At 36.7% G+C, this 118,028-nt stretch overlaps 2 protein-coding genes, 1 long non-coding RNA gene and 1 other non-coding gene across 4 annotated transcripts in view; 3 read left to right on the forward strand and 1 right to left on the reverse strand.

The window, feature by feature from the left end:
• The first annotated feature begins 17,219 nt into the window (after positions 1–17,219).
• Positions 17,220–103,771, forward strand: PDE3B (phosphodiesterase 3B). The gene is made up of 16 exons (XM_032690154.1): positions 17,220–18,209; positions 81,993–82,043; positions 82,202–82,447; positions 86,002–86,144; positions 89,009–89,115; positions 89,315–89,525; positions 90,067–90,140; positions 90,646–90,749; positions 91,515–91,649; positions 93,776–93,887; positions 94,649–94,762; positions 96,827–97,026; positions 98,888–99,091; positions 99,509–99,670; positions 101,193–101,442; positions 101,782–103,771. The coding sequence occupies exons 1-16, from the start codon at positions 17,235–17,237 to the stop codon at positions 102,006–102,008; spliced, it is 3,315 nt and encodes a 1,104-aa protein (XP_032546045.1). The 5' UTR covers positions 17,220–17,234; the 3' UTR covers positions 102,009–103,771.
• Positions 34,829–55,155, forward strand: LOC116787967. Its single transcript, XR_004357501.1, has 3 exons — positions 34,829–34,840; positions 52,084–52,089; positions 54,780–55,155. It is a non-coding gene; the product is annotated as an uncharacterized LOC116787967 (long non-coding RNA).
• On the forward strand, positions 46,886–47,075 carry LOC116789111. Its single transcript, XR_004357894.1, has one exon. It is a non-coding gene; the product is annotated as a U2 spliceosomal RNA (small nuclear RNA).
• A 9,951-nt stretch (positions 103,772–113,722) lies between the features above and the next one.
• Positions 113,723–118,028, reverse strand: part of LOC116788047 (vitamin D 25-hydroxylase) — an 8,879-nt gene continuing 4,573 nt past the window's right edge. Inside the window, exons 4-5 of the mRNA XM_032690356.1 lie at positions 115,615–115,944; positions 113,723–115,012 (exon numbers count right to left, since the gene is read on the reverse strand). Of these exons, the coding sequence (XP_032546247.1) occupies positions 114,837–115,012; positions 115,615–115,944 (506 nt within the window). The 3' untranslated portion in view covers positions 113,723–114,836. The remainder of the gene's footprint in view (positions 115,013–115,614; positions 115,945–118,028) is intronic.

Below are 118,028 nucleotides of genomic sequence, written 5' to 3' on the forward strand. Positions count from 1 at the left end.
GGAGAAAACTATTTTCTCACTTTTAGTTTCACAGTTGGCAACCTGATAATCAGGATCACTTCAGAGCAATGAATACACAATTGACAGGTGTAGGAAAACATCTTCAGTGTTCAGTAATGGCCAGTTTAAATGTTAGGAATGATTAGGAAGGAGAAAAAAAGTGCTATAAATCCATCCTATATCTGACACCCTTCAGACTTGAACACCGGCCATGACTCATTTCCCACCTTGAAACAATGTGGCAGCACTGAAGGCACTGGGAAGAGTAGAAAGAAGGATTCAAATTATGGAATAGCTTCATATTAAGAATGACAGTAAAGAGTAGAAGTCTTAAGTCTAAACGACAGATAAACAAGGAAAGGTGATGAACACTAGTGAAATCAGGGGTGCTGAATAGATGTGATGCTTCTCTGTCCTGCAGCACTGGTGTCATTAAAAACGGTAGGTTCAAGCAAAGACAAGGGGGTACTTCTGAGACATATCATACCTGTGCTGTGGAAACCTTTGCACCTGAACACATCATGGTCTTTTGTTCACGTACTAAGAGAGCAACTGGCCAAATTCACTGATAAAACAACTTTCCAAGGCACTGATACTGCTAAAACAATGTTTGAAGAGCATGCAGCAGTGAAAGCAGTTAACCTAAAACATGCATATACAATCTCAAGAGAAACTAATGATACCATTTTTTTCCATGTTATGTTTCCAGCAAAGTTATAAACAGCATCTGACATCTGAGTGATGACAGGCATTGCTCTGCAGAGATTGATGTACAGCAACTGAAAGGCAAGGCCATTATGTCTCCTCTCCTGCTGATTCACTAGAGGAAACAACATTCCACCAAGTCCCCTTTTGGGATGCCACTCACCGTCAGCCTGCATTAGCTGCTGCGTGCTACACTCCTGCAGTTATGTGGAGTTTTTGGTAGAAGATTGGCCACACTGAGGTCATTGGTAGCACTCCCAGGGGCTGCATGTTGTGCTACTTGGGCACAGCAGACTGCAAAAGACGAAGGAAGAAACCTTTTGTGCTAGAGTAAGAGACAGACTAAATGAAGGCAGTGTCTGCATCCCCTTGGAGAAGGGAAAGGACAGATCCCAGAGAGATCAGGGAGCCACTCCTGTCAGATGGACAAGTGGTTACCCACAAATAGCACTGCTGTCATAATACATTCAGGACTGAACATTTTGACTAAGTTATTCTGAGAATTGTCTTCCTCCCTCGTCAATGTGAACCGTCCCTATTTGGATTTAATACAGGTAATAAGTTTACTTCATTAATAAAAGACTACTTAATTGTAAGCCTTTGTGTGTGACACTGGTCGTATTTGATGACATTCTCATCGACTACATTAAGGCTAAGAATAAAAATTTGACAGCTGCTATAAATGTACGTACTTGTCTTTAGAATCACTTAAAGATGATCTCAGAAGTTCTCACAAAGTAAAAAAATCTATTATTTTGTATTTAGTACTGTAAATAGGAAAAAATAACCTCTCTCTATAAATTATGCCAGATTTCTTTCCTGTTCTTTTGCTGGTACTTCAGTGGAGGTGCAGACATTTTTTCTCCATGACAGCCTCATATTCAGGTTGTCAAAGGCATTTTTTACCATTTTTAATCTACTGACCAATTAAAACCACTGGAATATTTTGTCCGGAAAAATGTTAACTAAGTACATTTTAAAGTCTGTTCCTAATTTTTTTTAATCCATAGCTTTTGTGAACTGACATCATTTGACCTTTTCAGGACAGGCCTATAGGGCAACTAACCTTGCTTGATCATCAGAGCTGGCTGGCAACGCTGAAAGCAGGCTAAAATAATCCCTGTGGAAAGAGAACTGCGGAAAAGGGTCTAGCTCTTTCTGTCCAGCCCTGGAACAAACAAGGGGCACAAAGTTCAACACAGTAGAGCAGCTGTAGCACATCCTGGTCATGGAAATAGTTTTTAAGTTCTTGTCTGAATAAAACAAAAATATATTTATAGATAAATTTACATGGATATTATTGCTAGTTATTTCTTGGACCTGAAATTTATTTCTTCACTCCGAGGAAGGGTTTCTGTAAAAAATAATCTTACTGTACAAGCAAAATATATTTTGAGCTGTAAACTGCTTGCTAGCCTGGAAGTTATGGTTTAAACAGTCTACATAGTATTGTCTGAGTTGTCAAAATATAACTGAAGAACTATTATCATAAATTTTTATTTCAATGAAAAAGGATGGCAGTTATTAAGTTTCTGAGGAAAAAAGATCCATTTTAGTGTACATATAGCTGCATAACCTCTTTCAAATACATTAATTGCTCTGTTGGTTCATATTGTTGTAATTATTTTTGACTGAGTATAACTGAATTAAAACCAAAGTGTCATCAAACCTTCAGCAGTGGATATGTAACATTTTGAGACAGACAACCATGCATGATGCACAGATTAATGAATAAATACTATATCAGCTATATTAGTAATGAAATTTTTCAAAATTTCTGCCTATGAAGCAATTAAGTGTAGTTGTCAGCACAGATAGAAAATAACAGAGTGGCACAGAAATAAAGCCTTTCTAAGCCATGAGACCACTAATGGATCCCATTTCCTTATGACAGATATTATTGTCATATTAAATTAATGGCTAGACAAAGTATTACCTTCTTAGTAATGTATTTATGTTCCATAAATATTTTACAATGACTACTTATATGTAGATTACACAGTAAAATGTTCTCAATGTTTTTGCCAAAAGTTTCTGCTTGAAAAATGGAAATACGTTCATATACAGAAACAGATTTGCCAGAGGATATTAAACTAAAAGGAAAAAAAAAAAGGAGAGAAAAGGCCCTGGAAATGACTTACTATTCATGGCAAAACATTAAGGATTTACGTGACACTTCTCTTTACAGGCATTTTCAAGTTCTATGGGAGAGTTAAACTTATTGTAATAGTCAATTACTGTTTAGGCAACAGTTCTGGTATTTGTAGACCACACTTTTCAAAAAGTGCCTCAGCCTATTCTTAACATGGATTCAGTTTTTGATTTGGAAAGACTACAACACAGAATTAATAAGCAGGAAAAATAGATGTTTGAGTAGGCTTTAGTCTTAAAAAGTCTTGCTGTCATCAGCCAGTTTTTTTTTTTTTCCTGTTTGCCAAGCTTCTGATTTTGCTACATGGATTTTAACAGCTTTGCTGTCATGCACATCCTTGTTTTCACAGCACAAATTTTATTTGGCACCGCCATATTTATTGCGTGTATTCCTAAACTAACAACAATGCAAGCAGAAATCTGAGCCTGTCCCAACAAATGTGAGAGAGCTCCTGGCACTGCAGCCTCCATTGTCTGCGATCGTTCTGACGGATCACGGAGCTCAGACACTGCATCATACGTGCTTAAATTATGAACAAATTCCATTGATCTAAGGATAATTCTAAATCCAGAGTATTTGGCGCAACCCTTGGCTCCTACGCCTGGTCTAGGAAAAGACGGGCCTGAAGGGCTCTAAATTAATTCCAGACCACCTCGATATAACCCTGCCTTGAATCCGGCTAGTGAGTATCTAAAAACCTCTGCCTTAGTAATTAGCATATCAATATATGGTCACACATCTGCACATCTGGTTTTGATTTTAAGAAGTACGTATCAAATGGATTTGTGACTACAGATGTCTCGTTCGCAAGAGATTCTGTGGTACCAAAATATTTTAAAGATGTGTTTATCACATCGTTAAATGAATGGGAATAATAATTCTTCAGACAAAAGTTATTACCAAATGGAAGATTTCATACTTGGAATAGGGAAATTTAAAAGGAAAAAAAAAAGAACAGACTGTGAAATCGGAAGGTTATTTCTGCATTTGTATAGATCCTTTCAACTGTGTTCTAATACTTAATAAACACAGGACGACATTTTCCAGGTTGGAAACTGAATATGTACCTTGGGATTTTGAAGTGATCAGTGGCAGAGACTGTCCATTTTTGTTGGGCAATTTGAAATGCATTAAGGCAATACAATTACCAGAAAGCCCTGGGTACCTTCTTGTCTCCCAGTGAGCAGCGAATATGGATGGATTTGTATTTCTTTTAATATTGTGTAAAATCACATGGCTGAAAGTTACAAAATAAGTTACTCTCAAACAGAATGTTCCTTTTACCAAATTCTGTATTCTCACTATTAACTTTACACAACACTTAGCAAATGTTATTTAGATTATCTTCAGACAAAAATACTCTTCTTACCACTAAAGCAAAACATTAAGTTAATTTGTTTAGGATCTTATCCAAAAAATCACTTATACAGTATAATCTGAAGTATTCCCTGATGCTGCTTCCCTATCAATAATAACCAAGCCTCACCTGAGTATATGGCTTTCCCTTTCATAGTATAGCTTTTACTAAAGTGGCATCAGTATATATTTCTAATGCAAATTAGATACATTAAACATTCCTTCAGAATGTATTCGACCTGAGTTTTAAAATCCAGTTTCTGAGTAATAATCTTTACAACATTTTCAATGATTTTTTTTTTTAACTGACTTCAGTATAGCCTCAGTTTTACTTAGATCTTGAACATGTAGTGGGTATTGTCAAATTTAAATCAAATTAAGAAGGATAAATTGTATTTGATTTCTGCTTTTATTGAAAGCTGTTGGTTATGTGATTATATCTTCAAATTTCATACCATAGCATTTGCTTTGTGAATGCCTTAAGGATTACTATACATACTGAGTACCCCCCTCCAGCAACGTATTTGTGAATGGTCTTCTGGGTTTTGGCCCAAATTTGGTTAGCCACAAAGAAGAAAAGATATTTAAAACTGTAACAGGAATTGGCAGTGTAACAACGTCATTATGCACTTTTGTATTTTTACAAAGATTTTTAATAATACAACATTTTGCAACAGTAGTTTACAAGTAAAATGACAGCAGTACGTCATGGCAGAGGAGGGATTTACCTCTCCTTTCAGACACTTTTGAGCACTGGTATCAAATTGCCCAGCTTTCTCTGGTTTCTAGCCATGGATGAACTCATTATACAACCACTTCTGCAAAGTGAAGTGAATTTCATAAAATGTATCTCAGTTTTAATGTATATCTAGCTTTGCATGTGTTCTTCCATACTTTTTCTGTCTTAATGTATACTCTTTCCAAGATTAGCCCAAGTTATGAAGGACCTGTGATGGACATTCACAAGCACTTCAAAGCTCAATTACCATTTCTGACCACTCAAAAGTGTTCAGAAACAGAGAAAACAACTATAATATTCAAAACCTACTTGAAAACTGGTAGATAAAGGTGAAAAAAATATTATCAAACCCTTCAAGATGCAATTACTGTAGTATCAAAAAAATCCAAAGAAGGTACTAACCTGGAAGTGCAGTGCTGAAAAAGCAGTCAAATAGGTTGAGCTGTGAGAGGAACTCAGTGCCATCCAGGAAACAGAGCAGAAGTCCAGACAATGAGGACAAGGAAAAGAAAATAGGCTTTACCATGTGTCACACGGAAAATTAAGTCTACTATTCGTTCTTCTATTAATTAGGGTATTTCTCTGAAGGGGGAAAAAAACTCTCTGGGCAGTAAAAAAAAAAAAAAAAAGGGACATGAATGCATTTGTCTCCTTTAATGATGATTACAAAAGAGTTTGGAATCCATTCAGTAGTAAAAAGACTGGCATTTCCTATTCACATCCATGGGAAGAATGAGACTGGGTTAACCACATTCCTGTAGAAAAGTCTCAAGTACATTGACATGGGCTCCCTGCATGTGATATGGGTGCTTGAATGACCTAACCTGTTTTCCAGCTCATTCAAGAACCAGGCAGATTTCAGAAGTGTCTGATACCTGATATATTTACTTCTGGAGTGGACAGCATACCTCCTTCCGATCTCGAGTCACCCAGACACAACTTCTAGCCAAGAAAGCAAATGTCTGTTACAAAGACCTGGGAGAATGGGTAGTTAGAAGAACATTTTAATAACAATGTTGCTCAGGCTCATCCATAAAAAAGTCCATACTTTAAAAGAAGGGAAAAACTTCACTAAACAACTAGCAGAAGTGTAAGTTATTTCCTACCACTTCTGCTTACTTCTGGTATGATGTCCCAAGTCACACTCCTTTGTGGGCCATAAAGCTTCTTTGGAAAGGATGCTAAGGAATCTCTTTCTTTATAATTGCTTTATTCTCCCTGGAAACACAAAAGCCAAGAAAATTGCCTAAGAAATAAGAAGGAGTTGAAACCACAGACTGCTGTCCCTGCTGTGTCAAGTGAGGCTTGCAAGATTGTTCTAGATGATATATGACCCTCAATAATTGGAGTGTCAAACTTCTGGCAAAAATCTTTAGACAGTAATCTGATAAAGGTCACCAGATGGTCAAAGACCTTCTGGATACAGTTTGAGAAGCACACAAGGTAGTTCCTAATGTGGAACTGAAATGGGGCTGAAAAGTCTGGTCTTTTATGGAGCACAAGTAAGTCATGAGTTCTCAGAAAAGGAGCCTTGGAAAGTACTTATGATGCAGTGAGCGGAGGTGAATGTGTTGACCGCAGGGACATCTTTTCCTAAAGTACGTGGTAATATGGCAATAGTTTGTGTCATGGCTCTGGAAAACAGGTAACATGATGCTGCAGGTCTGACAAGCTTCTCCAGTTGCCACAATGTTCATGGAGCTCGCCCACTACTAAGGTCTTATTCAGGAATCAGAGGGTCCCAGGTACGGGGTTTTGTCTTTGTCTGCAGTACTGCTCTTTCCCATTCTGACTGAAACAGAATGCTCAAAAGCAATTCTTTAGTTTGTTGGTGGGATAGTAAGCTATTTTGATGATACTTCATCCTTAAGAACCCAAAAGCATACTTAACAAATGCTCCTGAAGCTGGTGCTAATGATCTCAGTGGGTATAAAGAGAAAGTTGCTCAGGAATACTGGCTATCAATGCAATGGGAATGATTGTCTGAGATGATGAAACACTTGCCAAGATCAATACACCTCTCAAAACCCCAAAGAAGAACCTAAACAAAGTAGACTAAAAATGCCAGCAGTAGCTAAACCCCTCTTAGCTGTAAAAAAAATGAAGTTTCAACGTCGGGAGTCAAAATTCCACAACCCACAGGTGCTGTATGAAACAAGGAATCATTTTCAGTCAATATTTAAGAAGAGTTGAGCAGAAAGAGGTCTGTGCTTATTGACCCATTGTCATTATGCAGGGGGCTGATACTTGTGCACACTCTGCTGCCATCAATGAGATTATCTGGCTTATAGCACTAGGTACAGATAATGCTCTAAGGGAGAAAGGAAGTATAGATCAACTGAAAAGAGAATACATAATCCTTACCTAATTCAAACAAAGCGTGCTTGGCTTACTATTAATCATCAAGGAAGCTTTCTAAGAAGTGAGTTCTTAGAGTTCCCATAGTCTGTCTCTATGGAAAAACAAGGTGAAAAAGGGAAAAATGTAGAGAAGGAAGAAAAACAGATGATAGATTTCTTATCAGAAGAAACAATTTTTGATTCTTGGAACATACTGCTTACATTCCATATCCAAAAATTTTACACTTTCATTTGTGAACTATGTTAGGTCATTAAGCAATTAACAACACATGGAAAGTACCCCGTTCTACTGGTTGTGGTTCACGTAAGTTAAACTTCTGAAGGTCATTTTGTCACTTAATACAAGCTTTTCAAGTAACTTGAAAATCTTGGACTGACTTCACAAATGTCTTCTAAAACATCATGTCCATTTATAAAAATAATTTATCTGTGTTTCAGGTTAACACAAACAGAAAAAAAATGTACATGTACATACTGCCCTGGCAATCTTGTTACCTTACATATGTAAAATAATCTATTATATACTCATTTCACTTATGTCCCAATTCAATATCTACTATAAAACTAAAGGGCTTTAGCTAGACGTCTCAGAAGCATGTTTATAGAGCATTATTGTCTAAAGCCTTGGTATTAAAAAATATATGTACTAAAGCAGCACTCCTGCCTATCCTCTCTAAGGCCTTTTTACTTTGCCAGGCAATGTACAGAACCAGGCCTCTCAACTCAAAACCTGAAAATTACTTAGTTATTTTAATTTACGTGCCAGATTAATATATTTTACAGCAATTCAATGTTTTTCTGTTCAGAAATATGTTAATTCCATCATTATATTTGGTACAAACCTATCTGTGTAGGAGAATGGCTGGGCAGGTAACTAGATAGGATACATTCCAGGATTTCAATTAATACTACAACTGCCCCATGTACCTTTTAACAATTCCTAAAGTACGATGTATATAAATTGAGCCTAGAAAATTGTGATCTTTTTCACCCTAATATATCAGAAGGCACTGATAATTTAAGTAAACTTTTCCTTAAAACTGGAATGCTGTTTTCCTTCTTCCCTCCAGTCCTTTCAGAACTTGCATGAAAAACTCATCACTCATGAGAAGGGGAGACAACAATAAATAAAAGCAAAACTAAATTTATATGTAACAGATATATTCTTCACTTTCAACATTAATGGAAGCAAACATGCCAAGTTCGTAATATTTTAATGATCTGAGCTATTTAAGTAACTTCACAGTAAGAAATCAAGGCCAAAACTGAAGGTCATAAAATCTTGTATAAATCCAACTTCAACAATACCAACTGACACCTGATGTTAGCTCTTTCATACAGAAGTGCCTCAGAATTAACAGTTTGAGTACATGATGTGAGTAACTTCAGCTGAAGTGTGTCACTCAGTGTCTTTGGTATCTGGATAACCTCCGGGTACGTAGCTTTTTTGTAATTTTAATACATCAGTTAATGAAAACTGTGCAGTGTTTTAAATCCCAAAGGTTGCATGCATCTAGGAGACCAGCATTTAGGAAACTACTACATTACAATAAGCCTTACAATAATTAAGTACTAAAAACTAAAGTGGCCAGGAACCACAAACTTTCAAACCATTACCAAGCACATGTTGGTACTAAACAGTAATTATTATGAATTTTAGAGTCCTTGTAACTAACAGCAGTCACAGAGAAATGGATTACAAACCAGCAGCTTTTACAAATCAGTAAGTAAGTAAACAATAATGAAGGGTAATACAGGTACATGTTCACTTCATTTGCTAATTGTACTGTTTGTTCACTCTGCTTTTTCTCTAGCAACATATTGGCATAATATAATATTCATATTTAATAAACATGCCAATTCTAGTAAAGATGACATTCTTAATATAGTAATAAAAAATAACCAAGTAAACGTAGCACTGCAGTTTGTTGCAGGTCAGTGCTGGTGAATACCATATCAGTGAAATTTATTATGCAATGTCTATTGCTGTGGAAAAAATATTTGAATGTAAACTAAATAAAAACCTCTGTAAGTCAGTTCGTAGTCCATGTTATGCTAATAGTTATAAGAAAATAAGATACATGTGTTTCGTATAACTTGCAATTGATATAAATTTTTTTCCAAATGTAATCAAAATTCCATCAAGGTTGAACTAGATAGATTTCAGGTCACAAAAAAACCTTGAGATTTTTCCCATGCTTTCATAAATTCTTACATAAGCACAGAATCATTTAGGTTGGTAAAGACCTCTGAGACCACCAAGTCTAACCTTTGACCGATCACCACCTTGTCAACTAGACCATGGCACTAAGTGCCACATCCAGTCATTTCTTGAACACCTCTGGGGATGGTGACTCCACCACCTCCCTGGGCAGTCCCTTCCAATGTATAATCACCTTTTCTGTGAAGAAATTCTGCCTGATGTCCCATCTAAACCTCCCCTGGCACAGCTTGAGGCTACGTCCTCCCATCCCGTCACTAGTTGCCTGGGAGAATAGGCCAACCCAAACCTAGTACAACCTCCTTTCAAGTAGTTGTAGCGGGCAATTAGGTCACCCATAGTTTAAACAATCACAACAGGAAACATTACAGACATCGCAAATACATGATAAATAATAACTCAGTTAATGACTGAAACACAGTTCTCTGCTGATACAGTGTTTGAGTTTGTTATATTAGGTATTAGTCATTGCCAGCTAGTTATTACTAATTGAGCATAAATGCAAAGATATCATAATGTCAGCTTCTGGGTTTCCCTAATCAGCTTTGTTAAAACCTGTTGCTGTGTCCAGTTTGCTCCCTTTCAAGGTCCTTTCCTCTAAGGCTTTTGTTGATTCAAACACAAAAACTCCAAAGCAAAAGAAGAACCCTTCTAATTGTGTTTCTTTTGCTATTGTGGGTCAATTATTATTCTTTCATTGCAAGAAAGATCCAACAGGTGCGCATGGCTGATTGTTTCTACATCATTACTTTGCACACCTCTGTGCTGGGTGCATTTTAGCTATAAATAAGCACATAAAATCTAATCAACTGAAATTAAATACACTTGAACTATCTAGATTCGGAATTTGTAAAATTTCCATAGCGTACCCTCATTTTGGCTTAGGTAGCCAATTCAGACATGTTGTTAACAATAGGGGGACAGAGTTTTTTTATGATGGACTAGTGTCTGCTACTTGGGCAACACCAAAGAGGTTAGCAATATTTTCTAAAATACTCTATTTATTCTTACTTGTAAAGAATATCACCTGACAAAAATACATATCTTGGAAATATTTAAACACACTTTCACATCCAACTGTTCCCTCTCTTACTGCAACATCATGCCTCAGGGTAACAAGTGCTGGTTTTGAGCACAAAAATAGCTGAGGTAAATGATCAAGTCACTTACCCGTTACTTGATCTTGTGACTGCTGTTTGTTTGCCTTTGACAACTAAATACTATCCCTCAATGTTTGTAAATAATCCTGATGTGTCATTGTACCATACAGAGGAGACAAAAGCAGCAAACCTATCAGAATTACAAGCACATTTCACTTCAGTTGGTGTGCAGTTTCTCACCTGGTAAATTCAGGCTCTGGTTTGTCTTAATGGGTACTGCTTTCAATAAACTGTGATTCACAGAATCACAGAATACCTTGATTTGGAAGAGACACACAAGGATCATCAAAGTCCAGCTCCTGGCCCTGCACAGGACAGCCCCAAGAATCCCACCATGTGCCTGGGAACATTGTCCAAATGCTTCTTGAATTCTGTCAGGCTTGGTGCTGTGACCACTTCCCTGGGGAGCCTGTTCCAGTGCCCAACCACCCTCTGGGTGGAGGACTTTTTTCTAATATCCAACCTAATCCTTGCCCAACACAACTTTGTGAATGAATGGCAAACAGGATCTTCAGCTAACATGCTAAAGACAGGCTGATAAATTACTGCAATTGTACACAGTATTGATTACAAATGCTAAACAGTTCCATTGCACTATGCGAGGAACAAAAGTAATTTTTAGCCACAAAAGTAGACTTAAAAAGGAAAGATTATTGAGGTAAGTTGTTTGAAACTGGAACACTTTCACTGCATATCATGTCTTCCTGAAAAACATAAAGAGCTCAGGTAATGCATGATGAACTTGGTCTTAACAAGCAATAAACATAAAATTAACCTGAGAAATGCTGGTGCTGTGCTTAGGTTTTAGAGGACAGACATAAACCACATAAATTTATCATATAAAACCCAGATAATTTCTGGCTCCCATCAAAATTTTTTCCTGTCTACTTTTCCACTCGGGTGAATTCCTTCTGTGGTTAGAATGACAAAACACTTCCACATTAATGAGCTAATCAGCTTAATTGCATAATTTTGCTGTTTTTTTAATCTCATGTTGAATTTCCAGCAGAAATAGTTACTAAGTCACCAATTACAAGATTATGTTACATTTCTCCTTCTTTGTAGGGAGGGACTTAAATGTTTTGGTCTGAAGATTTGCTTACACAGACTGTCTTATTAGACCATCATTACTTTGAATGATAAAACAAAATTCATATCCAAACATCACAGAAGACAAGAAGGCTTAAGAATCCAGATTTCTTTTTTTATTTAGAAGGTAAGATATTTTATGTATTTCCACTATTATTCAGACATCTGCAGCCTGATACTTCAAGTCAAAGTTTTCATTTTTATTTAACTATGAACAGAACAATTAGTGACTATGTTTGTACTATTTTCTTCAAGGTCCAAGTTTTTCCAACACTTAACATAAGAAAGAATTAAGTATGATGAATTTCTGAATGCATTAAGGCCTATAAGAGCTTCATACACAAAACTGAATGGAATAATACAGCCAAACACAGCTGTTGAGATTATACTCAAGCATGTGCTGAAACAGGCCAGACACTGAAGAGGTATAACTCAGCACAATTTCTTTACTGGGTTATTTTATGCCTGCTGACAATATAATGTAATTTTAGCAATTTAACAGAATTTAAATGAATGTTTATTAACAAGGACCTGTCTTAATGATTTAGGGTCAATAAAATGGGTATCTGAAAGATCTGGAAACGAGAGAAGCTGACTAAATGATTCAGCTCATTTTTCTCTCCCCTCTCCTTCCCAATAAATGACTTGACTTGGACTAATCTTGGTCTTTTTTTTTCAGAATACATTTAAGCATCTAACGCTCATGCATTAAGTCAGACTTCCCTGAAAAACCAAACCATGGTTAGATTTAACCTAGTTAGATTTTAATCTTTAGCTCTATTAATAAGCAGAGTCCATAAAATGCCTCTATTTCAATTCAAGACAGAAATTTCAATTAGCAAGTTAAGGACTGAATTGCCATTGAAATATTAGTATGTATTCTGAAGTTTAATGCTATTTCACTGAAGGTGTAGCTTTTATGATAAAACATGATTCAGTATAAAATAAACTTTTTATAGAGATGCTACATGTGAAGAAGAAAGTCTCTTGTCTTCTGCTTTATTATTAACCATCAGTTTTGCTTATAATATAGGATGACAAATTGTACTTGAATAACTAGCTGTGAAAAAACCAAAATATGACATTTGATGAATTACTGCATTTTTATTTTCACCCCCTCCCCCAAACTATACCACTATTCTCCAAATAAGCTCATGTAAAAAAATAAGTATCATATATAATTACACAGTCTTCAAATATCTTAAAGCCAAAACTTTGACACTTATTTGTTGAACTTGATAGCCCATCATCTTTATTTTTATTAGGAAATAAACATCCAAACTCGGGGAAAAAATAGCCAAAGACATCCTAATTTATTTAAATGTGTAATTTCTGAACAACTTCTCAAACATTTTTAAAATTTACACATCATATATTACATAAAAATGTGTTTTAAAAAGTTATGCAAGTCCATTAAAATTTTCCATAAAGCCAATATGAAGCATTAGACCACTAATTTTACATGAAGGAATATGCGGATTATACGTGGCCTGACTACTGAAATCACATCCACATCATTAAATTCTGTTTATAAATCATTAAAAATCATTGACAATTTCACCTCTAAAGTAAGCCTGTGTATCATCAAAACACTTTTCAGCTGTCGAGGTCCACATCATTCATTATGTGCTTATCTGGAGATGTAGGTGTTAGTCCATTGCTGAAGAGTCCAATCTTGTTCAGACAAGGAGGCTGATCTCCTAGATTTAAAAAATACAATAGTAGAAGCACCTAGGTACAATACCAGAAGCCAGCAAGCTGCTGCTTCTCTCCATAAAAATAAAATTATGGGCAGCGGAAAACCTTTGTGTCTTTGTCGTTTCTAAATGGAATTAGTGTTTCATTAGCTTGATATGATATTTCTGCTACTCACTGATAGTTTGTCAAAGATCACTGCAGTGGTATCTTTCTGCACCAGAAATGGGAAATCTCATCTAACTGTGGCCTACCACAGCAGCTCCATCTTTCTAGTGCCATCACCCATGCTTTTTAAACTGACAAGCACTGCATCCGCTAGAAACACCTTATTATACAAGAAACAAGTTACTTTTCCTTACTCCTTTCCAGTTTTCTTTGCCACAGGCTGGCCTGTTTTTGATAAATTAAAGTAAAAGATGTAATTTGTAGCAACTTGGTCTTCACTGCCAAACAATGATCAAACTGTTGTGACTTAACATCGCTTTACGTGGAAGGCAACTGGATCTCTCTTTCCCAGCCTTAGACACGACAAATGGATTAACAACACCTCATTGCAAGTATACTGACATCGTGCATTGTGAATACACTGGCACAAGAAGCCACTTTCACCTGAGCATTTGTAATTCCCTTAGTAACTGCACCTTGGTATATCCTCCAGTCACTTGTTCCCGTTATGTCTGGTTGGCTACAAACCAACAGAGGTTTCTCTAGGCCTTCAGCCCTGCAGACATAAAACACCTCAGCAGTTGGTATCATAGCCTGCATTTAAAGGAGAGCACATTGCACACAGATAAGCACAGGATGATCCAAGTAGCTCCAGCTGCTGGCTGCAGCACGTGTTTCTACAGAGCAGCCACGGTGTTTGCCACAATACAAGCTTAGAAAGAGAAGGCCCAGCGCTGGTGTTTCTCCAAACATTCACTCAAGTTTGGTTAAGACCTTTGATTTCCCTAAGTGGACCACACTTGTATGGGTTTTCTGCAGGCATAATATTTCTCTTGTTTGTTGTTTGGTGTATACGTTTCTTCAGGGTGTTTTTGCACACACATACCACTGAAAAAAAGCAAATTAATTCATGATGCATGATCTGAAAACAAATAGTAAGTGGTGAAGTATGCTGTTTATACAAAGTTACTGAGGGTAGTAAAGCTAGAGCTGGCTAAAGGAATCTGCTTAAAGCCTCACAATCCTGAGTTCAAAGGCAGGTGAAATTTACTGCAGATAACTGTAATGTAAACACAGAAAAAATCCTGATCTTACCTATAAAATTATCTAGTGGATGTATATATTAACAATTAGAAAATAGAGCCTGGGATATACAGAGTTAATGTTGTGAAAACAGTGTTCAATGTTCAACAGAACAACTTCCAACCATGCTTAGTTTATCTGCTTTCTCACTTTCCTAGCAAAGCAAAACAAATGAGTGACAGGAATTACAAGCGAAGAACTGAATAATGACATGAAAATCATTATTTCGACTGTGCTTGTGTCTTGAATACTGGGTGTAACTCGTGATCTCCTCTTCTCCAAAAGCATATAGCAGTGCTCAAAAAAAAAAATAGTACTGACATGAAAAAAATCAAGTATATCAAAACTCTTCATCTTAGGAAATAAATATAAGACTGAGGAAAGATATAAAATAATGAATTTAAGAGAGAAAGTGACTAAAAAGGTACTGTTCATTGTTTCTATCAAAATGAGAAGAATATAAATTAAGATAGATAGGAATTGAGCAAGGATTTTTTTCTTGCACTGCTCTGCAGATGTTAAAAACCTATGTGGATTCAAAAGAAAAAACAGCAGGGAAATTTGTGGCATAAAAACCTACTGAGAACTGTTAAGAATAAGACACCACTTCTGATTCAGAAAGTGCTAAAGCCACAGATGGTTGCATTTGTGCTATAAGAGATCATATGACATCCTATCTCTGTAGTCTTCCTTAGGCACTTTCTAGTGCCCACTGCCACAGACAGATATCCCCGAATATATTTCAATGAAGACTACACCAGCTTATTATTTCTGGAATGTATTTATTTATAGCTAAATTCAAAGGAATTGAAAAATAAAGGATATGCATAATAGAAGATACATCTCAACCATGAAAGCATTTACATAAACACTTGATTGTGGTCCAGTCGAGATCATTAATACACGAATACAAGCAAATGTATGGATATAATCCCCAAAGGAACTTCACATTTTCCCCTTTTCAAAAACTTCTTAGTACCAGTAGAACGGTACAGAATCTGTGTTAATTGTACCAAGTCGGGACAAAACTGTATTCTTTTTTGGGAGTCTAGGAGTATTTCCAACAGAAGAAGGTGCACTGCAGTACTCGAATTCCATCAGTTTGATTTGCCTTTTGAAAAATAAATCATTACTTATTTCCATCTTATGTACACAAATTACTTCGTTTGCCACTGCATATTGCATTTTCCACCAGCAATCACACTCGACTTTCAGGCCCGTGTCCTGCAGCAGCACTTCCTGCCGCCCCACAGCTTCCCCACACCAGCTGCTACTCGGAGGCTGTCCAAAAGAAGCGAATCACAAGCATGACACCAAATCATTTCAAGAGTTCCTTGTTTCAATAAACAAGCAAAAACTGCAGTCACTGATCTACCTGAACTGATTTCTGAACCAATTTCAGTAAATCAGCACAATATTATGCGGAAACATGGCTCAAAAGACGTTTGTTTCAAGTAACAAGGTAAAGATGAACAGTTATAATAAATTTCCAAAGTGCTACATAGTTTTTCAGAAACAAACAGCATGAATGAGCAAAGGCGTTACTCAAAAATGCCATTAGTATTTGCCCTTACAGCAGTCTAAACACTTCCAAACAGTCTGTTCCAAAATGATTATTTTGATCCATTCCAAAGGGATTAGCTGTGCAAATAAACCTGGTCGCGCAACGCGGTCTAATCTGCAACATAACTAACAAAGACTGAAAAAAAAAAAAAAGAGTGCAGACAATTACTCTAATCCATACTTACTTCTCGGGTGCTTAAAAAAAAAAAAAAGGGGAAAAAGGGATTGTCCTCAGAGGGGAAACACTTCGATACTCTGCGTGTGCTTTACAGTCCGTACGAGCAACTTTTCCTCGGCATCTCAAAGCAAAAGGACAAGATAAAACACAAAGTCGCGCCAGCTCAGCGTTCCTGCCCCTTCATCGCTTCCCCAGCCGTCCCTTCCCGCTTCCAGGCGGGAGCGCCTGGCGAGGGCGATGCGCGGTGGCCGGGGCTGCTGGGGGCCGGCGGGATAGAGATCGATATATGTATATATATGTGTATATTTATATTTTAAAAAAGATCGCGGGAAGCGCGGTTCGCAGGGCCCCGGGAAGGGAGGGAAGGAAGGCGGGAGACAGAGAGGGAGGGAAGAAAGGGGGGCGGGCGGCGGGGGCTGTTCCCGCCCCACTCCCACCCCCGCGGGGGCTGCGCCGGCGGCCGCTGCCGCTGCTGAGCGCTGGGAGGCGGCAGCGAGTCCCCGCCGCCGGATCCGCTGGGGGAACGCGGACGGGCGAGCGAGACTTTTACCTTTTCTCTCTATTTTTTTTTTGTTTGTTTTTTTTCTCCCCCCCCGCCCCCCGTCCTCACCCACCATGCTGCGGACGCCGCTGCCCGCGGGGGACGAGCGGCGGCTCAGCCCGGCGCCCTCCTCCTGAGAAGGGATGCGGGAGGCGCGGCCGGGACACAGCTAGCGCGACCCGCGCCTCTCCCCCGACCTCCCCCCTCCCGCGTCCCCGACCACCATGAGGGAAGAGAGAGAAACTGCCGCGGCGGCCGCCTCCCCCCACGGCCCCGGCAGAGCCCCGCAGCCCTGCCCGCAGCCGGACGGCGGCGGGGCGGCCACCGCGGAGAGCCTGCGGAACGGATACGTGAAGAGCTGCGCGACCCCCCTGCGCCAGGACCCCCCGAAGAGCCTCCTCTCCCTGCTGCTCTTCCCCACCGCCTCCTCCTCCCGGGCTCGGCTCGCCCTGGGCGTCCTGGCCGCCGCTGTCCTCTCGCTCCTGGCCTTTCCCGGCCAGGGCAGCGTCCGGGAGCGGCAGGACGGGAGCGGCTGGCAGAGCCCGCGGCCGCTGCACGCCTTGCTGTGCCTGTCCCGCTGCCTCAGCCCCCTCTTCAGCATCGCCTGTGCCTTCTTCTTCCTCACCTGCTACCTGGCCGGCGGCCGGCGCGGGGAGCTCGGCGGCGGCACTCCCCGCTGGTGGCTGCTGGCGCTGCCCGTGTGCTGCTACTCGGGGGACTTCGTGGCGCTGCAGTGGCTGCTGCCCGAGGAGGGGCACGAAGAGGAGCCGCAGATGTTCCTAGGAAGGCTCCTGACAGTGCTGGGCTCGGTGACAGCGCTGACCCTGCTGCAGAGCTCTCTGAGGTTGCGCTGGAGCCTCCTCGTCTTGGTCTTCTCCAGCCTGGTGTGGCTGGTGCCGCTCTCCAGCTTCCCCTCGCTCCCCCCAGCCCTCAGACCGCTGCTGGCCGGCACGGCCGGGGTGGCAGGCTGCCTCCTGGCACTCTGTGGCGGGGAGCACGGCATCTTCTCGGCTCACGGCCGAGGAGCGCACCACCAGCATCATCGCCACCCACGGCTCCCCAGCGTGGAGGAAAAAGTGCCTGTGATCAGACCAAGGAGGAGATCTAGCTGCGTGTCCTTAGGGGAAACTTCGGCCAGCTACTACGGCAGCTGCAAAATGTTTAGGAGACCCTCGTTGCCTTGCATTTCCAGAGAGCAGGTAGGTTTTTCCGAAACTTGAGAGAGAAACTTTCCGAGGAATGAGCGCCACTCGCTTTTCCTAACCGCTGTGTACGTCTGTGCTGGATGTCTGCTTCCTGGCAAACTCCTGCTAGAGGAATGGAGGGAAACGTTAGTCCCTTAGCGGGTTTCTCCGCTCGGTTCTGTACAATCGATATACTCCTTTATTTCTGAGTGGGAGCTAAATCATAATAATGTATTTGCTATAGGACAGAAGGCTCGCTCGCTTTTTATGTGATCTTAAATATTAAACAGTAGTTCTTATTGATTAGAACAAAACCTCAAACCAAACATCTTCAGCTATCAGTTACCTTGTTATTGTGATTATTTCTTTTCCAAAGCCCCCCACCTCCTCCGCTTCTGGCAGATTTTACGAGAGAAAGAAACCACAGCTTTCTAGCTGCTTGGCACTTCTGGTCCTTCCCGCTTTCTACCGACAAAATGATTGCCAAGTGCTAAAGAAAGACCAGGTTTTGAGGGATATTATTTATCAAATGTTGGCGTTGTTTGAGCGACAGCTGTCCTTCTGCTTCTCGCTTGTTCCTCTGTCTCCCTCTCACCCTCTCTTCCTCGCTCCACCTAAGTTAACGTTAGTTTTGCGTTGAAGGGTTTTAAGAAACCTCTTTTTACAGAAGAGAGAGCTGTTCAGTAGGGTCTGGAGGGATGCCCGAAACGCTCAGTTTTCTTGAATGGAACTCTGTTGGTTTCTACCTCCCGGAAAACTTTTCAATGAGTCTTGTTTTTTGTAGCGTAAACCCCCGTGCGTGTGGGGGAGTTTGTTTTTATTTGGGCACTTGCACGTCAACTGCAGGAACATCGAGTTGTGTTGGAACTGGCCCGAGGCTGCTGAAAGTGGATTATCAGCCCGTTGTAGGAGGCAGAATAAGGGGAGTGTATTCAATAAACGTGCAGGCGAGCAGTTTCTGGGAAGTGACTGTTGCTGCAGAATCCCCTGTCTATTACTGCCGTGGCTGAAATTCATGGGTGCTAAATGAAATTTTCTAACTTTGCTTCGACATGTGTTCTGTAATGCACTTCTTACGATTGATTGTGAAGGAAATACGAGGTGAATCTGAAACGGTGGAGTAGTTTTCGACCATTTTTTCCCCCTGTGTTTGCACAGTAGAATTAATACAGCAGTATTAAAAGGTCAAAATGCAAGTATGCTATAAAAGGCTTCAGAAATAACTCATTCAGTAAGTTGTAGACTATCTAACGCATACAATGAAAGATACATTAAAATATTGTACTAGCAGTTAAGATATGTAGGGAATATTGTATAACAATTTACTTCTTCTGTTCCCTTCGAGACAGTAAATGCGCCCTTTTTCTGTTATGTTAGTCTGCAGTACAGAAATCTCAGAAAATGTGATTTCATTAACCTTTCCAGATGATAGAAGATATTTGTTCATATGCATGTTACTAAAAGCTTCCTTTGACGCTCAACTCCCTTCTTAAAGGCATGCGCATATTTCAAGTTAGGGCATTCATTATTCTTTAAGTAACATCATAAATGTCAACTGTAACTAAATACGTAGAATTTATTGGCGGTACTTAAATCATACATGTTCATAATAAAGTGTAACTGTTTGGTAGACTTCCAGAATTGGATATCTTTGTTATCACTAGATGTGAACAACAAAGAGATATGGAGGTCTTCATTTTCCTAATAGTCTATTATGCTTTACAGTAAATATTTGTACTTTGTTAAGAGCAGCTTAAATGGGATTCACAGATACTTGTTCTGTACTGTATTTTATATGCAATTTTACAGGGATAACACAGGTTAAATCTTCTGTTCTCCTATCTGACTTGGAGAGAGATCAGACATTGCAGAGATGATATAACATCAATTGTTTGAGCAGGAGGAGGGAGAATTAAGCCCATAATGTGTGACTTTATTTGAATAAACAGCACAAGGTTTTTATATTGCTTCCTTGAAACAGAAGGAATGTATGCACTCAGTGCTTTTCAGAGAGAATATATTGTGTGAGTTTTCTTTAAGGGCTGATTTCATGTTTTGCAAATCTTTATAAAATATTACAATGGTTCTTTGACAGTATTAATATTTTAAGAGGGAGTTTAACAAGCATTGTTAGGAAGATCAGTACAAGGAAAGCGCTGCAAGTCCATCATGACAGGAATACTTTGATGAATGAGTTGTTACTGTGATTCTATTAGATGTATTTTGTGTGATTGTGACAAAGCTCTTGTATGTAGAGGTTTATGTCAAATATAAATAGCAGGTCAGAAGGTGACCCCAAGGATCATCTGGTTCAACCTTTCTTGGCAAAAGCACTGTCTAGACAAGATGGCCCAGCACCCTGTCCAGCTAAATCTTAAAACTGGAGAATCCACCACTTCCCTGGGGAGATTAATCCAATGGCTGATTGTTCTTATTGTGAACAAATTTTCTCTTGTGTAGATTTTAATTATTCTTTGAGGAAAATAGGGAATATTAGTATTGACCTTAAATTTTCAGTTATGCGTTGATTTGAAATTATGTGGGCTCTCTGTCTAGTTAAATGCACCAGAAAATAATTATATTTAGTTGATTGGGGTTTTTCTCTTTAATAAATTATTTTCTAAGAGGTTTGTGTGCATTGAATGGGAGGCAGGATGGAATATGAACACGCAGGTATGTGGAACCAGTCCTGTGTGCACACAGAAATTGGGTATAGCTTTTGCTCTTTTCTGGGGCAGAAGTGGAAAGAGGCCCTGTAAGCATGATCCTGTAAAAGTTTGCTAATTTGAGCAGTCCTCATGACAAATATTTAGATTTAGTTGCTGCACTTCAACAGGTGCAGCAACTATAACACTGGAGGGTTGATAAAATTAATTTACCTTTATTCTTACCTTTTATATGAACATCCATATTAACTTTAGCCATCAAAGTCTGCAAATTCCTGCTGTGTGTAACTTCTCTGCAGTACATATGTCTGGCAGTGTAGTTTGAGGTGGGAGAAAAGAAACTTGAATAATTATATCTTTAAATTTTTGTGTACATATACTTAAATGCTATTATCAAATATATAAATACACATAGAAGGAAACAATATGAATCAAATTAAGTCTAAAAGTCAGGCAATTGAAATGTCTTTTCTGAACTCTGCTGCTTTAACACTTCTGCTCACAGAAATTCATGTGATTTTAGGAGTAAACAGGCTTTTATATTCTTACTTCAGTGTTCATCTTGGACCCAGGGAGGAATTGCAGTAAGACTGCAGGACTGATTGGTATTTCAAATTTTGTGTAGGTCATATTTTGATTGCATGTGTTAATGGGATGCTAATCTGTTAGCTGTACCTATTGCTACTGATATCAAAGGGTTTATCTTCATTGGCTGTTGCATATTTAGCACTTAATTTCATCATTTCTTTTTTGCCTAAAAGCCAAATTAGAACTGGGAATCTAAAAGGTACTTGTCAGTGTTGCAGATCTTGTAAATACTGTTCTGAAAAATATGGTAGTAAAACTTTTTTCCTGTAAATTGATGGTGAACTTGCACGAGAGAGCAAACAACTATGTGTAGGAAATCAAACACAGGAGCTTCTAAAATTCATGTTTTTCCTTCAGTAAAGAATAGGCCTTCCTAATTAAGTGCACATAAGTGTCCAAAACAGTCTGCAAACAGAGCTAATACATTTTCTGGTTACCTGATCAGGTTAAAACTCATAGGAAAGCTGTGATATTTCATGGACAAGGACTGCCTTCATGTTGGACTCTGATAACTGCAGGAAGAATTGTCTTGTGTTTAGGTTGTTGGATTGGCTGCTACTTCTCCCCAGTTTCTGTTCCAAGCTATCTCACACCTTTGATGTGTTACCTTAGGAAGATAAGGGTTTGATTTCAAGAGTCTAAAATATTTGTGTAACTTGAAATTAATGCAGTTCCTTATTTGCTTAGGAAATTTACATCTGCATCTCTTTCCTATTTTTGAAACAAATTATATTTTGTCCTTAAGTAGTCAGGGTATAAACTTCCTAGTGCAGAAGCTGTCAGTTAATGTGTATTTTAGAGTGTCTTCTAATTGTTAAATTCAGATCCTGTTTGCAGCCTTAAAACATGTCACCCTTTAGCTGTTAATTGCAGCCAATAACAAAAAATGTCATTCTTTTTGCTATGTATTTGACAAACTAGCTCTTTGATATTTCAAGTTTCCCCCCCAGATTACAATGGCTGTTATCACAGTTGTACCTGCATGTCAAGATGTGTTTCTGTTGTTAACAGAATCTTCATGTCTCTCAGGTTTGTCTTATGGGGAAAAATCAAGGTGGCAATGTGTGTTGAGCTGTGAATGTAATTAGTTTCAATGGGATGCAGCTGAGTGTGAGGAATGTGCAAAGGGAAGGATTACGTGGTGAAAGCAACAGACTTGGAAAACTTTCTGCAACTGTATTTTGGATGAGTAGGATTCTATTGTTTCTCTCTGACCTTGACTACATATTTTGTGCTGGATGAAATGTGAAATGAGAAGACTCTTGGTAAGAGTTGCATCCTTTTTTCTTTTTTTTTTTTTCCTTTTTTTTTTTTATATTGGTTATATAGTTTTATCCTTAAAGTATTATGCCACAAAGAAAGGATGATTTGATTATGGTTTGCCCATAGAGAGGTCAGAGTTTAAGATGGTATCCTGTGGTCAAGTGACCCCAAGGATTGTGCAGTGGCTCACAGAGAATGACAAAAAAAAAAGTATATTAGGGAAACTGAGTGCAGTTAAGAACTCTGTTAGCCAAGTTTACCTTGAGCTGGCTTTCAGATATCCAAGACTTGGTGGCAGTTCATATTCTGCACAACTAAAAGCAGGGAAGCATGCCTGTAAGTTGTCAGTATAGCAAAGGAGGTTGGCTGTTTCTTCAGGTGTGTTTTCCTGGAAAGAAAATGTAAATGGAGAAGGGAAGGAGATCGAAGACAACTGCTGTGCAAATGCTGGAGAAATTTGGTGGAGGAAAGAAACGGAAGAAACTTTGAGAGGTGGTTTTAAGAACTGCATGATTGACTGTGTTGAAGAAAACCAGCAGAATAATATTCAACTTGGACCAGGATGTTTTACATTTATGAAAGAAACTTGTATAGATGAGGAACAAAAGGTTCCCAGAAGAATCTAGAATGACAAAGCGAACAGGCTCCATGCTGAGGTTTGTAAACAGTATATTCTGTGAGGTTAAATGTGAAAGGGAAGAGAATTGCAAGGAGTTGGGTGTATCTTCCTGAGAAAAAGACTCATTTTCTGACACAATGTAAGTCTGAGCATGTATATGCCCGACAGTACTATCCTAATAGTTGAACTTGATCAACAGAACTGATTGAATTCTGAGGCCTTAGAAGTTCCAAATTGCAGCAAGTTTTATGAAAAAGGGGTGAGTGGGAAGTGAAGGGATCCTATGGAAAATGCCCCAACACAGAGCAAGTCTTCGATGTGAGCTGGACTCTAAGAATCCCCATGGTAGTCTCATGTCATGAGTGAATACCAGAATGGAGGTGGGGTGGGGATTCTGGTAAAGCCTGGGCCTTAGGTGACATTTGATAGGAAAGTTATACTTTTTAAAAAAGCCTTTTTCCTCCTGTTTTTCTTTTCCAATACGTAAAAATGAAAACTTCATGTAACTTTACCACCCTTCGAACAAATCACTGAACAAAGCCAGCTGCAACTGTCAGATGATACTGGTTGCTGAAGATGGGAAGGAGTAAATCTTTTACTTTTGTGCAAAGATAAGGATTACAGGTAGGGAAATTGGGAGATGGAGTCTGTTCTATTGTTGATGCAAAAACTTCTTGAGGAAAACAGTTGAGAAACTTCTGCCTGCCAATGAGGAGGGAGGGAAGACCACAGGAGGCTGCAGACAGAGAATATTTTGCTGGAATCTTACTGATTTTTCCAGGCTAAAACTATGTGGAGAGCAAACTGAAAGAATAGTTGAGGATGAGAATAAAGGGGAACGAAAGGAAATGTTGAATTTCAACATGTCCTTTATAATGGGTGAAAACAATGCTTAGAAAATGGAATGACCCAACAGATTAAATTTAAGTGGTGAAAAAAAAAAAGGGACTTTCCTGCAACTCAATAGCAGAAATGAAAATTTCAGGTTAAAGCTAGAGCTTGGGTTGGTCAGGGCAGACTGTGTAATGTATGACTGACTGTTAGTGAAGCATAAAAAGGCCCAATAACTTTAAGGATCCAGTGGCAGTAAAAGTGTACTAGAGCCTTCAAAACAGACAGGAGCCATGGATGTTAGTAAATTAGAGTTCATAGGGTTAGGAATAAACTGACAGGTGATGGCATTTGGGGAAGGGAAGTGTGAAAGAAATAGGTCAGAGAGATCTGTGCTTAAGGAAGGCCAGTTAAGTGAATGGCCTTGCTGGTGAGTGTGACAAACCAAACTGTTCTAAGAACTAGAGATACCACAACAACACGTGACTGCTGAAACAAAGTGACAGTTTCTGGAGCAGTTTTGTATTTGAAAATGGATCATACAGCTTTAGGAAAGGACATAATTCATATAAATACAGGCAGCTGGTGACCAGGATTAAGTTTTGATGTGTTGGGCCATCCTTAGTTCTTCATACATAGCTTTTATACGTAGTTCCTTTGAAACAAAGTGCAAATTTACTGGGAGAGAGACAGACTAGGGCACAGATACGCAAGTATATTTTTTGTTATCTGTTTGTTTGTTTGTTCAATATTTATGAAAAACAGTGCTGTTATACAGAACATTCATGACCAGCAGTGCTAACCTCACTCTGTCTGTACCTCTGATGGGTGGTGATACAGCAAGACTGTGTCACATCTGCCTGTTTATATTTGTTGTCAGTATGGTTTTATCAGCAAAGTTCATAATACAGAATAAATCTTTCTGAAAGTGTGTGGAAGTTACAGTTAGCAGAGGGAAGTTTCATCAGTTTTATTGGAATAATGGCTTAACTGTGTCTCCCTGCCTAGGCACTATGGGTTACGGTGTCTCTTTAACCTTCATTATTGGTCATGTTACATTTAACTTGTGTTTAATTAACCCCCTTTAAAGGATTGGAGCTAAACTAAAGGCTAAAAGGGACATTCTTACACTAGGCTAAATATCTGCATCTTTGGCTTGACTTTTTTTTCAATGTGACCTAAAATTAAAGGCCTGTATTTACATTTAGGGACTTTTTAATTTCCTTAGATTCAGTTGATATTACAGGTTAAATCATAATATATTTTCAGGGGTTTTAAATTTATTGCTTTTCCTTCTTAAATGTTGTTGCGTGACACCTGTTTGCCACTTCAGGAATATAATTTTATTCCTTCTGTCTGGTAGATTCTTTTAGAAAAATTCTAAATTTCTGGATACTCTAAGTTACTAATACAGGATAAGAAGTAGATGGTTTTTAAAGAACAAGTATCCGTGGGTTTTTCTAATACTTTCTGGCTCTCCAGAACAGTTTCTGTCCTTTCACAGAAATTACTGATACACCTACTGGTTTTCAGCATTTGATGACTGCTAAACAGTAATCCTCAGATACCTCCTTATCTTCTGTGTGAGGGCTGTGTGGTGGGCAAGGAGCCTCACACTGTGTGTGCTTTACAGGCAGGGATGGCCTCTTAGCTGGGCTTGCAATTTTGAAAGTGAACTGACTTTTGGTGAGCTTTTTCTGAGGCAGGGTTTGATCTCTGTATTCATAGAACATCGTTAGTAGTTAATAAAACCCTGTGTCATACATGTAGTTTAATGATGCTAACTTGAAAAAAAAAAAAGGAATTTTTTGAGAGAAGTCTTAAGAAGTGATTATTGTTTTGGTTAATGTTCACAGTAGCCTTCATTTCGTTTGATTTGCCACCTAGACAGTGTAGTGTGTAAATATACTCACAAACTCTTTGTCACCTACTCTTGCAATTCCATAGTATTCAATGCAGTCTCCTTCCCTTAGAATTATCCTCATTACGTAGCATGAAATTAAATTCCATTTAATTTAAACTGTGTTTTATGTAGATACAAGCATTTGTGTTCTCATGTGTGGGTAGTAGGGGAGGGAAATTTGTGTTCAAACCTGACGGCGTGATTAGCAGGCTGAAAAAGTTTAGATCCTGCTGTGCCTGTGAAACACCATCTGCTCTGGCACTGATTGCCCTGAGGGAATTGGCTCAGATTGGAAGAAGTAAGGGCACAGTTTTCCTCTTGGCCAGTTGGATCTGCAAGAAACAGACTTTATTTTGCTCAGGGAAAGATGAATGTTGATCCAAGTTATACTGTTTCCATTGAGATTGGCCATACAAAAGGGCACTGAAACACAGATGTGCCTACTATGTATTGCTGCTTATGGACTGGGGTAATGAAATCATTAATGATGACAGGGGCTTGATCCTTCCTAATATATTAATATAGGATAGAGCAGTATATTTCATATCTTAACTAAAAAAACACAAACAAGCTTGTCTTGTCCATCCTATATGTGTCCTCTTTCTGTCCTTGTTCAGCTAACTGCATTTTTAGGGCAGCATAATATCCTTTTGGGGACCACTGAAATATGCTTACCAAGCTGATTTCAAATGAATCTTGCAATGGGAGAATTTCCATATATTATGCATATGGATGTTTAGGCATCTTCCAGTTTTTTTGTTTAAATTGTAAAAAAGCTGTGGAACGTTACTTAGGATCTTTTCAATGATTAAAAAGCTGTAGTATGTCTCTCTGCAGTTAAAATGAGTTATTACCATGATGTAAATAACAGCTTCTTGCTGTTATGGTAAAGCACAGTTGAAAGTATTTTGATTAAAAATATCTGTTAAATTATTTTTATGTAGTTGTAGAAAGCATTAATTAGAATTTGTATCAGCATTTCTTACTACTTTTTATTCACCATAGCAGAATGTTTCCATGCTCTGGTAATATCGAAAGTCTCATTTTTCCTTCTATTTGCAGTCTCTGCTTGAACAAGTTTGATTTAGAAAGAAGAGTTTGGAACAGCTTTTGTGTTAATGACCAGACTGTTTTTGTCATTGCTTTTAATTAATTTATTTTTCGTAACTGGCAGCCTGTTCATTAGATGCCAAAGAATTTTAAAGAAGTTTGCAAGTGATAAGTTTGCAAGTGATCTTCTGTGATGTTGAGATTAAAATAAAAAACTGGGAGTAGATGAGCAGAGGCAGATGCTGGCTATTGCTTTTAAGTGTGACTTGTGTTTTTAAATCCTCTGAGACAATGACTGTCATATCTGAGACATCTGCAGAAAGGTCTTATGAAGAAAAGAGTATTTCAATGTATGTGTGAGGGATAAGAATTTTTTATGAAGACTAAAAATCACAAATAGTTAAAAGACCCATTATTAATATCATTAGGGATAAAATTTCCAGACGAATTGATTTGGAAACTGGTACTATACATGTAAATATGAAATTGATTCCTTGTTCAGGAAATTATCTTAAACCTTAGGAAATGTTTGGACTGTGTTTCAGGTAATAGAGATGCCATTTCAGGCATCTGCAAAAGATGGACGTATAAAGGTATATTTAGTCTTACGCCATTTTTCTTTTAAGAGACTATTTGCTGTTAAAATCTCATTGCTAAGGATTTGTAAGTCTTCTGTGCTTGCCTTAACACTTATTCTAGTAGGAAGCTCCCTAGAGTCAGCAGAGTACTTAAACCTTCAAGTGGAAAAGAACATGTGTTTTGCAGTGTTTAAGGGCTGAGATTATAGTCCTTACTTGTTTAAAAATTCACAGGGTTTAGTGTAATTTATAACTTTAGCTCTCTAGTAGCAAGTGTTAACAGTCTCAAATACATTGTTAGAGCTATGTTGCTTTCACCTGTCTGGTGATGGAGAGGGTTGGTGTGCCTTTAGAAGGCACATCTTTATTTTTAAGTATTTGGGCCCTGAAAGTACAAGAAAAATAATTTTTCGGGTGATTAATGTTCAATAGTAAATTGTTTATTTGCTTGTCCTTTTTGAACTGTCATTTTTCTTTATCTTTCTGTCCTTATCTTTTCTTATTTTTGAGGTAGTTTTAACACCAGTGTGTTCTTTCTCTTCCTATGTGTTGCAAGATCAGTACCGTAACTTGGTCCAAAATTACAAGTGTCTCTTTCAGCAGAGACATAAAAATGTTCTGACTCAAAATATTTTACTTTTTTGGAAACCTAGTAATCAAATTATTTTTTGAAAAAAATTGTAGAAGATGTGCTAACATATGATTTTAACAGAATTAAATATTTATTTGCATTTACAGAATTAAAATATTTCTAGACTATCTTACTTCAGTACATGAACTGTCCATTATTAAAAAAATCAGACATAACTAGACTGCATTTAAGAAGGCACATAGATTATTTTTTACATAGTCATGCAGACCTTATCCTTTACCTTGACAGTATAGGATACGGTAAAGTTATTTGTGTTTTTCATTTTGTTCTTTTAGTTCTGCAGGTTAGATACAAGGTGCTCATTCATCTGCTTCATTCTCTGTAAACATAATTGCAAGTCTATGTGTGAGATCTGAGCTCTTAGTATGTGGGTTTTTCTTTGCTGCCCAAAGAGAATCTGTATGTCTTCGGTAGTTTCAAAGCTGAAAACAATCAAATGTTTGTTTGTTTCCTGGATGGAGGGGACAAAGGTTTTCTAGGTTGGTTTGGGGTTCGTGTTTTGTGTTGGTTTCGGTTTTTTTTTTTCCTTTTTTTTTAGAAGACTAAACCTTTAGCCATCTTGTTTATGTTTTGCCTGGCTCTCTCCTGTCATAAGCAAGTGAGAAGGGAGAAATAGGAGTGGTATTGACTCCAGTGCTGTAGTTGTAGCAAGAGTAGCTGACTGACTAATGATAATAGCTGTGCCTCAAAAAGTAAATACTGAACAATTTGATCCCTTCATAATTGAGGGAAACAATTAGAGGAGTTGTATTTGTCGATGTACTTTCCTGCAATGTTTTAGGGATATAAGAAATCTTTGGTTGATCTTTGTAATACTGACGTTGAATTCAGTTGAGGTATTTCATTCTGATTACAGCTTGGGTTGTAACAGGGTCAGTAGAAGCAGAGCAATATTTTCTGTCCTGATGCCTTGAACTTTGTTTCCATCCGCAAGGCAAGCACATTTAACTGGACTTCTGCAGAACTTTATTTTCTTTTCAAGGGAATTTTGAACTTTATTTCTAATTTCTGAGTAATACTTTGGTTCAGCATGTCTGTTAGATTCCCAGCTGTGTCCCAGGTCTGCTTTTCTTCCCATTAGCTCTGATTCACTCTTTGACATGTTCTGCGGTGATACCCCAGCAGATTTCAGTAAGAGGGGTAAGCCAAGAAAAGCCAAAGTTAAAAAGAGCAGTGAGTTCCCCACACCTGTCTCAGCATGTGCATCGTTTGGGACGTTATCCAGCTTGGTGGACAGAGCTGTATTTTAATTCTTGTGTCCCAGAGTATAGCAGGAGACAGAGCTGGAGAAAACTATATTGTGATGGTAGATTCCATAGTCTGTGGATTGTTATAAGGCAGATAACAATTCTGAGTATTGCAAAAGTTCTGTATCATTAATATTTGGATAGATTTCCGACCCTTGTAGAGGCTCACCTTCTATGCAAAATGGTCTTGTTTTGTAACAGTTACTTAATTGGTTAAGTCCTTTGGTGCTTTTGTTCATACTTAGATATAAGCAGTTTTTAGCCCTTTGACAGATCTTGTATGTGGAGGTTCTTCTTCCACTGGGTTCTCAACCAGGCATTTAAAAACTCATTTTGTCAAAGTCGTCCTCAGCAACCATTTTATGTTTTTGTTTTGGAAAACTTGTCTGAAACGTGAATCCCATAACCTAAAACCATCATGTGGCTCATGGCTTTTCTCAGGACTTCCTAATCTATTGGTGAATAGAGTTAGGGTGGGAATCTTTCGTATCCCAGCTTAACCCTGTAGCAATAGTCTTGCTAGTCTGTGCTGGTTTGCTTCCCTCCCCTACAGGGATATTTGGGTTCCTCGACATGCCCTTTGTCATCCCAGGTTTTCTACCTATTCATCTCTGAAAATTCTTGATTTCTTTATGGAATTTCCATAACACATACCAGACTACTTCCTTTACTTTTTTTTTTTTCTTATCTGACTTTCCATTCAGTTGAGGAAAATGAGTCTATGGGTGAAGAAAGCATTTCTTGCTTCTTTTCTTCCGCCTTCTCACATATTATGTGGATGCTGCAACATCAGAACAAAGAGGAATGCAGGTGCATGGGAAGAAACTAAGAAGTGATGCAGAGAAAAACTATATTAATAGAGTAGAAAAGCCTGCTGATGGAAACATCTGTATTTTGAGAGCAATGTCTCTGAGATGCTAACAAATAGTTAATTGTTGACTAAGCCAGAGCATTGATTATATAGTGTAAACTTTTCAGTTTCTTATTTTCTACATAAGTATAGTTGCCAGTGCATGCTTGTATACTGTTCTTTGGAGTTTTATTTCAGGCTGTCTGTACCCCTGGGCTTTTTGGCCTAAAACTTGATATTTTATTTTTTTGGAATATGCTTAAATTACGATACTAGATTTGACCATGAAAACTTCTCAAGAAACTGGAGAAACCACAATGTATTTGAAAGAATGAGGCTCCCAGTTACTGGAAAAATCGGGAGGTCTTAGATTTCCTTGTAGAGCAGTTGTGGTGTGATGGGAACCTGGTCTCCTGAGCAAGTAAAGCTTTTGAGAAAGGAATACTGAAAAGTCCCTAACATTGCCTGCTCCAGGCACCCTCACGTTCTCTTTAGTGGTCAGGAAGCTGCTGTGACAGGTTGTTCTGGCTGGCTGTCATCTGTCTGCTTCAGAGTGCTCGAGGGGGATTTCCCATTTCAAAGTGCACTGGGTAGATCACTCTGTGAAAGTGGGTGACTTTTTCAGCAGTGAATTTCATGCGCATTTTGTCCCGGTGAAGCTTTGCCCAGAACTTTTTACCAAAAAAATATAAAAAAAATTACTTTTATCTTGCCTTCTTGCTTTCTTTGTGACCCACAAGTATTCCAAGAGCACAGAAAAGCAGTTATGGTTTTTGCAGCGGATAAGCACCGATGTCAGCACATAAAAGCTCTGTGCTGAAAATAGTTTGTTTCATGTTTATTCATGTCGCGAAATGACCAAATTCAAATTCACATTTGAAAATAAACTGTAAAATAATCTATCTATTGTGTGTGTGCAATATATGGTCAGATAGGTCAGCATTTGTTTTTATTAAAATTTTTTTCTCTAAAATCTGCAATTTCCCTGCAAGATAGCTCTGATGAGAGCCATGATCTCTACAAGGGTTTTTTTAGATCAAAATGTGATTTTTGTATTCCTTAGTGTATACAATAACTGTTTTGTGATACATTTTGAAAACACTTATCTTACTTATATATACTTCTACATGAGTATACATTTGTTTGAATTCAATGTGAAGTAGTTTAAGAGTTACTCTTGATGTTTTTATCTAATTTACTTTTAGTATAGTTTAAATCAGGAAAATTTTGTGTTTATAAATTTGAGATCTGAGTTAAATATAACTTATAGTTTTATGTAAAATCTGTAGGTGACTAATTTTTTAAATTTAATTTGTAGCAGAAACTTTCAGTAGTGCAAATGAAAATTAAAAGATACATTACATATTTTTTTTTTTAATTTCATTTTAAATTATTTTCTTTCTCGTGCTTTCCTTCTCAATTAAAAATAGGAAAAGCAGCGCACACAGGTGTGTGAAAATGAAAATGCCAGCACAAAGCTTCGCTGTAAAAGTCAGTTTGAGATGAGCCGGGTTGACTGTAAAGATGTTACTCAAGGGTTAAGCTCAGTGTGTTTCTCTGGCTGCTGAGTGAAACAGGATGCAGTGACTACATTGTCAGACTGCTGGTGTGAGTGCAAACAGATGAGGAAATGCTGGATCAGGCACTTCAGCAACTTGGGCTGTTACCTAGGAAACCGCTTGCGTCATACTTGCCAGCAATTAGCTTACAGTTCTTTTATTTTTGATAGTGTTGCAAGCTGAACTCGCCTGTTACAAAGGAAAGGACTGGCTTAGTCTCAAACCCTTTGGTTGTGACTGCGGCTACGGCGCTTGTGAGGATTTGTGAAGTGAATAAATTGAAAAATTACTTAAACTTTCCAAGGCTACTTCTCTCAAGAACACTGTAGCTGGGGTTGATTCTCAAAGATGCATAATCAAATTTTGGTGATCTGTACGAAAATGATCTTCCCCAGTTGCCAAAATTAAGTACACATAAGTTTGACCAGCGGTTTGGATATCACCACCTTTTCCAGCAAATAACCTGAAGTGGTTTTTGGTGCCACGTATTAAAACACAGTTTTCAGAATTAATGTTACCCGAGGCTTAAGATCTAAAGAAAGGGACTCTAAATTCTGTATTGGTCTAATATTTTTTTTTTCTGTTGTGATTAAAATTCAGTAACTTCTAATAGTTACCTAGTGGCTACCTAGCCACTCATGTAAACCAGTTAGTGTTGAAAGCAGTGTGTGTTTTATCTCAGAAAATCATCATATCTTCTGCATTTCACTTCGAAACTGTAAACAACTTTACAGTAACTGCTTTAATATTGATGTATGTTCTTAATATGGGTATTACCTTATGGTTAGCTATGGCTGGAGTTTTTTGGGGGAAAAGCACATGGTGACCAACAGCCTAAACCAAAAGTGTTTGTGTTTTTATTTTTCTATTTTTTTTTTAATAGGCAAACACATGAATAAACTTCGTTTTTAACAAACTAGAATTATAGTATACAGTTGCAGGCCAGACTTGTTAAAATGTCAGGGTTAATTCAGAATAGATGTATTCCTGTGTTTGTGCAAAGCTTAAAACCTCAATATATTTTAAATGTTTGAATAGTAGGATTTTCAAATTATTTTGGAAGAATACCTCCATAAAACCCACTGCATTTTTTTCTGTGTTAAAAGAATTAAGGAAAAAAAAAAGGCAGCAACCGAATCAACAAACCTTCCCACCCCATTGAAAGAAAACCACTCCAAACAAAGAACACCACTGAAAACAAAAAAAGCCCAACCACCACCACCCAACCTCAAACCCAAATTTCCCCTCCCCCCAGCCCCAAACCCTTGAATATAAGGCTTAGAAAGAGTGGGTATCTTAATTTCTGCACGTTTTTGATAAATTAGGTTGGCTGCAAGAGTCTGGCAGCCCATATTTTTAGGGTGTTTTTTTGGACTGTATGCCAGCATCATTTACGGTTAGTTGATCACCGGAGCTGCATTCCAAACAGTGCTCACTGTCTACATGGCCCGGGATCTTTGTACAGGTTTCTCTTCAACTGTATTTTACATAAGTAAAAAGAAATAAAGATGAAAATTGTGTGAAGGTGGCTAAAGCACTGGAATGCCATTTATAATGGAGGAGTAACCGGTTTTGCTGATAGTTGAGAGTAGTTTGACTGACCTGTCCAGCCTCACTCAGACATTGCACGTGGCCTCTGCTTAGTTTGTGCTGTGTTTGGTGCCTGCTCGTATCAGCTCAACTCCAAGTTATGAAGTTCTGCTCTTGGAATCAGTGAGTGTTAGGACTTAAATCCGTATGACCAATAGACAGCTAATGTAGATATTAGCAAAGAAAGATCTGGAGATCACAATTTTGTCCTTAATCTTCTTTAGCCCTTCAGTTCTGGACTGTAAAATGGAGGCTAAGGTGTCGTCAGGTCACTGGTGGGTTCCACGAGTGTATGTCCAGTAATTTTGCCATTTATTTAGGGAAATTCCTTCAGGTTGTGCAATGTGTTAGACATATCAAATATTTTGGTTTATCCTTGTTTAGTATTTTAGCCCTGTAAGCCTTGTTAGTTTCCTTCAATGAAGGAAAGGGGAATTACATGATCACGTACTACATTTTTTTCCTATGTAAATTTTAATATTGTTTAATTACCTGAATTTAGTCTTTATTCTGGCACTTTTTAACTGTTTTCAAAGTGTTTTTATGAGCTGACAACGTTCAGTTGTTGTTTTCTGAATTCTCAGACTGTTTGATGTACATGCATGTTTCAAAAGATAAGTCTAATAACAGATGGGACTGGATACTACTTGGCTATTCCATCTTTCAGGCATTACAGTAAGGGACTGCAGGTTTTTTTCCAGGAGAGTTGGTGAAATTTTGTCCAGTTCCTGTGGAAACATTTGCTTTATATTTGTTTTAATCTTATGGCTTCATAAGTCAACTTCTCCAATATTGTTTATTCTGTATCTTTTAGAATCAGTCACATAGGTGGGTGCTATGAAAGAGAACATGGATTAAGGTGTCTTCCATGTTTTTCTGATTTGATTTTTAGTGTGGAAAGCAAACCAGTAAAATGTTTTTGCAACTCTTACACTATGAAGTCTTTTGTAGAAAATGCCACTGAAAACGTGAAGGAAGTGACTGAGAATCCATTGTTTTCTTATGTATGTAGCTAAAAGGGCCAGCAGTCAGATCACCTTGCATGGAAAGTTTTGTGCATTGGGAAGGTTTCCATGCTTTTCTGAGCAGCATAAAGGGATGTTTTCTTTGTTTTGTGGCTTCATCATATGGTTCTGTTCCTATATGATCATTAGAATTCCCTAAGGTAGGCAGCCTTTTAAAATATATTATTATTCCAATTGTCTAATTTGAGTAACTTTTTTCCAGGTCTTTTTAAACTATCTTTGTTAGTAAGGGTTTTTTTTTTTTCTTTGTTTCCATGTAATCCTTAAGACCAATAGAGGAAATTACATAGACTTAGTTCTGTTCAGCAGCCCCTTTCTCCTGATAATAAAATCTTCCTCTTTCCTAGGAATAGGAAGTTTCTCTGCATTTCCACTCTAGGAGATCACAACTTCAGCCTGCGGTAAACCTGTCATTGGGCTTTGTTTGTTTTAGATTTTCAGAGAACAAGAGCTAGGGGGAATAACAGAGAGAAATGCCACAGCCATTTCTAAATTTTCCTGGCATGTCATGAGTTTCCCTTTACTATTTTGTGATTTTCACAGTTTATTTACTTTCTGTGTCCAAGTGACTGACTTGTTTCCAGTTTCCTCAGTGTCAGGCTTTCTATGTGTTTGGTATCCACATAGAATTTGAGTCCTTAACTAATCAATAAAATGTAACAGTTTGCTAAAATCTTGTGGAATGAAGAGCTCATTTCTCCTTTTCTTTGTCTTAGGTTACAGTTGCAGACGATTTTTCTCAGTCTTCATGTCTCACTACAGTTCTCTTCTGCAATAGCAATTTTATAAACATTTTTGACTTAAAATGTTATCCTCTGTACACTGTGCCTATTTAGAGGAAAGGTTATTGCTAAGATGCATGTTGGAGGTCAAGATTTCAATGGCTTTTAAAATCAAGTAATATAGTGCTATCAGTAATCTTTCTATACCTCCTTCTTTCTTTTTTTTTCTCCTTTATTTATTTTTTTAAAAAATTGGAATGCTGACCTCTTGTATTTGTCTCTGCTATATTCTACTTTTCCCCCCAAGTCTTCCTCATTGTTCCTTCATGTATTATTAGTGTGTTGTGTTTTGGTTTTGGTTTTTTTTACTTTAGGGGGTTTTTTTGCCTCTTTTTTTCTCAGAATACCAGCAGCAGAACTAAGTAAAATATGTGGTGCAACAGCAGGTTTTGTAGGCTGGGAGGTACAGTTACAGTGCAAGTGGTGATCAAAATGATGAGTTCTGAGGTCAGAGCATAAAAAATTTTTGATGCTAAGAACTATGTCCAATTTAGATTAATTTTTATGTAGTCACAAAAAGGGGATTTTTTTTTTTTTTTTACCTTTGGACATATCGTTTCTAATCTGAACGGCTCTGCTCAAGTGTTCCAATTCCCTGAGTGCTTTATGGCACTGACACTGAAAGGAGTGGTCCTTCCCAGCCCTTTCTGCTCATTCCTGCCCTAGCACCGTCCCCCATTGTGCTGACACAAGCATTCATGAGACTACACAGTGAACTAAATTGGGGAACTAATCCATGTTAAAAGTAATCAGTTCTTTTTGTAGCTCCTTGCCACGTGTCTGCATGAATGCTTTTGCTGTGTAAGGGAGGGAGAGACCCAGGGATGGGAATGAGCAGCTGAGGGAGGGCAGGACTGATGCTTTATTGTGGCAATGCCAAGTTGTGCTGATTTAAGAGAACTAATGGCACTGCCATGTAAAGAATGGATGTGTTAGAACTTCCCAATAAATCAGTCAAAATAGCATCCCCTCATGCCCAAAAACCTCTATATTTTTTTCTATGTCTTGAGTGAACCGTATATTCTGCATTGTCTACTTGAAGTAAAGGAAAAAAATGCTTCAGCATTGGATAGATGATATGTGGCAAATGGGGACCTAAAAGGTAAGATATTAAACAATTGCAGTCAGGTGTGGTACCAGGCTTACAACATATAACATTTTCTGCGAAGTTTTTACAAAGACCTCGAGTGGAAAGGCGCAATTTAAATATTTGAGACTTGCACAGAAATGAGGCAGAGGGTTCATTTGAAAAACACTTTAGGATATCATGTGGTAGAGACAGAATTATCTTGCATTCATAGTGAGAACAGGATGAACTGGTAAAGAGCACATGAGAATCAGATTCTTCCAAATACCGGAGTATTTCACACTCCCTTAAAACAGTGTTTTAGTACTCTAATGTTTATGTGAAAATTCCTCATAATTTTTGGAGTGAAGTAAAATGAAAACATAAAACTGTAACAACACTTCTGTGAGTCACCTTATGAGTCTTGGACTCTCATCAATTTACCGTGCTTGCATCTGCAAAACTAAATATGTAATGTGGTAGTGAAGAAAAGCTATGACCTGGAACTGCTGAAGTGGAAGTCCTCTTGTGCTGGGTCAGGAATTATGTCTGTCCCTCTTTGATGCTTCTATGTGATGATTTTTTTGACTTTTGTGGGTACCTGAAATTTCAGATAAAACAGGTTGCTATGGTAAGGAAGCTTCTATCCAGCTCTTGATAGTAACTCTCCTTGACTCTTAATTTTCATGTTGCCGAAAATTCCCATATATGACAGCGAGAAATAGGAAAATGTGATCAAAATGTCAGTTTCTCATAGTTCAAGCCCAGACTGAACTTCATGGGGCAAACAGGTCCCATGACTTTGTTCCTTCCAGTTTACCATTTTCAATCATGTGGAATTGTGCAATTCAATAATGTATCACTTATTCCTTTCATAATAACTCTTAGTCCATGATATGTTCACTTTATAGAGTTATCTGCTTATATGTTCTGTCCATCACCCCAGCAGAACCACCAGTGTAAAAGGCACTAGCCACTGTGATAACTTTTTACAGGAGAGGTTGAGAATGGAGAAATGGAAGCAGGCACACCACACTGCAGGTTTTGAATAAATTCAGCTGCTGGGGAGTACACACAAATGACTTCAGGTATCTGTTTCTCTTGTGAACTTTTTTGTGTTTTCTTCCTCCATCTGTTGGAGGTCTGTGATCAAAGAGGAAATCATCTGCAGACCTGCTGTTTTGAGTTGTTAGCTCTACTCCTTTATGAAACGTGAAATGTTAAATCTTGCATTGTGCAGCTAATGATGCTCTCCTAACAAAAGGACAGTTTCTCATTACCTAGTTATTATGGTTATTTTCTCTTAAAATAATGTTCAGGAAGAGAAAGAGGAAATTTGCTTTTGATTAGGTTCACATTTTTTTAACCAAAACGTTAACAAAAATGTTGATTACATAGATACTTTGCAAAGATCAAACTCAAACCTAGGAGAAGTGAGAGGGAAATGAAAAATAAACTGGAGAGAAAGCTTTAATCACACAAAGAAGAAACTTTAGATGCCTAAAGTTTATAAGTAAAACCTGATGTCAAGCTGAATTTGCTTGATAATTTTTTATCTTCACACATCAATTACTCCTAGCCAGAAGATGGAGTTAGAACACTTTATTTTTATTATGTCAAATAAGTATTTTTTAGGAGTTTATTTGTTTGCTAGTGATTGTACAAGATAATGCAGTGTGCAGTATGAAGGATGTGCAGGGTCCTCTGTCACTGGACATTCCCAGAATGTCACAGAATCATTGAATGGTTTGGGCTGGAAGGGACATTAAGGATCATCTTGTTCCTATCATGTTGTGTAGGCAGGGACACCTTTCACTAGATCAGGTTACTCAGAGCTCCATGTGTTCTGTAACATCTTTAGTAAGAATGGCTAGTGAAAACCTTATTAGAAATATATTGTAAGAAATAGTTGAGGAGAATTATTTGTTGACTGAGACAGCTTGGCAAGAACTTTTGAAGAGTGTGGATCTTAGCAGTCATCCATTACAGTGACCCTACAACATCTCGAGAAAAGGGGCACAGTGACTGCTGTTTGTGATACCCCTAAAACAACTGCATCTAATGCTGTTAATGGCACAGTTGAGACAATTTGCAGCATACTGTGAAATCTCCTCAGGAAATTGGGGGAACATGGGTGGATATTTTGTGTTGAATTCCTTTCTGCCAATAATCTTTTTGATAAATTGGACATTTTGAAAAGTAGCCCACAAGACTTAAATATTTTGCCAAAACCCCTTGTTGTGGCTGATGAACTGTCAAGAGTTGAATGCTTTGTGAATTTAACCAATGTCTCCTGCTAAAATGGTCAAACCCTTCAGGGACATAACCCAAGGCCAGAGCAGGCAATTCTAATCCGATTTCCCTGCTTTATTTTCTAAACCACAATGTCCGGGGGCCTCCAGACAAAAACCTGTGTTTTTTGTAAGTTACAGGCTTTGCTCTCAATGCAAATGTCCTGTGTGCAGATTTTAATTTATTAATTAGCTTGATTACAATTCTATGTGTTGAGGGAAATTAAAGATTACCCTTTTATCTATTGATCAGAAACATGCATCAAACAGAAGCGATTTCAGAATCTCTTAAGTGTTTGTTTTGATATTTAACATATAGCTTGATTCACAATAAGATTGCAGGTTTTTTTCTATGTGAAAATGCTAAAGAAAGCTATAATACATTTATATTTTTTAGGTTTCATTATATAAAAGAGAGCTTTAGTCTCTTTTTTCTTGGAACACTTATAAAGTAAAGGATTCTTATTTTTCCAAAATGCTTAAAGATAGTATTTTTAGAAGACAATATTTTGTCAGAAAATTTAAACTGAGTATTCAAAATGTTTCAAATTTTCAATATGAAAATTAGGAATACTGAGATTATAATTAAGACCATTCATTCCGCAGCTTCTTGTAAGTGCTTTGTCTAGCTTTATTGGTTTTATTTGATTGAAGAATCGCTGCATTCTGCTGTGCTGGTTACTTAGAAATGATTATTAGAACATTTACTTTGAAGTTTAAAAGAAAAAATATCCATATACCCCAGAATTCCAAAATTTTATAAAAAAGAAAAAAGAAAACTAGAATGCCTGACGTTCACAGAACATATGTGCTTTTCCCACCCTAGTTTCTGATCTGTGTGTTTAAAGACTGAACTGTTATGATGTGTTTAAATATCGTAAAATGCCCTGTGTTTTGACACTGAAATCTTGTATCTTCAAAGCAGCTACACAACTTCTTTTATATGAGTAAAATTACTGTCAATACCAAAAATATAATCAAAAATAATTGAAGTTAAATGACAGCTTTTGCATTTTGACATTTGAAACATAAAACTGCTTAGTATTCTGACTAGTTTGATAACTTATATGAACTGTACAGTATGGTTTTGTTTAAGCAGTTGTAGTCATTTTTATGCACTGAGAAACCGCATTTTCTAGTTTGCAAAGCAGTAGTTCATTTTCTGTGTCCTGAGGCAATTAATTAAAACTGTTTAAGTGTGATAGTGAGAATTAACATCATGTAGTGTGACTCAGTCTTATGGTGTTTGTATGTCTGAAGTTTCCACATCAGTCTTTTTAAGGACCAATATGATTTTTTTTAATTGAAAAGTAAGTCAATTAAGCTGTTCGATTCTGCAAATGAATCAGCATTTCTCTTATAAGTAGCCTTTTCTAGTCTTAACCAACTTATTTTTGTGCTCTCCCAAGCTGAGTTTTCTTTAAACATCTTTCAGCTTTAGTGCTGAACTGCACAGATTCTTGAAATCATGGTCCTTACAAGAAGCTAAAGCATCTTTTTAGCTATGTGAATGTATCCCTAAAGTTTATAATACAAAACAAAAAGTCTTGAAGAAATAACTTCCTTTTTCCTATTTTATTTTCCTGTTAAACACTAATGAAAGACACTGTCGTGTTGGGTCACAACCCCATGCAGTGCTCCAGGTTTTGGGAAGAGTGGCTGGAAAAGTGCCTGGCGGAAAAGGACCTGGGGGGTGCTGATTGACAGCAGCTGAACGTGAACCAGCACGTGCCAGGTGGCCAAGAAGGCCAATGGCATCCTGGCTTGGATCAGAAATAGTGTGGCCAGAAGGACTAGGGAAGTGAGTGTTCCCCTATACCTGGCACACCTCAAATTTGGGGCCACACCTCAAATCCTGTGTCCAGTTCTGGGCCCCTCAGTTCAAGAAGGTTGTGACACTGAGGTGCTGGAGTGAGTCCAGAGAAAGGAGCTGGGGAAGGATCTGGAGCACAAGTTGGATGAGGAGTGGCTTAGGGAGCTGGGCTTGTTTAACCTGGAGAAAAGGAGACTCAGGGGAGACCTTATTGCTCTCTACAATTACCTAAAAGGAGGATGTAACCAGGTGAGAGGTGGTCTCTTCTCCCAGGTAACAAGTGACAGAATGAGAGGAAATGGCCTCAGGTTGCACTAGAGGAGTTATAGTTTGGATGTTAGGAAAAATATTTTCATGGAAAGGGTTGTAAAGCATTGGAACAGGCTGCCCAGAGAAGTGATGGAGTCATCATCCCTGGAATTGTTCAAAAAACAATGGTTAGGGCACTCGAGGACATGGCTTAATGGTGAACATGGTGGTAGTGCTGGCTTGATGGTTGGACTTGATGACCTTAAAGGTCTTTTCCTATCTTAATGATTCTGTGATTCTATGATTGTATCTGGACTTGGTAAAGAATTTTTGTTCCCTTACCACAGATACCTGTTTTCAATGTTGTCTCTGCAGTGGCTATTATGACCTTCTTTTTGGATGTACATCTATAGAGTAATTTATTTGGTGTATAACCCTGTATTGAATTACGACATTCACATTTTGTAAATACAAGCAAATTTATGTATGTGCCTGTAGTGTACATGTGCACACGTCATAGCTTAATTCAAATACCTCTTTTGTCATGCAGTCTTTCATAGAATCATAGAATGGTTTGGGTTGAAAGGGACCTTAAAGATGCTCTACTTTCACCCCCCCTGCCATGAGCAGGGACACCTTCTGCTAGACCAGATTGCTCAGGGCCCCATCCACCCTGGCCTTGAACACTTCCAGGGATGGCACATCCACAACTTCTCTGGACAAATTGTTCCAGTGCCTCACTATCCTCACAGTAAAGAATTTCTTCCTAACATCTAATATAAACCTACTCTCTTTCAGTTTGAAGCCATTCTCCCTCATCCTGTCCCTACAGTCACCCTCTGGATTCACTGTAGGCCCCCTTCAGATACTGGATGGCTGCTATGAGGTGTCTGTGCAGCCTTCTCTTTTCTAGGCTGAACAACCACAACTTTGTCAGCCTGAAGTATTCGTCCCCAGTATCTTTTAATTCAGTGAAATTTGACGGGATAAAAGTCTCACTCCAAGTTGCCAGGTAATCTAGTCATGAGACAAAAGGTCCAAGGGTTTCATCATTTGTGCTCCTCACAGAGCTACTTACCCCTTTTCCTGAAAAAGTGTGTTTATTGTTCTGATATTCCTTGTGATGTTCATTCGAGTTTTGGGAAAGTGGTCTTCTATGCAGTGAAACATGACAGTTTATTTCCTATCATGTTGTAGGACTTGATTTATTGTTCTTCTGTCTTTACCAGTTACACAAACAAGCTGTCTAGCAATGACAGCTCCAAGATAAAGGAAACGCTGACTTATTGGCTAATTTATTTATGCTCTGAGCCTTTCTCATAGAGACTATCACTTCTTTTTCATTGTAGCAGTCTACTAGATAGAAGTGGTGATGGCCATTTTTTGGAGGAGGTGCTCGAACAAGTTTTGACTTGGCAAGAGGCCTGATTCACTGCTGTTGCTGGATGTGAAAGCAAGCTGCGTCAGTGATATTTTGTTTTGTGTTATGCCTATTGAGAAGTAAAAGGACAGATCACAGACTATTCTTGTGGAGCCCTGAATAGTAAAATGGACAGCAGATAACAGGATGAAGCAAAGAAGCTTGCTTTTCAAGGAAAAGATGAGTTTTCATAGAATATCTTTTCTCAAAATGACTTCAGAGAGTCTGAAGTTTTGTTAACATTGATTCCCACTCCTTTTCCTCAGTCTTTTCTGATGCTCAGAGTTATTTCCCCCCTCTAAGAAATGGAATATATGTGTGAGTGAAGTATGTTTCTCATTGTATCTCCAAGTTCACATTATTTTTTTCAGATAAGATGATTTTTATGTTTATAGTTTATTACATTGCTCAAATGCATGTTTGTCTGCATCAGCAGTGAGGTAATTTTTTTGTTAGCTTTAAAATTAACTAGCTAACATCTGTGAAGGAGAGGGTGAAGAAGGAAAAAGACACTTACTTAAAACTTGGCTGTTTTCAAGACCAGTTGTTAGAGCAGTAAAATTAATCTCCCAGTAAGTCTTACCTCTTTATGGGACACAAAGCTGGCATTGTAGGAGCATAATTCTAACTAGAATTCTGTGAAGGTTGTGCTTAGTGCATAGGCTGCAGTTCTGATAACAACTGGACATTTGTTTCTGGTTCTTTGCTTCCTATCCCAAGTCGTACTTAAAAGATTATCCAGGTAGACGTCTCTGTTTGAGAGGTTTACCAGGAGTGAGACTTGAGACAACAGAGGCTCCTGCTGGTGCCTCTCATTGAAGCATGGTTGAACTGTGTTCTAGCCCCTCAGAAATTCTCAAAGTACAGCAGTAGTTTGAAGAGCCAGTTGTTCCCTTCAGCACCTTGATTATTTCCAGATACAGGAGTAGAAAAATGATGCTCTGTTTCCCAAGGGTATTAGAAGACTGGAAACTTGCTTTTCAGCTGTCATGATGAGAGGTGTGATGGGAAGTAAATTTAGAATCCTGGAAAAGTTGACTTAGAGGCCAGGTAGAGGCATATAAATCAGAAAGCAAGCTGAAGCAGTTTCTGAACTCTGCCTGGATCAATGAGTAAGGCTTTGCTGAGTTTAGTCAAACTATTTTTTCTTCAGATCTCTCTGCTTGACTTCCAGATAAACTACTTAGACCATTGGATGGTCTAGGAATGTTTCAATTTGGGATCATATACCTATTCTTGGCCCAAATTACATCTGGACTTTGTCCAGAGACAATATTCTTTAGGGGTGCCTTGGAATCACAGAAACAGCTTTCTCCCAATCCTCATAGCAGAATAAAAAATAGTGAGATGAATGGAACCACAGATTATCTGCTTCAAATAAGTTGGTTTTACCTGCTCCTTTTCCTTGTCTTCATTTCAGACATTTGGTAAAACTGTTTGCATGTCAGGAATTCAGTATTTAAGAAAAAAAAAAAAAAGAGGATTATCCTTGTTGTCTTTTATATAGTTTTTCCACTTTGCATATAGGTGGTGGGTTTCTTTTGGTGGAGTGAAGGGGGAATGTTCCTGATTTTGATCACTTCCATTTGATATATATTCCAGTTAGCCTTCCTGAATTAAGCTTATATTATATATTAAGTTTATAAGTTAAGCTTATATTAGCTTAATGGGAGAAGCAGGCTGTGTTCTCTTCCCATGCACTTTTTTTGATTGGAGATGTGTGCAGCAAAAAACTGACAAATGCATGCACAGCCTCTCAGGTCTGAGTAACTAATTACTGTTGAGGGGTTGAGAGTGACTGTTGAATATGAGGTTTTATATTGGATATATGTCAAAAGAATATGAAAATAAGCACTCTGGTTTTTGTAATATTGACCTATATTATTCAGTGTCCTTCTCTGCAGTGTCCATTTTTTGGCCAGTCTAGTTTTAACTTCTTCCTTCATGTTTTCTCAGAGCCAGCAGGAGGAATGTGAGCACACAAGGTACAGACTCTCTCTGTTATGATGTCCAATATTACCGTGCATTCCTATTAGACCCAGCTCTGATGAGAAAACTGCTTCATTTTCATAGACTTAAGCTGGAGAATGCCAAGTAGAGGTCTAATATATATATCTATATTTTAAATAACATTTTTTAAACTTGCGTAAACAATGCAATTTTTTTTCTTATTCAGTAGACTTCCAGAAGTGTAACAAGTGGTTAGAAACTTTATCATATGTTGTCAAAGAATGGAAAGTATCAGGGTACTCAGAATTTGGGCTTTACTTATAAAATACACTGGACCAATAAATAAGCTCATTCTTAGAGATTTCACACACATTCTTTCTAAATTAAAATTCTGTAATTGTAAAATTAAGTTTGTTTGGGAAGCTGTAGCAAACAGCTTTGCATCTGTACAGTTTTACATTGTTTATTTTTCAGGGTCTTCTAAATAATTTTTGCACTGAGTTATTTAAAGTAGAGTACTTCTAAATTCCTTAGATACTAGACTTTCTGAACATTTGACTACTTAGAAAACAGTGATGGGATGATTATTTCTACTGGTGCAGGTTGTTTTGTGAGATCTTTTGTTTTCTTGCTGTGGGAACAACAGGGCTTTGTCCCTCTAAACAGTTACCCAATAAAGTTGTTACTGGATTTGAATTTTCATTTACAGATTAAACAGAAATGAAAGAAGCTCAAAGCTTACATTCCAAAACTGACGAAACTGATGACTACTTCTTTCTTCCCCCCCCCCTTTTTTTTTTTTTTCAGGGAAGAGTGAACTCTTGAAAATATAAAAAAATAAATCTATTACTCTTTGTATTCACCGGAAGATGTTTAAGCAGATAAACATTCCCTGAAAGTCCCACGAATTTTTAGAAAAGGTCTTTTGTAGCTTACGTTTATAAATTTGTATCTCTTTTTCCTGAAGCTATGGTGAGCTCTGCATACTTCATTCTTTTTCAATTGTAAACATAGTTTCGGTACTACCACTTTTGCACCAAACGCTGTTCCTAAGCGACTGCTGACGTCAGTTGGTGCAGCACAAGAAGGTTTGTGTGTTTATCTGCTGTGGGCAGACTCTTAGAAAAGACGAAAGTATGTAACTAGATTAGGCCAAAGAGATTGCTGCTTTAAATAAGCATACATGCTGTTTGCAATGCCTTACTCTTTTTTTTTTTTTTTTTTAAATGTATTTTATTTTGATTAGCAGCTGTATCTTCTGTTGCATATGCCACAGTATCTCGTTTGCAGGGCACGATAAGGAGGGGTATACATTCTCTTTGCTGTTGCTTTAAAGGGGCAGCTGTTTTACTTCTTTCCTACAGCGTAGTTAGAATGAGAATTTAAATTCTCATTTTTTGTGCCATAGCATAAAACTTCCACGTACCTGATCTCGAGGTTAGAAGTGAAAGCAGGCTTGCAATTTCCAGTTTAAGTGAAACATATTTACTTAGAGATTTTTGGCCAGAACCTATACATTTGGAAAAACTGGAATGATACTCTTGGAATATTTTACTGCATGCCTTTGTGTCAAACGGAGTTGGAGTGGAACTGGCTTACTGACCTTTGTGAATTTTTTTTTTGTCCTTGATTATACTTGCAGTACGCCCACAATGAATAAAAATTACCTGTAGCAAAAACTTTTTGCATGAAAATCTTTTTATGAAAGTAAAGGAGACAGTAGTGGGACTGCAGTCATGGTAGGCCAAAAAGTGAAGCTAAGAAGTTTATAGGAGGTAGTAGTACTGAATGGCATAATAAGACACCAAGAAAAATGCTAGAATCTCTTCAGGTTGAAGAATAGAAGCAGCAACTTTCAGAACTAAATAAAAACTGAGAAAAATTGCTCCAAATTAACTTAAATCAGATTCATGTTAAAGTAAATGCCTGTGGGACATAGGAGAATGTTAGCAAGCATAAAGGTGAAAAAGTCAAGCTAAATAAGGTCCACTTTGAATATGGCTGTGGCGAATACCAGTCCTGAAGTCCTATCAATCTTGACATCTCTTGTACTGTTATATAGTGCTATCCAGTCTTGCCTTCAGAACCTTCAGGGATGGAGGCTGCACAGCTTCTCTGTGCGTTTTGCTTTACTTTATCTCACTGCCTGTGTGTCCTCATAGTGAGACATTTTTTTCCTTGCACCTAGTCTGAACTTGTTTCAACACTGCCGCTCATCTTCCCGCTGTGCACTGCTGGGTACTGGTGGTGTTGTCTTGGTGACCTGCTCTGTTGCAGGGGACTCTTCCCTCCCAGATGCAGGGATTCATGTGTGTCACTGCTGAATTTCATAAGACTCCTGTTCACTCATTCCTCCAGCTTGTCTGGGTCCCTCTGGATGGCAGCCCAGCCCCTCTCATGTGTGAGCATGTCTTGTAAACCTCCACTGTGCAGTGGATATGATGGAGTTTAATTCAGGTTGAAAAAAGCTAAGTAGCTGCAGGTTCCACTGCTCATTTGCCCTAACTGCTTCTTCTTCTGGGTCTTTATGGAATTTTCATTCCCTTTTTTTTAACTTCTAATAGGAAAGGTAGAGTTAGGAGATGACATTTAATTCAGCAAACTGCTCTTAAACAAATGGTGAAGTTACTTGTGATTTTCTTTAATATAAAAGCATAAAAATGGCTCAGATTAAGAGTTCATTCATTTTAATATTCTGTCTCTAATCTGTGATCTTTGTCTAAAGTCAAGTTTAACATCTGTTTGTAACAGTTAAAAATCTTTTACATCTTTGACTTGAAGATATCATATTAAAGAGACTTTTAGGGCCAAAAGATGGGTTGGAACTCTTTCTGTCTGTCCTATGCATCTGCCTGTTATTGCAGTGTCTTTAGAAGCAGTACACCAGGGGAAAAATCAATAAAAACTGTAATCACAAGTTGCTGCTTATCATCTTCCCGTCCATTGCAGGGGCTAATGTGCAATTAAATGCATTTAAGGTCATGGGGGAAAAGAAAGTAGCCATAATCAGAAGCTGATGGAAGGATAAAAATATGATAACGTATGATACTCATCTTTCTTTTTTCCCATACCACCTTCCTACACTCTCCCAACTTCCACCTGTTTTCAGCTCAGGGGACTTTGTAACGTGGTTTAACTGTTTAGTTAAAAGTGCTGTTCAGTCAGAATGTTTCTCCCTTTGCCCAGTTTTTGCTTGAACTTATTTAAACTTCTTGCATTCTTTGATAAAGCAGATTACTTACTACCTATTAGGGAAGAACTGTCTCTTTCTGGTTTGGACTGGTTGTTCCTGGTCCATTCTAATAGCTTCTGGTTATTGTAAAAAAGTAGCCTAATGTGTTTAACTTTCTGCTGACCACTTCCTTGGGCAGAATTTGTAACAATCAGGAGTTCTGTGTAGCAATGTGCGTGGCAGCTAGCAATGACAATAACTAATTTGTTTAAAAATTATTTTAAGGTGATTTAGAGACCACCCTGATGCATCAAACTTCACGAGTTTGTGTATTCTCAGGCTGAATACATTGCAGTAATGCCTAGTTTTTCTGTTTCCTGGAGGTTAGTAACTACCTGCCATTAGGACTTTCTTGTCTGAGGTTGATGCTGCTCAAAGCTTGTGCAAAACACCTGGAGACAAATGAAGAGTAGAAAAATACACTCACTGAGATATCACACATGGGTTTCTTTTTGCAGTGGAAAGTTGTTGATTGGGTGTTGTGAGATCAGTTGAAATTACCTTAACTGTCTTTACACACTTACAGAGAAATGGGTGCACCTTGGACACACAGTTTGGGTTTTTACCAGTATTTGTTTTGCACGTTCTGCTCTTGTTTTCAGAGAGCAAACTTGGTATGTTTTTGTGAATAAATGGATTATTCCTAAACTTAATTCTTTCACTGTCACTGACTTCAAAAGGCAGCCAACATAGAATTCAAAATACACGTTTATAGCCAGAAAAGGTCACTGTTTCCTTGTTAAGTCATGTGTTAACAGTAAAAATAATAATTAAATGTTTTTAGAAGTAACTCATTGTTTATAACTTGTGAACTTTTAACAGTCCTATTTCAAAATGCTGCTCTGGGATACTATACAAAATTAATTTATATAATGATTTTTTTTTAAATGAAGCTCTTTAATATGTTAAACAGTTTAAACAGTTACTATAACCTCTTATTAAATTAAGGGTGTAAAATATTGTTCTTGAAATTTTTGACAACACTTGAGTTAACTATAATTATTTTAAATTGAGACAAAGCAACAGGCATTTATTATGTTTCTTAATTGCAGTACAGCCTATAAAAATAATTTATGTCTCAGGTTTCTTAGTTACTATCCTTTATGTTCTGTTAGTTTGTGAAACTCTAACTGGGTTCTGATCCAAAACCTTTTCTCTGTAAATTTACAATAGCAAACTGAGAAGCATTTGTCTCTAGACTTGCAAGAAATACCCATGCTGGTTCTTTATAACTTTTTGATTAGTTATTTGCTGGATGCTTTCAATAAGGAAGTGCAATAGCTTTGGAATGTGTGTGATGTTAGTATGAAATGCTGGAAATGGAGTAATCTTTCGCTGATAATTGGCTAACAGTGGGATTTTGTTGTTTTGTTTATACAAAGATTATGAAAATATCCATTTGATCTTTGATCATGTCAATGTCTTCTTCCTGCTTTCCGTATGACTTCTGCTTTTATTCCAGATATACGGTGGAACAAGTATAAAGGTGGTGTTTTCAGAAAGGCTAGGAGACTCCAACAGATATACCTTGGTTTTGGTTAGCATGTGTTAGACAGCAATTAATAGGAAAGTTGGCTGATAGGGTGCATTTAGAAAGTTACAAGTCAAATATATTTGTACATAAGTGCTGAAGATGCTTTTTGTCTCTGTAGCCAAGAATAAATAATTCTAAGAGGGATAGTTCACATATGGCTGCCAAAAAAAGAGAAAGGTTTGTATATAAGCTGGGCATGGTATCTGAAAGAATTAGCTGCAACTTGGTATGTTTAATGCCTACTGTAGTCCTTGGAGGCAACCTGAACACATAGGCTTTATTTCATGATTTCTTTTTGAGTTATTCTTTTCTTGGATGCAATCACTTTAACATGGTTTTCCTAGAGTGGATTCATAGCATATTTTGTGAAATATTAGTTATTCTCTTTCTGCTCTTGGTAGTTTTGCCTCATGGCCTTATTTTAGAAACTGACTTGCCAAAGTGTTGATTCTCTTATATGTTGTACAGCAGTTGTCCCCAAACTACCTGGGGCAACCAATGGTTGCCATCCTACTTGGGGTTACAGAAGTTGCAAAGGAAATTCCATCAGTAGTGTAAAAACTTCATTGCTTATTAATACTTGGAGTTCTAACTCTAGCACAAATGAGGCTTGAAATGGAACTTATCACAACAGGGGAAATAAAATTGGCAACTACTCCTTTTGGTATAAAGGTGAGATGGGGATACAGGATAACATTTATTCTTTCATAGAAAACATCTACTGTTGACTTATTATGACTCTGTGACCCCTTGAGGTTCCTTTCAAATGGAATTATCCTAGAAGACTATGTACCTGTTGGTGTGAAATTCTGTGTAGACATAGCTAACTAGTGCAGGTACTGCTGAGGGCATGTTTGCAGTAGCACATAATTCTTCTCAGGCTGTGAATCCTGGGAAAGGAGCTGAGCAAATATTTAAGTATTGAGTCAATGTTGAACTCCAGCCACTGTGGCTACTGAGCTAGTACAGCCTAAGCTTTTTAGCTTATAGTTCTCTGGTTTTCTAACATCTCATTAGTTTGTATGAATGAACTAGGAACATCTCAGTACCTTTGATTACTCATAACTCTTCTGCCATTGTAGAAATAGGCCATACAACTTTATATATCCCATCTTTCTGTTCACTGGATTAAACTTGCAAAAAACCAGATTCTTAGTACTTTAACCAGTACCTCAAACAGTCTGTTAGCTTACTGTGTTAGTGTAAACTTATCAACATGTATTAAATTTATGTTTCAGAAGGTGCTAGGAGCAGACTAAATGCTTAGTGTTTTCAAACAGGCATTTTAGATGCCTTTAATATATTCTCTCTCTGTAGCACAGCAGTCATAGCAACTGTGTGCTCAAATCACGTTGTGCCTTCAAATATCACTGAAACCTGAAAACTTCTGCTAACACAACAAAAACTCCTAGTTGCTCTGATGTTTAACTTAGCATTTCGATTAAATCTTGTGAATTCTGGAGGAAAATGTTCATATGCTTTACCTCTGTGTTACAATGCCCTCTGACTGCTGCATTGGTTGCCTTTAATGTCAATGACTAAACTCTTAAAAAATTAAACCTCTTGTTGATATTTTTAATTTAGTTCTCTTATCCCCATCCTGGTATGAAACTTTTTGTTGATTTTGGATGTTGATTTAAGGCTGCTGAAGTAATTCATAATAGAATGAGCTTTGAAGTATATTTTTTTTAACAGTATAAGTCTGTGTCTTCCTTTAAGGGAGTATAGGACAACTCTCAGAAACTTGCACATCTTAAACTGGGGAAAGAAGTGATAACATGATTCTTGTCCTTCACTACATACAAAGTATGTAATAGAGAATGAATAAGCTGCATACATGATTCACGTTAGAATTTTTAAATGGTTTTACTCTGTAAGTGCAAAATCTGTTTTAAAATTCTCAGTTTGTGAATCATATAAAATGTTGTTCTCTTTCATAAAGGATTACAGGTAGATTTTCAGTTTACCCAAGTACTCGAACTAAAGAAATATTTATGAAATTCCTCCATAGACCTGTTCTGAAGAAAGGTTTGACGCATTTATCTAATTAATTAGTGCAACTTGAGGGCTTTTGTGAGTGAAAAATGATGCAGCAGAGGAACTCCAGAGTAGGAAAGGTGCTCAATCACACAGCAAGCTGAGATTTCAGTACTTGAACAGGTTGGCATCTGATAGGGCTGTCGTGGCTTGACCTTGGCTGGATCGTAGTTGCTCATCAAGTTGCTCCTCAGCTGGACAGGAGCTTGTGGGTTAAGACAGGGAGAGATCACTCATCAATTACTACCATGGGCAAAATAGGCTTGACTTGGGGAAATTAATTTATTATAGTCAAATCAGGGTAGTATAATGAGAGGTAAAACCAAATCTTAAAACCACCTTCCCCTTACCCACCTTTCTTCCTGGGCTTAACTTTATTCCCAGTTCTCTGCCTCATTCCCCAAGCAGTGCAGGTGAACAGGGAATGGAGGTTGTGATCAATTCATCACATGTTGTTTCTACTGCTGCTTCCTCCAAAGGGAGGACTCCTTCCTCTGCACCAGTACCGTGTCCCTCCCATGGGAGACAGTCCTCCATGAACTCCAACGTGAGTCCTTACCACAGGCTGCAGTTGTTCATGAGCTGCTCTAGGTGGGTCCCTTCCATAGGGTGCAGTCCTTCATGAACAGGCTGCTCCAGCATGGGTCCCCCACAGAGTCACAAGTCCCAACAGCAAACATGCTCCAGCATGGACTCCTCTCTCCATGGGTCCACAGGTCCTGCCAGAAGCCTGCTCCAGCAGGGGTTTACCATGGGGTCACTACCTCCTTTGGGTATCCACCTGTTTTGGCCTGGGATCCTTCATGGGCTGCAGGTGGATGTCTGCATCCATGGACTTCCATGGGCTGCAGAGGCACAGCTGCCTCACCCTGGTCTGCATCACGGGCTGCAGGGGAACCTCAGCTCCAACGCCTGCAGCATCTCCTCCCCCTCCTTCTACACTGACCTTGGTATTTGCAGGGTTGCTCCCCTGGCATATCCTCACTCCTCTCTTCTCCAGCTGCAATTGCTGCCATGCCATAAATTTTATCCTCTCTTAAATACATTATCCCAGAGGTGCTACCACCATCTCTGACTGTCTCAGCCTTGACCAGCAGCAGGTCGCTGTTGGAGCCATCTGGCATTGGCTACACCAGACACAGGGAAAACTTCCAGCAACCTCTCACTCCAGTAGCCACCCCCTGCCCCCTCCTTACCAAAACCTTGTCCCACAAACAAAGGTCCTGCTAGATGTCATTCTCCTCCATTAGACTGAGGCAATACCGTCTCTTCTGAGACTTAAATTTTCTGATGCTTCTTAAAAGCTTCATTATTATATGGGTTGAAGCAGCCGTTAGATGGACTGGACCACTGAGGATTCAATACTAAACATTCTGTAATGGAAAGCTGTACTTCTAAAGTCTGTGATAATTCCCCATTTTATCATCAGTGCACTGGATTTGTGTTACAAGACTTAAAAAATTAAGTAGTCCCTTTCACCAGGCTTTACCAAGAAACTTAGAAATTAATAGAGGCGTAGACATAGAACAGCAGAATAGTTTGAGAAAGCTGTCTTAAAAATTTGTCTGAACAAAACAAAGAACACTCCTGCCATTTTTTACAAGTTGACCTCCATGTTTAATTACAATAGTGAAAAATCTCACTAGTCTAAAGAATCCAGATAATTGTAAATTGTTGGAGATTGAGTGAGTTGGAGGTAATATCGATATTAATTTTAACTGAAGATTTTTTCTCCATTCAGAGGTCTTGCATTTTTTGGCACCTTACTAATTTTAAAACTACATGAATTAAATATATCTTTATGCAGATTGTTCAGATTTTACATGAGGGTGGGGTGCTCAGATTAAATCTCAGATACCATCAATGATTGTTTATTGGAGCAGCCAATCAGAAAAGGGAAAATAACTGTTAATTTCTTCCCGAGGAATATTTAGGATCTCCTTCAAAACAACAATCAGAGAGCATTTCTATAGTCATGATTGCAGTGTCAGTGTTCATTCAGAATTCATATTGGAGCAATGGAAAGCAAAGGATGTGTTAAAATTGTGCTCAGAAAAACTGTTAAAATAAAAGGGGAAAGTAAACGAAGTAAAATCCCTGCAGATAGCATAGTGAATGTTCCAGGACATTGCACTGGAAACTTGAGACAAATGCAGGCCATTTTTCAGAATAAGATCTAAAGATAAAAATATGTATGCCATGATTAAACAAGATGCTAAAAAATGCTCATAGGTAAAAGTAAGCATTCTTAAAAAAATTGTATCTAAACCAGACAGATTAAATATAATGGTCCAAGGTAGATAAAAAATAACCTGAAGAGAAACTTGTAGAACATATATTAAAAAATTAATAATATTTTTACAAAGGCATTAGAAGCTTGAAGCCTCACAGAATGCCTATAGGACTACTAAGGTCTCAGAAATAGAAAGAGCATCCATACAAGAGTAGGTCACAGTAGGAAAAGATTTTTTTTTTGATAGCATTTGTTGTCGTAGAACCTAGAGAAAATGCCTATGCTGGAAATTTACAGGTAACGTTTCAGAGACTTTAAATCAAATTTAAGTGTTGTAAAATACATTTGTTACTAAAATACATTTGTTACTAGAAAACCAGCAGATTCTCAGGACCAGATAATGCATGCCCAAGGTTCTCAGGGAACTTGAGGAAAAAACAGCCCAATTGCTTTTTACTTAAATTTGATTAGGTCCCCACTGACTGCAAGTTGGCCCATGTCATACCATTTAATGAAAGTTTCCAAGAAAGCTCTAAAGAACTTTTGGCCAATAATCACAATTTTCATGGCAGGCAAATTGGTAGAAATCATAACAAACATTGAATGACTCAATTCAGAGAAAAACATTTTGGGGAAGAGTCAACTTTGCTTTTGGAGTGAGTCTTGCATCAAACAAGCTTGTGAGAATTTTTTGAAGGAACTAGCGAGCTTGTAGATAATAAAGATTCATCTGTTACAGTCTGCTTGGATTTCTTAAAGTTTGCACACCTTTCACTTTGCCACCTGAATTGCCAGTTATTAGGAATTTGAGCAATTGGAAGAATCTGGTTTGGTTGGAATGCCAAAGACAGGAGAAGCTGGTGTATGTGACAGCAAGTCTTGACAGGGGAGTTGCTTTTATTTGATGCATTTTGTTAGTATGAATGTGTGGAGTCACTCTCGAGGAACTCAAAATGCGAGTACATAAAACTCGTTTTTACATAATGCTACAGATCTTGAAAATGTAAAACCTGGACTGAATATGAACATATTTGAGTAGATATTTGTATGGCTTATTTCTTAGCTCTGCACATAGGAGGCGAACATTTATTAGGTTAGAAACATGGTTCTGAAGTCAAGCTTCTTTTTAGCCTGTCTAGCCAAAACTGATTACTTAATTGATTTCTAAATTATAATCTAACTTATCTCCTCCTCCCTTTTCCAAACTGAAAGCTGCTAAGTTGACATATAGATTAAGCCTGTCTTATCATTCCTTTCTGTTTCTCTCATTGGTTTGAATGTTGTCTCAAAGTCCTTTGTTGTCGACCAAGTCTGAAAGTTAAAGAGAAATGGCCTTAATGGCAAGGATGTTTGTGATGTTGTCTTCCTAAAATTCTGCTCTTGGACTAGCTATATTTTTATAGTACAGTGTCTGAAGATTTCATCACAATATGTACAATCTGAAATGGACTTGGCCTATAGTTTCATCTCTGAGTTTGGGCTGTGCCCCAGAACTGAACAGGAGAATGGTTTCCTCTGTGCTTTGTTTCTCCCTTGCCTTGTCTTGCCTGATTGCAGTAGGGATAAGAACTGGATATGGGTGTGGAGAAGAAAATAAGTCCAATGTTTTGGTAAGCAGAAGGGAAGAAGTTAGGACTGAAGGAAAGGAGGTTCAAACGGTGGTTTGAGCTTGAATGAGAATGGGATAATTTTATGTCTGGAGTAATGAGATTGACATGCTAGACAAGGAGGTTATGGTGAGAAGCTTGGGAAGTAAACATAGCTGGAGATACCTGAAGAGTGAAACTGGAATAAGAAGTTATGGGTTGGGTCTGGATTAATGCTGAATAGACAGGGCTGTAAATCTTGTATTTGAGAGAACAAGCAGAAATTTGTGCCTGCTGAGGAACACGGCAATCCGGAGCCTGAGTGACACCATCTCCCTCTGCTGCAAACAAGCACTTGAAAAAAGCTCTTGGGTGCTTTCTAATAGTCACCTGAATAAGAGATACTGATCTGACTTCTGCTGTTGCTTGCTCCAGTGAGATAGGTCTTCTAGTGGCTTGTCACTCGATCAGTGTGATGACATATGATGTAATTCGAGAGTTTTGGTTTGCCTTGAGAACAATTAGGTAGCAGAAATAAAAAGCTAAAGTGGCCTGTGTTTCTGGAGGACTAAAAAAAAATAAAAATATCTATGATTTTGCCAGTTCTAATTATACAATTCCATACACCTTTGCCCTCCAAATCCTGAAATTTGTGGTGCAACACGGTGAGCAATGAGAGATGTTTTGTTTTCTCGCTGTAGTTCCCAGTTCTCTGTGACCCTAAGTAAGTGTAAAGAATGAGTTGGAGGTCAGAAAAAAAGAAGAGGTTGATTTAGGCTGCACAGTTGAACATTACATTGGAGAACTGAGTTTTATTCTGCCTTTGTCATTGAAACTTCTTTCTGTGTGCGAGATCCTTGGTGAGCCGCTAAAATCTGATTTTTCCCAAGTGGTTCTTTAGTTGCATGTGGGTACTTTGTTTTTGTTATTTGTTTTAGGTTTGTGTTTTGTGACTATGGATCTGATTTGCAGTAATGGTAATCACTCCTTGATGCAACCAAGGGCTATCAACTGTACTTTGAGTAACTTAAAGTCTATGTTGTGGTGAAAGAAACTGAACATTCAGCCACACATTCAAATTTAGCAAGATTATTTTTAATTATTTTTTTTAAATCTGAGTTACTGATCAGTAAAGTACTCCAATATTTCACAAGCATTTAATTACTAATTTTATAAGAATATTCAGGTGCTATCATGGGAGGCACTGTACCAAAGACAGAGGATGTGAAAAATAAACTGAGTGTTTTGAACTGCATTCAGCAATTACGGGGCTGTGCACAGGACAATAAAGCAGCTGAGTACTGGGCTCTGTCTGTGGACCTAATCCATTGTTTTTCAACTGTGTCAACTCTCACTTGCTACACTCCTTGTTGACAGACAAAATTTCCACTTCATTTGCTCATCTCTTGAAACTAAGTCTTCTTAGCATATTAACACCGACTGCCTTTGCTTTTTCTTTTTAGAGGCACAATAGCATGATGTTTTCTAAACATCATTATTGCATCAAACTCGAGGTTACCTTATGAGACTGAGAATTTCAGAGACACATTTTCTACAGGGAATTTTGAGAAATGCTTTCCATTGAATGAGTGATGACGAACTACTTACACGCATCACCAAAAAGGAATGTGACAGCTAATTAATTGTTCTGCTGCAATAGAGCAAGTTCTGTCAGTCATGAATTGAAATCTTTGTTTCTAGTACATCAGCACGTGGCAGTGGTACTGTGATTCTAAAACATTAACCACAATATTTTTAATGTCTAGGACATTGTGAGTGTTGATTATATACTATACAACTTTATTACAAATATATATATGCATTTTATACCATGTATGTTATACTGTACTGCATAGTGTATTTTTATATATTTCAGTTCAAGTATTGCAGTTTTATGTGCAGTAAAGGATGTGATGCATTTAAGAAACCTGCATTTATGCTTTACAGTTTTACCTGAAATGTTACCATACTAATAGCCCTCAGTTCTCTTCCATTGCACAGGATTACGATAAAACCTTTCCTGTTCCAGCAATCCTTTATCTCTTCTCCAGGTACAAGCTGGATGTGTTCAGAGAAAATAATCGGTGTTAATAATGGAAGATACGAAATAAATTCTGTAGTTGATGAGAGAAAACTATGCCTTGCTTTGTTTCAAGGTTGCAAGTAAGATAAGAAAGTATCATTTTTTGATTGCAAAAGCTCAATGATAAAAAAATCTTTTTCTGATACAGTGTTATGCCGATAAACAGCCTGTTTCAATTGTCTTTCTGTCTTTGTCTGTCTTTAAAATATTTATCATAATGCTTTCATCTGTCTTGGAGAAGATTTTTTTTTAAATATCATTATAGAAAACTCATTAGAAAATTAATCTGTATTCTCTTACCAGTTTGGAAGGTGTACAGTAAAGAACATACGAGGTCACGCTAAATTAGTGTGGAATAGAAAGAAACACTAAATTGTTTCCTTACTCTAAAATGGTCCAAGTTAACCTTTTATCCCGTGATCATTAAGCTGTGTGGGTGGGTATGTTGCTATGGCTTGGCTAGTTTATGGTACATCAGCTGCTCTGCAGTAATTGCCGATGGATTTGCTTTTATTTCCAGTGTAGTAATACGTTCCCTGTGTGTTTTCTCTGAGGGGTGATAACGTGAAGTATTTTGATTTTTAAAGAGTGAGAGGCTTCAGATGGAGCAGCTGAAAAACAGCAGCTCTCACCACACTAATTGCTTAATGGATATGTCTGAGAGGCTCTAATGCTGAGAAAAATGTCCCAGAGAGGTGGGGTAGAGTCACCTCCACAGGAAACTGCAGCAATCCTCATGTCTTGAGTCATTCACTGTCAACCTGTTTTCTACCACTTGAGAAACCAGGTAATTCACATTTCCTGGAATTAAGATGGATATATAATGAGAGGTTTTGATTTATCATGTTGCTTCAAAAGTTTATTATAATTTTAGTGGTTTTATTACTTTTTCCAAAACTTCCAAGAGTTTACTTTGCACTTTCTTTACAATACCCCCAAAAAATTTGGGCTACCGCTTGCACAGCACATAAAAGAATGTTAAATGGGATAATTTAAGTTATTGCAACATTAATGTTAGGATTTTGCTTTGGTTTGAGTACAGGTTCAGTTAACAATTTCTATTTGATCCAATAGTTTCACAGCTGACTGGTAGTTTTAAACTGATGGCAAAACTCTCTTGAGATGTTCTAAATTAATTAATTTTTAATTAACCATTTTACATGTATTCTGAAGGTTTAGGTTAAAATTGCTGAAGTCTAAAGAATGCCTAGTTGAAAAATTGTCTCTACGTCTGTGGTAGGCAATTTCTGTCATCTACTCCATTGGCCTCCTAAGACTTTTTTAAACTACGAGTGAAGAACTGTCTCTCAGCCTTTCCCCGCCTCCATCGGTGTAAAGGTGCTCTTCAGAATGACAGATTGTCTCCGATCACTATGTAATATTCTGATTTCTCAGCAGCTTAACTTCTTTTTCTTTCTACAAGCCCGTTGGTTCAACATTTGCAAGCTAATAGTATAAAAAAAGTCAAATTTGCATCTTTTACCACAACTAATGGTTTTGTATACAGACTGATGATGCAGTAATGAACCAGTTCTGAGAGGGCAACTCATGAATATAAATAGTCCCATTTTACAAGTAATTTGCCAAGGTCAATGGGAGAGAGGAGGGAGGTCAGAAGTAGCTCCTTAGTCACAATCACATCTGGAGCTGAAAGAAACTGTTCCTTTGTCTGTAGAAATTTGGCAGTATTTTAGGGTTGCCAGAGTTTAGATGTGAAAATCTGGGACAATGACAGAGAACTAAACTGTGCGTCCATAGGTTGACTGTGCATGGAAAGTACAATTTATCTGCACAACAACTGCTTTTCTGAATGCCCCGTAGCCTTGATTTCTGCGCGTTTGGAAAAACAGCTGTTACTACAGAAGTACAGGAAAAGCCATACTGTAAATGCTTTTCATAAGGCTTTGAATTTGACCACTAGAACACAACATCTTAATTACACTGGACATCTGGCAATCCAATGAGATTCAGTCCGCATTTTTCCTTCATCACAGAAGAAATATTAATGCAGCAGCAGAAGTATTCTGTGCATACAGCGATTATTGTTCAAGATAGCACTACTGGCACTTGGTTTTGACCTCTAAACTTGTTTCTGCTTGGCAGTGGCTTTCAGTATTGTCCAAGTACAGACTGCTGTCTTCTCAAAGGAAAAATATTTTGGTTTTCTCTTATCTGTCAATCTGTCCACTTAAGTGGTCTCTGTTGTCATAATATTATAAAATGCGACTCACAAGTTTTCTGGGGGAAAAAAAAAAGCGTGGTGCTTATGTGATTCTTTTTGCAGTTTCTCAGTTTAATAATGGATTTAAGGAAACTATTTTGGGAATATAAAATCTTCAGGGAAAGAGGGCACTGGTTGTCTTAAAAAAAAATTAAATTAGCAACTCGAGAGGACCAAAAGTTTATATTACTATCACAAAACCCGTCATAGACAAGGGAGCTGGTGGTGGGTGGTTTGTAGAAAGTATCTTCCAGCCAAAATAGTCTCCTTTTAAAATTTTTTCTTCCATAATGTATGAAACTGATGGAATACATAAAATTTTTCTGTTTGTTACTAACTGATCTTGTAGTTTCACTGAACAAATATTTTGTAATTGACAGTCATTGTACGTAATCAACCTGGAATGATTCCATAAAGAGGAATCACTGAATATATGCTTGAGGAGAGAGATCATCAGCCCTGAAGTATCAGCTGATGAATAATCCAAGCTTTGTGTTCTCATGCCCCCTGAAACATTCCCACAGGTTTGAAGTTGTGTTTGGATACAGGACTTATTGCTTTCCAAATTCAAGGCCTTTTATGTTACAATCCAGTATAAAAGTGTAGTGCCATGTAGATTTGGGAAACCTAAAGTACTTTTAAATTACCTAATGGCCATGATGATATATGTCTGAGATGACAGAGTTGTGGTGAAAGGTTTTAAATGCGTTTAGTTCTTTCTGCTGCAGCAGATGAGGAGTGGTTCACGATCTGCTGTTACCTGAGCTGATTGATGGCAGGAGCAGCCTTAGCTTCCTGTGGGCATCATCTGCCCAATGCCTTAGCACCTTTCTGATGAGTTCAGAGAGAGCATTAAGCCTCCTGAGTTACTTAATTTCGGGGTCTCAGATAGTTTGTCAGAATGGTAGCTTGAAAATAGGCTACCTCCTTAGACCTTTTGAAGTTTCAAATAACCCCCTTCGATTTTAGTGTTCAGTAGCTGAATTCAGTGGTGCTCAGTATAAAATTGTGACCAGCATGGATATTGCAGTGTGGTATTATCCTTAGTAATATCTGACAATTTTGAAGTAAGAAAGTTTTTCAGGAGCATCATGGGGAAGGGCATTGTTAGTCTGCTTTTGGAAAGGTTCATTCAAGGATAAGAAAGCTGTAGAATGACACACGCAGATGTAACAACTATAAACCATCAAGTGAATTTTTAAAAATCTATTTTGGATCAATGCAATAAAAGTGGAAGAGGAATGGTGGAAGGTGGCATTGGAATTTTTAATTAAAATTAAGAAATCGATTGAAAAAGCAACCTGTGGCCTTTTTCTGTATATTTTCATACCACTGGAAATAACTATTGTTTGTATTTGTTTTGTGTTTTAATAGTGAGTATTTATATAGTCTCTTTTTTGTTTCAAATACCTAGTATAGAAAAGCAAATAAGACAGAGAGCTCCTATTGAAATATATATATATTTATATATGTATCAGTGATGTGACCTCTGAAGTGATATGGCACTATCTCCCCAAAGGATCATATTTAAGAAATCAACTTCTATCCAAAGTCTAAAGTTATTCAATATATCCAGATGAGGACACACAATCAAATTACTATAAGTTTTTCACAAAATGCTATGATGAAGGGAAAAAAATATTAGAACATGCTCAAAATTTCAAAAATCTGTTTGATCTCCTTTGGGACTATAGACTTGCTGTGTGCCAATCCTGCTGGTGCAGCTCACAGAATGACGCAGTGATTGAGGTCTGTAGATTTTAAAAAACTTTATGGGCCGTTACATTGTAACTGGTAAAATTTATTCAACTGGTTTCTGTTGAAATGTGATAGTGAGGCTTAAAATGGGTCATTGTGGAATAAAGTTCAGTCCTGATGTAATACTTTTGACCTTCCTCAGTTTGTAGCACTTTGATTTTCCTGCAAATGTCTTTGTTTCAATTTCTTTAAACACACAAGTACTCATGGGAGAGGAGAAGGGTAAAAATAATAAAAATAAATATGTGTATAAGGAAAAAGAGCTTGGCGTTATTATAGATAAAAAAATTTAGAAAAGAATTCTTTAGTCATTTTATACACTTACAATTCACATGTAGCAATAAAATTTAACTTTCACTTTCCAAGTTAAACTTGATCCTTGCTCAAATGGACTTCATTACAAAACCTGAAATCTTACGTTTTTTACAAATTGTACCAACCACATTTATATTACATAAATATGAATTTTCTTTTCTTCAGTTATTATACAAAATGATGATTTATGGGCTTAAACTGCGCACAAAATCAAAAGTACTGTGAAGCAGAATGGAAAATTTCATAAGTGTGCCCTGGTATGGCTGGCTAGAGATGTTCATAATGCCCTTCAAGCACTGGCAGGATGTCAGTGTCTGACAGATGGCTACTTGTTTGTTAGAGGCTCTAAAGTAGTCACTCCTCAACTGACACTTCATGCCATGATCGAAGTAAATGACAGTCCTCAACTCAGACATTTCTGTCCTGTCAGGTTCCCTTGCCGTTCTGTTGTTTACGCCGTTTGTATGAGTAATAGGAGGTTTTTTAAAGCCAGACGTTAGGTGGGTAAATCTTGTGGCATAAAAGTTTGTAGAGTTACTGTCTATTTAAATACTTTGTAAAGTTTTTGATTGTTTTTGTTTCATTACTTAAATGTGACAAATGCATTTGCAAGTACTGACAGTGCACTTTGTATTATGGCTTACCAAGCTAAATTTAGGGTGGTACAAGTAACCAAACTGTACTATGGCTGAGGTCAGAGATAGCTGCTGACCTCATCTGAGACTGAGAGGTAATTGCATGGCCTCAGTGTTTCTGTGTGATATGGGAATAGAAAGATGGTGCAGTGGCAGGAGGTAGATTACAACTCCTTTAAATATTCTGGGGAGGTTGCCTGATGCTTTATCGTGTCATTTACAATTTTGTCGTTCTAGGTTCATGCAACAGGTAGATTTAAAGTGTTATACTTAATTTTTTAGAAGTTAGTAGAGCAGAAAGAACAATTCCTGTAGAGGAAGAAGTATGTTTATTCAGTAAATAGTATTGGGGATATAATATATATTTTAGCTCAGTTTCCAAAGGAAGTGAAGCTTATATGATTCTGCCTTGCAGACAGAAAGGTGCAGGAGAGTGTTGTGTTCTCTGTATTTGCCTGTACATCTGTCCTCTCTTGCTTGCTAGCTTTTGAATTTGTTGCATCATTTTAAAAAACCGATAAAGGTGTAGTTATTTTACTGATGATCCAGTTGCTATAAGTTTTGGAATTGTAGATATTAATGATTTCATTGCAAACTTTTATGTGTGCTCTACCAGAGAGCACTTACGGTGGGAGAAAGACCTCAGAAGCATTATAAGTGCATGGTAACCTTAGTTTCAATTTAAAATTTTGGTGTATTGTTTCTGTCTGTTCCCTTTAGCTCTTCTACCATACAATATTTCATTATATGAATTTTGAGACATTGCTACTGAATTTTTGTTTCTTAACTTTCTCACCTTAAATGAACCCTTTCCAAAAGATTTGCTAAAATTATGAGGAACAGAGTTCCTTCTAGTAAATCTTTAACTACGTTGCAGGTACCAGGCAAGCAAGCAGGAGTTTCCCTGTTGCCTTGCTATCCTGAGGTTTCTAAAGATGTGAAGTTCTTTATGGTTCTATCTTCCTCCCACTGCTCCCTGTCTATTCTAAACATGTCTTGTTGAATCAAGTAGCTTGTTTGAGTAAGTATATGACTGCTATGTGGCTCTTTAAAGACGTTTACACTTTTGGAATTAAAATGTGCCAAACTAATTTTGAGCTTATGCTTTCTAATGTACTACTTTATTGAACATAATAATGGATATTTTTCAGTTTTTTTACAGGTGTGAACAAATTGCAATGTTTTATGAATAATTTTATCTATTTTGAGGGGGGAGAGAGAAAGTAAAAAGTAGAGAGTTGACTGATTTAGGCATCTCAGCTTTTCTACATTTGAAACTAAAATATATCTTTTAAATGCTTATTTGTGGAAGTAATGTTGGGATAGAGCTTGTAATAGAGGTATAGTTGTGTTCTTCATTTTAGACTATCTCCTACTGTAGTGACGGTTGCCAATTAGTGATACTGCAATAATATTTTGAAAAACAAACTATTCCTGCCTATGTTAAGAAACAAAACAGAGAACTGCCACCAAATAGGGCATATTTACATGTTTAGTAATTTTTCTGTTTTGATTTTTACATTATGCGTGTGGATCAGTGTGTATTCTTTTTATTAAACCTGGAGATAGTCTCCTAATGCACAGGTCCTCCAGTTAATCTGAAAAAAACACAAGTGTGGACTAATCTTTTTAGCTCTAACATAGTCTGACTGTTTCCTGATGAGAAGAAGGCCCCCAGAGACTGAAACATGTGTGGATCTTAATTTTCATATATTTTGACAATTAGTCAAACTTGCTGTGAACAAAAGAGAATTGAAAAATTAATTTGATATGATACAACTGTCAAAACTTACTCAGATGTGCTCATCTTGAATCTTGCATTCTACCTGCCAAAAAATGTATCCTTGGCTGCATTTCAGTTCATGGTTGACGGGGATTAATTTATTGCATTTAAAATTATTAATTAAGAACAAAATATATGAAACTCAGGTAGTAATGTTTGAAAGAAGACAATAGAAATAATGTTTCTTCTAATTCCTTCACATAGGATAGGCGAAATAATATGACTTGTGTAAATAATTATTAACTCTCTTCTCTTGAATAAGTCCCCTGTGCTCTTTGAATGAAAGGTAGCATTATGTGAGTCTCAGGGCCTAAGCAATTCTTTAAGATATTTTCCTGCTATTTAAATATTGGCATCTGGGTTCATGTTTTTGAAGACACTTGCTAAGAAGGAAAGGTTGGATGGTGCTGCAGCATCCATATGTTGTAGTTGAATGCTGAGAGTTCCTTCAGGCGGTCTCATGCTCTCTCTCAGCCCTGTTCTGAGCCCCAAGATTCAAAAATGCTTGCATAATTGGGTACTGTTTTGTGACTTATTAATTGCTCTCTTGGGTATATAGTTGCATGTGAGTCAGATTGGCCACTTTCCCAGCTTGCATCACTGGCAGCTGTTTTCCTTGAGGCAGATGGCTTGTAAGAGAAGCACCCATAAATTAGGGCACAGCTACTTTTTTCAAACCATTCTATGAGAGTGAACCTGATGAGATGATGTTTCAAAGTGGTTCTCGTACACCCTGATAAACTTCTTTCTAAGTGTCTAAATAGCACATTTTACAGTCATCTCTATTTTTTAAAAAAGAGTTTTAGGACGGCGCAGACACTACAGTGTAATCAGCATGAAAATGTTAAATTATATTAAGGACCATTGGTGATGCTTCCTATATGAAAGAAGGTTGTGAAAAAAATCATATCAGAAAGAGGAAAGAGCCTTAATATCCTTTATATAATGAGAGTAAGAGCATTTGTAAGGGCAGTAGCGAGAGAGGAAATGGAATAGCATATGATAGAAAACCTTCAAGGGGCTACTCAAATGTTCAAGACATATTTGTGTGTAACATTTTTCTTCTGGACTTCATGCTCACAGTTCCCATGTAGAAGTTAAATAGCTAGAATAATAGAAAACTACTTCTAAGGGGTAGCATGAGACTTGTGCAATTTCCTTCTAGTTAAGAATTCTGTTACTGTGCTTCTTCATCCATATGGTCATTACATAGGTGAACACACAATACTGTCTTGGAGACTAGAAAATTTCTTGCATGAGCAGGACCCATGGACACACACAAACCTTGCCTTTTTATGTGTCTTCTCACTGGCATAAACCAAAAGTCTAATCCCAGATTTACCACTTCTTAATACTACACAACAGTTTTAAACCAGAGCAGCTTTCTTCTTTTTGTGTCTGTTAATTCTTTTGTTCCCATACTGCTGTGGTTTTTTTTAAGTAAATTACTTTTAGTCTTTTCTGGTTTGTACCACAGAGGTTCTTATCTACTGTTGACCACACCTGTAATCCTCCAGTGGATTTTAAGAACCATCTTTACTAGAGAGGCTACTTGGGAGTTTCATGTCTCTGTGTACACCTTTGCAATAAGGCATGTATTAGAGAAATGTGATATTTGAACTGGACTCATACTCCACACAATAAAGGATTATTAGGAGAAACATTAATAATTTCTTCAGTGCAGTCCTCATGCTCTGGTGGCAAACTGGGAAGGTTTCTGAATCTAACTCAGGTTCAGTTAGGGCATACTGTAAGTGAGGGGAAGACAGGATCTGAAAAAGAGTTGGTCTCTAACGAAATTTAGCTTGGAGAAAATAGTTTTTGCTTCTTCCCTGGGGAGACAATTCTCTTAAGTTGAGCTGTGTTAGAGCTTTTGATCTGTAATACTGGTCCAAGCTGCCTTTGTACATGGACTGCTGTTAATTCTCTTTCATTGCTTTCTTGCCTTACTGTGAAGCACTTGCGAGCAGCTCTGCTTACAAACTGGCCAGAGAACCAAAGTATGTCTGTCTCTATCATATTACTATATATAAAGTAATTTTTAGCTGTTAAAATGTTTAAATAGTTTAGCTTTTGTGGTTATGATATATCTGTTGATCCCCCCCACCCACAATATTTTTAATGTTCTTGAAATGCAAGATTTGTTCACTTTACCCCTGGCAGAAAATGCTGAGGTGTGATGATGGCCTTCCTGCTCTGATAAACTGGTTACAGAACTCCTCTTTGTATGTGCAAAAGGTACTGTAGGAAGTTGGAATTTGAAGACAGATTTCTTGCTGTACATGTTCAACTCAGAATTAGTTTTTAAAATAACATTAATATTTGGAGGATGGGTTTACTGTGCTCTGTAGAGATGAGGTGATTTAGCACAACCCTAACTATGCTGCATATGACAAGAGCTAGAGAAAATATTTAAAACATTCGTTCACACCTACCCTCTTTCAGCTAAAATTAACTTTTGTGATAAGACCCAGACATTATCATTAAAAATAGGTTCCAGAATAAACCAGTTGGTAGTTATGGGATGGGTGCAGAAATTATGATCTCTTCTGTTCTATGTAATTAAAGAACAAAATGAATCCCTTTGGGCCTAATATTTCATAAGTGTGTTGTGTGTATCCTATTTAATCATCTGCTGTTGAAGCTTAATGTGGCTGCTCATACTTCTTAAATGTCAAAACATACTTTTGGCAGTTGGTGGCATAATTGAAGCACAGGGAACAGAGGCAATTGGCATCACAGAACTCCCAAGGAAGAAGAGTTTAAAGACCTCTTACTATTCCAGGTTAAATCATTGAGCTTTGCCATTTCTGACTGATAACTGCATAACAGCCTAGGGGAGACTGAGGGCAGACTTCATTGCAGTTACAGCTTCCCTGCAAGGGGAAGTGGAGGGGCAGGCACTGATCTCTTCTCTCTGGTGAGCAGAGAGAATGACCTGAAGCTGAGTCAGGAGTTGTTTAAGTTGGATATTAGGAAAAGGTTCTTCCCCCAAAGGATAGCTGGGCACTGGAACAGTCTCCCCAGGGAAGTGGTCACAGCACCAAGCCTGGCAGAGTTCAAGAAGCATTTGGACAACACTCTCAGGCACATGGTGTGATTCCTGGGGCTGTCCTGTGCAGGCCCAAGAGTTGAACTTTGATGATCCTTGTGGGTCCCTTCCAACTCTGGATATTCTGTGATTCTATGATAACTGTCTTCACAGGCTGAGAAAGTACTGCACAGGTAGACCTGGAAAGATTTGAATCATAATGCTCTGGTGAAGAGAGGCAGTTGAAATAAAGGCAGACTGTTCTGTGTTTTTTCCCTCGAAAAAATATGAAAGCAAGGAAAAAAGAAGTAGCAAAGGCAGTGGGCAATTTTCAGGTGTTTTTTTTTGTTTTGTTTGTTTGTTTGTTTTTTTTCTTTTAAGTAAGAGCTGTCTTCTTCAAAATTTGAGGATTTTTTGGTCATTTGGTTTGGGTTTTTTTAATTTTTCCCTACCGTCCACTTCCTCTTGACTGATCTCTAGGAAAAAATTGCTGGCAATATGCATGGTAATTATATGATGTCTTGCTGATCTAATCACCTTTATAGCCCAGCTGACTGTCTTTGGCAGAAACAAATAAAAAAAAGTTAGTATAAACAGGTGGATTGAAAAGAGGGAATTAAAAAAAAAAAGAGAGGTGAAAAAAAATACTGTAGAAGAAATCATTCTCTGTTTGTCTGAAACTTTTCATTTGTTGTGTCCTTCCTTTCAGTGGTATCTGTGACATATAAACTTATATATCAGTGATTTTTTTGTGATTTTTTTTTTTCCAATTCCATTAGCATAAATAGAACTTTTTCTATATACTGTTTTTTATTTTTCTCTTCTTTCTTACAGATTATTTCCTAGAATATAGTTGGAGTGAAGAGACAAATATTCGCTATCTACTTACCACTACTTTTCAGGGGATAAGATATTGGTTATGTTGGTTATCCTTTCTTCAAAAATTTCCTGTTGAATATGAGGATTAAAGCAGTTTTAACCTTACATTATGCTATTTGCAGCTTGACAAGGCAAATGTTAGTGATAGGCATGGGTAAATCCAGCATGGTTCAAAAGAACCTTTCACTTGAAGATTTACTGTTCTCCACCTTCCCTATCATATGATCATCTTTGCTTAAGAGGACACGTAAACTTATGTTTCAAAACTGTTCTTTCAGGTTATTTGATTCAGTGCAGTAGAATGCATTCATGTGATCATCAGCTGTCACTGTCAAATTTAAAAATAAGCACTTATGTAGATAGAGCAGGTCATGGAATTTTATATGACAATCTGAGGAGTCTGGAATGCATTTAAAATATTAAGTAATCCTTTTGAAAGAAAATAAGTTAAGGACCGGTAATTTAGAATCTCACCAGAATATTGGTCTTTCCTTATTTCTCCTTTCTCTTCTCTCAAGATGCTGCTCATCTAATTTCTTTCCAAGCAGTAATAGTAAAATTGCTGGAGGATAAAGAATGGGAAAATAACTGAACTCATTTTCATTTAGAAGTGCAATTTAAATTTTAAATGCAGCTTCTGAAGGTCTCTAGCTAGTTTTAAGGGAAGTGTTAATCTCTGCAAGAATTCTTACACATCTTTTATGAATTTGGGTTCTTTTAAGCTATTGGGTCATATAATGTTCAGTTTAGAGACATATACCTTGTGCCTTTCACAGCAGGTATAGTTATGATTGTGACAGTGCCTGTCATCTTCAGATTAGACTTGCAGTTTACTCTGATCTTAAAAAGTAGGGTCTAGCTGGATGTGCTAATAACAGATCCATCATGTGTTTGATTAGTTAAGTATAATTGTAAGCCAGTTCTCAGCTCTGTTGGCTTCAGTTTTGTGTTTATTGTAATATTTTATGTTGCATTCTGTTACTTGGAGATCTGTGCTGCTGGAAGAGCTACTCTTCCCCTTATTTGTCTCTGTTGAACCTTTCTGATCATTTTTAGTTGCCAGCCAGATACTTCCATTTTGAAAGTGTAAGAGAAATAAAATTGAGATGCATTGCATGAAAAAGCAAAAGTTCTGTAATTTGCTTTTCCAAAGGATTTTCTAAGCATTATGGAAGATGATGTTTTAGTATGTTTCTTCATTTATTTTGTTGTGTTACTTAGTTTGCTGATGCTCTAGTATGACGGAGGTGATAATATTTTTAGTAGAATGATATGCTTTTAAAAGCTTTCATAATGTGATTAGATACTTTATATCCTCTTTCCTGTAGAATTTGTGTGTATACACATTATATATATAGGCATGTATATGCATACATATGCATGCACATACCTGTATATAAAAATATCGACAGTACGAAAAGGAAATGTAATCAAGGTTTTCCAAGCTAAAACACAAGAAGTTCTACCTCAACCTGAGAAAATACTTCTTCACGTTGCTTTGGCAGGGAGGTTGGACTAGATCTGCAGAGGTCCCTTCCAACCCTAACAATTCTGTGATTCTGTGGGATTTAGAGAAAGAATCTGGGGACCTGTAGTTCAGAGATGGGTCAGAGGAGCAATTCTATAAGCAGGCCTCAGTAGGAAACTTGCAAGGATATGAAAGGATATTATGATTTGATGCAACTAGGGAGATTGCTAAGATGGGCCCATTTTTATAATTACTTGGTTTTCCTTACTATGGAGATGATATCAAACTGGTCCACCCAGCCCAGGCTTTTTATCTTTAATAATAGTCAGTAGTAACATTTGTTTCAGAAGTGGGTTCTTTCCCGTCTGGGGTTCTCTGCCATGTTTTGTCATATTATGGATTGGACCATCCTTAGGAAGAGAGTGTGTCTGGGCTGTGGTGAGCAGCCATGGATGATCAGTCTCTGTGAAGTTCTTTAGCATCTATGGTTACTTTCAGTTTCTGTAAAAACCTGCAGTAATGACTGCAATAATTTAATTATGTAGGATGTGAGAAATACCGCCTTTGGCTTGTTTTAAGCCTCCTGCCAGATGTCTAATTACATGGCCCCCATTCACGTGCTTTTGGACAGCACAGACTACATAACACTGGTAACTATAGAGCATTGTAATAATCCCTCTGTTTTCCTCATGTTGGAGGGATCCCAGTCTGTGTAACTCCTCAAAGCAGAGCCTGCTCCATATCTTTGATTTCACTTATCAGCCGGTCCTTTTTTATTTTTTCAATACTTCTCTATCTCTATGCAGCTCAGGCTGTGGGTGTTGCATGGATCTAGGCAGTGACACTGTTCTGTCTGTATTGTTTGATGTTTCTTTTGCAGTATTTAATTTAACCTCTTTGAGAATTGGGCTGATGCAAAGGACTTCAGGATCTCTTTTGATGTAATATTAGCCCAGCTTTCTATATAAATAGTTCAAAATTTATTTTTGCTCTCAGCATTTACTCATTAGGTAGTGCTGAATTTCAGCAATGTCCTATTCCTATTTATTCTGACTATATTAAGATCTATTGATGCTTTTTCACAATCAACTCTATTTCAGAATATCCTCAGGACTTTCATATCATCAGTGCATGTTGACACTTCAGATGGCTATTGCTGTTTCAATTAATTCTGAGTGGGCTGATTAAGATCTTTGAGGAAACGTCTACTGGCAATTTTTTTCTTTTTGTGAACTTTCTACTCTTATTCTTTACTTCTATGTTTTAAGAAATTGCTAATTCAGAGAAGAGCCATCCATTTCTTCCTATGTAAATGTGATTTCTTCAGGACTGCTGAGGGGAGGCCATATCAGATTTTTGTTGTGGGTTGGTTTGTTTGTTTGGTTTTTTAATCAAAGTACACTGGTTGACTGGTTCCCTTTTATTGGTGTGTACAGTCTGTTAGAAAAAGACCAGTAGATTTGTCTGTCATGGTATTGGTGTAGGAAAATCCTACCAATTTTTGTCAATATTTCATTTAAATGGTGCAGCTATTAATTAATTTTGTAGGGTCCCGTCCTCATCCCATCTCCACCATTTTCTCTGATAGTTTCCCCACGTTCTTCTGGATCCCTTTAAAAGCTGATGTTATAGTTGCTAGTTTCTGGTTCCATGGTACAAGATGCAGCTTGTCATTGGTTATAACACGGAGTACAGATTTTACTCCTTTGAAGGTTACTAGAATAACACCTTTTCTTTCATATATTGGATCAAACAATTAAATACCTGATTATTTATTTTGTCCAGTCTATCTCCTACTTTAATTTTATGTGCCTTAAAAGGGTATTTGATTAATATATACATTTTGAATGTTGTAAGTTAACTGCTATGTTAAAAATACTCAAATGGATAAAAAAAATTGAAATTGCTACATTTCACTGTAAAGATTGTAATTAAATGCTGTAGGAGATGTTTGTTATATATATTAATTTTAGAATGCGATCTATAATTTCCGTAATGGAAAAAAATGTTTGTTTTTAGTCATAAGTTGCATAGCTTTCAGTTTAAAAACCCTAAGCTGTGCCTTTTTAATAAAGATTGATGTTTCTTTTTTTTAAATGGAATAGCCAATTACAACAGTCTGATAGGTGTTATCAAAGCTTTTTTGCTTGTCTCATTGGGACAGTATTTTTCTAGGCAGATATTGCTGGGAGTCTCATCATCCCGTTGTTTTTCTATGGTTAAAATTCTTGGCATTTTCCCTTTTTCTGCTTTTAGAAAAAAAGTCAAAACATATGCAAGTTCTAGGAGATGCTAGTTCAGAGTTGAATTTGTTGATAAGAACATAGAATTAGTCACAGATGAGTGTAGACTTGTTTTTTAGGTTCATCTTATTAGCAGCTATTTTAAAAACACAGTCTGAAAGAAACTTCATAGGAAACACATTAAAGGCTCTAAGAAAAAGGCCGAGAAATGAAAAAATTAGTATTGTTCCCCAAGGAAAAGTTACTTTGCGTGCATTTGTAATATTTGATGGATTTATTGGGCATGCTACACTGCAACTTTATTGTAAGTAATACTTGTCCCAAATGGCAAATGATATTCTCACTGCCAATGTTGTTCTCTGCAGACATTTATGTAACTTTCACTATTGTAATAATTTTACCATAAATGTCTTGCAGTTTAAAACAACATCCCAATGCTTTTCTGCTTGTATAGAAGAGACTGGCAAGTTATTATCTTACCATCACTGGAAGACACTTGACCCATCTTGACCTCCTTCTTTCGTATTAGTTTCTCCATCTGACTCATGCTACCAAAATGAAAGAAAAAAAGTGGTGTTGTCTGGGTGTTTTTAAGATCAACTCAACCTGATATATCATAAGTTTTGATTTTTTTTTTTGGGGGGAGAGCGTGTTTGGATAACAATTTCACAAATCAAAATCATAAGAAAATCTGTTCCAGAAACAAAGTGTGTTTTTTTTTTTTTTTTTGAAAGAGGGGTTGGATGATGATTTCACTCATCAAAATTGTAGGAAAACTCATTATAAAAACAAAAATTGGTAGGTTACCTTTTCTAGGGATCAAGTCAGCCTCACTAATTTTCAATCCTCTTTTGCACTAGACTTTTGTCTGACAGTATTCAGAAATCTTTGCAATAAGAATGATGTAGGCAATTGTAACTTCTGATCTACAAATAGGGTAGCAAAGCAGCTTAGAGAGTAAAGCAAAACAGGGTAGTGAAAACAGGCTTTTACATACAATTTACCTTTGTGTATAGTGAGTTGTACAGTTATGTCTTCAAGTGTGGAAGAGTCCTGTGATAGTTTGAACAGCAGAATGGAACATAATATACAAAAAGGCCAATGAAGAAAAGAACCTCTAGTTTAGGAGATATTGATTGTGGTACAGAGATGATTTTTCTTTCCTGTAAGTGCACCTTTAGTTACCGTATTAGCAGAATGTGAAATTCAGCTTACATCTGCACAAAGCGAATCGCATCCAGGAGGATGTGCTATTAAACCTTATTGAGCCCTCAACATTTCACAACAACTTCTGGAGTTTTCAGGTATTTGGGGTTCTTTTTCCATCTTTTAAATGAAATCTGAGCTTGTTCATCCCTCAGTCTTTTCATAGAGAACTCTTTCACCAGATTAGTGAGCAGTAGCCACTGCCAGAGGTGTCTGACTGCATGTTTTCTCCTTAGATGAGTGAATTTATGAGGCAAGGTGGGATGATGTACGTGACCCTGCCTATATTGCTAGTGGTGGTAATCAAAAGTGATCCTTTGTTCAGTTGGAACATGCAAGATAAGCATGACATAAATATATGGTCTATGCAAGACTTGTCATTTTGGGGACAAGTGGATCTCCCCAAGTACTTTTATCTAATTTAGTCATCGTCTAATGCTGCAACAAGTGGGAAAGCATCATTGTTCTTTCTTTTTCATTTAGAACAGTATCACAATGTTACTACATGGAAAAAATAATTCTACTTTCTCTCAAATCTGCTGCATTTGAGTATTTTCTCAGCTGCTTATGAAGCTACCAAATAAAGTACTACTTATCATGAATACATGAGAGAAAAGTAAATTGGCACTTTCTGTAGAATGCAGCAATTTGCATCCCCCTCTGTTCCTGAGACCAATCTGTATTACATTCTTCAGAGCTTCAATATTTTTCCCCATGAGAGATCTCATCTTGTATTTCCTAGCACTTCAACCAGAAACTTGTCCATTAAGACATTTTTTTTAATACTGATTTAACTTTCACTAACACAATTGCTCCTCTAATCGGACTCATAATTATACTTTCTCTTGTTTTTAAATGATTGCTTGTAATTCTTTAGCTTGAGCAACTGAAGATGCAGCCAGTTCACTCCCCATGTATAACTTTCAACCAGAGCACTGCAGCAATATTTGCTGCCCCTTATAACATCTTTAGTGTCTTGACCAGCTTCTATCAGCTTACTTTTCCTAACTTCAATCCCTGTAACATTTCTTTTTGGATCACCATCAAGTTATTGAAAGAAAGCAACACTCATATTTGTAAAGCTTTTACCCTGTGGCAATATTGTAAATAAAAAATCCTTAAGATGACAAAGCAGTCAAATGAAAAATGTTGCTGTTCAGAGGGTTTTTTACTCTGAAGGTGCTGTGTCTCCGAACTGGCCTGAGGGATTTGAAAATGCAACCTCATAGTCTGAAAAAATTTCTCTGGTGCCTGAAGTCAGACGGAGAACAACCATAAACTTTTGCAGAAACAACTCGTTCAGTGGGTGAACTGCACAAAAGTATTGCTGATTGCTTCCTCACTGTACAACTTCAACATCAAGAGAGTGAAAGGGAACTTTGCAAAATCTGTATTGAACTTGTGAAATGCCTTTGTGTGTGGTATTGGATCGTGGATTGTGGAATTTTGTGTCGGTTCTGTGAAAGGTGATCAGAGAAATGGGAAGGTGAAAAACCTATTGACTTTTGTAATATACGAAGGTACATATGACATATGGCTCCTTGGGCTGTGTTGTTAAGGCTGAAAAAATAATCTGAGAATTAGCACTGCTTGCTTAAGAATATCCTTATCTTGAGATGGCTGCTCTTGCCATCGACAAGACACTGGATTAGTTGATCATTTGGTCTGATTAATTTGATGCTAACCATTTTCAAGTTCATGTTAATTTTTGACTGAGAAAGTTGTACACTTTAATTTTGTGCTGCTTGTTCTAGAGGGGCACTGAGGGAGAGAGGAAAATATAAGTATTTCTATGAGATTTTAAAGTGAAATTTGTGAGAAAACTATTTGAGAAAAATTCAGTATCTCCTTTTTTTTTTTTACCTTAGTGCTGAAAAAAGACCTGTGGTCATATGAACTAGTTTCTCTTTGCTGAAAAGAAAAAGATCTGAGATTCATTCCTATATCTCCAGTGTAATAGGTGGAAAAACACCAGTTAATTGAAAAATTTTAAGTCACTAGAGGGAGAAATTGGTTCATCTCTATTAAGTGTTTTTAATTATTGCATTAAGAATACATCAGAATACAGTAAATTATTTTGGCATAAGATGTGCATAAGCACATCCTTCTATTACAGAAAGAGAGAATTTAAAGTTGCTCTCTCTCTCTGTTCCAACAGTATGTCAACACAGCAGTAAAGGCTTTTACTTTTACTGTGTATAATTGTAAAATAATGCCAGTAGGTAAATGCAAAAAGGATGTTTTGGGAGGAATTTTGCTTTTTGTAAAATAAACACAACTTTAAAAAAAATAAAAAGGCTCTAGGTTTTGGATGACACTAAAGGTTCGTACAGAATGCCAGAACACGGAAGCAACTGTACCGGCCCAGAGCAATAATCCACCTAGCACTACTGCTTTTCTTTGATGGAGATTAGAACCACATGCTCCAAAGGAAAATGCTTATAATGGGCAATTAAAGGATCTGCACATAGCAGGCTTTTATTTTTTTTTTTTTCCTCTGCCCTCCCTCCCCCAGTTGCCATAAATTGCTGGTTGGCCTTTACTCTGACGTGCAAGTCTGACAAAACCTAGAAGGAACAGGAAATGACCTAAGTGTGGTTTTAGACAGTTTTTTTCTCATTCCCTACATAATAATAAAAAAAAAAACACCTCTACTTTCCCTTGATAGACAAAACACCTTTTAGAACCTTTTTGAAACAATTAAAGATCTTAAAAAAATATAAAAGAGATCAGGTCAAAATATCAAGCAATAAGAAAACTGTAAACTTTCTACAGCAGACAAAGTAGAAGCTGACCTGCTGATACTCCTGGGTACAAAAGCAGAAGTAACATGTCTTTTTAAAAGCAAGCAAATGAAACAAACATATAAAAAAAGCAACAAAACCCCAACCAAACAAAAACCAAAATCTTTTCTGCTTTCAGGGAGTAGTGTTAGCTTTAAGAATAGGCCTGCTGAAGACCTATTTGAAACTTCAGCATACAGCAGAGCATTTTTGCTCTGTTTTTATATCTGTACTGAGGGCAAAGGTACTGAAAATAGTAACTAAACATGTGAAGACTCTAAAGTCACTTGTTAAAGTTTACTTAGGTGCAGCTCCTGAGAAAGATTTGTATTTACAGGGAAGATCAGAATGCTGTGGAGGAAAACATTATAGTGACCAGACACGTGCGTGTTCCAGTGTTGTTCTTACGTGTCCAGCCAAATATACTGCAGGTACTGTTTAATGTAGAGAATAGTGTTAACTAAAGCAATTAAGTAGAAGCAAATCTCTTTTCGTTGAAGGAAGATTTTAGACTTCTTAAAAAAGCAAAAGCAATGCCTTTCATAACATAGTGCAGTGGAGTCCACAGCTGAGTCGTTGGACAGGGGATATGACTGTTTCCGTCAGTACGTGTATCCAAACCTCAGAAGCAGGAAAGCACACACAGTTTCTATTCAAAGATTGTGGCTATCTGCAGACTTCACAACCTATTGGCCATTTTGCAACCTTGGATAAATAAATTGCATATAGAGTCAGGAAGTGATAAGTGTTAGGATTCCAAAAATATCCTAGTTTTTTTCCTGTCCCATTTATTTTCGTGGGAAGGTTTAGTGAGTGGAGAAATACCATCATGATTCTAAATGCCTGGAGTATCGTAGTGAGTGCTGTATTTTGTCTTTATTACAATAATCCACTCAAGTGGCTGCTGTTTTGGCCTGCAAGATTTCACAACAGAACGTTGTCTGTGTTATCTAAATAATGCTGCCTCTACTTTGAGAGTCATTCTTTGGTTGCATCACCTTTAGTTTGCACCGAATACAACTTAACTACTTAAGAACATACTGTTTTTCAACATCTACCTTTCCTACAGAGAGAGGGGAAAAAAACCGTAATAAATTAATAAAACCCCTAAGAATCTAGGTTGTATAGTGCAGTGTTTGGTTTTTGGGGTCATTAAATTACATGGATTAAAAACGCTAATTGCTTGTAAGCTGTTACACAAGACTAATCTAGAAATAAAAGCAATGAATCGAGCATTAGTCTTGTTTGAAAGGCAGTCATGAAAAGAAATGGATATGTAATGTAACCTTTTTCATACTTTACAATAAATTAATTTCTCATCTAGTTGTAGAATTTTGCTTTTGAATGAGGTGAATTTGCACAGAGTTGATTTCTGAATCAAGTTGCTATGGTGTTGGTTTCATTGTTTAGTTAATTCTATGCTTGGTTGCTATGGAAATACTTATTTACGGAGCTAATGCCTAATGGTGTCAAACAGATGCTACTAGCAACTAGGAATCCTTTATATTTGATCAATGAAAGACTCAGAAGTAGAAACTCAATTTTGTGCTCATTTTTCTCCATTAAAGTTTTGGAGCATGGAATGTAATGGGTGTTCTCGAATAGGACAAGTTTATTTCCTTAACAAGCATTAAAGCACACATTGAATCTCCTGAAAAGTATTGTCAGTGAAACTAAATCCTGGTTTAGGTTTAAGCAATCATACAGCAATGCAACAAATCTTAATATTGTGTATAGCCTTAGGCAGTGTGCGTGTATTAGTTATATTTGACTTTTAAGATTGATTTTTAGATTTTTTAGGCTCCGAAACATCTTTTTTTTGTAGCTGTCTATTTTAAATCTCTGTGTAAGCATGAGCATTGTCCTTAGTATAAATTTGCACAAGCACAAATAATTCTTGAGTAACTAAGCTGATATGATTTTGTATTTTATAAGTTAAAATATCCTGAAAATATATTTCTAGAATTATCTAGCCAAACATAGTTTGAGTTCAGCATTAAGATTTAAAAAAAAAAAATGTTTAAAAATGACTAGTGCTCTTTTCTAGTAATTTTAGTGGATTTTAATTTGAGAAAAGTAAAATCCACACTCTTTTATCATGCTTAAGCCTTTAGAAGTTGAAAATATTCCTAAGGCATGTCTTTAGCCAAATGGAGTCATGGTATTCATATAATGAAGATCTGAAAGAACTCCACCCTCTATGGCATCAACTCTCTTCTGAAAGACACTTCTATTGCAGGTCTTGGAAACACTGGCTGTGCTGTGATAGGAAAGATAACTTTTTCTATAGAAAAATAATTAAAAACAAAACAAAAACCTCTGAAGCCCTGCTGGTTTTCATTGACTATCTTCTTTCATTTCTCATCTGTTTTTAGTTTACTTAGACTATAAACTTTTCAGAGGAGCACTTATTCCCTTTTTCTTTGTAAAAATTAATGTTGCTTTGTTCCTGTTCCTGTTAAAGCCATAAGCTGTGTTAGGGAAGGCCTCTATTACTGTTACCTTGTGTACTTTTTCAACATGTTTCTGATATTGCTAACAATGTGTGCTTTGCAAAAGTGCCATCCTTAAGTTTTGGAAATGGTTTGGTTGATATTCTTGTGTTCAAATAACATGGCAATTCATCTGCAGTATATGGAAATGTTGTTCTTATTGTTTGAGAAAACATAAGCCAAGGGCAGTATCTGATGCCTACTGTCAATTTTCCTGCATATATCCACTTAGGGATACATATTTAAAACTCCTGAGATTTGACTAAACACCCATAGCACTGAATACAGTGTTCATTCTTTGGAACAGTAACTTCGTGGAGAATTTGTTGAGCTTTAGCAACTTTTTTAGCCTTTAAAAAAAGAGTTTTCAGTGATTCAAATTCCTTCTGTTGACACTCTTGGCCTGTCTTGAGTGACATGTTTCATTTTGACATGGATGCCTGATGGCAGCCAGATCGGAAAAGGTCACTTGTACTTTGTGAGCTGGCTTGTCTTCTTTAAGCCATGTTGAAATTTATTTCAGATGTTAAATAGATTCAATTATTATAATTGACCAAGGCACGTTTGGTTCTTTTGGTTTGGTTTTTTTATTAGCTATTCTTCAAAATCCTTATCAGCTTGACAGGCAAGTGTATAAAACCAGGGAAGTGTGTTCATTGCTCTTTGGATGAAAGGGAAAGACTCTGGGTCTAGAGTCAGGCTGATATGAGAATTCCTCCAAGCTGACTGGTAATTTGGCATAGATGGTTCTGGGGGGGCAGGGCTATACATTTCTCACCTTCCAGTTCATCTGCACTGTCAGAGCCCAGAGCAGTTTCATTTTCAGAGGAGCTCCCAAACATTCAGTTGCTGTGATGTGATCCGGTGACAATGGACGCTGAAAGCCGAAGTGTGTGAGTTACTAAGCAGAGGTATAAGTTGCAGCTTGGAAGTTTTGTGACTCAAGTCAGTCCTAGATAAGGTGTTTCTTGATGGAGGAGGTGAGGAAGAACGTTATGTGCAATGGATTACAAAATCTTAGTATTACAGAGTACAGATCTTTCTGCAACAAGTCTCATGTTGCAAAATCAAAAATTGCTGAGGCTCTGCCTAAGACCTAATTTAAGGTCTCTTGGTCTGTTCACATTAAGTAAAAATAAACGATATCATTTTTACTTCTATTGTAAGATCAACGCAACACTGGGAATACTTTGTAACTTTTGATGATCCACAGTGATTAAAGCTTTGACTGTCTAACTCTCAACAAAAAATAATGCCAGAAATGCTTCTTGTTTAGTATTCCAGATTTAACTTACAAGACATGGAGTTAGGCTAATTAAACTAAGGTAGGTGGGTAGTGAGAGACAAACCATAATTCTTTCAGTGGTAAGGAGTAAATTCTTTAAACAGAGAATTTTTTTTTGCCCGGAAGTAGAATTTATCAGCTGTTAACCTTTAAAATTTTCACTCTTCTAGTCCTTCTAACCATGTCAGTTCTGCAGAAGGTCTGTTAAGGAATATGTTGCTGACTTCTGTTCCTTTCTCCCCAAATTGTTTTTGTGGGGGAGGCTTTCTGGATTTGAGTGCCATCTTGTGGAGCATTGTGAGCACCTAAGGAAAGGTAACACTCCTTTCACTAGCAACTTATAAGGATTTGCTTGGTGTAGAGGTGTACCAAGCTGCAATTACCATGGAAAAATATTCCTTGTTTAGCAATCTGGTTTTTTTTTCCCTCTGTGCTTAGTGGAAACCATTGCTACTTTTTGGCTCAAAATTTCATCAGCTCATTTTAATTACTTTGATGTGTGACACATGGAATGAGCCCTGAAAATTTGACAGACTGTGGCAGCCTGCTAGCTGTGTTAATATACTACACCTGTCTTCTCTCAGAAGATATGAATTCTAGTTAATGGTGGTGTATATTGAATTAAAGAAAAAGTTGTTAGGAAAGTACAGGTAAACTTAAGTTATGTTTACTTCAAAATTGTTTTGCTTCCTTTGCTATAAAATCGGTATCAGTGGCAAAGCTTAAATCTTCTGGTTTAATTGACAACAAAAAATTTTCAGTGATGAATCCAAGCAGTGAAATTTTTCATCTAAATAAACTTGTGAATAAAATGGTGCCCTGCCATCTAAAATATCAAACCATTTTTTGCATTGGAAACAGATTGGAAGATTATTTTGCCTTGTGTATACTGGGTGAGCATGGGACACAAGATAGAGCAGTAATGCTTTCCACTGAATAAGTTCTGCTTCTGTGACTTTGAGCCTATTTTTTTACTATAGCAGGTCTAAAGCCAAAAGGAAGGTTTTGAACCTTTTTAGTCAAGAAGATTGACCCCTGCAATTGTAGCTTATGTGAGCATATGTGTGTGTACACATACCTGTACACAAAAGCTCCCAGTGGCTTAAAGGGTGAATAAAGGAGTAAAAGTAGTTGCAGCTAAAGTTTTGGTACAGAAATGTCCTGGAGCAAGAGGGGCTCTTTTTATTAAGAGCTCATTTACAATAAATGAATAAAATTAGCTAACACACCATACATTTAAAAGAAAAATAAAATATTAGAAGAGGGAAACCTGTCTTCTGTCCCCTAAAGGAGGTTGCAAGATTGCGGGCAAGCTGACGCAACTTTGTGGACCATTAGTATCAAAGGTTACTAATATAACTAACAAAACTCATGTGGACAGCTGATCTTTGTTGCTGATTGAGTCAAAAGTTAATGAAGCAGATTAATACAGTCTCTGTGTGTGAGCTTAGGAGAGCAGAATGAAAGCAAAAGATTTACTGATGTCCAATGCAGTAAATAAATGTCAATCTAGAAAGAGAAACCTCAGAATGAAGATGTTGCTAAAACCAAATGTGTCATGAGAAAGTGGGTATTGCCAGATAATGTTGGTTATTACCTTAATGCTTGTCAGTGACAGACTAACAGTTACCTCATAATAAAAAAGAAAAAAAAAAAAGACATGGTAGCTAGATTAATCACTTGAACACTTCAAATACTTAAATTCTTAATTCTTATTTTGATCTGCTTGCTTTTAACCAGCATGAATTTCTAATAGAGCATAACTTACTCCCAGTTCAAGCACATGCTTAATGATAAGTCTGTTCAGTTTTCATAGCAAGTGGATGTCATAACTGTTGACTTTAAACATGGTTTAGTGGTATCTCAGTGAAGATAACTGAAGAGAAAAAGGGCCTTTAAGTGCCGCCTTTGCCTGGGCAATGCTGACACGTCCACCTGTGTTATTTTAATTAACACTTTCTGCACCTTCTGCTGGACAAATACCAGACTGGAACATTGTGTTTTCTCCATGAAAGAGCTATTAGTCTCAGAAGAACAAGAACATACATAGTTTTCACCTATAAAAAAAAAAAAAAAGGCAGAAAAGTATCCAGGACTGCAGAATATGAGCTGCCAAGTGGGGTATTGGCATTTTATTTGTGCTCTGTAACTATGAAAAAAAGGACAAAAAGGGTTATCTTTGTATTTGTTTAATTTGTGAATACGTGTTGTGCAAACAGGTTAATTCATCAGAGAATAATTAGAACCTGTCAAGAAGTCACGAAGGCTGAAATCTTTTGAAACAAAACAGACATCTGACTTTCATTTCTTGTATGTTGTTTTCATTTTTTGTCAGTATAGAAGACAAATTAAGTGAGTGCTGTTGACGTACTTGAAGCTGATAGTATCTTCAGATCGTGTTGCTGACGTTCTTTTGCGGGTTTGGTGGGTTTTGTGAGGTTATTCAGAACACGGAGCTTTGTAACCCTGTTCAAGCAAAACCTAACGAAACCTCCTGCAAGAAAATGCTTTTGAAATTACCGGTTTTTAACCTGAGATACTGGGGAGCTTTTTGCCTTTTTAAAAAGTGAATGATTTGATGTAATGCTTTCTACACGGTATTTACAAAAATTGCTCCTGTTTGAATGGTTCTGGAAGGAAAAAATATATTGCAGGTTTTAGGCTAGATTTGATTTTGTAGGCTGAGGTGAACAGATGCAGGAAAGTACTGTCATCACCTAATTTAGTGTACATGTTAAAAGATTTAGAAACAATCCAGAAATATTGAAATAAGGCCACATAATTATTCTGTCATCAAGATATCTCTGTTGCATGCAATTTCTTCAGATTCATCTATAGGGCTTTTGCTGGGTAACATTAGCTAAGAAAATGGCCCAAGTTGCATATAAAAACATGAAGGGAGAAACATTTTTCATTACATCACATAATCAAGAGTTATCTCATTGCTGCTTTTCAATATTAGCATATCACCTATTACTCTTTTTTTTTTTTAATCTTTACAGATGATACTTTGGGATTGGGATTTGAAGCAATGGTACAAGCCCTATTACCAGGTCAGTATATTATAAATTTAATTAATAATATTGCGTTGTTGTTTTTTTTTTTCAATTTATTTTTCAAATTTGCAATGGATGAGAGACTTATTTAAAACAGAGAATACCGTGAAAAGTTTTGACATGTTAATAATTTGCAACATTTCCCTCTGTTCCAGAATGCTGGCAGTGGAAATGGAGTTGATCTTTCAGTGCTAAATGAGGCTCGGAACATGCTGACAGATCTCCTGGCTGATCCATCTCTTCCACCACATGTGATTTCTTCCCTTCGAAGCATTAATAGTCTGATTGGTGCTTTCTCAGGCACATGCAGGCCAAAGGCTAGTCCATTCACACCATTTCCTGGTTTCTTCCCCTGTCCTGAAATAGAGGATCCTGCTGAAAAAGATCGAAAGCTGCTCAAGGTCAAATGATTTTAATTTTCATTCATGTGTGTGTTGCAATTAAAAAAAAAAAAAAAAAGGGGAAATTCATCAGGAAAGAATGCTCCTGTATGCATAGGAGCTTCTTTACTGAGTACCTGTGGTACCTTAAGGTCAAAAGAGAGCAGCTGTTAAAACACATTGAATGTAATGTGATAGGTACCAAAATGCAAATTCAAGTGGTTGGTGGACAGACAGATAAAAAAAGCACTGGTGTGCACCCTGAACACATAATTCCTCAAAATAACAGCAAATATAAACTGAAGATGTTATATTCTCATGATATGGAACAAACAGGGCTGTTCTTGATTCTCCCACGTTCTTTACCTAACAATTGCTGTCGCTGCAGCTTTTTCACTGACCTTTTTACCCCAAGAAATTTACTCTCATGGACAGCAAACTAACCATTAGACAGAAGCAAATCAGCCATGTAAAAGGAAAAATATTGCTTCTTTCTGTGCAGCAAATCACATTATGAGACCAGTGTTTAAATCTGCTGTCACTTCTCCATTATCTAGGGTAAATAAGTGAAAGCAAGAATGTAGTTACTATATGATATGTTAAAGAATGTGGTGGAAAAACATTAAAATATAGAAACTCAGCTGCAGGGCACCAGAGCTAATAATTCTAGGGTAGCCCTGTATTGGCAGCTTGAGGCTGTTTATTGTGGAGGCTGGTCTGGGACATCCTTGCCCTGTAGTTGTTTATGTTTCCAGGAAGTGGGCAGCTGGGCCCAAATTGATCAATTTGTTGGCTTAGTACTTTGGAGCCAGACAAACTGCCTTGAGCCAGATTCAGCCTGCCTGTGAAATGTCTGTTGGGATCCATATTTCTGGGAGAGGAAAACTCACTGTCTGCGGGTTATTCTTTGGAAGATCCCGCAGAACCATTGCAGTAAGAAATTCCTTCGAATGTCACATGGATATCTGCTGGGTAGGGATCAAAGTCATTCATTGTGTTTTTTCTTGTGGATTTCTTTAAAAGGATCAGTATACCTTTTAATTTTTAAAATTTCTACGCGGCTAGTCAGAATTGTCTGAAATGAAAACTATTCCTTACTGAAGAGTGGCTATGAAGAGTATGTGAAATTGGAAGACTCTGGTTTTTCACAGCTACTTTCTTTTCCTCCTTCCTAAAAGTAACTTTTCCTTTAAGTTTGGGAAGGTTTCTGTACAGAAATTTATATGGTGGATAAAACAGTACTTACCACTGTCATTCAGTGATTGTTTGACAAGGGTAAGCCAAAAGATCTCCCCCTATGTATATTACTGTAAGAACAAGATTTCTCTTTCTTTCAAAACCCAAATAACTGAGCACAAACTCCAGATTATGACACACCAAAGAAAATAATGAGAGAGTATTTCTTCAAAATGGTACCTTTCAGACTATATTGAGAGGTTCCTATTCTCTCTTTCCCATTTGGAATATGGAAGGTTTCTTCCAGATTTCAAATGAGTTGATTTTTTGCTGAGGATTATGTACATTTTTATTTCTCTTCCCTGATTGGCTTCCAAAGTGCATTCAGTTATAATAACAGGCCAGCAAAGTTGTGGATGCCCCATCCCTGGGAGTGTTCAAAGCCAGGCTGGATGGGGCTCTGAGCACCCTGGTGAAGTGAAAGAGGTCTCTGTCCATGAGGATTGGAACTAAATCATCTTCAAGGTCCCTTGCTAACCAAAGTCATTCTATGATTCTATAGTTCTTGTTTTTGCTGTTAACCAAAAGTCCTTTCATAATAACTTTGATTTCTAGCATGGTGTAAGTTTTATTTCCAGAGCAACTTTCCCCTTTGTTTAGTGTTTACCAGTGACTTTCCTAGGATAGAGGGATCTGGAATTCCTTAGTTCTTTGCTACCCATGCTTTGCTTATTCTGTGCTTCTGTAACTAGTAGGGGAAGTTCTGGATGTTTGCCATGTCCCCAGTGTTCCTTCATTCTCAGAGTAGCCAGGAAGAGGAAGAAGTAAGCGCAGGTGCTCTGGCCTTCTTTCCATATTGCGCTAACATGTGCACTTGGGAGGACCTTTGTCCTCCAGTGTTGGGGATTTCCATCTGTGCTCTCCAAATAGCATAGAGCACACAGGTTGGATTGTGATCCACTGGCAGAGAGATCCATTCCAACCTGAGAGCACTTTCCTGTGTGATGGCACGTTCCTCTGGTTCCCTTTCTGATGGGGCTGGTTATGCACTGCTGCAGGTTTCTGTGGATGATGTGGTGGGTCCTATTCTGCCTGTGCATTTCCACCTTTCTGGCTCTGACTGCACTTTTGCAGCAAAGCAAACAGAGTCAAGGCATATCCTGTATCAAGGACTCAGAGCAGTCCTGATTTTTCAGGGTAAGAAACTGTACTACTTTGTTTTGACACAGTTTCACCATTTTTTAAAAATTTAAATATGCAATAACTTTGTGAGTCACATACGATCTCTGATGAAGGTTAAAATTGCAAAGTCATTATTTCTGATAGACTTCGAAGTGTTATTACGCAAGGTTCACCTGTCCTTACACAAACCTGCTGACCTTGCTCAACACTGCAAATATTGCCTTGGCTTTTTGTTTTAAACAATTTTTTCCTGACATCTTTTTTACTATGCAGGATCTGATTACACAGATCATTGTTACGTAGAAGAATCTCTCCGCTGCCCATCCTTCTCTCCCCTGCCCATCCTTCCCTTTCTCTGCTTAATGGTCAGATCTAGGCATGAGTTATCAAGTGGACTGTAGACTTAATGCAGTGAGATATATACATATATATTTTAATTTTTTTTTTTTAACATAGTGTATAGGCTCTCTGTGCAATGGATGCAGGGATGCCATTCCTCATTTGCAGTTTCAGTTCAGAGATCCTATCCTTTCTATTAGTTAGGTTCTACTAGTTGCTATTCAAACACAGATATGCTTTTCAGGAGTATTTCAGTAAGGCAGAGGTAGCAAGTCCTGAGCTATTTCCACACAGGACTGTTTGAGTGCCACTGCCCGTCTTTGCAGAGTGCTTTTTGTTCAAGTAAAATGGTGATGCCCAATGTTTGAGCTGCAGCGTGCCTAAACTAGCACAGCTTCCAGGCTGGGAGTGGTGAGGTGCCTTGGAAGCTTCCTGAATGCTGTGAGGCTGCTATGGAAGTAGAGAGGGATCCTTGATGAATCAGAACTGACCCTGTGAATTCTACATCACCCTTTCCACAAGTTCCACAGTACTTGCACTGTTCAATATTCAGCATCTGAGTTATCAAAATCTCAGACTACCCTGAGAGCTGGAGAGCTTTGTGGTTGTAGAAAAAGAATCCTAATCCTACAGGAAATTACTATCACTACCTATATTAATTTGGGGAAAGAAAAAGAGATACAAAAAGTAATTATTCTTAATAAAATAACTAGATGGCATCTTTTCTATTTTCTTAAGCAATAAGAGTGAATGTAAGATACCATATTTATTGTTTCACTGTAAAAAGTAACAATAAATAACCCTTACAAACCACAAATAAAATTTTAACATCTGCTTTTAATTACATGGATTTTAACCATGGTTAAATTACTCAACAGGGATTGAATAGCAGGAGTAGCCTGCCAACCCCACAGCTGAGACGAACTTCAGGAGTTTCTGGCATGTCACCTATAGAATCAACATCTTCGAGATGGGAACGAAGTAACAGCAAGAGATCTCATCAGGAGTATAGCACATCAAGGTAGGCACTGAATGACATTTTAAGGGCAATAATAATGTTGGAACTTGGCAGCAAAAGTATTTGGTGTAAAATCTTGTTAATTAAGGCCTCAAATTCTGCCAGTATAAACTGGAAAAGTTAATTATATACTGTGCTTTGTAACTCTGATCTTGAGTAGAAATCAGGTCATTCTGAGGTTAAATGGTGTGCTCTGTCATTACAAGTAGGCCTGCATAACAGTTTAAGTAGGAAACAAAAAAAAAAGGCCGAACATACATGATTGCAAAACAAACTGGTTTAGTCTCTGAACTTGTACTGACTTCCTCCTTCTTTTTATTTAAAATATGTGTCACTCTCCAACTTCCATATACCCATATATAATTAAAAAGGTGATACAACTTGTGTTTCGTAGTCACTGTTCTGTGTGTTGCAACGTTTATTATTCCTACAGCCATCAAGCAAGTGGTAAGGTAAATTAAGGTAGTCATCTCTTCTCTGCTTGTTAGTCAACACGGTGCAAATAAAGTTTTATTTTCAGAATTAAGATAACATTTTGAATTAGGATTAAAATAAATGCTTTTTTTCTTTTTGTTTAATATTGTATATGACTGAAAATTCACACATTTAGTTTTATTTAAATTTGTAAATGGGTGTGCCTTTGCTCCTGAAATCTGTAAAAATGTGTGTAGTTTTGCTTTTTTTGTTTGGTTGTTTTTCATTTTGTTTGGGTTTTTTTCTTTGATCATAAGTAAAGTATAATAGATGTATTTTTAAAAAAGAAAATATGAGTTATGCTGATAATTAATAATTACTAATGGTGGATGAAGGTTTATATACATGCATCCAAGAATTTATTTATTATATTTAATTTTGAAGTGAACCAGTTAAATAATTTGGCCTTTGCAATGGCTTTTTCCGCTTTAATAACATATGCTTAAGCCCACCTGATTAAAAGTAGCAATATGGAAAACACCCTCACCTAGAAGACATGTTCACTGTTTTATGGTTGGTGTCCTGCCCTCCAGAGTTCTTGCCAACACTTGCTCTGTCCCTGTCTCTTTGCACCTTCCAACAATTGTTCTTATCAGGTTCCCTGTAACTCCTAACACATAATCATCTCCCAAACCTCCATGGGTGTTTACTTTCTTGATAAGGTTAGATGAAATAGATGCACTGGCATAGCTGTTCCTGCTGCCAAGAGGCAGTCCTTCCATTCCTGCACTCCTGGAGCACTCAGATGCTTAAATTGTCAGAAAAATAACAGCTGACTGCTTTGAACTGAATTCTTGCTGAATTGAAAAAGATATTACATAGCGGTACTATAAATTAATATTGCTGCAAAATTTGATTTAATGTTTCACAATTTTTTTCTACCCATCCAGACAGTACTTAAAAGCAAATTTTGATATCTACTGTTTTATTTGTATGTGAATTCTTGATTTGGCTTCTCATTCAAACACTAGCTCAAGATGAACTGACCTTCCTTAATATGTAGTCTTCCTACACTAAATATTCTTGCAGCATTTTTATGTGCTTTAAAGTAATACATGTGAGCTGTGATAGCTAAACAATGTACAAACAGTGAAAAGATCAATCTATCCTAGTTTTCAACCCAAACATTTCTGAAATCTGACTAACATGTCAAGCATCAGATTTGTTAAGGTTGGAAGGGACCTCTGGAGATCATCCAGTCCAACCCCACTGCCAAGGTAGGCTCACCTAGAGCAGGTGACACAGGAACGTGTCCAGATGGCTTTGGAATGTTTACAGGGAGGGAGACTCCAAAACCTCCCTGGGCAACCTGTTCCAGTGCTCTGCCACTCTGAATGTAAAGAAGTTCTTCCTCATGTTGAGGTGGAAGTTTTAGTTTATGGCCATTGCTCCTCATCCTGTCCCTGGGCACCACTGAAAAGAGTCTGACACCATCCTCTTGGCACCCACCTTTGAGATATTTATATCTGTTGATGAGAACCCCTCTCAGTCTTCTCTTCTCCACGTAAGAGAGGTGTTCCAGACCCCTCATCATCTTTGTGGCCCTCTGCTGGACCCTCTCCAGTAGCTGGATATACACAGAAATAAATCTATGTTTATTTCTTAACTCATTTTTTCTATTCATATATTTATACAAATGATGGGAGATTAAGAATTTTTTCTGTGTTTAACTTATGTTTGCAATCTGATTAAGCAAGATTAAATCTTCCTTCTGTAAACACTGTTTTCCCCCACTGAAGAGAAAGAGTTACTTTTACATTAAATGTTTTCACTTTGAGTACACATATACAGTTATTTTTAATTGCATATTACATTTTCGTTTGCAAAAGGAATAAATTTGAATTTTTGAGTGAAATTTCATGCCTAGAACAGCAGATGGCAGGATTCAACTATTGAGCTGAACGATTTGGCTACTGAAGCACAATCTGACTCGATGTCAAAACCAGTTTTAGTTCTAAGTTTGTAATAAATAAAATAATTAAGCATTCAAAATTCATTTGAAAATCGTTGTAGCTGTGTAAGGTTTTGATAGTATTTCCAAAGTAATCAATCCTCTAAATGTTCTCAGATCTGATAGTAAATAGCCTGCTTTGTTCAAATGTTTGAGAAAAGTAGCATTTTAGAAGTAAAACCTATTGCACTTGATCTGAGTATATTTATTGTGTCATTTTAGGACTGTATAAAATTGTCTGTTGCTTTCACCCAGTACCCAGTAGTTTTTATTCCCTATAATTGACATATATTGTCTAGCTGATGTTTCTAATACTCTGTCTTTCTTGAATGGTAGTGGATCTGTCACAGGACGATATAGCTATTTTTAAAGCATTTTATTTAATAAAAATGGAAGAAAAACTAGGAAAGTAAAAAAATAATTCTTACTGTTTTCTTTTCAGCCAAGGATCTCATTCAAGTGGGTCTTTTGGTGCAAACTTGCTGACAATACCAAAGCAAAGATCATCTTCTATGACGTTGACTCATTATATTGGTCCCAGACGAGCAGGTAAGATCATGCAATTTATGCAGCTTAGTGACATGGCACAAGACAGTAGTTAGTACATCATGTATTACAGTTGATTTTTTTTTTCTTGTAAAGGTAGTACTAAAATAACATCAGCATGTTTGTGTTGTTTAAATCTGGTCTTTGTAAACAGCCATGTTTTTATTGTGACCTGAACCCCATGGAATGTTTGTTTTGGAAGGTGCTTCGCCTGGTCTGAGTCCTGTGGGTTCACCCAGCCATGGATCTGTCTCCAGCGGGGCTTTCAGCAACTGGTCACCTGTAGAATTTCCTGATACTGCTGATTTCCTTACAAAACCAAGCATTAATATACATAAGCCTCCAGGACACACATCTAGCTCTCCAGATTTTCAGCAGCAAGTTAAAACACCTGTAGGTTATATGTGTAGCAGGTACTGTAAACTCTGTTACATATTTGGTAACTTCATATGTGTTGAAAAAAATAGAGTTAAAATGAAAAAATATAGCAACACCTATGCATCTGCTAGGATTGAAAAAAGGGCACATGATATCATAATAATCTGTGACTGTATTATCCAGGGGTAACTAAAGAATGTTCTTTGTATGTCACTGATTTGAAATGGCCCATCCCTCACAACAGGTGTTATTTTAGAGTAACAATATTCCATGGATTTTTAGAAAAGAAGGACTTTTTACTTGGGAATTGAATTCTGTATTCCTGAATACTTTCTAAGTAATGAGCTCTACTTTATTAATGCATGGAGGTGAGTTCGGGGGAGGTGATGGTTGATTATTTAGCACAGACTAAATCTTTGTGTGCCAAATTTAGGAGAAAATACTAAGGTCACTTGGAGGAACCTTCAAAAGCCTTTTTAAGAAAAGTAGTCTGCAGATATTTTTCAGTAGAAGACATCAGTAACAAAAGAAGAAAAATTACTGAATGTTGTAAATATTTTTCATGTATTCTGTAAGCTGTGGACGTCAGATACTCAAGCCTGTTCCAACACCAGAACCAGATTCTGCAGAACATAGAGACAGAAAATCAGGTGGGATTTCAAAATAGACAGATATTTGATATCAACTTGCTCCTTTTTTTTTATTAGGCCAGTTAACTTAAAATTTTTATATTTCTACGTAAAATTTTTCCTATACTTTAACTCATATGCATATATTTTACTTTATTTTGTGATTTAGAATAATCAAGATAACATAAAATATTGCCTGCTTCATAGTATGGATTTTAAAACAGGCTTCCACTCATACCTTTATAGTTCTGTACTCCATATATCACACAAGTTCTCTGCCAACTCAGCTAAACTAATCACTGAACCAATTTTTGCAAATAAAAAGTTAGTTTTAGCTTTTGTCAATCTTCAGATAAGTTTTGTCTAATCCATTTTGTCCGTTGCAACTTTTTTGTTGTATAATTCTTAAATAAAATGTCTTAGAAACAAGCTGGTATTTATATTTCTGTGAATAATCTGTATGATTATTAGACAGTAGTAATTCACAAAGAAATTATTGATATAGTACTTATGTGTTTTCTTTCAGGAGAAATTGGAAGTGCTAATGTTTCAAAAGAATCTTTCCACCATACAGAGAAGGAAAAAGATGAAAGAAAGGAAATGATCGATCAAACACAAAATAATCTGCTTGTAAGCATGTAATTGCAAAAAAAGCATGCAATAACTTTTATCAATACAGTATTCCTTTTTATAATTTCTAACTTGTTGTGAAGAGGTCTTTGCATTGCTAAAATTGTAATTTCTAAAGGGAAATGATGCATTGTTGGAATTCAAATTCTTATTTAACAATTGTTTATTTCTAGCTTGCATAAATTTTACTAGCAAATGACAAGAAAGCTGGTCATTGTATGAAGTTTTTATTGACCAAAATTGATTTGTGCATATTTAATGTTGAGAGTATGCTCAAACAGTGATCAGCTAGTATTTTCTCTCGGAGGTTCCAGTAAGACTTACAAATGAACACTGATACAATGCAGTTGATTGGAAAAACAGGGATGCAAATGGCTTATTCTTTAGTAAAATTTTGGATTTATATATCAGGTTTCTTAAAACTTGTTCAAATAATGAACTGGTAAAGATCAGTAAATATCTGCTTAGCCTATGCATATTTTTGCTTTGTTTTATTAGCTCATCTTTGTTAAAAAACGTAAGAAGGAAAATTTAGCACTGTCTCAGAAAAGGCTGGAATCTGCTGCCCCAATATGGGAAAAGTCAAGCCCTTAACTGTGCTATTTGTACTATTGATTTATGATTTTATCATGGCTGTAGTTACAGCACCATTCAATAAGTTCACTACAGTTTTTATCATTTTCCTGGCTTTTTTTTACCAGCTCAACTGATAAATTAGTTTTCATTGTTATTTTAGGGATGATAAAGTATCTTAATCTCATACAGGTGGAGCAGAGTTATACATTAGAAACAATGTTATTAGACCACGATTCACTAATGGAGAAGATGAACAACTGGAATTTCCAAATTTTTGACCTTGTAAAAGAAATGGGAGATCAGTCTGGAAGCATCCTTAGCCAGGTTTGTTGTATTTTATTATATGAGGGAGGGTATGTAAAGCTGTTGTGTTTATATATTTTATTTAAACCATGAAGATGTTTTGCAGTCAACATATATATGAATGCTATCTTGACAAGTAGAAGTAGGATTTCTTTGTGCTCCATCTCGTAAACCATGAGAAGTGTTTTGTCTATAGACAACTTGTTCCAAATTTTCTGAATTTTGTTCTCAATGTAAAAATAGGTTAGACTCACAGTGACTAGGTTTTGTCATAATATGCCGCTTCCTGTGAAAAATTGTCTCCTGCTTTCAGAATTACTACCTTGTTTGTCAACCATTTCTTTTTTCTTTATTTCAGTAAAATATTTCTGCCAGCGCTACACCTGTGGGGGAAGAGAAGTGATCTTTTAGGCAGTCTTTTGCCTCTTGATCCTACAAACAATGGGATTTTTTTCCCATGCTGCTTTCTGCATGTAGTATCCCTTTTATCTCTTTCTGACTTACTACTAAACTCTTTTGTGCAGTTTCATGTGCTGAAGCCAATCTACTGGCAGGTGCAAAAGTATGATCCTGTTTGTCCTTTCCCAGCTTCTCTCATTTATCAATGTCACCTGGAAGCTTCTCTCTCTTTCTTTATAGTGGATTAGCAACCATGGAGCTATAGTAGAGCTGGATTTGCTTCTGATCTGCCTACAGAATATTTCTATTGCCAGTATCTTAGTTTTCCACCCTGGAGTAGAATGCATGTTATTTTTGTTCAAGATCAGTGTTAGGAATAAGCAGCTGGAAGGAAACAAGTTAGAGACACTTTGGTGCAGTTGGAACCACAAGCCTGCACCTGTACTGAAGTCAGGAAAAAACAATGGGGATAATTTCATCTTTGTCATTAGACACTGTATTTTCTTTCATAGCACACAATATTCTGGGTATTGTTTTGAATCTTCAGTTGGCCTTGTTTGATCAAATGTTTTCAGGTCTTTTGTCACCTGACTTAGTTCAAGTGTTAAGGTACAGACTAGAATGCCACAATCCACTTTTGAGTGGTGTTTTTACAGCAGGATACTAGTACTCTGTGATCCCCATTGGCTTGCATTCCATTTGTGTGCAGTCTAGGGGATGGTTGAAACCTCTAAGTACTTCAGTGTACAGGTTTTGACTCTACCAGAATCTGTGTATCACTTCTCCCTGATATTGTGTGTATGTGTATGATTTCTCCTCCTCCCTCTCCCATCCCAGTCCTTTTGCCTGTTGTGCTGCAAGCACCTGAGACAAGTCTGACTTAACAGATAATTAAAAACTGAATTTTACCATCTATTTTAAGGTTCTGAGATTGGTCTGCGAAAGGGGAATGGTTGGAACTGGTGGAAGGAGTGATGTCCCCTCATTTTGCTCTCCTGTTCCTTTGAGCACATCCCACACTTCAGAACCTCTGTTTCTCTCATGTGTCTGGGACAAAAGTTATAAAAATGAGCAGCAGTCACTTGTTTTAAAACGTTTTCTTAATATTTGCAGTCTTGTGGGGAGATCAGGTGGTGAAGTTCACTAAGTTCTATATGTAAACCATAATATATGGTTTTCATACATATAAGGGTGTTCTTAGTACATTTTTGAAATATTTTTTCTTTTACCAACTACCTTTGTTGAAAACCTCCAAAAGTGTCAAAACCAAACACAGTGTTGAGACGTGGTTTTGTTGGTTTGTTTGTTTGTTTACTTTGGGTTTTTTAATAGTGATGACTGCTGCCACAGTTAAATAATTTGAATTTTTGAATAATAAGTCAGAATATAGATTTCTTCTTTTTAGGTCAGTAATGGAACAAAGCATGAGTTACTTACCTGACAAAAAAAAATAATTGGGGAATATTATTAAAAATAATCAGTTGTGCATAGAATTTATCAGTTAGGAAATAAAAGCTTTTATTATTATTCTGCATTGAGAGGATAATAAAAATCCACATTTTTGTACTAAAAAAATAATTAAATATATCTTTATGACAGTAGCATTCCGATAATCTGTAGTGGAATTTCAGTAATTTCCATCTCTGTTGGCAAAAAAAATTTAAAAACATTAATATTTTTAAAGTTAAAAAAGCAGAATATGCACAGGTATGTTTTTCAGACTAAACTTAATTTTAATATGTATTTAGGTAACTTATACCTTGTTTCAAGACACTGGCTTGTTTGAAATTTTCAAAATTCCATCTCAAGAATTCATGAATTACTTCCGTGCACTAGAAAATGGCTACAGAGATATTCCCTGTAAGTACTATTCAATTACATTTGGGTTTTGTATATATCAGTGTATCTCCTTTAGTGTGTGTATTTGTTTAATGTTTAATACAGAAGTAGACAGTGTCTGAGCTTATTATATTTTTAATGAATACACTTGACAGAATTTAGAACTGATTGAATGAACGGCAGGACAAAATGGGTGGACTCTAAAACTGAATTTGTTAATATGTTGGTTGAAAATAATCTTAAAGAATCTGACTGAGTAGTTGAATCAAACATACTGAATTTACTGGGAGAATATTTGTTGATTTAACAGAAATCTGGGTTAATTCCTTAGTAAAATAATAAGAAAATAGAGAATTTTGATGGTAATTATCCATCTTGCTGTCTGGGGCAGCCAAATTTATTGGAAAACAAAGCAAAAAACACACTTGCCCTGCACACCCTCCCAATCCCTCATGTCGTGGATATTTGTCCAACTCAGGTGCTTGTAGGTATCAGATTGCCAACCACTCCAGTGACTTACCATCATTGATTTAAAAGGTCACTTAATCCCTTCCTGACTCCTAGGTAGGATAAGGTGTGCATAGACAATGTTTGATGTTTATCTAACTTACTTCCTAAAACTGTTTGGTGATACGTAGAGCCTCTACTAACAATTTCAATTCAAATTTTCCTTTATATTTAATCAAAAATCTCACTTATGCGTTTGGTACGTTACATTTTCTTTTTCTCCCTTTTGATTATATTTCACATAATGTTTTTTATTATGTCTCGATAATTTTCAGATCACAATCGTATCCATGCCACAGATGTTCTCCATGCAGTGTGGTATCTGACAACACGACCCATTCCTGGATTTCAGCAAATTCACAGTGAGCATATAATGGAAAATGAAATGGGTATGTATTCACCTAGGTTATTTTTCTGTTTTGCTGGAGAATGTTTCAGTGAAACTATAATAGGTAAACCAAATCACTCTGGAAGAAAATATTTATTCTTATCACTAATTTTTTTTTTTTTGTATTTTAATATAAGGCTGTAGAAAAATCACAAAGTTAGCACACACTGTTCAGAAATATCGTGCAGTTGACTTAGAAAAATTATTAGATGAGTAATGGTTAGTTTGTTAGCCAAGACTACTGGTTCACTTAATAAATTTTCTGTGTTGAATGAAACCTCTGTACTCTGCCACAGTCAGGGTATTTTTAGCATTTGGAATACATTAGACTAATATTTATTAACTTTATTGGAAAGTTAAATAGACTAAAGAAAAGATACCAAAGTATTTAACTTAATTGAAGTTCTCCTTCATGGCTTTATTGTAAAAATGACTATTTTTGAATCCTGTATTAGGTATCACATGCAGACTTTCAGGCATTACATGGCTATCCTAACAATAACTGCATAAGAGCATCCTTGAAAGAGAAATAAAGACTCCAAATTCAGATCTTGTGTGAAGTTACTTTCAATGAACCTTGCTTTTGTGTTGTCTCTGACTTCATGGAACTAACTTTTAAATATAAATTTGTAGCTTTTGCTGAAATGTGTCCTGTAAGTAAAGTATAACTATTTTAAACATAGACTTTCATAGTAAATGGTTTCTATTTCAGAAAAATGAAATGAGGAAATCAAGCACACTCTGTTTTATACGGGCAGTAAGAGACAAGATGCAAGTCATGGCTTTTAAAGGGCTGGAATTTTAAGAAGTAAATTGTGAACTGTACAGAATATGTTATTTCTCTCTTACTAATTAGCCCTTCTGCAGTCACCTTTCTTTTTTCCCAGGCTGTCCATATCCACCAATTGCACCCTATTACCTTTTCTAAGTGTTAAATGTGTTGGGACTGGACACTTGACTGGAAGAAAATAGAGTGGCAAAAATCCCTTTGTTCTCTTTTACAAAAAAAGTAAAATTAGAATAAGAAATTATAGTCTTATTGCTTTGAAACTCTTCCAGTCTAAATGTTACTAGGATTTTTAATCCTTGCTTATTCTATTAAGGCGAAAGTGTTCCTTTTTTATTTTGTGCTGATGAAACAAGAGCTACTGGGTTTTTTTCTTTTTTCTTTTCTTTTTTTTTTTAAAGTAGTGACTCTGTAAATGAGAAACTGTGAATCTCTTATCGTGCAAATATTTTTAACTTAATTCCCTCAGTTCCTTTTGCAGTAGTTTCTGCTGTCCCCCAAGCTTTTCCTATAGGCCTGCAAGTTCAAGATATGGGCAAATTATAGAAATACTAAGGGAAATGCTGTTTGATCTTTTTTTGGTTGGAGGCAAACTGTAGAATGCTCTGTTAGTGCTGTCATTTTAAGAAGGCAATGAAATTCCAGGTGTGCCTGACAGCTGAAGATCTTTAGCAGCACAACAATAAGGGGAAGGCAAAAGTATGACCCTAACAGTAATGTGTAACCATAGGTATCCATGTGGATTTTCCAGGATCTGTAGTTTGGACTTTGAGATGTACACTTTTGCTAGTTTTTACCCCTTCTCTTCATTCCCTTCCATGGAACAAATACCTACAAGTGCATTTTAATAATGAAAGTCTTGGATCGTTATTGTTGTTTTCTAATCTAAATGTCAACTGTACTGCAATCAAGAGACATGGCCTAGAGGACCAGTGTCCCTTGTTCCACTAGACTGCCTTTTGTGCTTGCTGAAACAGCCTTTTCTGCAGCACAAGTGTAGCAGAAAAAGAAGTGGCTTCCTCTCATGACTTCTAAGGCACTGCATAGTTTTGAGGACCAAGGCAAATCTCTTGCAATTTTTCTTCAAAAGTGTTGGTTTATCTATAAACAATAGTAAGACTTCTTCTTTTTTAAAGTATAAGTCTTTCTCTGCCAATTATTCAGCTCCTTAATTACAAGGATAACCATACTATGTTCGCAATAGTGTCTGGTTGAGTAATTTAAAATATATTACTGTTGTAAAAAATATTTTATTTTTGTACTTTCAATTTTTTTTAGAGGAAGCCAATGGTATTGCCCCTGCTCAAGTCAGCTATATTTCTTCAAAAAGTTGTCCTATTGCTGATGACAGTTATGGTTGTTTGGCATCAAACATTCCTGCTTTGGAATTGATGGCTTTATATGTAGCAGCTGCCATGCATGATTATGATCATCCTGGTCGTACAAATGCTTTCCTAGTGGCCACAAATGCACCTCAGGTAAGACATTCTTTAAACAGAAAATTATTTGACTGTGTCTGAAATCAGAATAAAGAAAATTTTTCTCTTCTATATGCCTACTGTAGCCTGTTTAGGTTCATTTGCCCAATTTAAGAAATTGAGAAATTAATTTGAACTGTACTTGTGTAATGTTTTTATTTTTCTTCCCTGATAAATTCTGGTGTGTTTTGTACCTATTGGTTGTGTATACATGTAAAAACAATTTCCAGTTTACTACATTGAAAATAATGACATAAATCAATGCAGGTTTGAGTAGGGGATTATTTCGTAGAGAGCTGGCCCTAGCACTGTCTCAGCAGCTAATTCATGGATATCTTACATTTTGGGAGTACTCTGAAATCTAATGTTATCTGCAATTACTGTGAAAACACAGGTTCCTCTAACAATCCAGTTGACTGCAGCACCTAATAAGAGAATTGGGATTTTTCAGCCTAGAGAAGAGAAGGCTCTGGGGTGACCTAATTGTGACCTTCCAGTACCTGAAAGGGCCTACAAGAAAGATGGAGAAGGACTGTTTAAAAGAGCATGTAGTGACAGGACAAGGGGGAATGGCTTCAAACTGACATTGGGTTTAGACTCGATATTAGGAGCAAGTTCTTCACTGTGAGAGTGGTGAGGCACTGGAACAGGTTGTGCCATCGCTGGCAGTGTTCAAGGCCAGGTTGGATGGGACTCTGAGCAACCTGAGGAAGGAGATGCTATGCACTTCAGGATCTAAAAGGCAAAGACAAGAAGAGGTAAAGGAGAATAAAGCTGAATGAAATAGCAAAGAGAAAATCGGGGTAGGGCAGGGAAGAATTGGAAAGAAGAGCACTGACCCTAAGCTGCACGGTGAAGTATTTTTATCTTAAGGGTGGAATATTGTCTGAGGAAGAATATTTATGATGGCTATTTGGATGTATTTTTTATAAGTTAGAGACGAGAAACTTATAGTAACCACAACATCAACAACACTAAATCAGAAACCAATATGACTTGTCAGCAGATAGAGACTTTAAAATGTAATTTTCACTAAGTTTTTAGTAATTTCTTATGCAAAAAGAGTTTAGGATGTTGGCAGTTAAGTATTTCTGCAGAAAACAGTATACAACAAAGAACAAAAATAACACAGACATTCATCTTCAATTTTCAAAGATATAAACATTCATTTTATTCATGCTTTCTGAAGTTTTTCAAGGACTTTTTTTTAGGTTCTATCTAATTTATATTCAATTAATTAATTTCTAGGCTGTTTCATATAAACATGGAAGTTGTGAGTAAAATCTATTACTGTTTTAATATTTTAGTTAACTCATTTACAGTTAAAATGTATGCATCAGCATTAAACATAGCACTTTGAAAACTAGTGATAACCATTTCCCATTAACAACAGTTCTTAGATGCTTTGGAGTTCTTTTTGTGTTTGGTTGTTTGTTAGTTTTTGTGGTTTGGGCTTTTTTTTGTTTTTTTTTTTTGAAAGAAGACTGGAATTAAGAGGCATTAAAGGGATATAGATCTTTCTTTGGTCCACATACATTCCAAAGTCTACATTTTAAGTGGTTTGTATATGTGTGCCTACAGTCTGAATGTAGCTGGCACCAAGATATTGTTAAGGGCTTGTAAAGAAGGAAAAAACTTGGGTAACTGTTGGGTTTGGGTTTTTCCCCTCATCTGCCATTTTTGTGTCATTTTAACCCCAAAATTAGAAGGCAAAACATAATTTCCAATTTTTTTTGTTTTGTTTTACCTAAGACTTGTTTCTTACTAGCCCTTAAACTTCAAAATATTTAATTATAACTTTAAAACTTGACTCTGTCATTTATGATCCTCTGGTTTTTTTTGTTTGTTTGTTTTCCTGTAGGCTGTTCTCTACAATGACAGATCAGTCTTAGAAAATCACCACGCTGCTTCTGCCTGGAATCTTTTCTTATCACGGCCAGAATACAACTTTTTATCAAATCTTGATCACGTAGAATTCAAGCGTTTTCGCTTCTTAGTGATTGAAGCAATCCTTGCCACAGATCTCAAGAAGCATTTTGATTTCCTTGCAGAATTTAATGCCAAGGTTTGTTACATTTTAGCATCTGCACTGATCTGGTCCTGATATACTCATGTTGTCATTGCTTCTCGGCAGTTGTTAGCTTTAATAACTTGCACTTAAGTTTTATAATATTTGAATTTAAGTTATTAAAATGCAAATAGAGTATTTCCTTTGTACAAGTCAATTGTAGATTGTTTGTAGATTGCCTAATAAACCTAGCAGGTGTGACATAGGGGCTTACAGGAGACCTTGATCATGTCTCACACTTCCATCTTCTGAGAGATAATAAAGAACCTTTTTTTTCTTTTCCTATATAAGACAAAAGGTGATATAGAAAAACTATTGCAAGTGTCTGTTGTACAAAGCCTGAAAGAAATCAAAACCAAACCCACTGATGAATAGTTTTAATTTAGTTTTTAAAAATGTGTGTGCTTAATCCAGGTCAATGATATCAACAGTAATGGTATAGAATGGAGCAATGAAAACGATCGACTACTGGCCTGTCAAATATGCATCAAACTGGCAGATATTAATGGCCCAGCCAAAATTAGAGAGCTGCATCTGAAGTGGACAGAAGGCATTGTTAATGAATTTTATGAACAGGTGGGTGTGGAAAGGGTAATCTACTCTTTTTTTAAGGATTCTTTGCTTTACCAATGGTTTAACTAAATTAAGTATAATTTCTTGCGTTAAATCTTCAGGTAAGATATTTCCATCTTCTCAGTCTGAATAGTAAAAATTTTATTTTCATGGGTAGCTTACGTACATTATCTTTCAGTTTCTATTAATTGTGTTACAAAGCAAGTTCCCAGCCAGTGTTGTCCCTTTTTCAGATATTAGGGGTTGCTTTGGAGGGGAGGGGTTCTTTTCATAGCATAATGCTGATAAACCAAAATTAATTCTTCCACTGTGGGAAGTTCACAGATATGTTTCCAGGTCAAAGAATATGTACAAAATCCGCAAGACTGGAAATGTATATTCAGCTAACTATTACTGCAAAGACAGAGGATATTTCAAAACTTTGAAAATGAAATATTAAGAATATACGTTAGTAACTAGCAGTATTAAAATGTATATAACAATTTTAAAAAGGAACTTTGATAAGTAATCCTATGAAGATTAAGTGGAAAAAGTCTGAAAATTTGTTGCCTATTTTTATATTAACAACTTCCATAAGTCCCCCAAAATATATTCTGTATTCTCTGTTATTTTTCTGTAGTCACCTTCCTTAGGAGTTAACTATTTATGAGGCAACAACCAAGGATTGAAAAATATTTTTTCAAACTAGGAAGATAAAAGTAAACAATAAAAGTCCTTTGGAGATTTAAGTAATAGCAATAATAATCTGAAGTGCTTACACTTACTGTAAGACTTTAGTATTCCAAGTTGCTGATTTATGAAACAAACTTTTTCTTATAAAACTGTCAGGTGCATGGAAGTGCTGAAATAGATGATTATAACTCAGACTTTTCTATGAACAACTGTTCAATTTTTTTCTTCTCCAGTTTATAAAATGGGAAGACAGCTGCCCTGTAAATGCAGAGGAATAACAGGCACAAGGATATCTCACAGCAAAGAAATATTATGGACTATGCAAATCTCAGCCATAATGTGTCTTTATTTGAAATTGACCTAATTACATTTTCATTAACTTAATCTGTACTGTTATTGCCTCCAGTAAAAAGATACAATCCATGTGATGGTTCAGGGAATTGTAGAATATCCTGAGTTGGAAGGGACCACAAGGATAATCATGTCCAACTCCTGGCCCTGCACAGGACCATCCTCGGGAATCATACCATATGCCTGAGAGTATCATCCAAATGCTTTTTGAATTCTGTCAGGCGTGGTGCTGTGACCACTTCTCTGGGGAGCCTGTTTCAGTGTCCAAACAGCCTCTGGGTGAAGGAACTTTTTCTAATATTCAACCTAAACCTCCCCTGACTCCACGCTGTTTCCTCAGGTCCCATCATTGGCCACCAGAGAGAAGAGATCAGTGCCTGGCCTCCTCTTCCCCTTATGAGGAAGCTGTAGACTGTAGTTCCTTGGTTCCTTACAAGTAATTTTTAAAATAAAAATTTAATTTTGTGAGAAATTCTGATAATTTTTTTCACTTCTTTTTCAGGGTGATGAGGAAGCAAGTCTTGGATTACCTATAAGCCCCTTCATGGATCGTTCTTCTCCACAGCTTGCTAAGCTGCAAGAATCTTTCATCACTCACATAGTTGGTCCCCTTTGTAACTCCTACAATGCAGCTGGGTTGCTTCCAGGGCAGTGGGTTGATGAAGAGGAGGAGGATGCAGAAAGTACTGAAGATGATGATGGTGCACAGTTAGAGAGTGATGATGAAGAAATGGAAGATGATCTTATTTTAAGTAAGTTTCTGTATTTCAATTGGTGCATAATTGTCATTTAATAGATTCAGATCAGCAATGACAATTGAAACTGAGTAGTACAAATTTTGTAGGTTTTTCTATTATGCTGCTTCATAAATTTTACTCTTTCAATAAAATTTTTGTTACTACCAGAAGACTTGCAACTTGAAACAGAAACTCATTGATGTCCTTTGCCATGCCACTATTTAAATACTCATAATAAGCATTCATATGTCTTGTTCAAACTTACATCTCTTCTGCAATGTGCCTTTGGTTTTCTGTGTGTAAAATACAATTGCTTTGAATGTCAAACAATCAAATATGCTTATAATTTTGCAGAAGTTCAAAGAAAAAAAGGTAGACGAATATTTTGCCAGCTAATACACCACCTCAGTGAAAATCACAAAATATGGAAGAAAGTCATTGAAGAGGAAGAAAAAAACAAAACCGAAGGAGCTAAACTGCTGACTGAAATCTCATCTTTACCTCAAGCAGACGAAATTCAGGTTATTGAGGAAGCTGATGAAGATGATGAACGACAACTAGGAGAAGACAAGACATGCTAAGAGAACTCCAGTGGTGTCCAGTATGATGACAGCCTGCGTTTTTTCCACTGTGCTGACTTTAGCCTGACACAGTTTGCATAAAATTGAAAGGCCTTAATACTGTGAGAGGATTCTTTTTACTCTAGTGGAATCCCACTCCTATGCACTTTCGCCACACAGAATATGAAACTTTATTCAGAGATTGAATATTGTATACCCTGATGCAAAGTTCTTTATGCCTTAGTTGGTATAAAATATCCTGATATAATGCTGCCTTGCTGAATATGGAACTCTTCTTTTCCCTGAGGTACCTGCAGTTTTTAAAAACATTCAGTGACTTCAATTACCAAAGTGGCAAGAACTTTTCGCTAACCAGGAAACGCAGGATGAATTCTAATATTGTCTTGAGTTGCTTATTTCATGTTGTTTTTGAACATGAATGAGAAAAGGTCTGTGCCTATATGAAAACTATGTTACTGTTGCAGTGCAAGCCTGTTGTGGGGTGTCTACTTAGTGCAGTAGTGTGCTTAATGTAGTCATCTCAGAGCAACTGTTCAAGGACTGTGACATAAATGCTGAATTCTGATATTTGTGGTTTAAAATAAGAAAAGAAGATCCAGGTGCATCTATTTCTGATGCTTTTTATTATTGTGCATAATCTGATGTTTTATTTTTGCAGAAAATATTCAGGTTTGCAGTGGATGTTCATGATAATTCATTGAATACAAGGCCATTATCATCTGTTGCCTTGCTGTTTTGTGGTAGAACATTAAAAACCTGTTCCGCTACTTAAATTATGAAGGAATTTTATTCTTTTAGTCAGAAGTCATGTTATATTTCCTGCCCTTACTCAGGTTCACGTTTAAAAACAAGTCAACTACATCATAGATTTTTATCTTGCACCGATTTCCAATATTAAATTTTAAGGAAATAAGATCGTATCTCATTTATTCTTTGTATGTAAAGCTTTAGGAGAATTAAAGAGGGTTTTTAAAAAAAGACATTAACTACTGTTTCAAAATGGCTATTTTAATTTGCCCCACATCTTTTCTTTCATCACAGACACAGCTTATATCACCTTCAAATTTGATGTACGTCCTGAAATACACATATGGAAACCAGAATGTGAAAATTTTGTGTAAAGTTTTGAAAACAACACGGTACTGTTTTACATTTTAGATTGTTGAGTTTTAAAATAGGAAACTTAGACATTCCACACAAATGTATTATTAGGAACATTACCATTGTAGATCTAATTTGAAAACAAACAAACAAAAGAAGGCATAAATTTAGGCTATAAGTAAGTAAGCAAGCCACAAATAAGCCTAGTTTTAAAAGTGCACCTTTTAGTACTAAACATTTATATGCTGTGTAGTTGAATTCAATAAAAATCAAATGCACGTGTGTGCCACTGCTAAATGTATCTTAGCAATTTGTGTTTACATTTACATCAGTTGACTTGAAAAAAAAAGGTAACATTTCTAAGATAACCTTGAGTACATTGTATTACACTATTTTACCCAAATTTTTATTCTGCTCTTTGATTGGCCAGTTTAAATCAATGAAAGGGTTTTTTTCCATTTTTCACTAATAAGCTTTTTGTTGATCCACTTAAAAGACCACTGAAACATGCTTTGCTATTTTATATCTTCAGTGCAAAATCCCCCTTTACTGCCATTATTACTATCACTGCATTTTTTTTTTTGTAACATGAGCAGTGTTAAAAACAGATATTTCTGTCATTAATAAAATGTTGCACTACTGAAGCTGGCACTTATTGATCATACAGTTGTATGTCTCTTGGTCATATATTTTCCTAACAGATAATGTGAAGACTACAGAAACTCTACTTCTTTCAGTATGCTGTATTCTCAGCATTTTGTGTTTAGCCTGTGTGCTTGTAGATATAAAATATCATTTAAATATTGTTTAGTATCATCTTGCTTTACCTGAAAACATGGTACAAATTAGTTTGTCTAAAGTCACTGTTCTATTATTTGACATGATAGGTTTCCATTTTTAGTTTCCCTTTAAAAATTATTATTGAAAAAATAACAAAATAATAAGAAGGTAAATGTAACACTTTATTTTTTACTAAAGCACTGGCAGCATTTATATCTGGTGAAACCTTTCCCAGCAACTTTCTTATCTTAGATTTCCCTTAAACTCTGTAGAAATACTGAAGGAATTTTAAAATTCAGTAAGAAGTAGCAAACATCAGTGCTTTTCCAATTAGATATTTTCAAGTTACATAAGCTTGATTCAAAGATATTTTTAATTATGAATGTATTCAAAATCCACCTTAAAATGTCTGTTATTTATGTATGCACAGTGTGGGACGAATTATTACTCTAAGAGGAAGGGGAAAAGCATGTACAAATGTCAGCAAAGGTTGGTTCAGGGCATGTTTGCAGAAGTGGATGTAACTTTAACTGAAGGTATCTTAATTTTTCAAAAATGATAATGGAAAGGTCTTTGAATGTTGATTGAGCTGTCATCAAAAAGAACATCTCTCCATATAAGTTCCTACTCTTATTCTGGTAGGAACCCACTGAGAAGTTGCAACCAAATTAAACCTGTGATCACGCTTCACAGCAACGAAGAACACACAGAACACACTTTAAATACTTTCTAATGAAACACTGCTTTTTCTTTGTTCAAGAAGTGGACCAAATTAGCCTACACTGAAGTTCACGCTGATGCAGCAGATACACATTTTATGCATAATATTTTCAGGTTTAAGTTGAGCCTCCCATCTCCCCATTGCTCTCTTTTACAATGTATGTCAGATTACTTGCTCCCATGCATACAGTGCATACAAAACTAGACTACAAATTTTCGATAAGGACAAAATTCTCCCTGTGTTTCTGGAGACCTCTGGATATTATGGAGGTTCTAAACTATCAAAATGAATTACCTGGATCCTCTTCCCATGAGTTCTTCTTCCATGACGAAGTTAAACGGTGAGTCTAAGGTTCAAAATGAAAGGAACTGTGTAACATTACTTAAGGTAAGTTCAAACTAAACAAGTTTGTGTAACACCTGCTTTGCTTTGCGCATAGAACTGTTTCTTTGTACATCTTGCAATTCAGTTTTAACCACAACTGTGGCAGGTGAATCAGCAAAAGGAGTTAGCAGAATTCAAGAGCTCGCTTTTGGCTTTCGTGCTTCCTCCTAGGCAGGCGTAGTTGAGGCTGGGCTTCTGGATCCTCTGAAAGCAGGCACAGAATTTGAGGTAATCCAGTGCGTGTTATTGCTCAGAGAGGTTGGAGTCTCCCTCACTGGAGATATTCCAGAACCGTCTGGATTCAATCCTGTGCCGTGTGCTCTAGGATGACCCTGCTTGAGCAGGGAGGTTGGACCAGATGACCCACTGTGGTCCCTTCCAACCTGACCCAGCCTGTGTTTCTGTGTGGCACTAACATTCACGTGGCAGAACTTTCCCATTTGTCCAAAATACTTTTGAGAAGTGTCTCATACACCGGCAAATGTGAGATTAGCAATCTCAGTCTCAGAGGCATGTTTTGGAGCAAAAGGATGGAACTTACTTAGAGCATGAGAATAAGAGGATGTAAGGATGACATAGACACACAAATATATAAAAGATATTGTGATGAGAGACGCTATTTATCGTCTCAAACCAGTTCATATTCAGAATAATATGAAAACGGGATATCTTTGGCAAGTTAGAATACTTGGATTGTTAAAAATTAAATGAAAATAGTAATGAAAACAATGATAGAATTATCAGAACTTAAGTAGTGATGCAAGTTTTAGAAAATTGATTTTTCTGTGGCCAATAAAGATTAGATGAGGGAAAATAAATGTAGGAAGTCGATTAAATGAGATACAAAAAGTATGATCAAGACAGTATTTATTTTGCTTTTTTTCCGCCAGTTTTCTTCAGAATTGTGTTCTGCACAACATGCTGCTTCATTCATGTCGATGTTAAGGCAAATGAGGTAATGAATTGCTTTCATTTTTGCAGTGAAGAACTTTCCTTTTAATATCTTCTGAAGTAAGCTTTTAACTTTCTATAAGAAATATACTGTAGATTCTCAGAGATGAAGCTGTCAAAAGAACACGACTGTTAACTGCTCCCTATGTGGTCTTAATTTAATAAGGCCATAAGCAGTGAGTGTATTTGCCCTCTGCTAAATGCAAATGAATAACATATTTCGGAGGAAAAAAGAAAGAGGAAAGAAAGCTGATGGACTAAGTTGCTGTAGGATAAACATTCCATTGCACTTGAGTTTTTAGTTGGCAGTGACTCTCCTGGCATAGTGTACATCCCCTGTATCCTTATGAATCCAACTAATAGATACAGAACTCTTAAATTAAGAATCTCAGTGATTTTATTGTCCACTTGTTACTGTTATTTCTCGAAGACATTTCTGGCTTAGACTTGGTTAGTCTCATTTCTGATATCTTCAATATTCTAAAACCCTACAAAAAACCAGAGTAACTAGCAGTTGCTTGTTTTGTTAATAATAGCATTAAGCTGTAGAAGGTGGTTCCAGTAAAGAAGAAACTGTTTTCCTTTGATTCTGAGATTGAAACATCTATCCAGAAAAAATCTGAATTTAAATGCTACTCTGATACACTCAGAACAATGAATGCTTAAAGTATGTGAGTGATTAATGCTTACTTGGTTCTGTGTGACACTACAAACACCCTTTAAAAAGGACACAACATGAATAGAAATGTTGGACCGGAAGGTTGGTTTGTTTTTTTTTTTTTGAATCTGTAGGCCGTGAGTCATCTTTTGATTTCTGTACTTCAAGAGATCACAGGTGATAGCAACTGTGATAGGTGTCTGTGGTAGGTTCTGCTGCACAGGCTGTGCTACCTGGCAGAATGTTACTGTCTGTGAAACGCAAGTAGAATAAAAATCTTCTAGTAAGGAGAAACCTTCTGCCTTCTGGTTTACCTGTGAGGCTTCAGAAGAAAAAAAAAGAAAAAAAATTAAACCAACCAAGCCTTTAATGCCAAGAGACCATAGTGTTTCAAATTATTCCTACCATTCACCTTGTGATTTGCCCATGTTCTAAACATCTTGCCAAAAAACAGGTGATGAGTCACTTCTGACTCATCTCTCCAGATCAGCAGAACCCTTTGCACCTTGAATGAGATCAAAGTATTTTCATTTAAATTGCATATAAAACAAAAACTAAGGCTCAGCTTAAAATGCAGGTATTACACCAAAAATCCAGAGGATAACACTGACATTACTTACTGCACGTGGGGAACAGACTGTAGAGTTTGTCCCCTGTGCCAGTGAGATGTGAAAACTTGCTCCTATATGTAGTCATTCAAATGGACTTAGTTTGCCTCTCTTTCTTTTGTCATGACATTCATCCTACTAGAATTTATTAATCTCTCTGGTATTGCCAATTTATCTGACTCATATTAACTAAGCTTTCTCTCAGGCAAAGAAGAGAATGAAGAAGCCCTCCTATTTATCTTTGAGAATGGATTTTGTAATCATTTTGTTCCATTCATCATAAATAAGTCATGACCAAAATACTGTTTCAGATGTCACATCCCAGGAAAAATATCTGTCCATTAGACAGATTGCAGAATTCCAGTACAGACCAGTGAGACTGATGACATGGTCTAAAGAGAAGGAGAAATATAAAATTAATTAAAGAGAATTTTTCCCTGTCTAGAGAAAATGATACTCAAGTGAGATACTCTCAGGTTACTTAATAAGACTGCTTCAAAGAGTAATCAGAATAATGCTTTGGATGTTAATAGTATTTAGGAAAAGAAGTAACAGCTTTATATTGCAAGTTTCAACATGGTTAATTTTCTAAGGATTGAAAGGGCTGTGACTCACTGAAATAGATTGTCTTGGACTATTAAGGAAGTCTTTTAAAGTTAAAAAGAAGTCTGAAAGATAGCTTTTAGAAAAACACATTAGTGGATCAGATGAGTGAACTGCATAACTCACTGAGATCCTTTCTGGACCTATTTTTTAAATACTAGGACTAGAGATGAGATCTGATATGGATCACCTGAAATACCAATACAAAATTGTGCACAGCTGTAGAAAACAGCCAAATAATAACATTGTTTGTTATGTACTGATCCTCTATTTCAGTGAATATTAAAATCTTTTCATTTACTGAGCATTTAACTGGTAATGCATCTCCCACCAGAAACAATCTTTTTATTTGTTGAGGGAGAGAGCTAGAATCCTCTTGAAAAAACAGACAAGGTTTGAAGCTTGGCCAAAGTTAAGAATCTGTCTAGTTGTCAACTTGTGAATAAATGGAGATGCAGTAGCCAAAATGTTTTTTAAAAATATGATTACCTAAAGTTAGTTTGCTAAAGCTAATTATATTTTAAATATTTGTCAAGCCATATGAGCCTTTCTAGATCTTAAGAAAGTGCATACTTAAGACATTGGGAGGTGTTGGACACTTTTGAAGATGATGTAATTCATATACTTACAAAAAGAATTACTTTAAGTGATTTGGGATTTTTTAGATAATTTTTAGTGTTTAGCACTAAGTTTTATTCCCATCAACAATGAATTATTCTTACAGTCTTTTTTCAGATTTATAATTATGACATTCATTATGACACAAAGAACTTGAATATTCTATAGATTATACCTACAATTTACGATTAAATAAATCCAGTATTGGTATGTTGCATTTCCCTCTATACTGTGGCAGTTTAGACCATACATTCTTTGACAGAGAAATGGTATATCTTTACACAATGTAAAATAAAATGGAACAAAATCTGAAAATGCCTTGAAGGGGCTTTAAAAACCAATTTTCATATGTCAAAAAAACCCCAATTAAATTAATCTCCTAAGCTATATAGGCATAGTACCTATGTTTTTCCAGGAAAAAGTAGGCTTAAAAATTCTGCTGTGGTGCATGGTCAGCATAATTATTACTTTAAATGGGCTTATTGTACGAGTTGAAGAGAACCAAAATGGCATTTGGACTTCTTAAACAGCGATGCCTGTGGAGAAAGGAAACTTAATTACCTGAGAATAACTGGAATTCTTTAAAATGTTTCATCCACAGTGATTCTGTTATGTACCTTTCATTCCTTATTGGTATAAAATCCTACCTGGATTACCTTTATTAGTGAAGGACCTGAACAATGAGGCCTTGTTTTGGTGAAGGTATAAGTCTCCAAGGGGCATACAGTGTGGTTCCTGTTGTCTAGATGGTAAGGATGGGCCTAATGTAGTTAAGCATCCAGACAAATGAACTTTAACATAAAAATACATCTTTTTAATGTGTAATGTTTTTTCATGCCTCTGATAAACCATAAAAGATTTCTTTTAAGTTTTTTAGAATGAGTGTAGAAAAAGAAGTCAGCATTTAAACAAAGCAGCAGAATAAATAGTAAATTTATTCTGTTTTCTGGTAAATTGCTATTGGCCGGTCTATATAACATGTAAAATTTTAGGCAAGCAGCCATCTGCTGCAGTAACAGTAAGCTATTGGATTAGATTGCATATTCCTGATATGCTCCATTATTTTAATGGGTTTAATCTATTTGGAATGTTACTTATTCAGAAGAATGTAACAAACGTCATATCTCCTGAAGTCTGGCAGTCTTCCGAAGGAATGACCACTCTGGGTATGGGTTTTGTCTAATTCTAATGTCATCGAGGCAGTTGACAGCCTTCAAAAATACCTAAAGGGATAATCTAGAAATGGGAGAATCTACTGATCCTCAATTTATATTGTTATGAAAGGACAGAGTAAGGCATAATATTTCCAGAATGGGTAGTTTGATTGGATCTTGATTAGACAATGGGTTTGAATTGTGAGGCCCAGCACAAAAAAAACCACCTTGGCCACATAGCTGGTATGAAAAGGCTTGTCTGTATCTTCACAGAGCAATTTATACTGAGAGCTGACCTTTCCAACTCTTATTGAACAGTCCCCTGTACTTGGCTTGTTATATTGTGTATTCATCATTCCATCTCTCTCGATCAAAGGTAACTTCTGGTGTCTTCACTGGTATGATTTCCTTCCCCTACCACCCTGCATTTATCCTGAATCCTTATGTTTTCCCATTTGCTGCATTGTTGCAAAAATCACAACATTTTATTTTCACTGCTTTTTCTAAGTGATTTGACTATTTTTCATTGTGTTTCTCTCTGAGCTTGCTACTTTTCTTGTGAAAGTGCTATCTTTATGACAACATAATCTGCCTCATCTACTGCTGCTTGCACAAACCCTTAGACTTAATTCAGGCTAAAGAATGCAGATTGGTTGTTATTTTCAGTATTTGGACAGCCTGAAATGGAATTAGATTCAGAATCTAATTGTGTATCAGAACAACACACCAAATCAAGAAAAGATCTGCTTGCTACATGAGCTCAGGCTGCTTTAGCACTTGAATAGTTAGCAGGGGTTTGGAGTTCAGAAAGAATAGGACATTTTATAAGCTGGTGATTGAGATAGGAGGGACTACTGTAAAATGATGTTGTTAATTAGATGCAAATTAGAACCACAGCACAGAAGAAAGTTCTAATAACTAATTTTAAAGTTTCGGTAACAATCCAGGATTAACCATCCTCACTGCTAGTTGTATACCTGGTTCTGCATTTGAAGCTGTTCAAAGTATTCACCTCATTTCTAGTTTAAAGGTATTTCATCTTGACTTCTATTTATGTTCTTGTCTACTTACTGAAGAGATCATTTATCAACTTTTTGGACTCAAGTCAGTCACATATTTGGTAAACCAAGCAAATGAATTATCTTGAATGTGTCACTATCCAGTACGTTGTACTGTACATTTCTGTGTATATTCTGGTGTATGTTCTGGAGCACGTTTGGTCACCCAGCTACTGATCCAAAAATTCTATAACAGTGCCAGTGGGTCACCAAGTCTGAAGTGGAAGGGTATTAGCTTGGACTTGGTGCTGCCCTGGTATGATCACATACTATTTGGTCAATTTATAAGTCAGTAGAAGTACCTTGCAATAATCCAGAATATATTACACAAGCATATTCTTAGTGATTTTTATGGCTTTACAGGAACACTACTGATTTTCTTTTTTTAATCCTCCTTCAGCTATAGACAACAGAACAAGGCTCAGTATTCAAGGAATGCTTGTGCCAGCACCAAATACTTATATAGCTTCCACAACTGTCAATGGTTGGACTCAATGATCTTAAAGGTATTTTCCAAGCTAAATGATTCTATGATTCTATCCTCATTCAATATTCCATAAACAAAAGATCTTTTGACTGAACAGTTAAAGTTCATGTTTAACTAACAACCCGCCATGAATCCCAAACTCTTTCAGAATTACAGCTTTTAATACAGATGTCCCTCATCCCATGCCTGTTTTCTGTGTCATTGGCTCATAAACATATGCATTTATATTTGGACATGCCCAAAAAGGCGAGTCCAGAAGAAAAGGTTTTCCTTCTGTTGATATTGGATCTGGCCCACAGGGGGTCAGAAACATACCCTGTGAAATGAATGGATTACAGTATGAGTGTATGAAATAAATATCTCACCTTTTTCACTGCTAGGTGCTGTGCTGATATCCTACCTACCAGAATCCTTGATGAACATGATCTGAAAAGATATGAGCTCACCTTAAGCATCTTCATGCCAAGTTGCCTTGTTTGTCCTTGGCACACTGAGTAACTGGAGGTTTGGACCAGCCAGTAAGAAATTATTTTGAATGACATGTCTGTTCTCTCAACATACAGAGAATCTACATGGAATCTGTTTCTCTCCATGAGGTGACAACTATTCCTAACAAAACATCTGAAAATTTACCAGCTGTTGTCCAGCCATCTGCAGGCTAAAGATGGCATTGCCATGGATCTCCAGGGCTGTTTAAGCAAGATCCCTTGGCAGATGCCAGATCATGGTTCCACATAACCTAAATCATACTGGATTACAATCACTTTCCTCTCTTTTAAGATTTCTATGGCTCTTGAGCACCACATTTCCCTTTACCCATGATACAGTGACATACCCCCATAGGTGAAGGAAATATTGGTGAATTGCCCAGTGAAAGGCAATTTTCCTTGCAAGTTCATAGTGCTTCCAGTTCTAAACTACCATCATGAATTCAAAGAGGTAACTCTGAAAAAAAAAACAAACTAACAAGGCAAAAAAGACAAAAAATAAATACTAGGGGAAATAAAACATAGGAAAATGGTAAAACAAAGAGCACAATAAATGACATTAATATGCAAAAAATGAGGAGTTACAACTTACATGTCTAGAAATCTTTTTGATCAGTATCTGGACACATTGTTTTAATCCAAAACATTAGGACACTTAAGGCCAGGCAGAAAAAACTGCTGTTTAATGCTTTTTCTCATCCTTAAATTCTACACCAGAAAAAGACATACTGGTTAATATATCGACCTTTAATCCCAAAACAATGTTAAATAGCAGCCAGCTGCTTTCTATGCTAGATATTTCAGCCTTTGAAAGCTCACCAGGAAATTCTGAATATCTGGCTGGCTACTGATATTCATTACTAATGAATGTAGATACAACAGAGAAATTCCAGAGGACTGGAAAATACTATTCTTATGTCAGTATTACAAATTATTAAATTGGATCATTAGGATAATTCTAAGTCAGAGGGAAAATAATGAAAAAGTTGATACAGAATGAAACGTGTAGATATAACTAAAACTGATAAAGATTTATAGAAAAGACAGTTTGTCAAACGTATTTGATTACTTAAACGAGACTGTAAGTTGGCAGATAATGGTAAAAGTTTGGATTGATATTCTGAGGCTTTTAAAAGGCATTTTGATTTAGAAACCAGAACGACATATAATCAATATGGTTCTCATTAAATGGATTAAAGACTAGTCAGGAGTTAGATCTCAAAATACCTCAGCAAAAGAGAATTATAACTGTCCAGCTGCATTTTGAGCATAGCCCCCTGAAAGAACTTGTTCTTGATGGTTTTTAATCCTCCCCTCACTTCAAGTAGCAATATTTCAATCATGTTTTAACCAAAGGATTGCCTAGAGTTCTTGCAACCCAGAAGGCAAGACTAGATACTGATAAAACTCTGGCTGTCTGATTTAAGAGCACAGGGTTGGGTATAGAAAGAATTAACACGAGTCCGGAACTGTAGCTTGAACTCTTCGATGTTGCTTCATACTGAAGGCACCCCAGTTCAATAGGTTCCACAAGTTTCACTTTTGCATTTCACAAGCACCCAGCATCTACTTATGCAGGTATCCAGGAATGCTTCAGTCATGACTCCTAAGCCCCACTGTTTGCCAGTGTCTTAGGAGTGGTTTATTCATGGTTTTCATGGTGTGCCCAGTGCAGAGCAATCAGATTTGCGTCCTTCCTCTCTTTTTTGAGTCTTAAATCCTCTCTGTGAAAGGCAGTTAATTATTCAGCAAGTAGAGCAGCCTGCCCACCCTCTTCAGAGCATGAGGAATAAGAATATGAGCTGCTCACTGTGGGACATGTGGGTGTGACTACCCTCAGATGAGTAAATTAATCTGGACCTGCTGCATCTGAAGTCAATAGGCTACTACATAAGTGAACTGGTATTAGTTCTGATTCTTCTCTTTTGCTGTTTCAAAGGAAAGGAAATATTTCTGAAAACATCAGGTCAGCAGAAAAACACCAACTCCTGCCTTTCAACTTTCCTGCAGCTCCAAGTTGAAGCATTATTTGTATAAAACCCGAGGTCTAACACTCAGCCTTGTCCTTAAATAGCTGCTTGCTCAGCGCATGTTTTGTTCTGAACCTTGTTCTGAGGACCTCTCTCCCCACATGGCAGGGACCAAACATGCCATATTTAGAGTATCAGGTTCTCCTGTAGGGTCTGCAGACACAAATCTTTTATCTGCCATTAACCTCAAAGGAGTAGCTGTCAAGAATAGAATATGAAGCTGGCAGAAGTCAAAAGTAGCTCCTATGCCTAATATTTGTGCTTAAAATGCAATTAAGGTGTTTCTCTCCATCCTATTCCAACCTCCCTCCCCAAAAACTCTCTTCTCTGGTCAGAACGATGAGCAGCTTATTTTCTTTACTCATAGGATAGTTACATGTGACTCTGGTCACATAAACACTGATTTTTTTCAGACTATTTAAGCAGAGATTAATCATTACATAGTGCTTCGTGTGGGAAGGCAATGGAGGACACGTGTCTGGAAATGCAACATACTGGCATAAAGTTCCTGTAATTGTCAGGAGTATGGCAATAACTGAACACTTTGTGTACTTGGCTAAATCAAAAGGAAGTCATAAAAGATCCTGAAAGTGAATTCAGTTATCTGATTCACTAGAAAACTATGACCACCCAGGAATATAGAGCAAGGAGAAAGAAGGATTAAAATGCCTTATTAGACAATGTGTCAAGGCTGGAAAAGATAGTTTATTCTTGGTTACAGAAATTTAAATAGATATCTTTTAAACCTTTTTAGCTATGAAAACTTAAAGGAGAATTACAAAGAACAGCGTAGTTGGAATAATGTAAATGAGATTTCCATGGATGAATTCAAGTATAAACATTTTGAAACATATTCTCCATGCTTATAAAAATATCCTCTCAAAGTAAAATGACTTGCTAAGTAATTAAATATATAAAAACCATATCAGAAGTTAGATTTAAAATAGTCCCATGTAGTGAAAGCATCAGTTTTACATAGGATGTGTTCCACACTTTTGGTTCCGTTCTTTTTCTGTGAAAAACCAAATAAAAAGAAATTATTTATTTGTGCATAAACAGCCAGAATTTATCTGCAAGTCCTTTAAGTTGGCTTTCTGGCATGAACATGTTTAGAAATATAAGGCAAAGTGGATCTTGAGCTGCAACTTGGAGCATTGTGCTCCACCTGACAATCTTGACCCTTCTCTTCACCGTCTCTCCGCGCAGATGAGGTAAGGCTGTGGTTGTAATGTCATTCCTAGTCTTGGTTTGAGGTCTGGAATCACGCCATGAGGGAAATGCAGGTGAAATCGTTGTAGTAATGAAGTAAAAAACAGGAACATTTCCATTCGAGCTAGGTGTTCTCCAAGACAATGTCTTCTTCCTGGATTGAAAAGAAGGTTTTAAAAACACTTTTCAATGTCTGCAGTTGCATTTTCACTCTTACTATGAATAAGAATGATAATTTCTGTGTTCTAAGAGGAGCTGTACAAACTTGCTGGTAGTATTGTCTAAAAAGGATAGGTGATAATTTACACTAAGAAACAGATTTTAGAGAATTTGTTGTTCTCACCTCACAAATGCCACTGAAATGAATTGTCAAATTTATTTAGATATATTTTTAGCTACTTTTTCTTGTCGTGAAGTACCAATCTAGACAGAAGATGCTTAAAAAAAATTATACTGTTAATTTCAGCCTTTTTCCCCTACTATTTTATTAATTACACCTACTTCCAGTCATTATTAACTGGCAATTATTATAAATTTTTAAGGTGTATTTTTGTTAGTTTATATATAATAATGAGCTTACCCATATAAAAGATATTATGCCAAAATTTGTGATCTCCAGATTGCATTATATTGAATATCTTTAAAATCTGTTTCATCAGAACAGAGGATATCATTTGGTCCTTTTATTGCCATCACCTAGATGTGTTATACATCTCTATATTTATGAAAAGGAACAGTGGAAGGAAGCACTCTTACCTAGTGAAAAAGGAATAAATGCATCTTTCTTGACAAACTGCCCATTGCTGTCCAAAAATCTCTCAGGAAAAAACACTTCTGGATTGCTCCAGTATTTTTCATCAAAGTGAACGGAGTAGAGGTTTGTAATGACTGTGGTGCCTCCAGGAATTGAGTAACCACGCACAACAGTATCTTTGGAAGTTGCATGAAAAATCCCCAGTGGAACTATGTTACAGAACCTCAGAACCTCATGTAGAACAGCCTCAGTGTATGGCATCTTGCATTTCTCTTCAAAGGTGGGCATTTTGTTTGGGCCAACGACTAGGTCGACCTCTTTTTGAACTTGCCCTGTTAGGAACAGCAATAAAAGCTGATGTTTATTGTGCAATAGCCTTTACATTTTAATTTAAACTAAAATATATACTTTTAAAAGACTACTGAAACATGAAGTGTCTTATACAAAATATAGTAGCTTACAAACTTTTAAATTTAGACTCTATATTTCTTGTCCAGCTAGTAGGAATTATTCCTAGCATATATACCACTAATCTTCATTTAGAATGTAATTATTCTCAGGAAAATCGTGTTTTAATATAGTTTTCTTTTCTTGTGTGTATTTTTATTTCTGGAGCTCTTCAAAACTAAAGAAACAAGTAAAAGGCTGTAAAAGATAAAGTACATTAAATACTTGAGTGAACATAGATAAGGCTCAAATCAGCCACTTGAACTTCCCCTTTTTTAAATCTGCTATGATTCTTTAGAATTATCGGAGTGTAAAATCATTCACTCTAGAACCAAAAATATCTGAAAAAACACAGTGAGAATTAACAGGCACAGGAGCCAGAATTTAACCGAAAAGGAACAAATTCAACCATAGCTATTTTTAAAATTAAGTTCATGTATTATTGAAATAAACTCAAAGGTATTTAAACCGCCTCTTTCTGATGCACTTTTTTTGTTGAAACTGCCAAACAACTCCTAACTAAAACAAATTTGTACTTTTACAATTCATGTGGAACCAATAATGAAAATCTGGGCAGCAGCTGAAAAATTCTTCCAGAATCACCAGCTTTTTCAACCTGAAGTGACAACGTTTCACATCAAAATAAAGAGATGAAAAGCAGCTTGGTGAAAGCACACTTGTGATGTAGTGGTGTGTCAGCGCATATTGCAATAGCTGGACAATGAAATTCTAAATAAATGAAAAATAACAGTAATTTTTATTTTTATCAAGATGAACTGTTTTTTAATCCAAATTCAGAAACTCGTTGTATTGCAAGATCTGAGATCAGATTAAATTAGGTGAGTGGATCTCTGCAAAATCAGTCAGTGCATAGCAGACACAAAACTACAAAGTTTTCTTGATCTTTACTGAGAAACAGTATCTTGGTCAGATGTTAATTGAGAAGAAATAAGGATGTTCTTGTTTTAAGTATGAATGTTGTTTGTGAGCCAGGACAGACTGATTAGAAACTTTGATTTAAATGGACCTTTTTGCATTTGGGCTTTTCATGTAATATAAAGCATAAACATATCCTATTGCCTAATTATCACCCTTAATACAGATTTAACTAAAACATGGATCATGTAAGTACCTGTAAAATCAGATTTTTTTTTTAATTTTACTAAATATTTTTAATTTTTGTAGATTTTCTTATTATACTGTGTAAAACGTATAAATTAACTGGTGGAACTCAGACACATGAAAAGCAATATTTCTTTTTTTAAAAACTCATTTATTTTATATCATCTGGAATGTGCTGACTGGTTAAAAATGGCAATCATAGTTTTAAGCTTCCACAAAAAACATTTTGGCTGAACTGATTGAGCTGAAGCTACGTATTTCTCTTAAGCATGTCCCTCAAATTCTTTAAAATTAGCAACTCAAGTCCCATTAAATCTTGTTTTTACCTAGGCTAGAAGAAAGCTTTCCCATTTTTAAAAATCTTCAATCAGTTTGTTCAGTTAATTCATCAACTAACTTAAATAGCTGAATAAATGAAAGTAAGAAAATATGTAAGAGGTTATGGCTCTATGGAGATATTTGAATAAACTTTGGTTCTACTTGCTTAGCCAGATATTTTAACCAGCTAAGTGAATATGGGACTTAAAAGAATGATAACAGCAGCAACAACAGAGCTTTGGCATCAACTTCTTTATTTAGGCTGAATGATTTGTACTGTTTATAGCATGCCAGGCCTTAACATATGATACCATCATATTTTCACTTTAATTTTTTCCAAGTAAAGCTGTATTTACTTTAAAAGTAAATATAAAATTTGATCTCCAATTTTAGAATAATTGTATTTTATGCCCCAAGATTTAAATTAAAAATTATTCTAGCTGAGAAAATCAGAGTGTATAGAGTCATGCACACACTACCATAAGAAGAAAGTCTAATTTTTCATACATAAAGATATCTGATTCCTGTG

The sequence above is a fragment of the Chiroxiphia lanceolata genome, chromosome 6 (genome assembly GCF_009829145.1).
Source record: "Chiroxiphia lanceolata isolate bChiLan1 chromosome 6, bChiLan1.pri, whole genome shotgun sequence".
Classification (NCBI taxonomy): Eukaryota; Metazoa; Chordata; class Aves; order Passeriformes; family Pipridae; genus Chiroxiphia; species Chiroxiphia lanceolata.

What these genes read in the sequence shown, in the direction of transcription:
- PDE3B (XM_032690154.1), top strand. Translation starts at nt 17,235, where the DNA reads ATGAGGGAAGAGAGAGAAACTGCCGCGGCGGCCGCCTCCCCCCACGGC. An exon ending in GTAGGTTATATGTGTAGCAG is followed by an intron (nt 89,526 to 90,066) that starts GTACTGTAAACT and finishes GTATTCTGTAAG; the next exon opens with CTGTGGACGTCAGATACTCA. An exon ending in GGAAGATGATCTTATTTTAA is followed by an intron (nt 101,443 to 101,781) that starts GTAAGTTTCTGT and finishes ATAATTTTGCAG; the next exon opens with AAGTTCAAAGAAAAAAAGGT.